We start from the raw sequence: 144,179 nt of genomic DNA, 5'->3' as shown, positions 1-144,179 counted from the left end.
TTAGACTAATCACACAATTCCGTTTTTTCCAATTTTCCTATTTAAAATTTTTTTGTTGTTGTCATTTTTGCTTTCTCTGATGCAAAAAATTACAAATAAAATATTCCTTCCAACAGGAAAAAATGGAAAGTAATAATCAGAAATCTGAAAAATAGAAAATCGGAAAATGGAAAATCAGAAATTGGCAGTGAGGGAAAATCGGAATTTCTGCAGAATTGGGAATGGGCATTTCCGACCACCCCTGGTGCTGTTGTAAATCACTGTCTACTCTGCAGCATACTGTACTTTAATATCCACTGTGTACAAGCAGCTGAGCTATTCAGCACATCCATTTTATTTTGCCTCTCACACAGACTTCTCTACTGAGAAGGGAAGGTGTTCTTTTAATTCCCCAATCCAACTTTTATTTCCATATCACAGCACTCCTCCAACTTTATCATTACAGTACCTTTGCCTCTGCTCTGATATATCACCCTCTCCATATGGCTCCTGTGTCCCGTATATGCATTTCCACAGTGCAGCTTATAACAGCTTGATTCCTGGAGTTATTTTTGTGCCAAATTTTCAGCCAATGGGCTGGATGCAGCAGTTATGTCCAATAGGAGCCCACAAAGAGGAAATTACCTCCCTCTAACTCCATGTAATTGGGATAGCAAGTGAATGCTTCCTTCACTGCCGCACTGTAACCCCGCCTCTTCTGTGATGCAGTGTGAATGACAGGGAGACCGCCAAATGAGGTGCTGCTCAGCCCTCATAGCTGACAAATTTACAGTGGCTGTACCTACCTAGTGTACCTCCGCCTCCCTAGTGACCAGGGATGGTCGTAGTTAGCCAACTTTGCTACACTGGAAGTACGCGTAGTTCTACGCAATTACGCTTCGCAAACTACGGTTTCGAAATCAAAAGCTTCGCTAAGTTTACATTTCGTAGACTACGCGTTAAAATACGGAAGCTTCGCGTAGTGTGAAACGTAGTGTATGTGGACGCTTATGCCCTTATGCGGAAACATTTCCGCATTAATCCACTAAATATGCGCTTGCGTGAAATAATATATGCGTACATTCCACCTTCCAATTATTATTATTATTGATTTATAAAGCGCCAACATATTCTATGGTGCTGTACAAAGTAAGAAACAAACATGGGGTACATAATACAGACAATGGTGTACACCAATATACAAGATACATAATTAGTGACAAAATACAAAGAATGATACAAAAAACAAATTATAGAATTGGTAATGACAGTGATAAAAGTAACATGATGAATAAAATGTATAATGGTTACCAAGACACAAAAGGGGGAGAGAACCCTGCCCTTGCGAGCTTACAATTTAAAGGGAATGGGGGAGGAAACAGGAGGAGGGGTAGTATGCAGCAAATATATAGAGGCTTTGTGTTTTAGGATACCTAGTAGGAGTGCAAATTGGTCTTAGGACAAAGGGAAGTGGCCTAAGGTAGCGCATATGCTTGTCAGAACAAGTGTGTTTTTAGAGAGCGTTTAAAGATAACAAAGGTTGGCGAGTGACGGATGTGTTGTGGGAGGGCATTCCAGAGAAGAGGTGAAGCGCGTGCGAAGTCTTGTAAACGTGAATGTGAGGAGTTGATTCTAGAGGAGGACAACAGAAGATCATGTGCCGATCTGAGATTGCGATTGGGTTTGTATCTGGAGATTAGTGAGGATATGTACTGGGGAGAGAGATTGTGGAGAGCTTTGTAGGTTAGGGTTAGTAGTTTGAACTGAATCCTCTGGTTAATTTGCAGCCAGTGAAGAACTTGACAAAGAGGGTCGGCAGAGGAAGATCGAGAAGAAAGATGAATGAGACGAGCAGCTGAGTTCAGTACCGACTGGAGCGGGGCCAGTTTGTTAGACGGTAGTCCACAAAGTAGTACGTTGCAGTAGTCCAGACGAAAAATTATGAGAGCATGTATTAACATTTTAGTTGTGTCTTGAGTGAGAAAGGGACGGATGCGAGATATGTTTTTGAGTTGGAGATGGCAGGAGCGGGTTATGGAGTGAACATGAGGAATAAAAGAGAGAGATGAGTCGAATATCACCCCCAAGCACCGAGCTTTGGGAACTGAAGTTATGAGAGTGTTATTAACATTTATTGTTACTTCAGGCAGGGAGGTGGACAGAGACGGTGGAAAAATTATTAGTTCTGTTTTACTCATATTAAGTTTTAGGAAGCGAGAGGACATGAAGGAGGATATAGCAGACAAGCAGTCAGGAACACGTTTAAGGAGGGAGTTAAAGCGGACCCAAACCAAACATTTTTTTAACTCAAAATATTTAGTTGCACCACTCTGACACATACAAAGATAAATAAACACTCCTTTAAGCCTATGAGAATTTCAGTGACTTTTCACCCTTCTCTTTTGATAACCAGGGTTATACAGGTGGCAGCCATTAGCAATTCCTCCTATGCTGGACACCATCTCCTCCACCAGTTTGCCGGAAAAATCCCGGAAATTTGAAAGGAAGGGAGGGATTACTCAAATAAATGTAAAATATTTGATATTTGTCATCATGCAGCTGAAAAAAGGCTGCTATTTATTATTATAATTTAAAAAATAGATTTCATTTCTGAAACCTTGTATTTTTAATTTGGGTCCACTTTAAGGTCTGGGGCAGAGAGGTACAGTTGTGTATCGTCTGCATAGAGGTGGTATTGAAACCCGAATGAGTTGATTAAATCACCAAGACCATGCATGTAGATGGAAAAGATGAGTGGACCAAGGACAGAGCCTTGGGGAACCCCGACAGACAAAGCATGAGGAGAAGAGATCTGATCTGACTAGGAGACTGTGAAGGACCTTCCAGAGAGGTAGGAAGATAACCATGTGAGAGGCTGAGAGCAAGGCCCTTTATTCCGACATTTGAAAGTATTTGTAGGAGTAAGGTGTGGTCCACAGTATCAAATGCTGATGACAGGTCAAGAAGGATGAGTATGGAAAATTGACCTTTGGATTTGGCTGTAAGAAGGTCATTGGCCACTTTGGTAAGGGCTGTTTCCGTGGAGTGGTTAGAGCGAAAGCCAGAACTGATCAAGTAGGGAGTTAGCAGATAAATAATGGCTTAATTCTGCATGTATATGGCATTCAAGTAGTTTGGATGCAAATGGGAGAAGTGACACTGGGCGGTAGTTGGCAAGTGTGGTAGGATCTAGAGAAGGTTTTTTAAGTAGTGGTGTCACAACAGCTTTTTTGAGTGGGGACTGAAAGATACCAGTAGAGAGGGAGAGGTTAAATAGCGTTGTTAGTGCAGGCAAGAGAGATGAGGATAGCTGCAGAATGAAATGGGAGGAAATAGGATCCAAAGAACAGGTGGTTAGATTAGCTTTGGCAATTATAGAGGAAAGAGAGTGTTCAGAGAGTGGAGAGAAGGCAGTTAGCGAACAGTAAATGAGAGGTGTGGAGGTGGGATTTGAGGGCTGCATGGAGAATTCACTTCTGATTTTGTCACTTTTATCAGTGAAGTATGTTGCAAATTCTTAACTGATAAGCAAGATGAAGGAGGAGGAGGGGGATGGAGAACAGAGTTGAAGATGCTGAACAAGCATTTTGGATTGTGTAAATGAGCGGATATTAGGGAAGAAAAATAGGACTTTTTTTGCCACAGAGAGTGCGTTTCTGAAGTTGTTCAAGGCAATTTTATATAAGATGAAGTCCTCACTTGTGTTACTTTTCCTCCAGTGCCGTTCAGCTGCTCTAGAGCATCTTTTTAACTGTTTAGTGGTTTTGGTCATCCAGGGTTGGCGACAGACACGGCGAGGGCGGGCATTGACGAGGGGGGTGAAGTCATCCATGACTTTTGTAATGGAGCTGTTGTAGTGTATAGCAGCCGAGTCTGGGTCAGTGAAGGATTGTGTGAGGAGATTCCAATTGCGGAATTGTATACGTATAGAAGGGCAATAATATTTCTGTGCATGCGCAATAAAAAAAAAAAAGTAAATACTTAGAAAAATAGACGCAGTTACCGCACGCGTAGTTGACTTTGCAATACATACGTCAACTACGCGTAGCGGGTGAAGCTTTGCATAGCGGTACTACGACTATGCGTAAATACAAGAGCGTAGATTTTATACTTCACCTACTAACTACGATGCGTAGTTGCGGAATACGACTCGTAGACGTAGTTTGCGAGCAACCCTGCTAGTGACATAATGTGAATGGCACGGAGGATGACCAACTGACAGTCACAGAGGAATCATACCTCTCTCAATCATGCAGTTCTGTATGTGCCACTATGGGCAGGAGGAATGGCTCAGACTCAGAGCAGGAGGCGGAGCTCTCCTAGATGCCGGAATTGTGTTTTGGAGTGATACACATATTATGGCAGCTAGCGGTTAGCTGAAATTGTCAAAATTTCATCTTACCTTAATTACGGACGCGGATTTTGCTGCTAAGACATGAATTTGTAATTTTGTAATTGCCATACAAACCGTAATTCGGAATTCCGTAAGTGAAATTTCGGTTTCGTAATTTTGTGTTTTGTTGCAAATTTGTGTTTAACACGAAATTTAGTAATTTAATTCTCGAAATTTCGATTGCGGCCATAATCGTAATTTCGCGAATTACGCAAAATTTTGCGTAATCGCAATTGGTTCATTATGCTCATCACTAATGGCAGCCTTGGTTTGCTCACTTGTGCACCTCCTGGCCTCAGAAGAAGCAAGTCCCTGCAACATGGATGACAGGCTGCACACCCCAAGTGCCCACTGTCACCACATTTCCAGCAAGACTTCAAGAACTGTACTTTATAACATTTCTGCATTTTATTAAAGGTTATTGCTACTAATACTGGATTTTCCTTAAAGGATACTGAGGTGACATGTGACATGATGAGATAGACATGTGTATGTACAGTGCCAAGCACACAAATAACTAGGCTGTGCTCCTTTTTCTCTTTCTCTGCCTGAAAGAGTTAAACATCAGGGGCTTGATTCACTAAGACAAATAACATGCCTTATTAAAGTTAACGCGCCTTATCAGAGTAGCATAGCGAGCGCTACGAACCTGCAGTGGCTCTGGGCAGAGCGAGTGGAGTGCCAATTAGCAGGCATAAGTTTGCAGCGCTTGCTATGCTACTATGATAAGGCGTGTTAACTTTGATACGGCATGCTAACTTTGATAAGGCATGCTATTAGTCTTAGTGAATCAAGCCCCAGGTATGCAAGAGATAGTTTCTGTCTGAGTCAGGGCCGGCTAGGACTGGGTCAGACTATATCATTACCCTCACTGATAAGTAAGTACAGCCATAAAAGTCATTTTTTGGAGAAGGAGGATAGATACAATAGTTTTTCTCATTATTTTCTCCTTGGATGTTCTTTAACAAATGCACTTGTTCATAGCTGGGTTCATTAAAAGCAATACAGTGCCAAATACTTGCTTTCTCTATCCAAGTTATTTAAATGACTCCTCAACTGAGAGGGATATGGAGGCTGCCATATATATTTCCATTTAAACAATACCAGTTGCCTGGCAGCCCTGCTGATCTATTTGGCTGCAAGAAGAAAGATTAAGACCGGCACCATCCAGTATTTAAAGCTCAATTTTTTTAATTCAAAAAGACATCATGACATACAAACGACGTTTCGGAGGAAGGACCTCCTTTCTCAAGTTCCTGTCAGTGTCTAAAATGTATCACAACAAGCCCTCTATAAATACCTATCACCATGGACAATTAACCAATCACATCCATAGGGTCGCCTATGGCGACCAATCCCCTCTTGTCTCGCTCACGCGGACCTTATGGGGAACTATTATGTGCGTATAGGATGTGCGCACAGACTAGAGAGCTTACCAGGCGGCAGGGCGGAGAAACGCAACTGACGTCAGGCCCCCGCATCGCCGACCAATGGGAAGAGCTGCCCGTTGTTGTCACTCCATCTAGATCCGCCTCTACAGGAGACGGACCTGATGGGAAACAGGATGCTCCCTGAGCGGCCACAGGTGCCACCCACTGGTCGCATATGACATGCGCACATGGGAAGATATCAACCCATTGCGTGTCATAATACGAGTGCACGACGTGAGCACGCCTTCCGCCCCACCGTCTGGAAAGAAGCCCAATGTGGTTACCACGGATACCGCAACAGCGGCAACTAACACAGGAGTGGGACACCTAGTGTCTAAAATGTATAATGCAAATGTGCAACAAAATTCAACTGTCGTATAACATATAGGCAAAGCATAGCATGAACACAGGGGGAATATACATTTTTCTTACCCTCACCATACAAAAACCATACAATAGAATAGCAATTTATCCACATGTGTCAACATCACAGATACTTATGCCAACATACACGGCAAACTTAAAGGAAAGGGGTCATATCATACTCCCTGTTCATGCCTCTAGGTTCTAGTGTATCTAACCTGCGTATCCAGTATGCTTCACGATATAGTAATCTCCGTAGCCTATCCCCTCCTCTCCTCCCTGGTTGTACCTGTTCTATTACTTGGAACCTTAATTGACTTGTAGTATGTCCTGCTGCTATAAAATGAGATGGTACTGGTAATTCTAACTTTTTGGTTCTAATGGTGCTTTTGTGTGCTGTCAATCTATTTTTAACCCTCTGCGTGGTCTGTCCTATATATAATAGTCCACAGGGACATTTGAGGGAATATATCACATATCTAGAATTACAATCATATTGTCCATAGATCTTAAACTTTGTACCATTATGTGGATGAACAAAATGGCTGCCCTTAATCACACTGTTACAGTGTACACAGCCCAAACATGGGTATGTACCATTAGGTCTCCTAGATTTAGCTGTAACATTTTGGGTGCCCAAATCAGCGTGTACAAGTTTGTCACGTAATGTGGGTGCACGTTTGTATGACATCAAGGGAGGGACCTGAAATTCTGGTATTTCAGGAAAGTTATCTTTCAATAAGTGCTAATTTGCACGTATAATTTTGGCCACATTATCACTATATACATTATATTGGCTAACGAAGGGGATTCTTTTATTGTGTCCACGTCTCCTGTTCACCCTATCAGATCTGTCCAAACTCAAGTCACCTCTAGCTCGCTCCAATATTGGTCCAGGATAATGTCTTCGTTTAAATCTGTCAGTCATCTCATTAAGTCTAATGTCTCTAAGTTGGTCATTGTCGACTATCCGTCGTACCCTCTCAAACTGACTACCAGGGATCGATAGAATAGTATTGGGAGGATGAAAGCTGTTAAAAAGGAGAGTCGAGTTAGTGTCTGTCGGCTTAATATATAAATCTGTGGTCAACCTTCCCCCAGATAACCTGACCAGCGTATCAAGAAAACTCACTTCCCATTTGTCACAATTAATCGTAAGTCTAATTGTTGGACATTGGAGATGTAACTGGCAGATAAATTCCTCTAGGCTCGAATGTGGCCCCACCCACACGCAAAAAATATCGTCAATATAGCGCATCCAACAGGATGCAAATTTAGTGAAAATATGATTGGTATACACAAATGTTTCTTCATAAGCATTCATAAAGATATTAGCATAGGACGGGGCCACATTCGAGCCCATCGCCGTACTCCTCAGCTGCACATAAAACTGGTCCTCTACCAAAAAGTAATTCTTCGACAGCAACATTTGTAACAATGTACATAAGAAACCAACCTGTACATTTGTAAAGTCTGATGCACAGGATAATATATGTTCAACAGCCTCTACACCTCCATCATGAGGGATGGAGGTGTAGAGGCTTTCCACTTCCAGAGTCACCAATAAAGACCCCTTAGGTATATTGGGCAGTCTCCTGAGCTCCTCCAAAAACATAGAGGTATCTCTCAGGTATGACTTCCCCGCCATCACATACGGTCTCAGCACAAAATCAAGATATTTCGCCAAAGGAGAAAAAATATAATCAATGCCGGCCACTATAGGTCTCCCCGGTGGCCGGGATCTATTCTTATGAATTTTAGGACAGATGTAGAATACAGGGATGGTAGGGTTCTTCTGCAATAGGAACTCATACAATTTCTCATCAATAATCTTATTGGTCAGTGCTCTATAAACCACATCCTGTATCTGACTCATATATTCTCTCGTAGGATCATTTGACAATTTGCAATATGTGGTGGTATCTGCTAATAGCCGATAGACTTCTTCCTTATAATACGTTGTATCCATGATCACCACTGCACCTCCCTTGTCAGCTTGTTTGATCGTGATCATGTCATTATTGCATAGTTCCCATAAGGCCGTCCGTTCTTCCATATTCAAATTATGTCGTATGATAAGATTGCTGTCCGATCTGGAGTTCCTGAAAGCATTATCTATCTCCTGTTGTACTTTCTGACTAAATCTATCTATAACCTGGCAAGAAGGGGGATTGAACCGACTCTTGAGTCTTAAATTAGTGTCCTGTAATCTAAGTGTATCTCCATCAGCCTCTGGTCTATGGAAACCTGGTCTCTCCCAAGAAGTAGCAAAAAAATATTTCAGCCTAATCTGTCTAAAAAACCGATGAAGATCAATGTCAAAATCAATGAGGTCGGGCCAGTTGGTAGGGGCAAAAGAGAGTCCCTTTTCTAGAAGTGACTGTTGTGCCGGAGTTAAGACAACTGATGAGATATTGACCACTATTGTCTCCGTTGGCGTCCACTCGGGTTCTTGGGCTGGTTCGGACGTTGCCTCAAGCGCTCTTTTATATTTCCTCCTCCTGCCTCCACGACGACATCCTCTACGCTGGACATGTTGTCCGATGACGTCTGTGAGGTTATTGGCAAAAAATCAGAAGAATCCCCTTGATTACGTGGCTCATTGGGTCCCTTAGGTCTCGGTTTCCCAGGATGTCTCCTCCTTGATACTGGTTTTTGCCATGTGTATATATAACCTGAAGTGTAATCGCATTCATCTCTTTGAAACTTGTCCCGTTTAATACATTCAACTTGTTTCTTATGTATCTCCATTTTTGCTGCCAAGTCCACTACGTATCTGGCATAATCATCTGTGGGAGTGTTATCAAAGAGTTTCTGCTTAAAATTTGCAATCTGTGTATCAAGTTTAGGGAGTTCCGCCATGATCCGATCAATCGTTAGAGCCATTGAATCAAAGGATGCTTTGTTCCAGATGAGCATCCAAATATTACAAAAATTGGTATCTGTAGGAAACATCAGTGGACTGACATGTGATCTAAGGCCCCGTGGTGTGCGTCCCTTTTTCAAATATTCCGCCAATGTAGAGGCGTGTAATTACAATGATATTTTCAATTTAGAGATTTTCTCGAGTTGTCTTTTGATCGATTTGTAGTCCACCGTATTTAGAAAAGTAGTTTCCATTTGTACTTGAGCAACGATCCGAGCAGTGTCCTCAGGTGTATATGAGAATACAAGCTCATCAATCTGTGCAGAATCCATGGTATAAGGGGGTGCAAAGCCCTATGCTGTTGTACTGTAGAAACTTTGTAGCAGACAGCACTCCCCGATCATATAGGAACGATGTGCCAGGTCTATAGGTCCAGCAGCATACAGGACCCAATGCAGCAAGAAGAAAGATTAAGACCGGCACCATCCAGTATTTAAAGCTCAATTTTTTAAATTCAAAAAGACATCATGACATACAAACGACGTTTCGGAGGAAGGACCTCCTTTCTCAAGTTCCTGTCAGTGTCTAAAATGTATCACAACAAGCCCTCTATAAATACCTATCACCATGGACAATTAACCAATCACATCCATAGGGTCGCCTATGGCGACCAATCCCCTCTTGTCTCGCTCACGCGGACCTTATGGGGAACTATTATGTGCGTATAGGATGTGCGCACAGACTAGAGAGCTTACCAGGCGGCAGGGCGGAGAAACGCAACTGACGTCAGGCCCCCGCATCGCCGACCAATGGGAAGAGCTGCCCGTTGTTGTCACTCCATCTAGATCCGCCTCTACAGGAGACGGACCTGATGGGAAACAGGATGCTCCCTGAGCGGCCACAGGTGCCGCCCACTGGTCGCATATGACATGCGCACATGGGAAGAAGTTTGCCGTGTATGTTGGCATAAGCATCTGTGATGTTGACACATGTGGATAAATTGCTATTCTATTGTATGGTTTTTGTATGGTGAGGGTAAGAAAAATGTATATTCCCCCTGTGTTCATGCTATGCTTTGCCTATATGTTATACGACAGTTGAATTTTGTTGCACATTTGCATTATACATTTTAGACACTAGGTGTCCCACTCCTGTGTTAGTTGCCGCTGTTGCAGTATCCGTGGTAACCACGTTGGGCTTCTTTCCAGACGGTGGGGCGGAAGGCGTGCTCACGTCGTGCACTCGTATTATGACACGCAATGGGTTGATATCTTCCCATGTGCGCATGTCATATGCGACCAGTGAGCGGCACCTGTGGCCGCTCAGGGAGCATCCTGTTTCCCATCAGGTCCGTCTCCTGTAGAGGCGGATCTAGATGGAGTGACAACAATGGGCAGCTCTTCCCATTGGTCGGCGATGCGGGGGCCTGACGTCAGTTGCGTTTCTCCGCCCTGCCGCCTGGTAAGCTCTCTAGTCTGTGCGCACATCCTATATGCACATAATAGTTCCCCATAAGGTCCGCGTGAGCGAGACAAGAGGGGATTGGTCGCCATAGGCGACCCTATGGATGTGATTGGTTAATTGTCCATGGTGATAGGTATTTATAGAGGGCTTGTTGTGATACATTTTAGACACTGACAGGAACTTGAGAAAGGAGGTCCTTCCTCCGAAACGTCGTTTGTATGTCATGATGTCTTTTTGAATTAAAAAAATTGAGCTTTAAATACTGGATGGTGCCGGTCTTCATCTTTCTTCTTGCTGCATTGGGTCCTGTATGCTGCTGGACCTATAGACCTGGCACATCGTTCCTATATGATCGGGGAGTGCTGTCTGCTACAAAGGATCTATTTGGCTGCAGTAGTTTCTGAAACACACCAGAAACAAGCATGCAGCTAATCTTGTTAGATCTGACAATAATGTCAAAAACACCTGACCTGCTGGATGCTTGTTCAGGGGCTATGGCTAAAAGTATTAGAGGCAGAGGATCAGCAGGGCTGCCAGGCAACTGGTATTGCTTAAAAGGAAAGAAATATGGCACTCTCATTACAGTTGTATTTAAAGGGAACTTGAAGGCTGCCATATTTATTTCCTGTGATGACGATCAGCAGCAGTTCTGTGTATCATTCTGGCATCTATAAGGTATGGATAATATGTGGTACCACTTTCCCCCTTTCATTGTGTTGTGTTTCTTGTGGATAAGGTTTAACCTGCAGTAGTGCCCTTTATGAGCAGTGTCATAGGTTAATGTCATAGAAGAGACTGCAGGGTTGGTAAGAGTTAATCTGGACAGGATGGGCTTGCTACACTCATTGCACTGGTGTCACTATGCATGTACTGTGGGTTTCCTTTATCTGTACATCTGTGGAAAGTATAACTAAGACAGTGTTATTATTAGTTGTGGCTCTTTTTACACACTGGTGATATTTTACAGCAAATAGCCCACATTTCATGTCAATTCACGAAGGGTTTTACCTCATGCTTTATTTCAAAAATGGATTTCTTATTTTATGACGACATTTGGTATTTCATGTGCTATGTAAGAAGTCAGGGATTATTTTGTTCTTTATTTATGTCATTCTTTATCTACGAATTTACATGCTAATACTCCCTTATTGCAGTACATGGACAATGGAAGCCTTCTGCAATACAATAGACATTTGTTGTAAACAGCATTTCTTGAAGGCCTGAGTGTACAAATGTTTGTTGGTTGCTGTGAAACCCAGGGCCGGATTTGTATTTTCCAGAGCCCAAGGCCCAGAGAGCTGTTGCATTTATTTTATACATTTACTAGGTGATGACCTGGCAGTATTTAGCTGCTGTTGGCTCTGCCCACTTTTTCAAACCCTACCACTCAAACACTCAATGGCTATCATTCATAAATCATTTCCGCATGCGGAAATGCTTAATACCGGTGACTTTACCGACCACTCTGCAAAATCCCCATTCATAAAGGCTCTTTCCGCATGAAAAGCTGACAGAGCGATACATTTCCGCCTTGTGCGGAGTTTTTCTAGATTTATCTAGAAAAAGTTACAAACACGTCCATTCATAAAGATTAGAGCAAGCGGTATGCAGAAGGAAAATACCGCTTGCTCGACAGTAGCGATAGGCGGGCGGATTACATGTAAATGAATGGGACGGACCTCCCAAGCAGCATCAGGCAGAGGAGCACACGGAGGGAATCGGGCAGCTTTTATGTTTCCGCATGTCTTCCGCCACCCTACCGCCAGCTTCCTCCAGAAAACCTCCGCACTTCTATCGCAACAGGCATCATCTTTATGAATGACCACCCAGAAGTCTTAAGTACCGGTTGCGGAGAAGAACGGTGTTTTCCCGCACTACCGACTGGTCCTTTATGAATGATAGCCATTGTCCAAGTTTGTGAGCTTTAAGGTTCTTTGCATCAATAGTTTGTATTTTCCTAGTGAAATGAAACAAATGTGATTGTCAGTTTGTGGCTTCGCCCCCTTTTCTGAATTAGAACCCCAGTGACCCAATGACCAACTGTACCAGGTTTCAGGCTTGTGCCATTAACCTCTTGCCGACCGCGTCACGCCAGTAGGCGTGGCCGCGGCGGCAGCCCCAGGTCCGCCTAACGCCAATTGGCGTAAAGTCCTGGGGCTCTGTTTTGCAGGAGATCTCCTGCTTGGGGGGCGGAGCTCCGCCCCGCCTTCAGTCTCCGAGCGGCTATTGCCGCTCGGGAGACTGTTAGACGGTGTGATCGCCGTCTATTTACTCTGTGCAGCGCTGCGATCAGCAGCAGCGCTGCACTGGGGACAGCCGTGTGACACGGCTGTCCCCCTGGGGGACAAGAGAGCGATCGGCTCTCATAGGCAGAAGCCTATGACAGCCGATCACCGTAATTGGCCGGCTGTGGGGAGGGAGGGAGCGAGGGAGGGAAGGGGGTTAAAGGAAGAGGGATTTTTTTTTTTAAAAAGGCAACACAAATATTTATTAAAAAAAAATAAACATGGGGGAGCGATCAGACCCCACCAACAGAGAGCTCTGTTGGTGGGGAGAAAAGGGGGGGGGGAATCACTCGTGTGCTATGTTGTGCGGCCCTGCAGCTTGGCCTTAAAGCTGCAGTGGCCTTTTAAACTAAAAATTGCCTGGTCACTAGGGGGGTTTAGCCCTGCAGTCCTCAAGAGGTTAACAGTGCAAGAATGGCAGCAATTTTAATATTCCCCTTGAAAATCAAAAGGTGAATTTCGATTGACTTTTTTAGGCTTCACCCATTTTTCTGAATATTAATCCCAGTCACCCAGTAACCAGCTGTGCAAAGTTTGAGGACCCTGCCATTAACAGTGTAAGAATGGCTAAAGTTTATATTTTCCCAGTGACATTTGTTTTTGACTCCACCCACCTTGACACACAGTCACTTTATGCCCAAGTTTGTGAGCTTTCGGGTTCCTGGCATCAAAAATGTTTGAATGGAAGCAGTTTATACACCAAGGAAATCTGATTGGCTGTTTGTGGCCCCGCCCCTTTAGTCTTAACCCCAGTCACCCAATGACCAACTGTAGCAAGTTTGAAACCTCTGTCATTAACAGTGTAAGAATAGCAGCAGTTCAAATATTCCCATTGAAAATCAATAGGTTAATGTTTAAGGGTACTTTCCACTAGCCACCACACACAGCTGCATGAAGCGGGGCAGCACTTCCTGGTCTGCGGGTATGCGGTAGTGTTGGGCGAACACCTAGATGTTCGGGTTCGCGAACGTTCGCCGAACATCGCCGCGATGTTGGCGCCGAACTCCGAACATAATGGAAGTCAATGGGGACCCGAACTTTCGTGCTTTGTAAAGCTTCCTTACATGCTACATACCCCAAATTAGCAGGGTATGTGCACCTTGGGAGTGGGTACAAGAGGGAAAAAATATTTGAAAAAGAGCTTATAGTTTTTGAGAAAATTGATTGTAAAGTTTCAAAGGAAAAACTGTCTTTTAAATGTGGAAAATGTCATGTTTCTTTGCACAGGTAACATGCTTTTTTTCGCCATGCAGTCATAAATGTAATACAGAGAAGAGGTTCCAGGAAAAGGGACCGGTAACGCTAACCCAGCACCAGCAGCAGCAGACGTGATGGAACAGGAGGAGGCGCAGGAGGAGAAGGCAACGCTTTGTGAGACACAACAACCCAGGCCTTGCATGAGGACAAGAAGCGTGCGGATAGCATGCTTTGTACCGCCATGCAGTCATAAATGTAATAAAGATAAGTGGTTCAATAAACAGGGACCACGCGGCAACGCTAACCCAGCAGCAGCAGACGTGATGGAACAGGAGGAGGCGCAGGAGGAGAAGGCCACGCTTTGTGAGACACAACAACCCAGGCCTTGCATGAGGACAAGAAGCGTGTGGATAGCATGCTTTGTACCGCCATGCAGTCATAAATGTAATAAAGATAAGTGGTTCAATAAACAGGGACCACGCGTAGAGATGAGCGTAATGACCTAATTACGATTTTGCGAAATTTCGCGTAATTAGTGTAATTACGATTATGGCCGTAAGTACATAATCGTAATGAAGAAGGATTTCGCGAAATTTCGCATAAGCGTAATTTTCGCGTAATTTTCGCATTACAGTCGTATCATGCCGTAATTTCGCATTAAACGCTACCGTAATTTCGCGTTAAACCGTAACGCTCCGTATAATATAAAAAAGCCGCCGACTTTAAGGGTTAATAGCAAAGCCCCCTTAAATGCTAAGAGCCTCAAATTTGGAGAATATATTAAGGAGATCAGGAGGAATAAGAGGAAAAATTTTTTTTTCAAAAAGACCTTATAGTTTTTGAGAAAATCGATGTTAAAGTTTCAAAGGAAAAATGTAAACATTTAAAAACCCGCCGAATTTAACGGTTAATAGCAAAGCCTGCTTAAAGTTTAGGAACACCAAATTCCCAGGGTATATTAAGGGGATCAGTGGGAATAAGAGGAAAATTTTTTTTTTCAAAAAGACCTTATAGTTTTTGAGAAAATCGATTTTTAAGTTTCAAGGGCGAAAATGTCTTTTAAATGCGGAAAATGTCAGTTTTTTTTGCACAGGTAACAATAGTGTATTATTTTCATAGATTCCCCCAAGTGGGAAGAGTTTTACTTACTTCATTCTGAGTGTGGGAAATATAAAAAAAAAACGACGTGGGGTCCCCCCTCCCAGACCTCTTTAACCCCTTGTCCCCCATGCAGGCTGGGATAGCCAGAATGCGGAGCACCGGCCGCGTGGGGCTCCGCACCCTGACTATACCAGCCCGCATGGTCCATGGATTGGGGGGTCTCGGAAGGGGAGGGGCAGCCAAGCTTTCCCCTCCCCCTCCGAGCCCTTGTCCAATCCAAGGACAAGGGGCTCTTCTCCACCTCCGATGGGCGGTGGAGGTGGAGGCCGCGATTTCCTGGGTGGGGGGTTCATGGTGGAATCTGGGAGTCCCCTTTAAAAAGGGGTCCCCCAGATGCCCACCCCCCTCCCAGGAGAAATGAGTATAGAGGTACTTGTAGTACCCCTTACCCATTTCCTTTAAGAGTTAAAAGTAAATAAACACACAAACACATAGAAAAAGTATTTTAATTGAACAAAAAACATAACCACGAAAAAAGTCCTTTAATATTCTTAATTAACCATTAATACTTACCTGTCCCTTTAAATAAATGATCCCACGCAATATCCTCGGAAATGTTCTATCAGTTACAATGTAACAAAGTTATTATGTAACAACTTTGTTACATTGTAACTACGCCGCACCCGACGCCACTCGCCGCTCAGCCGCCGCATACGCGTCCGTGCAGGACGCTAAGTCCCCGCAGCTCCCGCTGTCCACCCCGCCCACATCTGTCACCCACATGTGGGTGACATGTGGGTGACATGTGGGAGAGGCGGGGAGGGCAGCGGAGCCGGCGGGGACTTAGCGTCCTGCACGGACCCGACAGAGCTCTGAGCTATAGCTCAGAGCTCTGAGAAGCATCTTTGTATTTGGGCTCCAAGGAGCCCCATTGGTCCTTAGCAGACCAATGGGGTTCCTTCAAATCAGAAGGAACCCCATTGGTCTGCTAAGGACCAATGGGGCTCCTTGGAGCCCAAATACAAAGATGCTCTATAGCTCAGAGCTCTGTCGGGTCCTGCAGCGCAGACGCGGCGGCGGCGGCGGCGGTGAGTGACGTCGGGTGCGGCGTAGTTACAATGTAACAAAGTTGTTATATTGTAATAACTTTGTTACATTGTAACTGATAGAACATTTCCGAGGATATTGCGTGGGATCATTTATTTAAAGGGACAGGTAAGTATTAATGGTTAATTAAGAATATTAAAGGACTTTTTTCGTGGTTATGTTTTTTGTTCAATTAAAATACTTTTTCTATGTGTTTGTGTGTTTATTTACTTTTAACTCTTAAAGGAAATGGGTAAGGGGTACTACAAGTACCTCTATACTCATTTCTCCTGGGAGGGGGGTGGGCATCTGGGGGACCCCTTTTTAAAGGGGACTCCCAGATTCCACCATGAACCCCCCACCCAGGAAATCGCGGCCTCCACCTCCACCGCCCATCAGAGGTGGAGAAGAGCCCCTTGTCCTTGGATTGGACAAGGGCTCGGAGGGGGAGGGGAAAGCTTGGCTGCCCCTCCCCTTCCGAGACCCCCCAATCCATGGACCATGCGGGCTGGTATAGTCAGGGTGCGGAGCCCCACGCGGCCGGTGCTCCGCATTCTGGCTATCCCAGCCTGCATGGGGGACAAGGGGTTAAAGAGGTCTGGGAGGGGGGACCCCACGTCGTTTTTTTTTATATTTCCCACACTCAGAACGAAGTAAGTAAAACTCTTCCCACTTGGGGGAATCTATGAAAATAATACACTATTGTTACCTGTGCAAAAAAAACTGACATTTTCCGCATTTAAAAGACATTTTTGCCCTTGAAACTTAAAAATCGATTTTCTCAAAAACTATAAGGTGTTTTTGAAAAAAAAATTTTCCTCTTATTCCCACTGATCCCCTTAATATACCCTAGGAATTTGGTGTTCCTAAACTTTAAGCAGGCTTTGCTATTAACCGTTAAAGTCGGCGGGTTTTTAAATGTATACATTTTTACTTTGAAACTTTAACATCGATTTTCTCAAAAACTATAAGGTCTTTTTGAAAAAAATTTTTTCCTCTTATTCCTCCTGATCTCCTTAATATATTCTCCAAATTTGAGGCTCTTAGCATTTAAGGGGGCTTTGCTATTAACCCTTAAAGTCGGCGGCTTTTTTATATTATACGGAGCGTTACAGTTTAACGCGAAATTACGTTAGCGTTTAATGCGAAATTACGGCATGAACGAAACGCGAAATTTCGCGTTGAAAATTACGCTTACGGTATTTTCAATTACGATTTTAATGGCAATTTCGCTACGCTAATTTCGCATCGTAATCGCAAATTTCGCATGCGTAATTATAGTAATGCGAAATTACGAAAATTTCAGCTCAACTCTAACCACGCGGCAACGCTAACCCAGCAGCAGCAGACGTGATGGAACAGGAGGAGGCGCAGGAGGAGAAGGCCACGCTTTGTAAGACACAACAACCCAGGCCTTGCATGAGGACAAGAAGCATGCGGATAGCATGCTTTGTACCGCCATGCAGTCATAAATGTAATAAAGATAAGTGGTTCAATAAACAGGGACCACGCGGCAACGCTAACCCAGCAGCAGCAGACGTGATGGAACAGGAGGAGGTGCAGGAGGAGAAGGCCACGCTTTGTGAGACACAACAACCCAGGCCTTGCATGAGGACAAGAAGCGTGCGGATAGCATGCTTTGTACCGCCATGCATTCATAAATGTAATAAAGATAAGTGGTTCAATAAACAGGGACCACGCGGCAACGCTAACCCAGCAGCAGCAGACGTGATGGAACAGGAGGAGGCGCAGGAGGAGAAGGCCACGCTTTGTGAGACACAACAACCCAGGCCTTGCATGAGGACAAGAAGCGTGCGGATAGCATGCTTTGTACCGCCATGCAGTCATAAATGTAATAAAGATAAGTGGTTCAATAAACAGGGACCACACGGCAACGCTAACCCAGCAGCAGCAGACGTGATGGAACAGGAGGAGGCGCAGGAGGAGAAGGCCATGCTTTTTGAGACACAACAACCCAGGCCTTGTATGAGGACAAAAAGCGTGCGGATATAGCAGCAATGCTTTTTGCCGCCATGCAGTCATAAATGTAATACAGATGAGAGGTTCAATAAACAGGGACCGGAAACGCTACACCATCCCAGATGTTCATTGGTCATGTTACTTGGTTGGGGTCCTGGAGTGTTGCGTAGTCATTTCCAATCCAGGATTGATTCATTTTAATTTGAGTCAGACGGTCTGCATTTTCTGTGGAGAGGCGGATACGCCGATCTGTGACGATGCCTCCGGCAGCACTGAAACAGCGTTCCGACATAACGCTGGCTGCCGGGCAAGCCAGCACCTCTATTGCGTACATTGCCAGTTCGTGCCAGGTCTCTAGCTTCGATACCCAATAGTTGAAGGGTGCAGATGGATTGTTCGACACAGCTACGTCATCTGACATGTAGTCCTTGACCATCTTCTCCAGGCGATCGGTGTTGGAGGTGGATCTGCACGCTTGCTGTTCAGTGGGCTGCTGCTGCATGGGTGTCAGAAAATTTTCCCACTCCAAGGACACTGCCGATACCATTCACTTTTGGGCACTAGCTGCGGCTTGCGTTGTTTGCTGCCCTCCTGGTCGTCCTGGGTTTGCGGAAGTCAGTCTGTCGGCGTACAACTGGCTAGAGGAGGGGGAGGATGTCAATCTCCTCTCTAAAGTCTCCACAAGGGCCTGCTGGTATTCTTCCATTTTGACCTGTCTGACTCTTTCTTCAAGCAGTTTTGGAACATTGTGTTTGTACCGTGGATCCAGAAGGGTATAAACCCAGTAATTGGTGTTGTCCAGAATGCGCACAATGCGTGGGTCACGTTCAATGCAATCTAGCATGAATTGAGCCATGTGTGCCAGAGTCCTACCAGAATCCTCATCATCCTCTTGTGAGCGTTGTGATAGTTGTTGTGATGCATCATAGTCGTCACCTTCTTCCTGGTCTGCTTCTGCTGACCATTCGCGCTGAATTGTGGAAGTCCAACGTGCACCGCTCTGGCCCTCGTCAGTGGTGGCATGAAATTCCTGCTCCAACTCCAGCTGTTCCTCCTCCTCTTCTTCGTCATAGCTGCTGGGGCCAGCGTTTCCTGAGGCGGATGGCCTGATGTTGGTACCATCACGCTGATCGTTTTCTCCTTCAGATTCCCCCAGTTGCATCATGACAGCTGTTTCCTTGATTTTCAACATTGACCTCTTCAGTAAACACAGCAGTGGTATGGTAATGCTGACTGAAGAGTTGTCACTGCTCACAAGCAACGTGGATTGCTCAAAATTTTGGAGGACTTGGCAGAGGTCCAACATGTTGGCCCAATCGGATCCACAGAAGCTTGGCAGCTGTCCGGATACGCCTCGGTACTGCGCCGTCATGTACTGGACCACTGCACTCTTCTGCTTACAAAAGCGGGCTAGCATGTGCAGCGTAGAATTCCAGCGCGTAGGGACATCACACAGCAAGCGATGGTGGGGGAGATTGAAGCGCTCCTGCATCTTGGCGAGTGCCCCCGAAGCAGTACTGGAATTTCTACAATGTTTGGCCACTCGACGCACCTTCAACAGAAGATCGGCCACGCCTGGGTATGTCCTCAGGAACTGCTGAACTACTAGGTTCATCACGTGCGCCAGGCAAGGGATGTGTGTCAGCTTAGCCAACCTTAAAGCGCGAATGAGATTACTCCCATTATCACACACAACCATGCCCGGTTTCAGGTCCAGCGGTGCCAGCCACAAATCCGTCTGTTCCTTTATTCCCTTCCAAATTTCCTCCCCTGTGTGCTGCTTATCCCCAAGGCAGATCAGCTTCAGCAACGCTTGCTGACGCATGCCAACAGCTGTGCTGCACTGCTTCCACGATCCTACTGCTGCTGGGTTAGCGTTTCCGGATGAGGTACAGCTTTGCGATGCGTTGGAGGAGAAGGAGTCAGAGAGGTAGGTGCTGCTGTTGTTATCCAGTGGGAGGGACGGCGGTGCAGCTGTTTGCGGCGTGGGCAACACCCGCGCCGTAGCAGGTGAGGAATCGCTGCCAGGCTCCACAAGGTTCACCCAGTGCGCGGTAAGGGAGATGTATCGACCCTGGCCGAACGCACTCGTCCAGGTGTCAGTGGTGAGGTGAACCTTGCAGGCAACGGCATTCTTCAAGCTTCGGGTTATTTTGCTGACCACGTGCTCATGCAACTGCAGAGCGCGCAAAGTGGTAGCGGCTGGGAACCACGTAACATGGGATGGCCACTGACATCATGCCCTTGAAGCTGTTTGTCTCCACCACTCGATATGGCAGCATTTCGCAGGCCAGAAGCTTGGCTATGCTGGCTGTTACTGCCACGGCCCGGGGGTCATTTGCTGGCAATTTCCTCTTGCGCTCAAACTTCTCCGACACAGACAACTGAACCGTAGCGCTGCACACGGAAGGGCTGTTGGTTGTTGTGTTTGATGAACACTGGGAGACCTCAAGAGCACTACTCCGGAAAGTGACAGTGTCAGCGTCGTCTGATGTTTGTGAATGTTGTGAACCACGCAATGGCTGGGCTACTGCTGCTGCTGAGGCGGGTCTGGTGGTGAGTCTGGTGAACCCAAGGGAGGCAGTGTTGCTGGTACCCTGTCCTGCCGCGTTTGCCCACAGAGTGGGATGTTTGGATAGCATGTGGCGGCTCATGCTGGTGGTGGAGAGGTTGTTAATACTTTTCCCCCTGCTCAGGCGGGTCTTGCACACCTTGCAAATCGCCATAGTACCATCCTCAGTGCAGTCTTCAAAGAAAGGCCAGACTTTGGAGCACCTGCCTTGCTGGCGATTTCTGTTTGCTCCTCTTTTGCCTCTCACTTGAACTTCCACGCTTGTGGTGCCTGAAATTGCGCGCCGCCTACCTTGTGGCACAAGGCGAACTCGTGCAGCAGTGGGTTCTTCAACAGACTCATCTGTGCTGCTGCTACGACGGCGATGTTCTCGTTCACAAACAAAATCTGGGTCTCTGTCCACATTGTCCATACCCTCCTCTTCCATCTCCTGAAACTCGTCATATGTCATTGTGGGGGGCCGCCGCCGTGGAGTAGAGCTCCCCAGAACAACCTCTGCGCAGCTCACTCCAACGTCGTCTTCCAGATCTTGTCGGACGACCTCCTGCAATTGCAACCCCTCCTGCCCAACTTGCTCTGGGATTTGGGTTTCCGAGTCCTCCTCGGACTCGCCTTGTATTTCAGTGCGCGGTGCATTTCCCACAGTTAATGGTTGTGAATCCGGGCACAACATTTCTGGCTGTTCCTCCATTGACCTTTGAAAGGTGGAGGTTTGGTGGGCTGGGAATAGCTCCTGCGAATACCCCATTGTGTCCTGAGGTAATTCATCGGACTGGTTATCTGGCAGTTGTGTGCGTGGTGTCGCTGCCGGTTGTGTCAGCTTTGTGCCCACTGGCTCCTTGTAACTGGCTGAGGACTCGGACCTCGTGCGTGATGTGCTGGTGCTGCTTAACCCACTGCTGGACGCTTGAGAGGTCATCCAAGTAATTATCTGGTCCTGTTCTTTTGGATTTGTGAGGGTTGTTGTCCTGGACAACATGGGCGGTATTGAGTGGGTTTTCTTGGGTGCTCCCCTGTGGCCTGTACGTGAACCGTCAGGGGAAACACCTCTTCCCTTGCCCCTCCCTCTTTCACCGGATTTCTTTCTCATTTCACTTATCCTTACAGTACACGCTGACTGGCAGCAGTACAGTGGCAGTACAGAAATGCTATACAGTACCACTATTCCCAGCAGCGACATAGAGCACAATGCTATACAGTGGTGGGTGAGCGGTGTACCACTATTCCCAGCAGCGACACAGAGCACAATGCTATACAGTGGCGGGTGAGCGGTGTACCACTATTCCCAGCAGCGACACAGAGCACAATGCTATACAGTGGCGGGTGAGCGGTGTACCACTATTCCCAGCAGCGACACAGAGCACAATGCTATACAGTGGCGGGTGAGCGGTGTACTACTATTCCCAGCAGACACAGAGTGGCAGTAAACAGAATGCTATATAGTGTGGCTGAGCGAGGTACACAGAGTGGCAGTAAACAGAATGCTATATAGTGTGGCTGAGCGAGCGGAGTACTACTATTCCCAGCAGACACAGAACAGTAAACAGAATGCTATATAGTGTGGCTGAGCGAGGTACACAGAGTGGCAGTAAACAGAATGCTATATAGTGTGGCTGAGCGAGCGGTGTACTACTATTCCAGCAGACACAGAACAGTAAACAGAATGCTATATAGTGTGGCTGAGCGAGGTACACAGAGCGGCAGTAAACAGAATGCTATATAGTGTGGCTGAGCGAGCGGGGTACTACTATTCCCAGCAGACACAGAACAGTAAACAGAATGCTATATAGTGTGGCTGAGCGAGGTACACAGAGTGGCAGTAAACAGAATGCTATATAGTGTGGCTGAGCGAGCGGTGTACTACTATTCCCAGCAGACACAGAACAGTAAACAGAATGCTATATAGTGTGGCTGAGCGGTGTACACAGAGTGGCAGTAAACAGAATGCTATATAGTGTGGCTGAGCGAGCGGTCTACTACTATTCCCAGCAGACACAGAACAGTAAACAGAATGCTATATAGTGTGGCTGAGCGGTGTACCACTATTCCCAGCAGCGACACAGAGCACAATGCTATACAGTGGCGGGTGAGCGGTGTACTACTATTCCTAGAAGACACAGAGTGGCAGTAAACAGAATGCTATATAGTGTGGCTGAGCGAGGTACACAGAGTGGCAGTAAACAGAATGCTATATAGTGTGGCTGAGCGAGCGGTGTACTACTATTCCCAGCAGACACAGAACAGTAAACAGAATGCTATATAGTGTGGCTGACCGAGGTACACAGAGTGGCAGTAAACAGAATGCTATATAGTGTGGCTGAGCGAGCGGTGTACTACTATTCCCAGCAGACACAGAACAGTAAACAGAATGCTATATAGTGTGGCTGAGCGGTGTACCACTATTCCCAGCAGCGACACACAGCACAATGCTATACAGTGGCGGGTGAGCGGTGTACCACTATTCCCAGCAGCGACACAGAGCACAATGCTATACAGTGGCGGGTGAGCGGTGTACTACTATTCCCAGAAGACACAGAGTGGCAGTAAACAGAATGCTATATAGTGTGGCTGAGCGAGGTACACAGAGTGGCAGTAAACAGAATGCTATATAGTGTGGCTGAGCGAGCGGTGTACTACTATTCCCAGCAGACACAGAACAGTAAACAGAATGCTATATAGTGTGGCTGAGCGGTGTACCACTATTCCCAGCAGCGACACAGAGCACAATGCTATACAGTGGCGGGTGAGCGGTGTACCACTATTCCCAGCAGCGACACAGAGCACAATGCTATACAGTGGCGGGTGAGCGGTGTACCACTATTCCCAGCAGCGACACAGAGCACAATGCTATACAGTGGCGGGTGAGCGGTGTACCACTATTCCCAGAAGACACAGAGTGGCAGTAAACAGAATGCTATATAGTGTGGCTGAGCGAGCGGTGTACTACTATTCCCAGCAGACACAGAACAGTAAACAGAATGCTATATAGTGTGGCTGAGCGAGGTACACAGAGTGGCAGTAAACAGAATGCTGAGCGAGCGTGACCACGTGACCCGTTCGGCCAATCACAGCGCTAGCCGAACGTTCGGGGAACGTTCGGCCATGCGCTCTTAGTTCGGCTGTGCGGCCGAACGGTTTGGCCGAACACCATCAGGTGTTCGGCCGAACTCGAACATCACCCGAACAGGGTGATGTTCTGCAGAACCCGAACAGTGGCGAACACTGTTCGCCCAACACTAGTATGCGGACAAATCCCAGAAGCCATGCCATGCGCGGCTATAGAATTCACTGCTGCCCGCATGGAAACGGGTGGCAATGATGACCAAATCGCTAGGACAAGCATGTGATTTGCGGGGAAACTGCAAATTCGGATCAGTTTCCGCGCTAGTGGAAATGGGTCCTTAGAATGGCTGCAGTTTACATTTTCCCATTTAAAATGAATGGCTGAAATTTGATTGGCTGGTTTATGCTCCACCCACTTTTCCTGGATTAGTAACCTCGGTCACCAAGTGACCAACTGTGCCAAGTGTGGGGACTCTGGCTTGATTACTGTGAGAATGGCAGCCTTTTACATTATTTCCACTGACATGAATGGGTTAAATCTGATTCTCTGTTTAGAGCTCCGCCCAGGTGTGCAGGGGCACCGCGAGACCCCCAGAACATATCATCCCAGGTGGTAAGGGATCTGTATACCAAGTTTCATTGAAATCAGCAAAGGCGTTTTCGAGTGATCGTGGCACATACATACATACATACACACACACATATTGTACATACATACATACACACAGACACATACATACATCCATTTATGCTAGCCACAAGAAAATGTATGCGTGCTCAACACCAAGCTTAACCCTTACAAGTCTGGCTGTGCAAATCTGGCTAAATTGGCTTATCATGAGGCATTGCTCATGCAAAAATGCATTTGCTTTCGCATGCCAAACTTTGCAGGGTCAAAAACTAATACCGTGAAGCAGTTGCCCTGCGGGAATTAGTTCATGCTACATAGCACTATCCAGGAGCGCCACGGGGATGTCAGGGACAGCGTGGCGGACGTTTACTTTCAGGGGTGCTCTCTGGTAAGATACCTTCCTGTCTTTATATATCTATGTTTTACGGAGGTCCTGGTGTCCATTGTTTGATTCACACTTTCTGACTTCTACCTATTTCCTCTTTTACCCAGACTGGGTTATTGTGTTTATATAGATACTGTTTGTGTGTGTTGTTTGCTCTTTGGCCCAGCTTATTATATTCATGTATATCTTACCGGCAGACCCCCTGCATATTTTGTACATCTCATTGTGAGATTTATGCATTTACAATATTGATTGTATTCTATTCATTACGTCCCTATGTGCTGTATTTTGTGGTTTTTAATTGTTTTTATGTGTCAGTTTTTCATTAATAAAAAGCATTTACATTTATCTTGAGAAATTTGTCTATTTAATAACATGTTTTTGCCGTATGGATGGCTTTTTTCTTTTTTGATGTATAGTATCTAATTACATCCTAGGCAAATGTTACTTAGGTGGCTCTTTTGTTGTGCCACCCTTTTATCCTTCTGCTTTTATCAGCGCCCTAGGCCATGGCCTTTATGGCCTTTCCAGAAATCCAGCCCTGGTGAAACCCTCTTACTAGGGATAGTCAATGAGATGCAAATAAGTACAAGTTGTTGCATAATTTGGATAATTTGATGGATAATTTCCTATTAAAATTTATGCTGCTTGAAAATAAACCAATTAAATCCTTCAAAGGTATAATTCGATTGGTCCATTTTGAAGATGCCTACATATCCAGAGCATTAGTGGGCCCATCAAACAAGGCTGTCTATTCCTTGTTGTGATGTCCTGGCGTATCACATGCTGAGCTGCTTTGCTGAAAGAAGTGATGAGGCCCTTTAGCCACATATACTCATACAAGGACTGTCTCTAAAGGTGGCCACTAACGGTCCAATTTCTAGCGAAAAATCGTTCAAGCGATCAGAAATTCTGATCGGATTGGTTGTAAATAATCTCCATTGGTGGACACAATCAATTATGAACGAGTGAAAAAAATGTCGTCCGAATGAATTTTCGTCGAACCAAAATTTGGATTTTCTTGTTCGTTGTGATAGATAGGAAGCAAAGATTGGTTTGTTGATGGTGTAGTGAACAATGTATTACAATATTTCACTTCCGATCAGAGTTTCTGATTACGCGAATGTTTTTTCGCTAGAAATTGGACTGTTAGTGGCCAGCTTTATAGGGATCTGGATAATGGAAAGTTAGTAATTAGTTCACCATCACTAACATTTTTCAGAGCTGTCCTTGCTGGAAATATTCTGTAAAAAAAAAAAAATGACAGAGACCCTTCTCCTTCTCTGCCATCTTCTTCCACAGGTGAGTAGCCATGATCGTAATCTGCTAATTGCAATTACATAAAATTTTGCATACATTTTCGTAATTACAGCAATAGATAATTACCATTTGGACATTCAATTGATTTTGTGTAATCCATTTGTAATGTTGTGTACTTTTGTGTGGACTTGAGCTGTTAATAGCAAAGCCCTGTCTTACGCACTATTGTCACCAAAGTTGCTATGTTAAGGAGAATAGTAGGAATAAATAAAAATAAAAAAAATTATAAAAAGACCATGTCGGTTTTTGAGAAAATAGATTTGATTTTAAAAATGCAAAGAAAAATGTTTTATTTTAACTCAGAAAAATGACAGTTTAAAGAGGAGCTGTTAGGTATACGGTCTCAGAGAAAATAAACACATATATCAGTAGCTAAATATAGGCTGTACTTACATTACATATGCATTTCACTGTCCACGTTTGGATTTCACAGAATTTGTATATAGTATTTGCAGGTGAATGATGCTCCTGACAGCTCATGGCAGGTTACATGCTTGTCTGTCTCCTATGAAGCCAAATGTGTCGTCATGTCCTGCCTGCTTCCTGATCACAGAAAAGCTCGTACTGAATAACACTAGTGTGCAGTGAATATTAATTAGCCATGTGGCTAGGAACAATAGCGGACTCCTGCAGTGTACTCTGCCAGGAGATTTATCAGTGCTGTGAGCTGGACTGAGTTACATGCTATTGTTACTTGACCCTGTAACTTCTCATTAGCAGCCGAGGGGAGGGCCCCAGAATGCTTTGCAGTATGGTATGCGGCTTGCGTCTTCTTAAGAGCTTGGGAATAACAGGGTTCCTGATAAGCACACATCAAATGTAAGAGAGATTTTTATCTTCAGTAATGCCTTTTTGGCTTCCTTCTAAACTGTTTAACACAGGAGAATAGAGGTTTAAATTAGCTTTTGTAGCCTGACAGTTACTCTTTAAACAACATTTTTCCTTTGCATTTTTAAAATCGAGTTTCTCAAAATCTACAAAAACTTTCAGAATTTTTTTTTTTTACTTGTTCCTATTCTTCCCCTTAACATACCTAGTAATTTTGGTGATGACAGCATGTATGGAAGCTTTGCTATTAACCATTAAAACTGATTATGAGTACATGTGAAATTGATTAAATATTTTCCTGAAATTTTGCATTATGATTAACATCGTAATTGTGAATTTCGAAGGAAAATTACAATTACACAAAATTTGTGCTCGCAAAATTAGATTAGATAAAAGTGGTGAACAGGCTTAGACTTTTATACCATGTAAGGCCTGGTGCACACCAAAACCCGCTAGCAGATCCGCAAAATGCTAGCAGATTTTGAAATGCTTTTTCTTATTTTTCTGTAGCGTTTCACCTAGCATTTTGCGGTTTTGTGAAGTGTTTTTTGTGTAGTAGATTTCATATATTGTATCAGTAAATCTGTTACTGAACACCTTCTGTAACAAAAACACCTGCAAAACCGCTCTGAACTGCCGTTTTTCAGAGTGGTTTGCGTTTTTCCTATACTTTACATTGGAGGCAGAAACGCCTCCGCAAAGCAAAAAATGCCTCACCCCGGGAGTATGCGTTTCAGCAAAACGCCTCCCGCTCTGGTGTGACCCACCCCATTGAGATAAATTGACCAAGCGTATCCGCAGCCGCAAGCGGCTGCAAAAACGCCGAAAAACCCGCCTGGTGTGCAGCAGCCCCTAGAGTGCTACTGATTGCTTTTTTTAAAACACTAGCGCTTCCAAAAGTTTTTCTATGGGATGGATCACACCAGAGTGATGTGATTTTCCCAAAACACAAATGCGGGTCCTGCAGCATTTCTAAGGTGATTCAGCCTCAATGTTAAGTATAGAAAAGTGGAAAATCGCTCTGAAAAGCTCTAGATCAGAACGATTTTCCAAGCGGTTTTTAGTGAAAAGCTGTACACTTCCAGCTGTACTATATATATATATAAAAAAAAATTGATAGACACATGCCTAGAATCGCTTAGGAAATTCACTTCTAAAAGCGCTGAGCAAGCGGGCATTGGCGATTACACTAGTGCTGTAATGCTAGGCACACACCATACAATTTTCTGGTAGATTTACTTGCCAGATCAATTTTTTCCATGATGTCCGATCTGAATTTGGATTGATTTACTGATCGATTTTCTGATCGATTTCCAATTGATTTCCATAGAAGTGAAAGTTTGTTTTAACCGCTTCCTGCACAATGGATATTTCTAAAACGTCCTATTTTTGCACTTATTAGTGCAAATAGGATGTGTTATAAATGTCCATTTTGCTGTATTGAACAACCAGTTACACTCATGAGTGCCCGTTTTAATAGGAGTTAAGAGGTTAATAAAAAAAAAATATAGTAAAACATTATTTACAGAAAAGGTATTACACCAACACTCAAATGCAGGAATGTAAAACATAAATGAGTTCAGGATTGTTCACACTAGGGGCTCGATTCACAAAAGGGTGCTAACTCAGTTAGTACGCCTAAAAGCTTTGGGCGTGCTAACTAGGGTGCAAAGCAGTTAGCACGCCCAAAGCTTACCTGACACGGTGCACCCGGTGCGACGTTTTAGGTGCACCCAGTGCAACAGTTTAGTCGTACCCGGTGCGACGTTTCGCGCGCACCGCGCATCGCTAATCTTTGTGCGCGCTACCTTAGCACGCAAAACTTTGTGCATCCTAAAGAGCTGTAGGTGTGCTAAGGGCCCTTTAGGCATGCTAACTAAGTTAGCACCCTTTTGTGAATTAAGCCCTATGAGCGTTTCTGATTTTGTTTGAGAAATCGCCTTAAAAGAGATTGTGCAATGATTTCCTATGAGAGTGTTCACATGTGCGCGTTTTGATTTTATTAAAATCGCAAACTCGCTACATGTACCATTTTCTGAGTGTTTTTGCTCGATGGAAGGTATAGGGAAATCACAAAACACTTGTAGAAGCACTTTGCATTGTGATTTCCCGAGCACTTTGAAGAATAAATACAGTTCATGAAAGGCTGTGCGGGGAAAAAATCTTGCCAGGAAAATACCACATTCGGTATTTTAGACTTCTGTGTGCTAATTCATAAAAATGTTTACAGTTACGATAGAAGTTTGGTGATCTCCTGAACTAAGCTGGCGGTGCTACCTGAGTTGATACATTTTCTGTGTGCAGCGACAGCGTTACAATAAAAGAGGCATCTCCAACTTCCCTTTAGATGTGCATTTTTTGTTTTACTGCTTCTGTTTGCCCTGAATCTGCTCTGAATCTGTCTATTAGTCTTTCTAAACAATCTATTTAATTGCCACAGCTTAGAAGAACTTCAAGAAATGTTACACATGCAGGCTTTCTGGTGTAAAAACATATAAAAACAGGTACCCAAGAGGTTAAAAAACACATCCTGGGGTATTCTGGGAAGCCTTGTTTGTTCTGCTCTCACCGCTGCTGCCTGGGAGATCTGTCTTTATTAACTTTGCTGTTAACCGCACACTTATCACCTCTTCAAAGCAAGCGGTATTCTCCGTCTCAATACCGCCTGCTCTAATCTTTATGAATTGATATTTAGGGCTCGTTTCCACTATCGCGAATCTGCATGCGTCCAACGCATGCAGATCCGCACATGTAATACAAGTGGATGGGCCTGTTTCCACTGTAGCGTTGTTGAGGTGCGTTTTTTTCAGCGTGAAAAAAACGCACAAAAGAGCCAACGATTTCGCCTGCGTCGGGAATCCGTGCGAATCGCCGCTAATGTATTTAATAGTAAAAACGCATGCGTTTGTTACATGCGTTTTTACCCGCGATTTCGCGTGCGATTTCGCACCTTTTTCAATTTTATTTAGCCCTGGCAGTGTCATGGTTAATTTCGCATGGCACCCTGCCATGCGAAATCGCAGGCGAAATCGCGGGTAAAAACGCATGTGGAAACGCATCCGCATGCGTTTTTACAAGCGTCGGAATGCGGCCGAAATCGCGTCGCAACAGTGGAAACAAGCCCTAACTGACATGTTGAGATAATCACCGCACAAGGCAGTGATTTACCTCACTGCTCAGGAATGTCAGCTTTTTATGCGGTAACAGCTTTTATAAATTGACATTTTGCTAAGTGGTTGGTAAAGTACGCTGTTTTGAGCATTACCGCGTGCGGGAATGCTTTATGAATTGACCCCATTGTATTTATTTTTTTCTGGGTTAAAGAGTTCACTTCCTGACTAACGTCAGGAAGTGAATAAACTAATCGCTCAACAAAAGTGCTTAGAAAAGCTCTTCCACAAGAACCTTTCTAAGCGCTCTATAAATTGCTCAGCGCTTGCAATAGCGCTGGCGATTTATAATGTGAACAAGGCCTAAGGCTGGGAGGACACTTGTCCATGTGGAAAAAACATGTGCCTTCTGGAATATGCATTTCTGTGTTTTTCTCTGATTTTACACTTTTAGATTTGTGTCTTTGTGTGCGTTTACATTTTGCATGCGTTTGCATTTTTAAGTATTTGCCATTTCATCAAGAGAGAAAAAATACAAGATCTAGCTTTACAAAAACACATGCAAAAAAAAACAAGTGAAAACCTTTGCAGCTCCATAGTAGGGATGGTCGGAAATGCCAATTTCCGATTCCGCAGTAAATCCGCATTCCACCATTGCTAAATACCGATTCCGCTTTCCGCTACCAATTTCCGCATTCCAATGCGAAATTTCCGCCGGAAATCGTGGAAATTCCACCCGGCTTTAACATCGATTTTCTCAAAAACTATAAGGTCTTTTTGAAAACTTTTTTGCATCTTGTTCAGAAGATTCTGTTTAATAAACCCTGAAAATTTGGTGTTTCTAGGACTTACGGGGGCTTTGCTATTAACCGCTAAAGTCGGCGGATTTTTACTGTAATGTAAATGCAGAAAATAGGCAGATGCAGATTTTCTGCATTACATTACAGTAAAAATCCGATGACTTTAGCGGTTAATAGCAAAACTCCCTTGAGTCCTAGAAACACCAAATTTTCAGGGTTTATTAAACAGAATCTTCTGAACAAGATGCAAAAAAATGTTTTCAAAAAGACCTTATAGTTTTTGAGAAAATCGATGTTAAATTAGGGTGGAATTTCCGCAATATTCGGCGGAAATCCGCCTAACGCACTTGCATTACCGATTTCCGCATTCCGATGCGGAAATGCAATTTCTGATCGGAATTTTCGGAAATTGCATTTCCGCGGAATCCGAATGAGCATCCCTACTCCATAGGAAAGAATGCAGGAAAAAGGAGATTATTGTGCGATTTTAAAACAAATCGCACCCCAATACAATTTTTGGGCAGCCCATAGACTTTCATTATATGTGATTGTCGTAAAACACATGTAATTCTAATAAGTGTGCACATTTTCCCCCAAATGCATTGAAGTCTATAAACAAAAAAACACATTTGCACACAAATGAATATATGCATAAACATCTAAAAGCATACATGTGAAAACACTTTTTTCCAAAGAAGTAAAAAAAAAATTCCAAGTAAGTTCTTATTTTTGCAAAAATGTCTTTCTTGCAAAAAGTCTCTTATATTTTGGAAAAACTTTCAGTCAGTTGAAAATGCAAAAATCAATATGAAAATGACTTTTGTTTCGCTCATTCCTATTAATTGGCTGCGATATTTGGTGTGCAGTATCCTCTAACATTTAAGTGGTGGGGGTCGTCCTGTGTTCCTCTCCAACAATCCATGTACTGCGGGTATTTTAGAGTGTTTTTCTAGCAATTGACTGTTAGTCAATAGTACCAGCTAAATTCATATTTCTGTATGACTAGAATTTAAAAACTATTTACCAGCATATTATGCATCAGCACATAACAATAAATCGAGTGTGACCAAATATGCCCTGACTAGGACCTAGACTTAGCAGCTAATTACTAATTAAATTATGGGCATTTCTTCCCACTTTACATATTTACCGTATATACTCAACTATAAGTCGCAAAATTTAGGACTGACTCAAAGGGCTCGATTCACAAAGCGGTGCTAACCCAGTTAGAGACTTTAGGCATGATAACCATTGCACCACGCTGGTGAAAAGCCAGTTTAGACGTGAGAAGTTTAGGTGTGAGAAGTTTAGGTGTGAGAAGTTTAGGCATGATAAGTTTAGGCATGATAAGTTTAGATAAGTTTAGATCGCGTGCAAAGTCCCGCACGCAAAGCAGCGCCATTAAACTTTATGCAAAGTGCACCAGACTTTGCTAGCGCAAAACCAGTGGCGTAGCTAAGGAGCTGTGGGCCCCGGTGCAAGTTTTACATGGGGCCCCCCCAAGCACTCTATACATAACAATTGATACGGCGCACCAAAACCTGCTAAGGACAACCACAGTGTCAGAGTTGCAAGAAGGGAATGGGGAACAGTTTGTTAATGATCACTACTATTCAAAGCATCTATAGAAGTGATTATTACCAGCACAGGACCAACAGAGAGCTAATACTGTGATAAAGGGTGGACACTTCGGGGCCCCTCTGGCCCAAGGGCCCCGATGTGGTCGCTACCTCTGCACCCCCTATTGCTACGTCCCTGCGCAAAACATTTGATCAGCTGTGCACTGCGGTACTAACCCAGTTGGTGCTTAAACTTATCACGCCTAAACTTATCACGCCTAAAGTTATCATGCCTAAACTTATCACACCTAAACTTATCACACCTAAACTTATCATGCCTAAACTGAGTTTAGGCATGATAAAGGGCTTTTCACCAGCGTGCTAACTGTTAGCACCGCTTTGTGAATCAGGCCCAAAGTATAAAAGTGTGTGTGTGTGTGTGGGGGGGGGGTCGACTTATACTCGCATAGTCCAAAATTTTGCGACTTACAGCCTGTGTGGGGTGGGGGTGTGGGGTATGGGCGTAGGGTGTGTGTGGGGGTTACTCACCATCCATCGCTGGGCGCATTGTCCTCTCTTTTCCTCTCTTCTCCCTAAAGGTCTTCTGCCTTTAGAGAAGGTCCGGCTCCTGATGTCATATGACTTCGGGAGCGAAAGTTACATCGCCAGTGGAGGAGAAGAGAGGAAGCTGCGCTCGGCGGTGGATGGTAACAGAGTGCTGCAGTGGTGGGGAGTTCGGGCAAGGAGACAAACATCTCACTTTCTGGGATCCCCGCAGCTTCCCAGAAGGTGAGTTGTTTGCCTCCATGCCCACTCTCCCTGCCGCTGCAGCCTATACTGGGGGGCAACTATACTGGCTGCCAAACTACACTGGGAGCAACTATACTGGCTACCAAACTATACTGGGGCAACTATATTGGCTACCAAACTATACTGGGGGCAACTATACTGGTTACCAAACTGTACTGGGAGCAATTATGCTTGGCGGCCTACCTATGCTGGGGCAACTATGCTGGCTACCTACCTATGCTGGGGGCAACTATACCTTGCTGCCTACCTATGCTAAGGGCAAATGTACTGGCTACCAACCTATGCTGGTGGCAAGTATACTGGCTACCTACCTATGCTGTGGGCAACTATACTGGCTACCTACCACTGCTGCGGAATCTATACCTGGCTACCTACCTATGCTGGGGGCCACTATACTGGCTATCTAACTATGCTGGTGGCAACTATACTGGCTACCTACCTATATTGGGAGCAACTATACCTTGCTAACTACACTGGAGGCACCTACCTGGCTAGCCTATACTGGAGGCACATACCTGGCTGGCTTACATATAGACTTAAACTTCAATAATTGAAAAAAAATCCACCTTGTGAAGGTCAAATATTGGGGGTCGACTTATACACGGGGTTGACTTATATTCGAGTATATACTGTACTTTGCATTAACTTTTAAATGATCCCATTGAATCATAAGTTATGAAATATGAGGAAATTGAGGAGTGGAAGGAGACTGTACACCAGGCTACTGGAAAAGATGCCATCCACTCATTTATACATGCAGAACAATTTTTTTCAGGTGTTCTTGCTTTATTCTCACCTATGTTCCCCCTTTTGTGGGGTTACATCGTGTTCTAAATACCTATGGGTTCTGGGACCGTAATCATTTTGTTTTAAGCACTTGCCTAATTTGATCTCTCAAAGTGAAAAATAAATACTGTAATAAAAATGTTCCAATATATTGTGTATGTGTGGCCAACAGATGAACAAATTATCTTTTGTAAAATCATTATTTTGTTGTTTGTGTAATAATTAAAGAACACCCAAGTGTAATTTATTATCAAAAGTAAGAAGTATTTTAATCAGCAATGGCACAATAGAAGATAAACCATAGTACCTGACCTAGGACTGGATTCACCATTAGACAGTGTAGGCTCGGGCCTACAGGCGAAATGTAGACAGAGATGGACAGGAGCAATAACAGGCATACCTCCCACCCACAGAGGTGCCAAGCACGTTTTGGACCCCACGCTGTGAGATACTCCAGTTGTTTATTGCCTGATGAAGCGGGATGTTGCCCGTGAAACGCATTGTATTTTTAATGGGAGTATGTGAATAAATTATCGTCTCTGCAATCAACAGCATCGTGTCTGTTTTGGGTGTTGCTGGGCCGCCACCTGAATACTTTTATACCTTTTAGATATATTTTTACTCTTTTGGCGCCTCTGTTTCTCCATATACCTCCCACCCACACTCACCCGTGATGATAGCGCTGCCATTGATACCTGCAACCCCCCCCCCCCCTTCCCCCAAACACACACACGCTCTTCATAGCATCCCGCCCTGTAGCTATGCCAGCGTGGTGGAACCACACAACTACAACCCAATCCCACCCCACCCTTTGTCAGTTGTTTATACATAATATTTTACAAGGAAAGTAAGACATTTTACATATGATAATAACAAATCAAGAGTTTGAATAAGCAACATATTCTAGAGATCTACTATTGCATTTCTACATGTAAGTGTTGCTGCTGCTGCTTAGTACTATTTAAAGGGTAGGTTCAGGGAGGGTGGGGAAAAAATAAAAATCAATTTTTGCAGTATTGCAGCATGCGCAGTACAGCCCAGCGGACGTCCGATGATGTCAGAGCGCCGGCGTGGGACGCAGAAGTGCCGGGCCTTGGAGCGCAGAAGAGCCCGACCTGGCAGCCGGCCTGGCCAGGTCGGGTCGGCCACCGGAGACCACCGGGAGCCTGCGGAGCGGCGGCGAGGGCACCTCCTGCCTGCCACGGGCTGGAGGAAGCCCCAGGTAAGTGGAAATTGATTTTTATTTTTTCCCCACCCTCCCTGAACCTTCCCTTTAAACAAATAATAACTTAAAAGTACTAATTTATTTTGCTGCTTGCAATATACAATTTACACATACAAAGCTATGGTCCATATCCATTTCAATTTTCTCCTATGTTTCCTCCTGGGCAAGAAAACCTTTTGAATTGTTGAGTGCTAAAAAGTTATTTTACATAGATGAAAAATCATTTCCTAGCAGAAAACTTGTGAAAAGGTACATTGAATAAGGGCCTATGGCCCTTATGAAATTCCCCTTATCTCCTAAGTAATCTCCTATGAGATTATTTTCATATTCTTTTTAAAAAAAACTTCTAAGCAGTTTACAAAAATGTTGGTAAAAAAGTACTATCAAAATTATTTTGAGCACTTCTTCCTTGCTGGTGGTTTAAAGGAAGGAGCCTTGTAACGTTTGGTGGTGTATCCTCCACGGTCAGCGCGCAATGCACACCCTGACGTGAAGGAGACACACACGCAAAATTCAAGCAAGGCATAAAACTATGAAATCTCAGGGTATAGTGCGAATGCACTGGAAGAGGAAACAGAGTGACCCCAGCAGGAGATGTGGCGCGCAGAGCGAGTGCAGCTCTGAGCAACCACAAACTACATTTAACAATGGTTGCTCAGCGCGACAGCTGCGCTGAGCGTCTATTGTCCAAAACACTGAGAAATAAGGACAGAGACTGACAGAATGAATGCTTGCTAATCTAGTCACTGCCTCATTGACAGCAAGCATTCACAAATGAGACAAGACAGACTGGAGTGAGGTAGCCAATAGTGACCGCGGCAATGGCCACCTCACAAGAACAGGACTATGCTAGCTAAGCACGGGTGGTCACGATAAGTGCAACCTACCGTAACTTGCTAAAACTGACTAGCTAAACACAGGATATCAACAGTTTGAGTACGTATATATCAGCGGCACTGATTTATCACCGTAGCACGAATACAAGGAAAATAACAAACGCTGACTAGAATATGTATATATTGGTGATGAACCAATATATAACATATGCAAGGAAGACTAGCTAGATCTGGTGCAATACAGTGAACTAAGCTAGGCAATACAAACAATACAAAATCTCTGCACTAGAAAGGAGTACGCATATATGTCCCCGTGGGAAAATATATAATCGTAGCTCCACAAGATAACTGCCCTAGGAAAGTAGCAAGACAAGGAAATATCAATCACAGTATCCAAGGACCCAGTAACAGCTTAGACAGAGCAGAAACAATGATGGGCGGAGCATGCTCACAGGAAGCAACCCTTTATACTGAGGTCATTCAATGAGAGCAAATATGCAAATTTCCACACAGGTGAATGGTAATCAGTCACAAGCTGACAGCCGGAAAAGGCAGACAAAATTATGCAACCTGCATAAAGGTAATTACAACTCAGCAGCAACAGATAATGTTTGGATTAATAACAGCATCCCAAGCTGCCATGAACTTCAGAGCGGTTGCAGATAGAATCAACACTCAGTGTGAGTGCAACCCCTATGCAAGTGAATGCATAAAAAGCAAACAGAATTGCTTGGCTGCAGTACAACTGCAGCCCGCAGCAGACTCTACAGACGCTACAGAAGAGATCACGACAAGCCTTTTGCTCAGTCCAAAAAACACCGTTCTTGTTAATTACTGAAATGAACCATCCTAATGAGGTTTTATATTCTGGTAGATGTCAGCGGTGTCATGTGTTTCGAGGGTCGCTTGAGTATCCAATGTAGTTCCAGGATTTTTAATCACAGAATATAACACAGCATGTTCATCCTGGGGAAATTATAAACAGAGATAGTGAATCAGTAAAGCCCTGTAAAAGTCAAAATGAACAACACAAAACAAAGTGCAGGTGAAATGAGTATAGGGGTAATGAAGTTTTTTACATTTGCACAAAGGGTTGAAAGTCAAAAACATAACCTCGAGACTTTTTTAAAAATATTTTTGACTGACCAGAAATGCCTTCCTTTCATTTATGATCCCACATCAGTATCCTCAAAAATGGTTCCCCCCCAATATCCTCTGGAAAGTTGATTAATGATGATGAACATTTGGGCACATTTTGCTCCTCCTCCACACTTCCTATGCTAAAGTATAGCAAGCCCCAGCAAGGCATCTTTAAAAGCTCTGCAGGAACTCTCCATTGGTCAATTAAGAGATCAATTGGAATCCTTCCTGAGCTAGTATACTTTAGTTTACTTTAGTATAGCAAGCCCCGGCCTCCGTGACAGCCGCCGCCACTCGCCGATCTCACCCCCTTCTTCACTCACATAGCACCCATCTCCACTGCACCAGGACAGCCATGACATCCTGCCCCGACACTACCCCTGCACCATGCACCTGACTGCTAAATAGATTTACCCTTCCACTGTAGCCAAAATGACTATGGGTGTCTATTGTGACCACTTTGGTTGTGGTTGTCGTCTGTCATTTGGCCTGTGGTTAGCATTAGATTCTGGGAAATTTGTAGACATGCTTAAAGTGAACCATAGGCAAACCTTGGGTACCAAAAGATATATCTAAGAAGAGGAAAGCCTTTGGATCCTATAGAGACTTCCACACCATCCTCTGGTCCCCCGTTGCCAAGTGTGAGTCCTCCTGAAGATTACCAACAAGGGCTTGTTGGTAATAGGATTGTGTTCCTCTTCAGGCATGAGTGGTTCCATGCTTCTGCACAGGCAAGGCCATGCTTATCACAAGTGTAGCATAACCACGCTTGTGCCAGAATAGGAGCATGGCCCCAATGTTCAGGAGGGTCCCTCAGAGGCTTCCATCTCCTTAGGTAAGCATTTGCCTTTGAACATTTTGAATACCTCAGGTTCTGTTTATTAAGCCAAAAGAGTAATTGTGAATTGATCCCTTGCAGTACATAAAAACATAAGAAGAAATATTAAGGATTAAAATACACTTAAGGGGGCACACAGCAGCAGTTACGGAAAGAGGAGAAAAACATACCACCTCTATTGCAATGCCAATGACCACTTTTCTAGTTAGGCCACCATTACTTTCTTTAAGTCACAGTTTTGCCCGGGCATCACTGTCACATGTACTTACCTCGTTTTTGGGTGAAACTGAGGAGCCTGGAAAAGGAGAACAAGAAAGGCAAATATTTATCACCAACTCTTAAATATGAATTCTTGCAATTAGAGTTAAAATTGTATACATTTACAGAGGGTAAGTAAATGTATAACACAAATATATACCGTCAGTCCAAAGCCGCTCCCTGATGCAAAATGTAGTTATGATGCATGTGTGATGGTGCTCTACTATAAAGCTTTCATCCGTGGTAAAAAAAAAAAAGGCTTCCTCTCCCTGCTACCGCTGTAACCCCATACTGTTCACTCTCCAATGTGCCCCCATGTGCACTTCCGCACAACTGTGTGAAGCAGCCACTGCCGGGAGCATATTGAGCATTAGGTATGGTCGAAAATGCCCATTTCCGTTTTCTACCTATGCAAATTTTGGCTTTTCTATTTTTAGCATTTCCGATTTTCTGGTTTACGATTTTTGGATTTCCGAGGAGAATTTTGGGTGTCATTTTTTGCATCAGATAATTCAAAAAATAACAACAACAAAAATTGAAAAATGGAGAACTGGAAAGACAGAAAATCAGTCTTGTGTTTGGTCTAAAATTACCACAGTATCCCGATTTTTGCAGAAAAATTCTGCTCTCTGATTGGTCCAATGCTTCCAGATTTTGTTATTGGGCTAAAAATAATGATATGTGGTAAATCGGATTTCCATGGAATTCCGATTTCTGAAATTCCACCAAATTCCGATTTCCATTTTCCAGATATCAGTTCTGAGGAATCTGAATGAGCATTCCTATTGCGCATGCACAATTTCTAATATTTCTGAATAGCACATGCAAAAAGGATGCTCTGAGCCATGGCTTCACTGCACAGCCAAGCGAGATTGCAGAGTGGGGAAGGCCAGGCATGGGCCCATTAAAATGTAAGCAGGCATCCGTAACTTTTACTTTTTTTATTTACCAAGAGTACGCTTTAAGATAGGCTCAGGGCAGTCTCTAGGCTAAATTGCACCCATGACCAGGGGGTAAAAATGGTGCCCCTTCCCCCCAACCACTTTTTTATGTTAGACCAAGGTTGACAACTCTGCTTATGATCTCTTAAGATCCTCATGAGTCTTTAAATCAGTGCCAAATATTTAATTTCAGTAATATTAAATCTCAGTGAAAAAAAATGTTCTGTTAACAATTTTTTTTTGTTTTTTGCCATTAAAAAAATGTTTTCAGAGGTTGGCAAAACTTCTCAGGTACAGGGCTCACCACTGTACTTTATTCACTTTCTTGATAAAACACAGGCTGAAAGCAGCTTGCAAGAGGCTGCCTTCCTCAGGAGAGTGACAAACACAATGGGGGAAAGAAGAAGAATAAAATACATTAAAAACCTTAAAAATGAAAATAAGTGGCTCACCTCAAGGATGACACGGATATAGGGTAAACTGAAAATGTATTTTGCACTAGGACTTCATGAGTATACACGGCTAACTTCATCAGGCCAAGTATAAGCCTCCCAGGAGATACTAGTGCAAATACATTTGCACTTTTACCTTATAGCTGTGTCATCCTTAAAGTGACCCAGAGATGAGTAAAAAGACTGTTTTTTACTTATGCGGGGCTTCCTCCAGCCCCAGAAGCACAGATGCGTCCCTCGCTGTCCTCCTGTGGTCCTCCATTAAGCCGCAATCTGTAAGCGGCTGTGTGACATCAGCAGGGGGACTTCTGAGCAAGCACAGAAGGCTACGGCTGATGTCACTCAGCCAGACTGAGCCTAACTGAGCCGTCTACCCGGGTTTCATTGCGGCTACACAGCGGATTCCGGGCGAACCACGGGAGGCACGCGTGATGACAGCTAGGGACGCATCCATGCTTATGGGTCACTTTAAGGTAAGCCACTTATATATTCATTTTAAGGATTTGTATGTATTTTATTACCCCTGTCCACAAACCCCCCCCCCCCCCCTCCTGTGCTTAAATATCTGTGATCTGTAGTCGGGTCACTGCCGTATGTCACTTCCTTCCTTGAATTTCATCTGTACTTGAAATTATTAAATTTAGAAGCGCCAAGTAATCAAGAAAAGGTAATATATAGGAGTGAGCGAGAATTCCTCTGGCAGACTTGCGAGAATTTCCCCAAATTTTAAGTGGTTCAGCAAATTTTCGGCAAAAACAGTTGCACAAATTGCATTAAAGTCAAGAGCGCCGACTTTAGTGGTTAATAGCAAAGCCCACATATATAGTACTAGCATCACCAACTTTGCTAAGTATGCTAAGAAGAACAGGGGGGACAAGGGAAAAAAATCTTTCAAAAAAACCTTGTAGTGTTTGAGAAAATCAATCACAAAGTTACAATAGGTAAAATGTTTTTTAAATGACAGATTCAAAGATGATCTGGCAGGGCTTACGATACTTTAGTGCCAGCGGTGATGTGTGTGGGCGCTGTTAATTGCTCATTGTGGCTCTTCAATCCAGGTTTACAGATGATATTGGCACAGGACATTGGATATTGGTAAAGGTAAGTATTTATGGTTAATTAACTCATAAAATACTTTTCTCATTGTTGCTGTGTTATTTATTTTTTTAACTCATTGTGAAAAAGTACACCTATACCCATTTTACCTTGTTGAAGTGGACCCCCAGATGCCTCCATGAACCCTCCCAGTGCATGCACCTCCTCCTCCTCAGCACTGAAGGTGGGTAAAAGCCCCTTGTCCATGGTATGGACAAGGGCTTTGGGGGAGAGGGGGAGGCTTTGCCACCCATCTCATCCAGAGTCCCCCCATACCATGGACCATGGGGGCTGGTGTAGCCAAGGCTGTGGAGCCCCACATTGTCTGAGCTCTGCATTCTGGCTATACCAGCCTGTATGGGTGACAATGGGTTAAAGAGGCTTTGGAGGGGGACCCCCTGACATTTTTTCATGTTAAAAATACCTATATTTTCCAGGGATACTTATACAGCAGAATTGCAGCTGTAAAGCAATTGCCAATTTGCCCCAGGGTTGCCTATGTGTTAATATGTGGGACATCTACTGCTGTTTCTGTGAAAGTATATACATTTTCACTACTGATGGGTGGATACACCTATTTGTCATTAAACCACATTCAAAAAACATTTTTCCTATCATAACTTGAAAAAGTTCAGTAAGCGAAATGGACCAATGCCCCATGAGATCAAACATAAAAAATGTGCCTGTTTATCCTTAGTTATACAGTATGTTGTCCCTTTATTTACTAAACTATTAAATAATATTTTTCAAACTGGATTTAGGTGTTAATTCGTCCCCATTAGATATATTGTGCACAATGTCTATTTTTATCCTGATTACTTTTTCATTTTTTAGTATAAGTTTTCTGAAGGAACATAATAGACACATTTGTAATAATCAACCAATAATAAACAATACGTATTGTATTAACAAAATACTTGTTTGAGAACAATATGCTCAAATCTCAGCTTGTGAAATAACTGTCATCACTAGAAAACACCAAAAATGCCACCAACCTTCCATTTTCTTGATATTGATGGTGGCGTAGCAGATGTTGTCAATCATTGGACACGACACTGAAAGGCACAGAATAAAAACAGTTAGTGAGCTCTAATTTTACATACTAGTAATATAAAGACATTTGAAATTGCACAAAATTGTAATGTGAAAGTGTGAGCTACTGCTACATTAATTTTGCACATTATCGTAATTATGATTGCATATTTTCACAATGATTTAAAAGTGTAACTTTCTAATGCCCATGTCAATTTATTTGTGCAAAAATGTGTTGTTGTTTTTTTTACATATGCATAAACTGTGTTTTCTCATGCCCTCAGGTTAATGCATTTCTTTGAATGTCATTTTGAATGACCTGCAAAAATTATGCTAAAATTATGCAAAATCAAAATTACCCCGAAAATCATAATCAGAATCATAATTGTGAAAATTCCATGAAACATTGCAAAAATGAAATCACCCCTTATGATCACTGCTAGTGGTCCTTGTATATATTTCTGAATTTTAATTTGACTTTTTAATTTGCATTTCTGTTTTCTTACCCTGTGCACTCCTGATCATTTTGACACTTCAACTGTTTCACTTTTAAAAAAGCAATAACTTTTTTCATTACTTGTAACATTCAAGTGATGTATATATCCTTTTCCAATAATTTTTATTTTATAAGCATTTTTTGTGGGAGGAAATTGGACCTAAATTCAGAAAATATGCTTTTTTTTCAAATTTTAGTTCTCTAATTCTAAGTCCCATAGTTTTAAAACCTAAAAAAAATATTTGTTGGTTTTTCCCAATTTAAATGATACCACATATGCCTTATAGTTAGTGATGAGCACATATTTCACACAAACATAATTTTGCATCGAAATTCACAATTATGATGTGAAATTTAGGAAAAAGTCATACTTAATTTTGTCTAATTGTAATAATTCGTAAATTTGCATTATTTTGTGCCGACTTTAGCGGTTAACCTCCCTGGTGGTATGATTATTTCCAGATTTTAGGGTCTTTTCTGAATATTTCAGACCCTAAAAATCAGGAAACAATCATGCAGCCAGGAAGCCAGCAGCAGCCCCAGCACTCATTCACCTCTCTGGGTCCCAGTGCTGCAATTTTACCTCCATCCACCGGGTGGTGCTGTAAAACTTAGGTGAGATTAATGACGGTGATCTCACCAGTGTGATTTAGAGCCTCCGAGGAGAGGAAATAGAAGGGCTACCGATGTCTGGATCGCCGGGGGAGGTATGTAAATGATCCCAGCTGCCTCCATTCACTTCCATTAAGCCTCCGGCGGCTAGCCCGACCTCAGCTCGGGATTACCGCCAGGGAGGTTAATAGCAAAGTCCCCATACACTCTTTCCTTCAAAATTGATATATATGTTAAAGTGGACCTGAACTCAGAACTCCTCTATGCTCTAAAAGATACACAACAGCATAATAACCTTTAAACAAAAACATTTCTTTTTTACAGCTGATACAAATGCTAAAAATAAATCTGCACAGTTTCTACTTCCTGATTCATGGCAGCAGACATATTGCTAACAGCCTGTGCTTTCAAATGGGCTTATCTGCTTATCTGCCATAGGCAGTCAGGTGACACAGGGGAGGGATCAAATTACAACTAGTGATTACACACAAATGAGGGGGGATTAGACAGGCTAAACTCTCTAAATACACACAGGGTGCATTTCTGTTATGTTTTCCTTGTGTCCTGTACAAGAGTTCAGGTCCACTTTAAGGAGAGTAGTGGGTACAAGTCAAAAAAACTATTTCTCCAAAAAGATGTAGTTTTCAAGAAAATTAATTTTAAAAATGAAAAGGAAAAATGGTTTTTAAACTGTCATTTTTCTGAGTGTAAAAAACGTTTGCATTTTTAGAATCGATTTTCTCAAAAACTACAAGATCTATTTGAACTTTTTTTTTTTTTTACTTGTACCCACCACTATTCTTCTTAACATATGTAGCAGTTTTGGTGACAATAACATGTTTGGGGGCTTTGCAATTTACTGCTAAAGTTGGTACAAAATTATGTGAAACTTACACAAAAATTACCCTAAATTGTGAATGAGTGCATGAAAACAATTGAACACAATTGAATTTACAAATCATAATTACATATGTGTGTAATTTCAAAAAGTATGTGAAATGTATGTGAAATTTTGCGTAAGTGTCATTCGCTGATTGCGTTCATCACAAATGCCTTATTTCACTACTAGCTGAGCATTTGGCAGACCATTATCCCCAGCCTGTGCATCTGTAGTGATTGGATGCAACTGCTAGGGTGACAGTTCACCTGTAGAGCATCGGGTCCCAGAACTGTTGCCTCCCTGTAGTTGAATGCTATTGAGGCAACCATTTTTTTTCAAAGGATTCCAGTTACCCAGCTGCCCTGCTGATATTTGGCTTCAGCATTGTTCATGACACACACCAAACAAGCATGTGAATTTAATCAGAGCAGCTGATCTGCATCCTCAGTTTGAGTCAGTAAAATAAAGAATTATAGACAGTGGATCAACAGGACTGCCAGGCAATCTGCATTCCTTAAAAGGAAATATTTATGGCAAGCTCCATAGCTTTCACTAAAGCCCCATTCACACGCTTAACAACAGTCTTTTATGCAGCACAATTGTCAAACAACTTTTGTTGTGAAACAAGTTGAAACAACAAAAAAAAAAGTATTTTGTTATTGTTCAAACAACTGAAAGGACTGATAACAAGTCAATCCAATAGTTGGATTGACTAGTGACTTAGTCACTAAGTGTAAAGAAACGCGGAAAAGCCGCCGCTTCTACTCAGAGCAAGGCGGCTGTTTCCGCAGATGGCATGGCGGAACGCGGAAAAACCGCCGCGTCTGACGCGGCGGTTAGCACGCATGGATCTGGCACTGACAATTTGTCCCAGCGCAGGGAGACCGCCGCCGCTTGTGCTTGTAGCGGTGCGGCCAACCCCGCGTACGGCTCTGCAGAGACATTGCAAGACTTGGCAGGTGTGGCTGGAACCAGTAGTCCACCTAGATTCAGAATGACACGCGTGCGCGCGGAGAGGCAGAGCTTATATGGCAGCCAGAAAAGGGTCAGCTGACCAAGGTGGTCAGCTGACAATTCTACCACTCCTGATTGGTCCAGCACTTAGGGGAGGCGCTGGAGAGCGCTGATGTATATATACTGGATGCTGGTCATTCTTCCAGTGTCTGGCGTTGCGATCACAACGTGGTAGCACTCAGACCGTGTTTGTATCTATGTTCTAGCATAGTTTCCAAAGGTGTTGACGATCAAGGACCTCACACCTTAGCGTTAGGAATTATTGATCTGTATTATTTGTTATGACCTTTTGCCTGCCTGACTATTCCTCTGAACTCTGATTCTGTACCTTGCTATTTCTGATATCCTGTTGCCAAACTCTGCTCGTTCCTGAACTCTGTATCTGCCTCCTGACTCTGTACCTCGTTATTCGGATACCTCGTTGCCGAACCCTGCCTGTCTTTTGGATTACGTATCTGTCTCCTGAATCTGTACTTTATCTGTCTGTGTATTAACGACCTGGCTTGCCCGACCTCGAGAACTGGCCTTACTGTTAGAGGCAGTTCTCAGACCTGTTAGTGACACCCCCTCTTTGGTGTCACTTTCGCTCTGTCCTTCCTTCACTCAGCCTGGCTCCTCCCCCGGGAGAGTCTAGGCCATTGGAAGGAACATACTCCTGTGCAGTACTCCTTACTGCCCCTGTACCTTCTCCTGAGGTGCAGTACCCTAGGTATTATTGTTGCACCTAACACTCACTTGTTATCTCAGGTGTCCAGAGGTTAGTAGATATATCTGATTATCGGTGATACTGCAGATCACCAATAATCGGGTATATTCTGTATTCTCGGTGATACTGCAGTTCACCGGTAATCAGACCCTCTCTGTGTTACACCGATCGTTACAGAACGCCAGACCAAAACAATATGGACGCACGCACTGACCGTCTGGGCGCACTTGCCACTTCGGTGGATAACATCAACCAAGTGCTGGGTAATCACCAAGCGTTAATTGATGCCCTATCAGGGTCTGTACAAGCCCTCCAGACATCAGTGGATGAGGTGCGATCCCCTCCTAGCGTTGATATACGTATGCCCGTAATCGAAAGATTTTCTGGCCACAGATCTGACTTTCGTAATTTTAGGAGTAGAGTGTTATCCTATTTCGAGTTGAGACCCCGATCTTCAGGAACCGAGGCCCAAAAGGTCACATTTATTAAAACCTTGTTATCTGGCGACTCCCAGACATGGGCATACAGTTTACCCACCGGAGATTTAGCCCTTACCTCTGTGGAGGAATTCTTTAAAGCCATGGCTGTAATTTACGACGATCTGGACCTTGCCTCGACTTCTGAGCGGAAGCTCAAGCTCTTGCGTCAAGGTCCGGTCGAAGATTATGCAGCGGAATTTAGGAGGTGGTCAGTTACAGCTAGGTGGGACACTTATGCCCTATTAGATTTTTTCTTGTCAGGGCTGTCTGATGAGGTCTCTGATCTGATGCTAGGTCAGCCTGAGCCCAGAACAGTCAATGAGGCCATCTCAGCGGCCATTCGGATTGACCGCAGGCTGCGCTATCAAAAACAGACCAGGGGTAGTCACCGTGTTAGAGTGGTCTCTTATGCAGCAACCCCAGTGACCCCACCTCCTCCTGCCTCGTCTCCTCCCGTCTTGCCTCCACCCGAGCCAATGCAGAGTGGTCGGTCTAAGCTGTCCCAGGTGGAGTGAAGACGGAGGATGACTGAACAACTGTGTCTGTACTGCACTGAAGGGGGGCATAGAGTACGGGATTGTCCTAATAAGCCGGGAAGCGCTGCCGTCTAGGAGTTGTAGGGGGTAACACCCTAGGCGTACGTCTCTTACCCCAACAGGATAGAAAGGTTACTTCTCCCTTGTACAGTTACATGGGAGGATAAAACCGAGATCACTGAAGCCTTTATTGATTCAGGCTCTGAGGCTAATTTTATGGATTTTGAATTTGCTAAGAAATTGGGTATTCCGATCGCCCCGGTAAAACCACCCATTCAGGTTACGGCAGTAGATGATTCCCCTTTGCAGAAAGATCATTCACTGTCTCGGACACCGGAGGTGGGAGTCACTATAGGGGTACTGCATACAGAGAAACTGCAGTTTTTTGTATTACACATGACATCCTCCACTATCATCTTAGGGATGCCCTGGTTGCACCTTCACTCCCCACAGATCAATTGGGCCACCGGTCAGCTAACGAGTTGGTCAGATCACTGTGTTTAACAGTGCTTAGGGAAGGTGACTTTGGGCCAAACCAGGGTGCATATAGAAGGGGTACCCGAGCAGTATTCGGACTATTCAGATGTGTTTTGTCCCAAGGCTGCTGATAAGTTACCTCCACATCGCCCTTTCGATTGCCCCATCGATCTCCGATCGGGTTGTATGCCTCCTCGGGGCCATCTGTACAATTTGTCTGGGCCTGAAAAATTGGCCATGCAGGAGTATATCCGTGAAAATTTGGCCAAGGACTTTATCCGCCCATCCCGATCGCCGGCCGGGGCAGGCTTCTTTTCTGTAAAGAAAAAAGACGGGGGCCTGCGGCCGTGCATTGATTACCGGGGCCTGAATAAAATCACAGTGAAGAATCGCTATCCGTTACCCTTAATAGACGATTTATTCACGCAGTTCACCGACGCTAAGATTTTTTCGAAGTTAGATTTACGAGGGGCATACAACCTGGTACGAATAAGAGAGGGCGATGAGTGGAAAACGGCCTTTAACACACCCGACGGGCATTACGAGTACCTAGTGATGCCCTTCGGGTTGTGTAATGCCCTGGCCATTTCCTAGTACTCATCGATTAGGTCTTCAGAGAGGTGTAGGGGAGATTCATTTTAGTTTATCTTGACGATATACTTATTTTTTCCAACAACCTCTCTGAGCATAGGACTCATGTTAGATTTGTGTTGGACAAACTGAGACAGAACTTGCTTTACGCTAAATTGGAAAAGTGTATATTCGAGGTAACATCTGTCGCTTTTCTAGGGTACATAATTTCCACCTTGGGCTTGTCTATGGACTCTGCCAAAGTCTCCGCTGTTCTAGAATGGCCTCAGCCGGTTGGGTTGAAGTCTCTTCAGCGGTTCTTAGGCTTTGCAAATTACTATAGAAGGTTCATAAAGGGGTACTCCACAGTCATTTCACCCCTCACCAGTCTCACTAAAAAGGGGGCGGATACCACTCACTGGTCCCCTGAGGCTTTTCAGGCATTTTCTACCTTGAAGGAATTGTTCTGCTCAGAACCCATCCTAAGACACGTGTATACTTCTTTTCCTTTTGTTGTTGAGGTAGACGCCTCGGAGGTCGGAGTGGGGGCTGTGCTGTCTCAGCGGTCAGGCTTGCAGGGTAGATTGCATCCGTGCGCCTATTTTTCTCGTAGGTTCTCCCCAGCAGAGAGAAACTATGATATAGGCAACAGGGAGCTCTTGGCCATTAAATTGGCCTTTGAAGAGTGGCGTCATTGGTTAGAAGGAGCAAAACATACGATCACGGTTTACACTGATCACAAAAATCTGGAATACATCGAGGGGGCTAAAACGTTAAGCCCTTGTCAGGCTCGATGGTCCCTGTTTTTCTCAAGATTCAGATTTATTATTACGTACACCCTGGGTAGCAAGGATATCAAGGCAGATGCCCTCTCCAGGTGCTTTGAACCAGAGACAGCACAGCCCTCCGTTCCTGAGACCATTATCCCACAGAAATTGGTGCTAGCTACAACTGAAACTTGGGAAGACTGGAAGGAGACTTTAAGTCCCTTCCAGCAGGACATCCCAGAAGGAAAGCCGGATGGGGTTATGTTTATTCCGCTACCATTTCGTCTCCAGGTCTTGGAGATGCTCCATTCGCACAAGAATGCGGGACACCCGGGGGCATCCAGAACGCAAGATCTCATGGCCAGGTGTGCCTGGTGGCCTTCTCTGGCAGCGGACTGCAAAGAGTTTGTTAGAGAGTGTGCGGTTTGTGCAAAAAGTAAGCCCTCCCGGCTGGCACCTGTAGGTACGTTACAGCCTTTGCCCACCCCGAGTGAGCCGTGGACCCACTTGTCCATGGATTTTGTGGGTGAGCTTCCCAGGTCTGAGGGCATGTCGGTCATTTGGGTGGTAGTCGACCGCTTCAGTAAAATGGCCCATTTTATGCCCTTAAAAGGACTCCCCTCAGCCCAGGAGTTGGCCGACTTGTTCATCATTCACGTTTTTCGGCTGCATGGCATTTCAGAAAACATAGATCGGGGAGTCCAATTCATTTCTAGATTCTGGAGAGCATTCTGTGACCAAATGGGCATGAAGCTGTCATTTTCGTCAGGCTACCACCCACAGACCAATGGTCAGACTGAGAGAGTTAATCAGGCATTGGAGCAGTTTCTAAGGTGTTACGACGCTGAGGTGCAGAATGACTGGGTCAAATTTCTGCCCTTCGCAGAGTTTGCACAAAATAATTTGAAGAGTTCTTCCTCTGGTTTTTCTCCGTTTCAGGTAGTGAATGGGAGATTGCCCACATTTTCCCCATTGCCAGTTGCCTCCACTCCGTTTCCCGCTCAGGAGGCCTGGCAAAAGTCTTTAAAAGACATTTGGTGGACCGTGAGAAACAATTTGGAAAAATATTTATGGCAAGCTCCATAGCTTTCACTAAAGCCCCATTCACACGCTTAACAACAGTCTTTTATGCAGCACAATTGTCAAACAACTTTTGTTGTGAAACAAGTTGAAACAACAACAAAAAAAGTATTTTGTTATTGTTCAAACAACTGAAAGGACTGATAACAAGTCAATCCAATAGTTGGATTGACTAGTGACTTAGTCACTAAGTGTAGAGAAACGCGGAAAAGCCGCCGCTTCTACTCAGAGCAAGGCGGCTGTTTCCGCAGATGGCATGGCGGAACGCGGAAAAACCGCTGCGTCTGACGCGGCGGTTAGCATGCATGGATCTGGCACTGACAATTTGTCCCAGCGCGGGGAGACCGCCGCCGCTTGTGCTGGTAGCGGTGCGGCCAACCCCGCGCACGGCTCTGCAGAGACATTGCAAGACTTGGCAGGTGTGGCTGGAACCAGTAGTCCACCTAGATTCAGAATGACACGCGTGCGCGCGGAGAGGCAGAGCTTATATGGCAGCCAGAAAAGGGTCAGCTGACCAAGGTGGTCAGCTGACAATTCCACCACTCCTGATTGGTCCAGCACTAAGGGGAGGCGCTGGAGAGCGCTGATGTATATATACTGGATGCTGGTCATTCTTCCAGTGTCTGGCGTTGCGATCACAACGTGGTAGCACTCAGACCTTGTTTGTATCTATGTTCTAGCATAGTTTCCAAAGGTGTTGACGATCAAGGACCTCACACCTTAGCGTTAGGAATTATTGATCTGTATTATTTGTTATGACCTTTTGCCTGCCTGACTATTCCTCTGAACTCTGATTCTGTACCTTGCTATTTCTGATATCCTGTTGCCAAACTCTGCTCGTTCCTGAACTCATTCCTGTATCTGCCTCCTGACTCTGTACCTCGTTATTCGGATACCCCGTTGCCGAACCCTGCCTGTCTTTTGGATTACGTATCTGTCTCCTGAATCTGTACTTTATCTGTCTGTGTATTAACGACCTGGCTTGCCCGACCTCGAGAACTGGCCTTACATGCTTGTATTCACCTTACATCTAGTAAGTGAATTTTTATTTTGCGCAATTGTTTTAATAAAGCGATGTTACACTAGGAGCGCTCCTCCTTTTATTTTGTGTCTCTTATAACAAGCCTCTGACAGCCGGGCTCTAAGAGGAGCAGCTAAAGTGTGACGTCATTCGGCCACCCTTGACTACTGCCCTAGCAGCGCAAGATTTCACATCTTTTTCCTTCCTTCACTCAGCCTGGCTCCTCCCCCGGGAGAGTCTAGGCCATTGGAAGGAACATACTTCTGTGCAGTACTCCTTACTGCCCCTGTACCTTCTCCTGAGGTGCAGTACCCTAGGTATTATTGTTGCACCTAACACTCACTTGTTATCTCAGGTGTCCAGAGGTTAGTAGATATATCTGATTATCGGTGATACTGCAGATCACCAATAATCGGGTATATTCTGTATTCTCGGTGATACTGCAGTTCACCGGTAATCAGACCTTCTGTGTTACACCGATCGTTACACTAAGTTAGTCACTAAGTTATGCTTGGGTTATGTTCCATTTTTCGAACCCAAGTCTGTTCTCCTCTTTTATATCAAGGGTTAAGGCTCATACACATGTGGATCAATCTGACTAACTCACAGGCAGGTTGGAATGTGTGTATAAGTCTTTTGAACAACTTTATTGTTTTTGAATGAGGACATGTTGTGAAGTTTGTTATTTAGCTTGTACGCATAGTATTTAAGTGAGTTGGTTGTTTAGTTGGTTGGGGTGTGTGTACGTTGTTGAGAGGTAAACAATTTGTTGTTTTGTTGGTCATGTTGTGCGGTTGGTTGTGCATTAAATTGGGCGTGTGTATCATACACACCTACCAACAATCAGCCAACTTATTTTCCAATTGACAAGTCTGGAAGATAGTTGGACAGCTGACAAACATCCAGATGACCAACTGATAACAAATTGTTTGCCAGATCAAACTGGTGGATCAATCTGACCAACTATCAGGCAGGTTGGAATGTGTGTACAAGTCTACAACAACTTTATTGTTTTTGAATGTGGGCATGTTGTGAAGTTTGTTATTTAGCTTGCATGCATAGTATTTAAGTTAGTTGGTAGGTGTGTGTGTGTTCGTACTTGTCAGGTAAACAATTTGTTGTTTGATTGATCATGTTGTGCGGTTGGTTGTGCATGAAGTTGGATGAGTGTATGAGCCTTTAGTTCCTGATTGTTTTGATTTGAACTCAATTGGGTTTGATGCATACATCCAATCAATGGCCAATGTTACCACTTCCATGTCAAATGAGGACCAACAGATTTTAAATTCTATGAACTATGTGTATAAAGGCTCTCGAACTACATGAAAGTGAAAAAAAATTGGCCAATCAAAATTGCATGTGTGTACCAGGCTTAAGCCAACTGACTTCAAAGCAATCAGGAACTGACTGTACATGCAGAAGAGGAGGAGAACAGACTGAGATTGGAACATAGAACATAAGCCAAACATAACCAAAAGTGGCATAACGTTATTTAAGATAAAATAACACAATTTTTTTAGATTGACAGAATTATGACAGAAATGTGCACATTTTCATAAGATAAAAGCAAGAAAAATAAAACCAAAAGCCAATATGATGTAGTATGTCTAAATAAGGGTCAGGACAAAAGTAGTTTAAAGTAGTATACTCACAAATGTGGGTCACCAAAAAGACATCCGCTATAGAGACAGGTGGGGAAAATGAATCTGATCCCGCTCGAGTTAATAACTTTCTCTCTGTAGGATTAACACTGCCAAAGGAGCATAGAGAGCTGAATGTGCACGATAGATGGTACTGCCAATTCGGTCAGGTGCTGGAAAAGGTGATTGATGGACAGGTTGGCCAAAGCTCCAGGATGATAAAACAGGGAATTTAGGGAACAGCCAACATAGATATGGTGTGGTTTGATGAGTTCGTCCATGTTAGCATAAAGATTTACTGGTTTCGTGAACCTGAGATCGCTAGTTTGTGGGGTAAGTAGTTCTGGGGTAAGTAGTTCATCCCATCAGGTTCACCCTGCAAACCGCATCATGCCTACTTTGCCCAAGGCTATAGCTTTATTTACTTATCTGTTTAGAGATTACTAGAGTGATTACTAATTTTTCACACGTTGACTTACCCTTGCTGTAGATTGAGATTCCATCATAACTCAATTCACTTGACCCGATTTCACGATTAGTAATTGGTGTTTCTCCAACCCTTTATAAAATGACAACTGGTACTGGTTAGAACAATTCACTTCTTTATTTAAAAATATATTCTAGTGAAGTATATTGCACATCTATCATAGATTATTTGTAATTCTTCCCTTTTCCACAACAGCAAAAGAATTCACCACATAACCTATATCACAGAAACTACAACTCAACTCAAAATCACTAAAATATCATTTGAAAGTCTGGAAGTACATGCTGGTGTTTGTGAAAAGTATGTATAAGCAGAAGAAAGAATGGATTTCTGAATGCAAGGCATTCGTTTTTGCAGGAGCAGTGGTGTAACTACAGGGTAGCGTCCCGACGACTGTGGGAAATAGGGGCCCAGACTTCTTCCTCCTCCACCAAGGCTAGCCTCCGCGCCCCCAGCTGTGGTCCATTCAGACCCCCAGATCAGCATGGCAGCACCAGTGGCAACCGGGACTTACCTCTCCTTCTACCGTGAGATCTCTATGGTGTTACTGCTTCAGCCACTAGGTGTCACTGTCTTCTCTGGTGTCTACCTGAGGGGGCCCTGGTGGAGAAGGAAGAAGTCTGGGCCCCTCCTCCACACCGTACATGGGGAAGTAGGGGGGTTTGAATGTAGGAAGAGGGGGGCCTGTGCTGGAGCATTGTAAAGATATGTCATTCTGGTGTGTATATGTGCACTGTCAAAACTTAAGCCTCGTACACACGGTTAAATTCTGTCATCCATAGCAATTGTTCATTGATCATTAGGGCAACATTTTGGGGAACAAATGCTGTACAGACATAATTTAAATTTATAGCCAAGCAGGTTGTGCTGCTTAGTGGACAGGGAGGAGGAGGACAACTGGCGGCTAGAGATGTGCCGAACATCACATTTTCAGTTTGTAAACGTCAAACGTGAATTTCTACAAAAATGTGCAAATAGACTGTTCGCAGCGGGCTACATACTGTAGACTTTAATGGCAGGCGAACAGCCACCAACTTAACAGTTAATAGCAAAGCCCCCTGATGTACTAGAAATACCTAATTTTCAGGGTATGTGGAGGAGGACAGTAGGTACAAGAGGAAAAAAAACATTAAATAGACCTTATAATTTTTGAGAAAATTCATTTTAAAGTTTCATAGGAAAAAATAATACATGTATCATATATCAAACGAAAGAGCAATGAATTTCATGATGAGGTTTCCAGGGGGTCCACACGCAGTGGCAATGATTTGGCTAGGGATCGCTATCAAGGGTGCCCAGATACCCCTTTTCAAAATCCGAATTGATCCGGATCCGGATACCCAGATATCCGGATCGGATATCCGAATGCAAACTCTGCGGGATCCGAGTACACGCGGATATCCGAACGCATTATACGGGATATCCGGGCGGATTCGGATATCCGGATAGAAAAACGGAAGTGGCCTTTAAATTGCTTCCAAATGTTTTGGAGGGTAAATGAGGCATGTAACATCATGTTTTTTTTAAAGGGAAACACTAATTGATTATGTGGGGACTTAAAATAAAAAAAAAAATATAGCTGTAAATTAACATTAGGCCTAGGTTCCAGACAGCGGTCGTGCAGCCCACATTGTGTCCAAAGTCCAACCGCACAACTGGGACATGACAGTTTTCAGCCCAGACACCTCCAAAAAATTACGCAGCAATTGTGTTTTGGGTTCAATATAGGTGGTATCAGCACAACAGCAGTGGCCTGTGGCACCCTGGTGGTGGGAGCAGCACAGGCAGCAGGAGCAGGGCAATGCAGCAGCAAGAGGTGTAACATGTGCCAGGAGGAGCATGCCGGACGTGGCACGTGTACGTGGCACGTTTACGTGGCACGTAGCGTTGGTACCACGGCTGTAAAAAAATTGTGAACCAGGTGCTTAGTTAGTCATAGTTAACAATCAGGAGGAGCCAGGAGGTTGTGGTGGTGGTGGTAAGGGGTGGTAAGGCAGACATAGTGAGTCCCAGCCACTTCATGTCCCCCTATCCCCCTCTTACCAACAACAGGAAAAGACTCGCCCAACAGGTTCTGGCGGCGGTCTTTCCTTGCACGGGAAGCGGTGTAGGGAGCAGAGGAGGCCACTGAGGACTGGCTGCCTGAACAGGCCTCAGTGTCGGCAGGGGTGGCAGAGGGGGTTCTGGTGCTCGGAGTCTGACCACTGCCAGCGCCAGCTTGCTTTAGCCAGAAGATGTGGGGTATTTGTACTTTATTAAAATCGGGGTTGGACTTTAAAGCAAATCAGCACAGAGTGACAAACAGCAGAGGAGAAGACAGTGCACACTAACTGTCTAACTACACAATACACAGTAATCCTATTCCCTAACCTATACTGTGGCTAATAGCAGGCCAGCAGCAGGCCTGGGTTCTGTGCACAGCAGACACAGACACACAGGACCTAATAGCAGCTGCTGCAGGCCTGCAGCACAATCTCTGAAATAGTGTAGTGAAGGTGTTAATCACTGAAAAGCTTTAGGTTTATCTATGGTGACCATACGTCCCGCTTTACCCGGGACGCGTCCTGCCTTCGGGGTCCACTGTCCCAGGCTGCATGAGGTCCCGGGAAACGTCCCGCTTTTAGCCACGGGACGTCCCGGCCTCGGGACTCTGGCCACCATATCTGCATGAACTGGCTGCGGTGTCTATAGATGCTGCGCCAGTTCATTGCCTGCAGCCCCGCTCCATCCTGCATACTCTTCCGTTCTGGCAGGCGAGCAGGGTTATGGGAAGATGGCTGCCGAAGCCCTGTACTGGAGACTATTTATGTCTCCAGTACAGGGCTTCGGGCGCTAACTTCCCGTAGCCCTGCTCTGCCTGTCAGCATGGGAGACTGCAGTGCAGGAGCAAGATGGTCCCAGGAGCAGTGCGCCAGAGGCCGGAGACTTCTGTCAGGTGAGTAAATGCTTTTTTTTCCAGGTGAAATGTTGCACACAATGGGCTTGATTCACAAAGCGGTGCTAACCTAGTTAGCACGCCTAAACACTTTTGGGCATGATAAGCATTGCACTAAGTAGGTTAGCACCGCTTTGAGGGAAAAACTTGTGCGCAAAGTTTTGCGCGCGCAAAGTCCGGTGCACGCGAAATGTCGCGTAGGGTTTAATGGCGTTGCGTGCGTAAATGCGCGCGAGTTTATTTTTTCACGCCTAAACTGATTTTAGGCGTGATAATGGGCTTTTCACCAGCGTACTAACAGTTAGCACGGCTTTGTGAATCAAGCCCATTGTGTTTATTTTGTGCTGAAATGTTGCCCACATTGTGTATACTTTGTGCTGAAATGTTGCTCACATTGCATTTTTTTTGTGCTGACATGTTGCACACATTGCATTTATTTTGTGCTGACATGTTGCTCACATTGCGTTTATTTTGTGCTGACATGTTGCACACATTGCATTTATTTTGTGCTGACATGTTGCTCACATTGCGTTTATTTTGTGCTGACGTTGCCAAGATTGCATTTATTTTGTGCTGACATGTTGCCCACATTGCATTTATTTTGTGCTGACATGTTGCCCACATTGAGTTTATTTTGTGCTGACATGTTGCCCATTGTGTTTATTTTCTGCTGACATGTTGCCCACATTGTGTTTATTTTCTGCTGACATGTTGCCCACACTGCGTTTATTTTCTGGTGTCTGGGGTAACTGTTGCTGCATTTATTATTTAATGGTCATAGTTGGCTATGTTTGCTGCTTTGGGGTCACGGAATACTATTAAATAGCATCACACAGTTTCTGCACACCCATGATGCGAATCCTCGTTTGACCACATCATGGCGTAAACACTGCTTTCTTATGCCTCGCTATTACATCATTATGCTATCTCTGCCCATACAATGCCATGGCCATGCCCATTCTTCGGCGATGCGTGCACCGCAGCCCCCATTTTTTGCCACAGTGTGCTGCGCTCGCCGCAGCCCCCCATTTTTCGGCGCACCGTGGTGCGCGCACTGATTACCCACCCCCCATCCCAGGTTGAACCGACAAGAATCTGGTCACTCTAGTTTATCACTGTATACAGCACTTGCTAGGCCAGGCAGCAGCACTGGAGCATGTCTCTCAGTGAGCAGCCACACAAGCAAGGACGAGATTTCTCATCATGGCACCACTCCTTATATACAGGGGGGCCTGGCCAGGGTTCCGTTCTGTGATTGGATGCTAGGGCTTAGGCTGGGAGCCCTCTGATTGGCTCAATGTGGTCAGGAGGGGCTGGCCAGGGTTCCCCATTGTGATTGGTTGCTAGGGCTTGTGCTGGGAGCCCTCTGATTGGCTCAATTACGTCATCTCCATGGTTACAGTATCCGGATTCGGATATCCGCCAGATATCCGACCAGATATCCGGATTGCGTACAAATATCCACGTTACCCGGATAGTACAATTTGGATTTGTGATGAAATCTGGAATCCGGATCCGGGTTCACATAGTGGAAAAAGTTTGGTTTATCTGGGTAGTTCGGATATCCAGAATCCATTCCGGATGAGCAACACTGATCGCTATACAGCCGCAATATGGCTGTATAAAGATCCCTGGCAACTGTACCTATTTTTTGAAACTTTTTTTTTGTTTAGAGTATAGAAAAAAAAATGATGTAAGGTTCACCCTTCAGAGCCTCTTTAATCCCTTGATACAAGATGTTGAACAGAGACACCAATAAGAGTAAAACATTTAAACGCTATTTAAAAATGAGGAAGTTATGGTAGACTTACCTCCCTTGCAGATTTAACAGATTGAAAGCTGTTATTTTCAAATCAAAATAACTTTTATTAAGTACTCCACAATGCAACACGTTTCACAGGTCACAACCCCCGCTTCATCAAATATTGGAGAAAACAAGATGAGTCTGTGCAGCAGCCAAGTACCTCTGTAAAGATCCTTTTTCCTATTGTACCCACTGTCCTCCTCCATATACCCTGAATATTTGGTGTTTCTAGCACATAAGGGGGCTTTGCTATTAACCGCTGAAGTCGGTGGCCTGCTCACCTGCCATTAAAGTCTATGGGAAAATGCGACAGCAAATTCTTTAAAAAAAAAAAAAAAAATTGTGTTAAACGCAAGCAGTGAACAGCCCATGTTCGCCGGCAAACTGTTTAGCCCATCTCTATGGGAGGCATCCCACAGCATGGGAAACAGAAGGAAACAAGGTGTTCATTGTTTGGCAATTCATGCTAGATTTTTGTCCTAGACAGCCAAAAATTTACCGGCCTCAGTAAGTTTTGGGGTCCACAGAAAAATCCAGATATGTATAAAATTGCTGCTCTTGTCTGATCTCTCCTGACACAATTATCACTCCATCACTTACCCTCACCCTAGCCTCTCCCCCTTATTCCTACATATGACCTTCCCCCTATTCTGTGCCAAACAAATACTTTAATCTTTTTCTTACTGCTAATAGCACTATCCTTAACCTTTTCCACAACCCTTCCGTTTCTCCACCAAATGCCCAAAACGAATGCTAGCCTTTACACATGAGACTAACCCTAACCTTACGCTATCACCTGAACCAAAACTAAATACAGACATCCCCAGTACTGCAAGCAGGGGCGTAACTAGAAATCACTGGGCCCCCTGCGGAAATTTGGATGAAACCCCCCCCCCCCCCCCATAGGTGCCAAATAATGGTAATGGGGCAGCTATAAAATAATTGTAATGGGGCAGCGTTTAACCATAAAATAATCATAATGCAGCAATGTTTCACCAGAAATTAATCATAAAGTGGGCAGTATTTCACCAGAAATTAATCGTAAAATGTGGGCAGCATTTCACCATAAATTAATCGTAAAGTGTGCAGCAGTCACCAGAAAATAATCATAAAGTGGGCAGCAGTCACCAGAAAATCGCAATGTGGGCAGCATTCACCAGAAAATTGTAATGTGGGCAGCAGTGACCAGAAAATAATCGTAAAGTGGGCAGCAGTCATCAAAAAATAATTGTAAAGTGGGCAGCAGTCAACAGAAAATCGCAATGTGGGCAGCAGTCACCAGAAAATCGTACAGTGGGCAGCAGTCACCAGAAAATCATACAGTGGGCAGGAATCACCAGAAAATCATACAGTGGGCAGGAATCACCAGAAAATAGTACAGTGGGCAGCAGTCACCAGAATATAGTACAGTGGGCAGCAGTCACTGGAAAATAGTACAGTGGGCAGCAGTCACTAGAAAATCATTTCACTAGCAGTCACAGCAGTCACTAGAATAAAATGCACCTGTAAAAAAAAAAACAATTCACTTACCTGGCAGAAGTTTTCGCTCCCGGCCGGCCTCTGGTGCGCAGATCCCCCGACGATCCTCCTGGCTGCTATCTCCCGCGCTGACAGGCAGAGTGCAAGGCTATGGAAAGATGGCACCCAAAGCCCTGTACTGGAGACACAAATAGTCTCCAGTGCAGGGCTTCGGCAGCCATCTTTCCACAGCCCTGCACTCAGCCTCCCGGGAGACTGCGGGCTGTGGGGAATGAACTGGTGTGGCGTCTAGTAGATGCCTCGGCCAGTTCCACACCTGGCTGCGGGGTCCCACAATCGAGGGGGCGGCATCGCTCCCCCCGCACATGGCTGGCAGGCCCCAGAGGGGCCCCGGCCCCCCTGCGGCTGATGGGGTCGCACCCCTGGTAGTTGCGCCGGTGACTGCAAGCCACACAGAGCATGTAGTGTCCCTGGCATTGGTTGGTAACAGAAAGCCCCATTGGTGATCAGCATCAGATTAAAGGACCACTATCACAAAAAAATTAGGCAGTTAAAATCTGACAGAACCGAAACAGCATTTCCTGAAAAGCAGTTGCTAAGTCTAACTAACAAAATAGTGTGCAAATAATTAGGAAGATTGGCTGGTATCTTGCTATTTGGGCAGTTAAACTGCTGTTCAGGAAATGCTGTTGAAAACAAAGAAAACCCTGAGAATCCCCCATGAGGAGATGGACTGGCCCAAAACATCTGTTCTGTCAGATTTTAACTGCCTACTTTTTTCGCGATAGTGGTCCTTTAAAGGCCCATTCACACTTGGGCATTTTCAGTGCGATTGCAGCATCGCTGCAAAACATTCACTAGTGGTTTGAAAAGTGTGTACAATGAAAGTGTAACAATCTTACCTTCCAGTGGTGGCTCCTGAGGCGTCTCCGGCGATGTCCGTGTGCGTGGTGGAGCTTCCGCGCCAACTTCCGCAGCATCCCCAGCACCCCTGTGGTGGTGAGTCAGCGCACGCACATGTGCAGTGCGTCCAATCGGCAGGACAGACCTTGTAGACTGAGGAGGCGTGTCTAATGGGGTGTCAGCTGTGATGTCATCAGCTGACACCCTTTTGCAGGAGGTGCTGTCAATTTTGGGAGTGGGCTCATGGCCTGTCTTTTTTGTATTTAAGGCCAGAGCATTCACTTGCTCACTGGCCTTGATACAAATCAGTTCGCTGGTTCTTGGCCCTAGCTAGTGGGAGATTGTCACATATTGTCACACATTGCGCATCAGCACGATATATATGTACTCTAGTCAGTCAGTATTATTATTGTAATATTACATTGTATATTATTCTGTGTACTGACTTTTGCCTTCCTTCTAACCTCCTTCTGACTTCGATTTTGCCTAGCCCCTCTGTACCACTGCCATCTGATATCTGTGTATGACTCGGCCTGTCCCTGATTTGGCTACTGTTTGATCCTTCCAATACGACATCTGACTTATGTGTATGACCCTGCCTGTTAATTGACTATGATTTTGCCTAGCCCTTCTGTACTTCAGTCATCTGCTCTTGTGAACGACCCCGGCCTGACTCTGACTACGCCTTTCTCACTAGCACTGTGATTTGCACTAGTTACGCTAGATCTCTTCACGTATCAGTGTGATAGAAAGTATATGGAAGTGTTCTCATTTAAGCGATTTGCTTAAATGCAAATGCGTTGCCTGCAGCGTTTTCTAAAAGATTCTGAGCAATTCGCGTTTCAATGTTAAGCATAGGAATGCTGGAAAATCGCTCAGAAATCGGTGGCCTGTTCACAATGAACAGAGTTTCCCCAGCGATTTTACCCAGCCAACCTTTTAGATTACCCACAAAAGGCTAAGTGAGCTAGAAATAGTAAAACGCTAATCGCTGTAAAAACGCTGGGAAAACACTTTGTATACAGTGAAAAATCGCTGGGATATCACTAGGAAAAACCTTTGGAAGACGCCAGAGAACCGCGCAGTGTTTGCGTTAAGCGATTTCTAGTGTGAATGGGCCCTAAGTATGGATGTCACAGTCATCACAACTTTGTTCAAAAAGTTTAATGTCGCATATGAATTTACTTTAAAGACCTGTGTTTTTTGCATGATTACTCACCTTGGGTTATCTTTTTCAGTGTTGGAATCTACAAAAAAAATGCATGTCCTATTTAGTTTCGTTAACATTTAATAACACTGCAACATGTATCTTTGTAAAAAATGGTTGCTTATAAACTCGAGTTTACTACAAAATGTAGCAGGTTGCCATAGTGATTGATTGGAAAGCCGTGGATAATGGTCCATAGGCAATTAACTTTTTCTAATAGTTTTCTCCTACGAGATCATTTCTATCTTCTTTTTTTAAAATAATAATTTTTCAGCACTCTGCAATTGAAAAAGAATGAAAAAGTAAATTAAAAAGTACTATCAAAATTATTTGGAGTATTTCTTTGCTTACTTGTGGTTTAAAGGGCACTTTATTGATATGATGTGCAGATATCACCCAGGAGAAAACTTAGGAGAAAAGTAAATTGAATATGGGTAAGCAATTCACTTTTCTCCTAAGTTTTCTCCTCGGTGATATTTTCACATCTTATCAATAAAATGCCTTTTAAACCACAAATACTTAGAATAATTTTGACAATATTTTTTGCTAAAAAGTTATTTTAAACATAAGGTAAAAAAGTATTTCCTTGGAGAAAACTTAGGAGAGAAAGTGAATTGCATATTATACTTTGGCCCATATGCAATTCACTTTTTCTCCTGAGTTTTCTCCTTGGTGATATTGTCATACCTTGTCAATAAAATGCCTTTTAATCATTTAAAGTGAACCAGAGATGAAGCACCCTCATGTATTTTACCATATATATCAATAGAAACATGCCAGTAAACACCTACCCTGCTCTTTGTTTCATTCTTCTATGCTAAATCTGCCTGTTACCAGCCCTGATAAGAATCCCCGACTGAGCATTCAGTTTAGCTTTCACCGGAATGATTATAGCTGAGTCAGTCTTCTGTGATGTCTTTTCAAGCCCAAGCCTGCCCCCTTGTGGCTCTGCTTTGCTGCTTTGAGGATAAATAGCATGAAAGCAGAGCCACAAGGGGGCAGACTTGGGCTTGAAAAGACATCACAGGAGACTGACTCAGCTATAATCATCCCGGGAAAAGCTAGACTGAATGCTCAGTCGGGATTCTTATGAGGGCTGATAACAGGCAGATTTAGCAGAGAAGAATGAAACAGAGAGCAAAGTAGGTGTTTACTGTCATGTTCCCACTGATATATATGGTAAAATACATGAGGGTGCTTCGTCTCTGGTTCTCTTTAAGGACGAAGTTGAAATGTATACCCTGTTTTGGTGCTGTTTTGGCTGACCTGGCGTAGATTTCAACTCAACTCCGCACGTTGTCATTGCTCCCGCCGATCGCTTCGCTAGCTCCGCGCCGCAGCTCACTCACCCTGCTGTCTCTATGATGACAAAGCCCTGTGAATGGGCCAGGAGCTGATTTCATTGGACCTTGTCCTTGTCTAATCTATCAATGTAAGCAACTCCAATTGGCTAACATTAATAGACACAGTCAGAAGCCAATCAAAGCGGCTCCTGACCGGCTCACAGGACTCTGCTGTCATAGAGATGGCAAAGTGGATGGCCTGTGGGTCCTGGTGGGTGGCATGGATGGCGGTTGTGGCGGGTATGTACAGCGATTCATTGGTATTCTGTGGTTTCTCATACCATCGGTCTGTGGTCCTTACGGGTGTGGAGACCGCTGATACTTAAGTGGTTAATCCACCAGCAAACAAATAAATTCTCAAAATAATTTTGACAGTACTTTTTCACCTACTTTTTGGTGCTTTTTTTCATTGCAAAGCGCTAAAACATTATTTTAAATCGAAGATGAAAAATTATCTCCTGGGAGAAAACTCAGGAGAAAAAGTTAATTGGATATTGGCCTTTGTGTGTCAAAAAGCTTCTAGGCTGTCTTTTATAATACGGTTGTTGATTCACAAAACCTGAACTCTTGAAACATCTCTCTTTGGCCCTGTTTCACCAAACTGTGGTAAGATTGCCGCCACCATTTACAATTGTATCGGAACTATTGTCGGGAAAGCACCACCTGTTAACCTGTTTCCATAGCAACATGAGTTATTCTGGTAACATGTGTGGTGCTTTTAGGTTAATGGGTGGTGCCTCCCCAGTCTAAAGGTGGCCACACACGATACAATAAAATGATCCGATTTTACGTTAATTTGATAAAAACGATCGGATCTCCCGAAAAAATCGAAAGCTTTTTTTTCATTCGACTGTAAAATCCGATCGGATTTCTCTTTTTCTTTGATTTTAATCGATTCAGAATGCCAGATATTTTTCTTCAATCTTCCTAAAGATTGTATGGTGTGTGTTGGATTGTCCATTTATTAATATACATACCCTAGCAATTTTGTCAGTTTCCAATCATTTTTATCATAATTGGGGAAAAATTGAACATACGTGTGTGGCACATTGGTCATATTTTTAAAATGTTACAATCAATCAGAAAAATGTATTGCAATTCTTAGATTGAACAGATATTTAAAAAACTGTATGGTGTGTGGCCAACTTTAGTGCCGGTAAAACTGCCTTGTTCTGCCTGTGCATGGAAAACTTACCGCAGTTTGGTGAATAAGGGCGTTTATCTGTTTTACCTCAAGGATTTTACCTTCTTATCTTTTCCACCAAATAAATGTGGTCTCTTTTTTTGTCTTATCTCGCAAATTAGCTCTCCTCACCTGTTTTATCTTAGGAATTAGCTCTCTTTATTTTACCTCACCCTGATTTACATTCTTAAATTTATCAGAGATGTCATCTTTTCTGCTGGAAAGGTAAAAAAATGTGGAACTTTATTCTCCTCTGCGAAGGGTGCAGGAACGTCAGCTGATCTCCCAGAATGCTCTGGGACTAGCCTAAGCTCAACATCACTGAGTTACATACCAATATACAGCAATATACAGATATTAGAGAAGCATAACTAACGATAATTAAAGTGAAATAAGCATGCAGCCAGCGGAGTCACAGCCCTGAAGCAAGCATGCGGCCAGTGGGGTCAGACCAGAATCACAATATCTGATCTACATGCTCATTCCGGGCCAGTTAGTTATAGGGCTTGATTCACAAAGCGGTGCTAACTGTTAGCACGCCTGTAAAAAGCCCCTTAGCACGTCTAAAAGAGGTGCGAAACGCATCACGTGCAAAGTTATGCACGCAAAGTATTGTGTGCGCACTGCACAGAGCGCAGGGTGCTCCGCGCAAAGTGCCCATTACAGCCTATAGGACTTAGCGCGCGCATAGGACTTTGCGTGGGGTACTTAGCGCGCGATCTGATTGAGAAAGCCGATGCTAACCTACTTAGCACTCTGGTTAGCGCGCCTAAAGGCTTTAGACGTGCTAAGTAGGTTAGCACCGCATAGTGAATCAAACCCATAGTATTAGAGGCAGAGCACCAACACAATGGGCTCGATTCACCAAGCGGTGCAAAGTGTTAGCACCGTGGTGAAAAGGCCCTTATCACGCCTAAAGTCACTTTAGGCATGATAAGAAGAAACTCGCGCGAAGTTGCCGCGCGTACGTAAGTGCGCGCGCAACACCCGACGCTTCGCGCGAAGCTCCCATTAAGCCCTATGGGACTTCGCGCGAAGAGCAGGAAAAATCGGTGATAACTCAGTGGTGAAAAGGTCATCACGCCTAAAGTCTTTTAGGCGTGATAACTGGGTTATCACCGCTTTGTGAATCGAGGCCAATGTCAGGAAACTGGCATTGTTTACTAGTGAATGAAACTGGCAGCCTCATTTCAATTTACTGTATGTCACACAAACAAAAACATTAAACTTTTTGCATGGAATTATCCGTGAATTATCATATTCTTGTAACAGAGACAGACCAGTGAAATATTTCAAGCTATAGACAAATATTACCTGAATTCGGTGGTCTTTGAGGGCTTTTTTGGAAACGGGAAGCAATTTTGTCTCTGTATATAAACATCATGATAGCAGCCAGGAGTATTATGAGCAGTGAGACCCCAACTATAATCAATATGGGACTTAACCCTGAAATGGAAGAAGGTTATTAATACAGTGTCAGAGTCCAGAAAAGAAAAAAACATATTTTTGAAAAGTCCAAAATTTAGGTCAAGGTTTGGTGGTAAATGGTAATTTGTGCTTCCCTGTACATTCACAGGCAGGAGTAGAGATAGTTGTGGCTTTCTCGGTAGGTGTCAGTAACAATGGTCTGTTCAGAATCACATTGAAACACATATATAACTATTCTCTGTATGGGCATAACCTTGTACTCTGCCCACTTGACAGGCTGCCTATTGGGCCAATCAGAGTGTGGGGATCACATCCTTTAATGTGAATGGACCCGAAGGGGCTTAGAGCGGGAAGAGTGGAGCAGGCATAAAGTTACTGGTACTCACTGTGCTGCAATACAGCACGCAGCATAGCGTGCGCTCCTTTTACTGGGGTTGATTACGCGTGCTACGCAGCCAATAGTCCGCGTAAGGAGGTTAATCACGCTATTTCTCTTAGTGAATCAACACTTGTATGTGGAATAAAGACTTTCCATTGTGTGCTGTGCAAGAGTTCAGGTCTGTTTTAAGATAGTTGGTACCTAGAGTATATTCAGTTTCTGTATTTTTATGTCTCACCTGATTGATGGGATCCCATGATTTGGGGGATTGTAATTTCCCCCACTGCAGAAGAAGTCCTGCCGGATGTTGGCAATGTGTTGCTGCTGACATTACACTGATAGGTCCCTTCATGTTGCCTTTGAAGGGATGGTATGTAGAGAACTGACCCGTTATTTTGCAGCTGGAAGGACTCCGGGTCTTCTTCCACAATCTTCCCATTATGCAGCCATCGGAAAATGAGTGGTGTTCCCATTTGTACAGAACAGATCAGCCTTAGAGATTTTCCCAATGTAAAGTCTTCTCTGCTGTTACATATGGTAATATTCACACCCGAGACTGGATCTGTTATGGAAAAGAAGAACATCCAGATTACTGAAAAAGTCCACCAAATACATTATGAGGTTTTGAATCACAAACTGGTTTTGTGTATGTCCTGTAATCTCCAGCAGCAAATTATTCACACTCTATTTTCCAGGTCTGTCTCTTTTAAAATATCTGGGCTTGATTCACAAAGCCGTGCAAACTGTTAGCATGCTGGTGAAAAGCCCATTATCACGCCTTAACTCAGTTTAGGCGTGATAAAATAAACTCGCGCACAAAGTTTACGCGGCAACACCATTAAACCCTATGCGACGTTTCGTGCGCAACGGACTTTGCGCGCAAAACTTTGCTCACGAGTTTTTCCCTCAAAGCGTTGCTAACCTACTTAGCGCAATGCTTATCACGCCCAAAAGTCTTTAGGCGTGCTAACTAGGTTAACACCGCATTGTGAATCAAGCCCACTGTGTTTTACTTGAAGGACAACTGAAAATAAAAATAATATGGGGGCTCCCATATTTATGTCCTTTTAAACAATGCCAGTTGCCTGGCTGCCCTGTTGATTTGTTTGGCTGAAGTAGTATCTGAATAACACCAGAAACAAGCATGCAGCTAATCTTGTCAGATCTGACAATAAATGTCACAAACGCCTGATCTGCAGCATGCTAGTTCAGGCTCTATGGCTAAAAGTATTAGAGACAGAGGATTAGCAGCATAGCCAGGTAAGTGCCTGTTTCCACTACATGCAGATTGGATGCAGAATGGATGCAAAAAAACTGACTCCAATGAATGCCTATGGGAAAATCTGCATCAGAAAAATTGCGTTTAGTGGAAACAGGACCATAGGCATTCATTGGAGTCAGTTTTTTCTGCATCCAATCTGCATGTAGTGGAAATAGGCCCTAACTGGTATTGCTTTAAAGAGAGCCTGGGGTGGGCTCAAAACAATAAAAAAAAAGTAGGCTACCTGATCTGCAGGGCTAAACGGATCAGGTAGCCGCAAAAACCGCCTCTCCCATGGGCCGCAATAGTTCACTTTCACTTTTGTGACCTCTGGGTCACGACGCTGCATGGAGAGACTGTGTGTTTCTCACATCCTACAGGGAGGCGAGGGATTGGCAGGGGGCATGGCTAGGGAGACAGAGCTGCCCAATGGCAGCTCTGGAAACCCTACAGGAATGCCCCTGGTGGGCATTTTGAACAGGGAATCCCTCTCCCTGTGTTTACCTCCGAGAATTTTTAATTGGAAATTGATCAGACATGTCAGAAATAATCGTTTCAACCCATCAATCTGCCAAGGAATTAAATGGTGTGTGTCTAGCTTAACCTATTAGCACCTTCAATAGAGTTATCTCATTTGAGATAAGTTGACGGCTTTTGACCTCAGTCAGCAGAACTCGTTGTGCTGTAATTATCTTGGAATGCTTTGATATCTCTCTGCTAACATAAAATACAGAAACTGAAAGCAGAAGTCCTCTATTATTGTCTTACACTGCCCCCTAGTGACAAGTGTCCATAAATACACATTACAGTAGTACTAATTAGAAGCTAGGAAATGTAACCAAGAAGAAATTAAAAATGTGCTAAAATAAATTGGCCTGGAGCACTTGCAAGCCTCTAAATAAATTGTCTGCTAAAGGATTAAAGCTCATCCTGAATGATAGGCCTTCTTTCTGTATGTAACAACCAACCTTGCGACTCTTTATTACACTGCTGCCTGGTGCCCGTCGCCATGCTGACCCGTCACCACCCGGCTGTACAGCTTTACTCCACTATTGTACTTGGACCAATGTAGCGTTGTTTCCTATGTGGATATTATCCTTTTTTCTCCTTTCTGTACTATTTTATGAAACTTTTACAAATTAAACAAAGCCCTGATTGGTTTAAAATAAAATGTGCTACTGACATTTCAATTCCCAAATAAATAAAATGACACTTGGAAACTTTAGATTTACTCTTGATGGACACGAATAAGTGACTACTAGAGATGGTCAATGAGATTCTAATCACTCCAGCTTGTGTGAAAATCTGGCTGCCTCTGCTATGTCCTGACATGCTTATCTACAATGCCCCTCCTGCTATGAAGGTCACTAGGGGTAGGATCATGGAAAATACACTGGAGGCTTGTAAGAGCTCCCATGACTAAACCTCTTGTGGACAACAGTAATTGAAATCTATACCCTGTTTGTGGCCTGATATTCCTACCAGAGCGTAGATTCCAGCTACTTTCTCCATTCACACTGCTCTGACATTGCTGCAGCCCAGTTGCTCTGCTATCATAATGGCAGTAGCTCTGTGTGCTGATCAGGAGCCTATTTAATTGGCTTTTGACCCTGTGGCCACTGTGAGCCAATCATAGTGACTGGTCTTTTTCAGCTGTGATCCTTACTTCCCCTATATACTGTATTTCTTTCTTTGTGCATGATCTTCTTCTGTATACGTCTTTCTTCTTCTTTAACCCGTCATTCTTCTCTTAGCATGCTTGAAGTGTCCCTGCCCCGTATGTGGGTGTAGATCCTGGAGGGGTCCTGTGTTGGAATATATATGTAACCAATAACAAAGTTTAGACTTACAATGAACTAGGATATGCATGCTGGTGCTGTTTTTTCTAAGGCTGTTGTACTGTATAGAGCACTGATAGTTTCCTGTGTCCTCTGCTTCGGCTTCATGGACCTCATAGATGTTCTCCACAGATGCATGTTGGATAATCTGAAAGTCTTTGTAGAAGGTATATAAAACACGTATTTCTTCAGGAACCAGCTCACACTTTAATGTCACATCTCTTCCCTCTTCCACTGGTAGTGATGGGTGAGCTGTTATTTCTGGTGAGTTGAGCTCTAGAAGATTATTAAGAATTATATGTATTACAAGTAAATGTCATAGACCTAAAAATCAGTATCCCAATCAGTAGCCGATAACTCCTTTCCCATGAGAAACCTTTACCTTTTTATTTTGCTGGTTCTGAACTCCTCCATGCTAACTAGTTACATTACCATTCAGACACGTGAGATTGAGCCCTAACAGGTCTGCGATGCCCTTTGACCTTTGTCCTTATGTCCGGGGTTGCACATGCCCTACACAGAACTGCATTTTAAATTAATTAAATTTAATTAATTAATGACATGTAAACTTTTTTTTAATTATTTCTGGCAGGCACCATGAGCACACGATCGGGAACACTCCAATCATAGTTGGAACAAATGACATACTGAGTGGTGAAGCAGGGTTGCAGGATAGCTGTCACTGTGGCCAAGGTGGGCAAGAAGCCCAAAGCTCCATGTTACAGCTCCCTAGCAGCTGACCTACCTGCTTAGAGTAATACCCTTCCTAGTAGCTGACCTCCCTGCCTAGCATAATCCCCTTCCTAACGACTGACCTCTCTGCATAATCCCCTTCCAAACAGCTGACCTGTGACCTCCCTGTGTAATCCCCTTTCTAACAGCTGACCTTCCTGCCTAGCATAATCCCCTTCCTAACAGCTGACCTGTGACCTCCCTGTGTAATCCCCTTTCTAACAGCTGACCTCCCAGCCTAGAGTAATCCCCTTCCTAACAGCTGACCTACCTGCCTAGAGTAATCCCCTTCCTAACAGCTGACCTCCCTGCCTAGAGTAATCCCCTTCCTAACAGCTGACCTCCCTGTGTAATCCCCTTCCTAACACCCTGCTTTGAGCAATCCCCTTCCTAACAGCTGACCTGTGACCTCCCTGTGTAATCCCCTTTCTAACAGCTGACCTCCCTGCCTAGAGTAATCCCCTTCCTAACAGCTGACCTACCTGCCTAGAGTAATCCCCTTCCTAACAGCTGACCTCCCTCCCTATGTAATTCCCCTCCTAACAGCTGACCTCCATGCCTAGAGTAATCCCCTTCCTAACAGCTGACCTCCCTGTGTAATCGCCTTCCTAACAGCTGACCTCCCTCCCTATGTAATTCCCCTCCTAACAGCTGACCTCCATGCCTAGAGTAATCCCCTTCCTAACAGCTGACCTGTGACCTCCCTGCCTAGAATAATCCCCTTCCTAAGAGCTGACCTCCATGCCTAGAGTAATCCCCTTCCTAACAGCTGACCTCCATGCCTAGAGTAATCCCCTTCCTAACAGCTGACCTCCATGCCTAGAGTAATCCTCCCCCTAACAGCTGACCTCCATGCCTAGAGTAATCCCCTTCCTAACAGCTGACCTCCATGCCTAGAGTAATCCCCTTCCTAACAGCTGACCTCCATGCCTAGAGTAATCCTCCCCCTAACAGCTGACCTCCATGCCTAGAGTAATCCCCTTCCTAACAGCTGACCTCCCTGCCTAGAGTAATCCTCCCCCTAACAGCTGACCTCCCTGCCTAGAGTAATCCCCTTCCTAACAGCTGACCTCCCTGCCTAGAGTAATCCCCTTCCTAACAGCTGACCTCCCTGTGTAATCCCCTTCCTAACAGCTGACCTACCTGCGTAATCCCCTTCCTAAAGACTGACCTCCCTGACTGATGTAATCCCTTACATAACATTTAAGGCCTGTACACATGAGCTGACTGATGTCACCCATCGGCAATCAGTACCAGTCCAGTGATGTCTCTCAGGCGACATCACTGGACTGGGCTATACAGATGCGAGTTCAGCTGTACAGCTGATGACGTAATCTGTTGCTATGCCGGGAGGTGGAGGGACAACAGAGCAGCACAGATGTGATGTCGTAAGGCGGACAGGGAGAGCAGCCTTCAAAAAGCAATTGGCTGTAGCTCAGCTGAGTTGATTGCTCGCCAAGTGGTGGTCGTTGGTGGCTGCTGTACACAAGCCAGATTATTGGCTGGGGCGGTCATTATCGGCCACCTCAGCTGGCTTTAATCATCCATGAGTACGGAGCTTTACACTTCCTGCCTAATCCCCTTCCTGGACCTACCTCTGACCTCCCTCCCTAATGTATTACCCTTATTTGCACCTAGCCCTAACTTCACTGCTAAATATACCCTGCATGAGGCCTATACCTAATATCCTAACCTACACCATCAGTTTTAGGAAAGGTTGCTGTACACGCCATTATGCTCTAAGAAGGAGGGGATTATAATGGTTCATCAAAGCATGTTTGGTTATCTAACATAAGTGTGAAAAAACATTTTCACTAACTGCATTGAAATCAGTGGCTATGACAAATCATTTTCACAAGGTAATAATATATTTGAAAAAATATGGGCACGCGGAAACAATTTTTTTTTCAAAAATGCACTGGCTATTGATTTCAGCTGACTGTTCAGGTTGGCTCCTGGAGGAGCCAAATGTGTTGCTGGAACACCAGCTAGATGAGCTGGTTATATAAACATTGTTTTGGGTGAATAAATGTTGCCTATGCTTGGTTTCATTGGCACAGTTAGGGGGCACCCTAATGGCAAACAAAAACGGACACGTATGATTGGGGCCCAAATTGGTTACCTTGCCTAGGACCCTGCTTAGTTTTAATCTGCATTGGTAACAGTCTCACCTGTGATTACGGGACCATTGGGGCTGTTACCAATGAGATGGTACACCTAGTAGGAAGAAGATAGGCCCTATGTGGATCTCTGAAAGGTGAGTGCTCCCACCCTCTGTCACCACATATACTGGGTGGGCTCTCTGGCTACCTATACTGGCTGGATTGGGATAGGGGTTCTCTGGCTACTTATAACACGGAGAGGGGCTCTTTGGCTACCTATACTGGTGGGCTCTCTGGTTATCCATATTGCAGTACTTTCTGGCTATGTATACTAGAGAGCTATCTAGCTATCTGTACTGGGGGTGTACTTTGGCTACCTATGCTGGAGGCTTTCTAGCTACCTATGCTGGGGGTACTGTCTCTGCCCCCCTTACACTGGGGAGCCCTCTCTTTCCACCTTTACTGGGGAGCTCTCTGGCTCTCTATACTTGGTGAAGGAGGATTCTGGCTATCTATACTGTTGGGAGCCTCTCTGGCTACCTAATTCTGGCAGCTCTTCTAGCTACCTATACCTTGGGGCACTTCTGGATTCCTGTACTAGGGGCTCCCTCTGGCTACCAACTACCTGGCTACCTAATACTGGGGCCCACCACTGGCTACCACATTACAACAGTGTGCCTAAGTCTGGGAGGGGGGAGAATGTTTACAATTTTGTGCTTAGAGATTTTAAGCCCCGAAACTGTCTAAAACAAATTGACTGAAATAGAGTCTCATAAGCTTGAGAGTGTTTTTCTCATTTTCCTTAATTTCTACTTGATTGATGTCATAATATGAAAGTAAAGCACATGTATAACATTATGTAATCTTTTTGACACAAGCCATTATTCTCACCTTCGACCTCAATAAGTAATTCTACGCTTGTTTTCTGCACATTGCCAGAAGACATTACTTCACAAGTGTATCTCCCAGAATCCTCCAGCTGGGCTGACACAACTCTGTATTCATTAGATGTTCCGAATCCCTGAGCTTCCTGTCCATCTATGTAGAAAGCATACTGCAGCTGTGTGTCCTGTCTGCAAGGATGAAGCCTGGTGGTGCAGGTCAGAGTCATATCATCTCCTTCTATTACCGGATCACGTCCTTTATTTATTTCTGGCAAACTGAACAGAGCTGCAAAACATAATAACCATATAGACAGGGGCTTCCCCTGAAATGCACTGCAGTGACATGCGACCTTACACCCACCCCAGAAATGCACAGTAGTGCCAAACCAGAGTAGTACACTGTTAGGCTCTTCCACGATTCCACACCATCTACCTGAGCCCCTCTGCTTGACACACACATTCAGTCATAGAGACGCTGGTTGTATCTAATGATGTGAAGTTAGTCAGACCTGTCACCGGTGGCCTCACCAGAGCTGGTTTATCCACCAGGCAACAGAGGCAGTTGCTTTGCAAAGTCTTCAGTAATGCTCTTTGTAACATAGATAATAAGACACATACAGACAGTGTTTTCTCCTGGATCTTCCCCCTCCCCCACCTTAGTTTAGCTGTCAGACACAGGCTGGGGTCTGGAATGACTAATGTTATTTGTGATCTCTGTCCAGCGTTCTCCACTAATAAAAATGTTTTGAAAACAAACAGCAGAAGCTGCTTCCTAGCCAGGGCTATGGAAAACGCATACACGATTCTGCCTAGTGTGTTCCTACCCTTAGTTTTATCACCTGAGTTGTACCTGAGGGCTTCTTTCTGACTTGTGTGAGAGACTAGCAGGGACAGGAGTCCTATTACAGGCAAGTAGCCTCAGTGTGATGTGGGACTGCAATACAGATAAGCTCTCTGCTCCATCTCAGGCTATTCTCAATTTCTCTCCACTCTTCCTTTCTCTGGACTAGTGCAGGCCAAAATCGCAATAGCAATCGCTAGCAATTTGCGAGTGCAATTGGATAAGCGGTTTTGAGAGCGTTTTTTTGAATGAATTGCTCCAAAAAATGCTTCATGCAGCATGTTTGCGATTTTGAAAAAAATCACAACTCTGCTGTGGGAACATCCTCATAGGGTAACATTAGCCAAGCGCTATTCAAATCGCTGTAGGTTTGCACCAGCCCTTCCTCATTCACCTTTGTTTCCCTCTTCCCCTAGTGCTGGGTGTGTCTTCTTGTCATACAGGAAAGCTAAATAAAAGTGCAATTCTGGTGAGGCAAATATCTTCTTCCCTCTCTTTCAGCTTTTTTCTCCTCACCGTTACTTCCCTTCTCTGCATAAGGGCTCAGACACACTATAAGCACTTCTCTGAGTGATTTTACCGCGATCGCGATTTTCCCATGATTTTAATGTAAGTCAGTTTGAGCATTTGTAAAAAGCTCTCAGAAAATTCTGGTGGCTTAAAGAGAATCTGTATTGTTAAAATCGCACAAAAGTAAACATACCAGTGCGTTAGGGGACATCTCCTATTACCCTCTGTCACAATTTCGCCGCTCCTCGCCGCATTAAAAGTGGTTAAAAACAGTTTTAAAAAGTTTGTTTATAAACAAACAAAATGGCCGCCAAAACAGGAAGTAGGTTGATGTACAGTATGTCCACACATAGAAAATACATCCATACACAAGCAGGCTGTATACACCCTTCTTTTTGAATCTCAAGAGATCATTTGTGTGTTTCTCTCCCCCTGCATCTCTCATGCACTGAAGTTTCAGGCTGCTCTTTTCTTCCTGCAAACAGCTTTGCCCTTGTCTGAATTTCCTCAGTATGTGAAAGCCCAGCCAGCTCAGAAGACAATTTATCCAGCTAGTAAAAGATAAGAGAGAAGAGAGAAGCTGCTCTAATCTAAATAGTACACAGGCAGTGTGCACAGAGGGGCCAGTTCATAGCAGAACCACAACACTGAAGAACTTGGCAGCCTTCCAGACACAGGCCGACAAGTCTGACAGGGGAAAGATACATTGATTTATTACAGAGACTGTGATAGCAGAAAGTGCTGCAGTAAGCTAGAACACATTAGAATAGCTTTTGGAACTTGTAGGATGATAAAAAACAGGATGCAATTTTTGTTACGGAGTCTCTTTAAAGTGCTCAGAAAATCGCTTATAGTGTGTCTGAGCCCTTAGTATTTGTACGCTGCGAGTGAGTTGGGCGCCGGGAGTGCTGAATGACGGCTCTTCCTGCTGCCACTAAACTCCCCGATGGCGTTAAATACTATTCCCCCTCCAAAGTCGTTGCAACTCTGAGGGAGGTGTAATTTGGGGTACGGCGATCACGGGGAACTTCCCTTATGTGCCCCACGCAGCATATTATTGCTGCTATGGGGCTCCTGGTTTGGGTAACCGGTGCTGAGTGCCGTGCACCAAAACCCCTGCTTTGCCTTCTCTCTCCTCTCTCCAATCTTGTTATTAGAAACCATAATCTAAAGCTGGCCATACATACATCAATTGTTACAGGCAGATTCTTTCACTATGATCGAATCATAATTGCTTTTCCACCTGTCAGTACTGAGTATGGATGTTGCCTATAGGGTTTCATACTATAGTACATACTATAGGGCAGCACGGTGGCATAGTGGTTAGCGCTCTCGCCTTGCAAGCGCTGGGTCCCTGGTTTGAATCCCAGCCAGGTCAACATCTGCAAGGAGTTTGTATGTTCTCCCTGAGTCTGTGTGGGTTTTCTCCGGGCACTCCGGTTTCCTCCCACATCCCCAAAAACATACAGATAAGTTAATTGGCTTCCCCCCCCCCCCCCCCAAAAAAAAAATTTGGCCCTAGACCATACATGTACTACACGATACATACATATGTCTATGGTAGGGACTAGATTGTGAGCCCCTCTGAGGGACAGTTAGTGACAAGACAATATACTCTGTACAGCGCTGCGTAATATGTCGGCGCTACATAAATACTTAAATAAATAAATAAATATAGTAAAGTGGGTTGTGTGCAGGCAGTGATGCACACTGCTACTGCCCAACAAAAAGGCATGTTGGGGGGGGGGGGGGGGAGTGAAAACTGTGATAGAAGGAGGGGTACCGAAACTTGGGAAATTATCATTAGCGAGGCAGGGATCATGGTGCCAGGAGGGAGGTCAGTAAAGATGTGTTACCTGAATGAGGGAGATGGTGGTCTGGTAAAGAGGAAGGGGATATCGGAGATGGAAGAGGGGCATATTTGAGGGATTAGTAGAGATGGTAGCGAAGGAGAGGACATAAGTGGGGAGGGGGGGAAGGAATGAGCCTTGGGGAATTAAAGTGGCCACACATCGGTTGACATCTGGCTACCTATAGTGGGGGGGTCACTTGGCTTCCTATACTGGGGGAACATCTGGCTAAATTTACTGGGGGATTGTCTTGCTATCTATTCTTGGGGGTACATCTGGCTACTACCTATAGTAGGGGGACTTCCAACAACCTATACTGCAGGGACATCTGGCCACCTATAGTGTTGGGCGAACACCTGGATGTTCGGGTTCGGGAAAGTTTGCCGAACATGGGCGCAAAGTTCGGTATGTTCGGGCCGAACCCCGAACTCTCCGAACATCCCGCTTTTGGGGGCCCTATGGGGTCGCAGGCATAAGGGGGGAGCATGCCCCGATCGCGGGGGGGGGGGGGGTCGGAAATTCCCCCCACCCCCTCCGCTAGCGCTCCCCCCTCTGCCCGCTTCCCCATACAAAAGTTTCAGGAAGTACCGGTCCGGTGGTAGTGGGTGGCTGGCAGTGGGCGGCACTGTGAAGTGAGTGACTGAGGAGGAGGAGTCCGGAGAGTGACGCGTTGAGGGAGGCCGGGCAGCGGGCGGTTCAGCAGTATTACCGTACTACTGCTGAACCGCCCGCTGCCCGGCCTCCTTCGGGGCATGCTTCCCCCTTATGCCTGCGACCCCATAGGGGGGCAGTATTCGGCCGAACAGGGCCCTGTTCGGCGGCCATTTAGTAGTTCGGGGCGAACCCGAACTTAAAAGGCCGAACACCATCAGGTGTTCGGCCGAACGCGAACATTACCCGAACAGGGTGATGTTCTGCAGAACCCGAACAGTGGCGAACACTGTTCGCCCAACACTAGCCACCTATACTGGGGGGCATGCTTTCAACAGTGTGGCTGAGGAGGGGGGCCCCAAATTTACTGCTCTGCTTGGGGCCCTATGTGGTCTTAATCCATCTCTGTTCGCACCCCCCCCCCCCTGCTCAATTTCTGTCTCCTTGGCAGCTGTCATGATATGACGATTGCAACAACAGTACGTGGCACGCATGGCCTGTGGTTGCCATAGAGATGCCAAGCTTCGAAGAACTTCCTACTTGTTGGGGCCTGTGCCGCTTGGATTCCTGAATCTGTGTGAGCAGTGAGTATAAGTTACTTACTGCAAGTCTGCTGCGACCCTCCAGTCCATTACACACCACAGACTCCACACTCGTAATAAAGAGGAAGTCCTGTGTAAGGGTCTAGGGTAGCGGGTTACTTAAAGGGCCAGTGCTTGAGCACCCAGAGCCCCCGTGCACGTGCCTGCATATAGAAGGGAAGCTTAAAATAAACCAGTCACAACCAAATTTTCTTATTTTAATCTCCAGGTAAGAAAATGAAAGATACATTTTTCTTATGCCATGTGCCAAAGCTAAACAATGACCTGATTCCTCTGTGTAATAAAATGACATCTGCCTCAACTTTACTCCAACTATGATGGTTCCCCTTCAATCTGTTCCTACTCCTTCTTAACCTCTTGAGGACCAAAGATTTATACCTCCCTAGTGACCAGGCGATTTTTACAATTCAGCACTGTGCCACTTTAACAGTTTATTACTCAGTCATACAACTTAGCACCCACATTAATTTTACCTCCTCTTCTTCCCACTAATGAAGCTTTCTTTTGGTGGTCTCTGATTGCTGCTGCAATGTTTATTTTATTATTCTTTTTATTAATGAAAGATGATCTTTTCAAAAAAAAACCCTATTACTTGTATTCCCTTTTATCCCCCCCCCCCCCCCCATTGGCCTAGACTATGTACATACACTACCCATACATAGGCATCAGGGAGGTGGCTAAATATATGTTTATTGTCCCACTAAGCCCTCTGAACCCACACTCAAAAACTGTCTGCACCTACCCACCCCCTCACCTATGTGCTCCCACCTCCTCACTTATCTGCTCCCATCCCCTCACCTATCTGCCTCAGCCTCTCACTTATCTGCTCCCATCCTCTCACATATCTACCTATACTGGGGATGCGGTGGTTTAGTTAGGGCTAATATGTTTAAACAATATTTTGTGATAAAAAAAGGATTTTTAAAGACAAACACTTAAATCACGCTTTTCTCCTGGCGGACTCAAAGCACCAGAGCTGCAGCCACTAGGACGCACTCTATAGGTAGTAGCAGTGTTAGGAAGACTTGCCTAAGGTCTCCTACTGAATAGGTGCTGGCTTACTGAACAGGCAGAGCCGAGATTTGAACCCTGGTCTCCCGTGTCAGAGGCAGAGCCCTTAACCATTACACCATCCAGCCAGTTTTTAAGAGACTTCAGTGTCTCTTTAATATATCCCAACTCTAAACAAGAGCCATTAGTCACATCACCTGTCAGTGGGCTTGATTCACAAAGCGGTGCTAACCTACTTAGCACGTCTAAAGTCTTTAGACGTGCTAAGCAGGGTGCTAAGTAGGTTAGTACCGGATTTCTCAATCAGATCGCGCGTTAACTTTGCGCGCGCAAAGTTTTACGCGCGCTAAGTCCCATAGGCTTTAATGGGCACTTCGCGCGGAGCGCCCTGCGCTCTGTGCAGTACGCGCGCATAAAGTTTTATGCGCGAAAAGCTTGTTTAGACGTGCTAAGGGGGTTTTCACAGGCGTGCTAACAGTTAGCACCGCTTTGTGAATCAAGCCCAATGTTTTTAATGTTGTGGCTGTGTATGTGCACATAGAAATAAGAAGGGATGGTCGGAAATGCTGAATACCGATTCCGCAGATTTCTGCAGAAACCTGAATTACCGATACCAATCTCCATGGAAAGGGTTTTTTTTGTCCTTATTGTTAATGATTTGATTATATGCTTTTTAAAAGAAAATTGCTTTGCGGAATCTCTTATTTTTTTTAGATGTTCGCTATTTTGCAGACATCCTTGATACACTACCAAATTTTCTGATTGTCCAAATACTTACGAGTTGGAAGCATTTGGCCAATCACAGGCTGCAGAATTTTGCTGCGTAGATTTGAATGTCATGGAAATTTTAAACAAATCACAAGACTCGGTGAAACTCGATAGTATCTGATTTGAAATATTCAGCAGCGTTGGACCAATCAGAGAGGGCAGTAGATTGCTGCGGAAATCGGAACAAAATGGAAATTTTAGACCAATCACAAGAACAAGCTACTACCGATTATTATTGAGTCATGATTGGTATTCCGATTTCCACTGAAAAATTCTGCAGCCTGTGATTGGTCTGGAGCTTCCAGGCTCTTGTGATTGGTCTAAAATTTCCACAGTATTCCGATTTACTGTTGTGTGGCTCTCTGACTATCTAATTCTGGGTGTTCTTCTGGCTACCTATACATTGGGGTACATCTGGATTCCTGTACTAGGGGCTCCCTCTGGCTATCTAATACTGGGGCCCACCGCTGGCTACCACATTACAACAGTGTGCCTGAGTCTGGGAGGGGGGAGAATTTTTTACAATTTTGTGTTTAGAGATTTTAAGCCTTGAAACTGTCCTACTTGGCCCAAGCTAAATGGCCAAATGGACTGAAATAGAGTTTCATAGGCTTGAGTGCATTTTGCTCATTTTCCTTCATTTCTACTTGATTGATGTCACATGAAAGTAAAGCATGTCTACACATTTTACATTATGTAATCTTTTTAAGACAAGCCTTCATTCTCACCTTCAACCTCAATGAGTAATTCTGCGCTTGTTTTTTTCACAGTGCCAGAAGACGTTTTTACTTCACATGTGTATCTCTCAGAATCATCCAGCTGGGCTGACACAACTCTGTATTCATAAAATGCTTTAAATCCCAAGACTTTCTGTCCATTCCTATAGAAAGCATACAGCAGCTGTGTATCCTGTCTGAGAGGATGGAGCCAGGTGCTGCAGGTCAGAGTCACATTATCGCCTTCTATTACCGGATCATGTCCATTATTTATTACTGCCACTCTGAACAGATCTGCAAAACATAATAATCATGTTTGAATGGCTGAATGTGATAGCTTAAAATAAACCACTGTCAAACTCCCCTATTAATACTCTAGCTCACTCTGAACTACCCTACCGTCCCCAGGATGCAGATTTCAATGTAGCTAAGTTTCCTCCACTTCTTACTAGTTGATAGCTATTAGTTACCATTTTGATAGTTTTGATTTATTTCTTCTCTTCTCTCAATCTCAGGGCATAAAAACCACTCTATAACTGCCCTATAACAGACAACCCCTCTCCAGGGCCGGCCCTAGACTATTTGCCGCCTGAGGCAAAAAAAAAAAATTCCGCCGCCCCCCCCCAACCCCCCCCCCGAGGGGGGGCGCGCTCTGGGGGGCCGCCGAGCTGGAGGGGTAGCTGGCAGGACGGGGGTATTGGGCCTAGCGGCGGGGAGGGGGTCGTACCCCCCCTCCCTCGCCTGGGTCCCCCGAGCTGCGCTACCCTCCAGCCTTAAATACAAGCAGCCGCTATGTGTAAGAGGCACGGGCGGGGAGGACTCACCTCTTCCTCGTTCCAAGCGTGCGCTCCACTGCCGTCACTTCCTGCAGCGTTGCAGGAAGTGACGTCAGTGGAGCGCACGCTTGGAACGAGGAAGAGGTGAGTCCTCCCCGCCCGTGCCTCTTACACAGCGGCTGCTTGTATTTAAGGCTGGAGGGGAGCGGAGCACGGGGGACCCAGGCGAGGGAGGGGGGGGGTCCGACCACCCTCCCCGCCGCTAGGCCCAATACCCCCGTCCTGCCAGCTACCCCTCCAGCTCGGCGGCCGGCTCCCCGCACCCATGGACGGGCGGGTGCCGCCCCTGGAATTTTGCCGCCTGAGGCAAAAGTTTCACCCCGCCTCATGAGCGGGACGGCCCTGCCCCTCTCTTGACATGATGTGTTTTGACACCTAGAGAGGAAACTAATCTCGGGCAATACAACGCTTAATAAGATTATGCTCTGATCAGAAGAATGCTAGATATTATTGCTGTAGATCTTGAAAATCTTTCAGCATTGTATAGATATCTATATTTCATTATTCCACATCATATTTCAAGTATTTTATATGTTTAATATCTGTACTTATATATCAATGTTCACCCAACTGTACTGACATTGATGTGTTGCATCACCCTGTTATAATTGTTATAACTGCTTCAACAAAATAATAAAAACTTATTGATGTTAAAATAAACCACTGTCACCACTCACAAGTCACAACAAAGTTATCTTGTTTTACTCTCCGGGTAACAATCAGAAAATGAATGATGGATTCGTCTTATGCCATGTGCCAAAGCAGAAAAATTACCTCTGTGTATTAAAAAATCTGATGCCTCCAAACTCCCACAGACACCTGCTCCAAGTCCACTCCAACTACGCTGGGTCACCTTCTACCCTCTGTTCCTACTCCTTCTTAAAGACATGTTTATTATCCTTCTAAGCTTTCTGAACCCGCCCTCTCAGCTGTCTGCTCCCACCCCCTCACCTATCTGCTCCCACCCCCTCACTTATCTGCTCCCACCCCCTCACTTATCTGCTACCACCCCCTCACTTATCTGCTCCCACCCCTCACTTATCTGCTCCCACCCCCTCACTTATCTGCTCCCACCCCCTCACCTATCTGCTCCCACCCCCTCACCTATCTGCTCCCACCCCCTCACTTATCTGCCTCAGCCCCTCACTTATCTGCTCCCACCCCCTCACCTATCTGCTCCCACCCCCTCACTCAGGGGCGCATCTATCCATTTTGTCACTCCAGGCGAGAAAACCTGTGGTGCCTCCCGCCCCCATGGCACCACCCCACACCATGAAAATAATCTTAATGCGGCAGCGTTTCACCAGGAAATAACCATAATGTGGCAATGTTTTACCAGAAAATAATTGTAATGCGGCAGCGTTTCACCAGAAATTACTTATTGAGGCAGCATTTCACCAGAAAATACATGTAAGAAAGAAAATACATGTAAGGAAGAAGGCACACGTGGGGACATATGGAGGTACAGGGGCGCAGAAGGAGGCACGAGGGTCGGAAGAAGTCACAAAGGAGGACAGAATGAAGGACACAGGGGGACAGAATGAGGCACAATGGGGGACAAAAGGAGGCACAATGGGGGCAGAATAAGGTACAAAGGACAGAGAAGGCACAGGAGGACAGGAGGAGGTACACAGAGGGGCAGAAAGAGGTACAGTGGGACAGAAGAAGGCATGAGGACCAGAAGGAGGCACAAAAGAGGACAGGAGGCACACAGGGGGACAGAAGGAGGCACAAAGTGGGGGAGAAGGAGACACAAAGTGGGGAAGGAAGCGACACAATGGTGACAGATTGAGGCACAAAGGGGGACAAAATGAGGCACAGGAGGAAAGAAGGAGGCACAGGAGGACTGAAGGTGGCACCCAGGGGACCGAAGGAGGCACAATGGGAGACAGACAAAAGCACAAATGGGGGCAGAAGGAAGCACAGGGAGACAATAGAAGGCACAAAGGGGGACAGAAAGAGACACAAAAGGGGGACAGAAGATGGCAGAGGGGGATGTAAGAAGGCACAGGGAGACAGAAGAAGCCAGAGGGGGACAGAAGCGGGGACAGAGGAAGGCGCAGGGGACAGAAGTGGCATATGGGGACTGAAGAGACATAGGGAGGCACAGGAGGACAGAAGGAGGCAGAGTGGGATCTGAAGGAGGAAACGGGGGCAGAGGTAGCACCGGGGGACAAATAAAGGCAAAGGGCACATAAGGAGGCACATAGGGACAGAAGGAGGCACAAAGGGAGACAGAAGGACAGACGGGGTCAGACATGGCACAAGGGACTGACGGAGGCACAAGGAGACAGGAGGCACAAAAGGAACAGAAGGAACCACAAAGAAGAAAGAAGCACAGACGTGGCAGCTGCCTTGCACTAAATGGATGCAGCAGAAGCAAGTAATAGAACACTCACGGGGCGGGGCTTATACCAGGGTGGGGCTTTGGAGGCGGGGCTTATCCAGCAACATGGTGCCCCCCAGGACCAATGGCACTCCAGGCAATGGCCTGTACTGCCTATGCCTAGAGGCGCCCCTGCCCTCACTTATCTGCTCCCACCCCTCACTTATCTGCTCCCACCCCCTCACTTATCTGACTCAGCCCCTCACTTATCTGCTCCCAACCCCTCACCTATCTGCCTCAGTCCCTCACTTATCTGCTCCCACCACCTCATCTATCTGCCTCAGCCCCTCACTTATCTGCTCCCACCCCCTAACCTATCTGCTTTAGCCCCTCTCCCATCTGCTGCCACCCCCTCACATATCTGCCTCCACCTGCTCACCTATCTGCCTCCACCCGCTCACCTATCTGTCTCAGCCCCTCTCCCATCTGCTCCCACCCCCTCACCTATCTACCTCAGCCCCTCTCCCATCTGCCTCAGCCCCTCTCCCATCTGCTGTCACCCACTCACCTATCTGCCTCAGCCCCTCATTTATCTGCTCCCACCCCCTCACCTATCTGCCTCAGCCCCTCACTTATCTGCTCCCACCCCCTCACCTATCTGCCTCAGCCCCTCACTTATCTGCTCCCACCCCCTCACTTATCTGCTCCCACCCCCTCACCTATCTGCCTCAGCCCCTCACTTATCTGCTCCCACCCCCTCACCTATCTGCCTCAGCCCCTCACTTATCTGCTACCACCCCCTCACTTATCTGCTCCCACCCCCTCACCTATCTGCCTCAGCCCCACACTTATCTGCTCCCATCCCCTCACCTATATGCCTCAGCCCCTCTCCCATCTGCTCCCACCCCTCACCTATCTGCCTCAGCCCCTCTCCCATCTGCCTCAGCCCCTCACCTATCTGCTGCCACCCCCTCACTTATCTGCCCCAGCCCCTCACTTATCTGCTCCCATTCCCTCACCTATCTGCCTCAGCCCCTCTCCCATCTGCTGCCACCCCCTCACCTATCTGCCTCAGCCCCTCACTTATCTGCTCTCACCCCCTCACATATCTGCCTCCCACCCCCTCGCATATCTGCTCCCATCCCCTCACATATCTGCCTCCCACCCCCTCACATATCTGCCTCAGCCCCTCACTTATCTGCTCCCATCCCCTCACCCATTTGCCTCAGCCCCTCACTTATCTGCTCCCACCCCCTCACTTATCTGCTTCCACCCCCTCACCCATCTGCCTCAGCCCCTCTCCCATCTGCTGCCACCCCCTCACCTATCTGCATCAGCCCCTCACTTATCTGCTCCCACCCCCTCATTTATCTGCTCCCATCCCCTCACCTATCTGCCTCAGCCCCTCTCCCATCTACTGCCACTCCCTCACATATCTGCTTCCATCCCCTCACCCATCTGCCTCACCACCTCACGTTTCTGCTCCCACCCCCTCACTTATCTGCTCCTACCCCCTCACTTATCTGCTCCCACCCCCTCACTTATCTGCCTCAGCCCCTGTAATGGATTGCGGAGATGCCGCCGCACGGTCTGGCAGCGGGGCGGCTGTCTACGCATTCAGACCGGCGGTTTCCGCACAGCAGCATGCGTCTGGTTTGTCTGAGCCTTCTAGTGCACACAGATGGAGAGTTGCCCGCGCTGAGAGGCAGGACCTTTATGCTAGTAGGAGAGGGATCAGCTGATCAGGACGATTAGCTGATCCCAGCGCAGTGGGTGATTGGCTGAGTGGTGCTGGGCGGCGCTGAGGAGCTCTGCACTATATATAGATCTTGCTGGTCAGTCTCAGGTTGTCTGCCGTTGCGAATACTTACGTGTGAGCACTCAGACCTCAGTCAGATCCCACAGTGTGTTAGAACCAGGAGGACCTGGGAATTCACACTTAGCCAGATTACGCTTGTGTTATACTTTAGACCAGTTCCGGGGTGTTGTGACCAAGGACCTCACACCCAAGCTTAGGATTACTGTGTCATTGCTGTGTTATACTTTAGACCAGTTCCGGGGTGTTGTGACCAAGGACCTCACACCCAAGCTTAGGAATACTGTGTCATTGCTGTGTTATACTTTAGACCAGTTCCGGGGTGTTGTAACCAAGGGCCTCACACCCATGCTTAGGAATACTGTGTCATTGCTGTGTTATACTTTAGACCAGTTCCTGGGTGTCGAGACCAAGGACCTCACACCTCAGGCTAGGACTCTGTTCTATTTCTGTTATGACCATTTGTTCTGTCGACCTCTCTATTGCTTTCTGATTCGGTACCTCTGCATATCTGCCTACCTGTTGCCAGACCCTGCCTGTACCCGGTTACCGAATCAGTCTTCTGTCTCTGTACCTCATCTGCTCGTGTGTTGCCGACCTGGCCTGCCTGACCTTCCAGGCTTTCACTCACCCCTTGAGTGCTCAGTCTATCTGTACTAGCTGTGACACCATTCCACAAAGTGTCAGCTGCACTTAGGACTCCCGCTCCTCAGAGAGTCCGGCCTGTTAGCAGCCAGTGGCCTCTTCCCCTGGAGTCCCCTGGCTGCAGTACAGTGTATTATCTGATTTCTAGTTATCCCTGGTTGCCAGGTTCTCACTATTCTCTCTCTCAAGGAGATAGTTTCTGCACTGCCCAGGACCACCTGCCCCTCAGGTGGTTCTTGGCCGAGCTGCCTATATCTCCCGCTTTTCGGGAGATAGCCTACAGTTACACCAAACACTTACACTTTATTAGGTGTCCAGAGGTTAGTCATACTTGTATTATTGGTGATTCTGCAGATCATCCATAATCAAGTATACATTTGTATTATTGGTGATTCTGCAGATCATCAATAATCAGGTATAATCTGTATTCTTGGTGATTCTGCAGATCATCAATAATCAGATTCTCTCTGTGTGCTGACACCGATCGTTACAGCCCCTCACTTATACCTATCAGGTATAATCTGTATTCTTGGTGATTCTGCAGATCATCAATAATCAGATACTCTCTGTGTGCTGACACCGATCGTTACAGCCCCTCACTTATCTGCCTCAGCCCCTCACACATGTGCTCCCATCCCCTCACCTATCTGCCTCAACCTCTCTCACATCTGCTGCCACCCCCTCACTCATCTGCTCCCACCCCTCACCTATCTGCCTCAGTCCCTCACTTATCTGCTCCCACCCCCTCATTTATCTGCTCCCACCCCCACATATCTGCTTCCACCCCCTCACCTATCTGCATCAGCCCCTCACTTATCTGCTCCCACCACCTCACCTATCTGCCTCAGCCCCTCACTCATTTGCTCCCACCCCCTCACCTATCTGCCTCAGCCCCTCACTTATCTGCTCCCACCCCTCACTTATCTGCTCCCATCCCCTAACCTATCTGCCTCAACCCCTCCCCCATCTGCTGCCACCCCCCTCACATATCTGCTCCCACCCCTCACCTATCTGCCCCCACTCCCTCACCTTCTGCCACCACCTCTCCTATCTGCTCCCACCCTCTCAGTTGTCTGCTCCCACCCACTCTCCTATCTGCTCCCACCCCCTTTCCTATCTGCTCCTACACCCTCACCTATCTGCCCCAGCCCTTCACCTATCTGCTCCCATTACCTCGCCTATCTGCTTCCACCCCCTCTCCTATCTTCTCCCACCCTCTCAGCCATCTGTGTGTTTGGGAACCTTAATATATCCCAACTCTAAACAGGAGCCATTAGTCATGTCACCTGTCAGAGTGGCTAATGTTCTGGCTGTATATGCTCATAGAAATAAGAAGGGATGGTCAGAAATGCCAATTTACGATTCCACAGAAATACTGATTACTGAAAATGTTGATTACTGATTCCATGGATTCCCACAGAATTCCAAATTTTTCTCTGATTGGTCCAGTACTACCAAGTATTTCTGAGTCCTGTGATTGGCCTCAATTTTCAGATTTGGAAATATGTGGTAGCATTGGACCAATCAGAAAATGCAATAGTTTAACAGGGAAATTTTAGTACCATGGAAATTTTAGATCAGTCACAAGAATCGGCTACTATTGATTAATATTGAGTCCTGTGATTGGTTTTCTGATTTCCACTGAAAATTTCTGCAGCCCGTGATTGGTCCAATGATTCTGAGCTCTGTGATTGGGTTAAAATTTCTGAGTTGTGGGTAATGCGTTATTTCTGCCGAATACTGATTTCTGAGACCAGTATATGGTTAGCGCTGTGGTAAGCCCATTTCCACTCGAAATCGGTATTCTGCGTAAATTTTCCTACCATCCCTAGAAATAAGTAAGCAAACTGAACTACATTTACCATCACCCGCTGCAATATCTAAAGCCAAACTGAATGAACTGCTTTTTCTTCACAAAATTGTTGTTATTGTTTAACACAGAGGCTTCCAAGTCTCTAGACATGCTGACTACAGATGGCCAATGGGATGCTTATAATTCTGCAACTGTAATGCAAATTATATGCAGCTTGGGATTGGGTGAATCAGAGTTGTCAGGAAGTGTCACTGATTGGTGCTGCATACAATTTGTACTTAATTTACATAAAAGTCAGAATTATTTATGAACCATTTGTTAACCATTTCCAGTGGTGACAGAAGCCTATTCTTTGTTAGCATAAGATGAAAATTGTGATAAAGTTCATCCAGCATAACTTTCATCAAATTTGTCACACTTACCTTCTATGAAAATGGAAGTCTTCCTCTCGTGTGTTTGATAGTCCCATATCTGCTTTGTACATCTGTACTCACCGCTCATTGAGGGGTTCACATTGTTCAAACTCAAAGTATGTCCAGTTTGTCCAGGAGGGTTTATATTAATATTACCCTTGTAAAAGTATGTTTCCTTATTTTCATTATCTATAGACCTGCTGTGACACCTCAGATGCAGGGTGTCACCTTCCACCGTGATAGGCGGAGCCTGGAGGATAAGATTGCCTGAAAACAGAAAAAGAATGAAAAAAAAAAATGACCCACAATCATCATCACATCAACAACATGAAACATAGCAATGAGAAAATAATTTTTTTAGTTTAGTTCTCTGACGTATATCATCAGCTTCCTCTACATAAAAAAACACAACTTACCCTTTGTAACATCAAGCTTAATCGGGAAGCTGTAACTGCCAGTTCCATCTCTGCACTGATATTCTCCTCTGTCATCACTTCTGGCAGAGTATATTGTGTAGGGCTCTCCATTCTCCTCTATTAGTTTCTCATCTCGGTACCAGGAATACTGTCCTCCCCATGTTGCTCCAGGCTGCACATTACACTTCATAGTCATCCGTTCCCCAGTGAATATTTGTCCCCAGCCAGGATCAAAGCTCACAGAAGGTGCTGGTGAGGATCCTATTAAACACAGTTTTAGGTAAGAATGTAATAAAAAAAAATAATAGTTATTGGTTTGATTAAATTGTACCTGCATTAAATAGTTAGGCAAGAATGACAAATAAAATAATGACGTCTTACAATCGGATAAATACAAATCATTATTAAACACCATAAATATGTCAGCACTAGTTTTTAATTAGGAAATTTGCATTGATGGAAAATCCTCTTACTCATCGGTATGCATATTGTGCATATCACGGCACACACGCACTATGCATATCTTTGATGTGAGAGATGGAGCCGCCTATTGCCTGGTTTGTCAGTTTTCTGGTGGGGGACCTAGAGTTGCTATGCTGCCATTATAGGGTCAGTGCAGCTAAGAAGAGTGCCACTTAGACTGGTGCTCCTGTGGGAGCTGTATGGTGCCGTTGGCATGACCCAACAGTGCTTCTACAGCCCCACAAGGGGGATTTCACAAACACAGATCATTTATGTCACGCTTTTTTTACTAGCGGACTCAAAGTGTCAGAGCTGCAGGCACTAGGAAGCGCTCTATAGGCAGTAGCAGTGTTAGGGAGTCTTGCCCAAGGTCTCCTACTGAGACAGGTTCTGGCTTACTGAACAGAAAGAGCTAAAATTCGAACCCTGGCGGCCTGTGTCAGGAAAGATTTTACAATAGGCAAACACTGACTAAATGATCTGGGCCCGTTTCCACTAGGAGCGGTGTGATGCGGCTACATAGCCGCATCACACCGCAGGTGTCCTGAAACACATACACGGCAATGGAAGAGTTTCCACTGCGTGCATGTTGTGCGGAGCGGTGCGGAGCGATCCGTGAATCTGCAGCATGCTGCACATTCTCGCACGGCCGCATCTGCCAGCAGCCGCGTCCCATCTCCTCCAATACACTGAAGTGATGCGGCCAGCGGCGGAAGTGATGTGATGCAGCTAGGTAGCCGCATTCACATCACTAAGTAGTGGAAACCGGCCCTAAATGAATATTGTGGGGGAAAAAATATATTTATTATGACATTTTCAAAGCAGATCTTCATGAAATTTTAATGATCAGCCAATATAATTATAACTCACCTTTAGAATTAATGTTCAGTCTGACACCATTACTATAGGAACCAGAGCCAAAGCAATAATACAGCCCAGAATGTTTCTCTTCTGTGGTAAAGGCATACTGTTTACCATACCACCTGATATCTTTATAGTCTTTATACCAGTAATAGTTCTGGTCACTTTCATCTTGTGTTTCTCCATCATTACAGGTTAGGATCACTGATTCACCAGTATAAAAATAGCTCCAACTAGGGGTGATGGTCACAATGGGTTTAACAGACTTTCCTACAAAATAAACCATTTTACATGTCACCTTAGAAGTCACTCTGTGTTCTCAAACGCTGAAATAAACATGTTATACCCGTTGTAACTCAAGACAAAGTGTTGTAAGGCCTCTCTCACACAGGATGTTGGAACTGGTGTTTCCGCCACCTGTCTATCACTCCCATATCTATTGCTGCATAGCATTACCAACAATAATATACCTTTATAGATCATTATTATCATCATTTATAGAGCGCTGACATCTTCTGTAGATGATTATAGAAACTATTGAAGGCTCACTTCCTGTTACTAGCTGTCCCACCAAGCGTTCACAAAAGCATGTCACTTCTATGGCCAATTTGAAAGCGATTAACCTCTCAGTATATTATATTCCCCGTCCCTGTCACTTTTTTAGTCAGTAGGAAGCTGATTTTAGAACAGATCTGCTGAAGAACGAATGCAGAAACTATTAGCAAAGACAATAGCAATATGGAGGGATGTAACATTTTGTGTCACTGCCAAGCCCTCACTGGTGGGCAAACCGGTTTTACATTTTTTTCATAGGCACCAATAAAAAAAAGCAAGAAAAAAATCAAATAATGTATTGGTAGTATTGGTATTCAAATTCAGGATGTCCTTACAGTATAGTCGACTTGACAATGGCTGTTTGAATTTGGACCTTGCTGACCCAATAAACACCTGATTTTACGGTACAAATTCAACGCTCCCAAAGTGCTCCGTGATTCCCCCACCCCCGGGATAGTTTTTTTAACCATCTTAGCGGTATGGACGAGCTCAGCTCGTCCATCCCCGCCGATGGCTGCCGCTCTGGCCCTGCTGGGCCGATTTTTACGAAATAAAAAGCAGCACACGCAGCCGGCACTTTGCCAGCCGCGTGTGCTGCCTGATCGCCGCCGCTCTGCGGCGATCCGTCGCGAGCAGCGGCGAAAGAGGGTCCCCCCAGCCGCCTGAGCCCTGCGCAGCCGGAACAAATAGTTCCGGCCAGCGCTAAGGGCTGGATCGGAGGCGGCTGACATCAGGACGTCGGCTGACGTCCATGACGTCACTCCGCTCGTCGCCATGGCGACGAAGTAAGCAAAACACGGAAGGCCGCTCATTGCGGCCTTCCGTGTTACTTTTGGCCGCCGGAGGCGATCAGAAGAACGCCTCCGGAGCGCCATCTAGTGGGCTTTCATGCAGCCAACTTTCAGTTGGCTGCATGAAATAGTTTTTTTTTAATTTAAAAAAAAACCCTCCTGCAGCCGCCCTGGCGATCTTAATAGAACGCCAGGGTGGGCATTAATAAATATAAAAATATTTGAATGAGCTAATATACAAACATGTTCAATTGGCTTTGCATTGTAAAATGTAATTTATTTAAGTTTTTAGAAGTACATCTATGAATTACATCTTCCAACGATATATTCTTAAATCAATTTTTCCAGCATCGTACTTTGTCAATCACAATCTCCAGCAATGTCTTAGCCAACCAAGTTGGCTTCTGTCTGTGTTCTTTTATCTTCTCCTCCATACAGAAACACGTCAGACTCATGCTGTCTCCTGAGCCACAATTATTGAGCTTTAACCACCAATGATATCAACAAGACCTTTAATTCAAATCCACTGTAAGTTACGTCTGACGTAGCTCCGTGGACATACATGGCCGTGGATTACCTAGGACATAGATATGCGGGGATTTGAAGCGGTCACCTGGGGACCTGACACACTGTATTCAATAACGTTTACTCAACTCTCGCTTTGTAAGTGCAAACTTTTGCTATACAATTTTAATATCAAAACCGTTTTTACGCTATGAGGCGTTTTCTTAGTTTATGACAGTGTCTGATGCCAAGGCTGCGGACTGGCGATTAAGAGGAATATCCTCCTCCATAAGCTATCATTCTAACCTCCGGATACTATAGAAGGACATCTGGGTGAGTGCGGGCATTGTGGGAAGTGTTCTGGTGCTCGCATTGGGGTGTTTTGGGCAATTTGCCTTTTTGACTAACAGTGACAGGAGTGGATGCACCGGGAAGGTGACAGCATTTAATGCCTTACACTATTGGCTGTTCTTTTTCTCTCTCTGCATATGTTGTGTCGGCCATAAGAGTGACAAAGCCTTTTTGCGAACCTGGGAATTATTGATAAAGACATTATCTGTATCTTTGGACTGAATCAGGTTTTGTACTAGTGTTGTCTACTTGCGATCTAGGCCTTGAGTGTGGCTCTTGTATTATTTACTAGCAGTAAGGATAGTACCATGGGAGTAGGAAACAATATTTGCCATGGAGGGTCCTAAGTGGATTGGGACCCTTTTTATGTAAGTGATTTCTGTACGATGCTTTTTGCATGTTTAACAATAAACACTACCAAGAGGGTTTGTCCTGCTGCATTCCGTTTTCTGAGTGGGAAGAGTGTGGAGCGACTATTGACAGTGATGGTCCACACAGCGCTACAGTTTTGTTTACATGCTCAATGAGACTGGTTGGAGGAATGCATCTTCCTGTTAGCAGCAGTGGATCTCTAACTGCTTTTTATCACCAATACAGCAAACCATCATTGGGGCACTTTAGCTAACTAGACAAAATAAACTCTTGTTGGAAAATGTAAATGTCCACCAATGGGGCTTCTGATCATTTTAGTAGAATGCTGTGATGGGGGCTGATGGCTGCAAAATGATAGAAGAACAGAAGAATAGAAGAAAATAACAAAAAAAGGCAGAACCAAAGGCAGAAGAATAAAAGAACCTGAAGAAGAAAGGTGAAAAAAAGACATTTACAGATCAAAATGATGGAAGAAGGTAGAATGATATATAAGATAATGTATTTACATAAAAGAAGAAAAAGGGTATAGAACAGAAGAAAAAACAGGATATATAATAAGAAATAATGATATCAAAGAAAATAGAAGAGCAAACACACACAAAAAAGTTGTATTATGACATATTTGTTTTGTTTTTTTTTCAAATAAAATTTCACTCCTCTTGCTTATACAGGTAGTCCCCGGTTAACGAACGAGATAGGGACTGTAGGCTCGTTCATAACCTGAATCTGTTCTTAAGTCGGGACGATGTGCCTTTGCTGTCCCCTGTACCTCGTCTGTGCCCCCTGTGTGTCGCTGGTGCCCCCCCCCCCCCAATGCAGAGTATGCGCAGCGGGCGCAATAAGTCTCACCTGCTTCCACGGCGGCTCCGGGCCAATCAGCGGCATCCTCTCATCCCTCAATGGTCCTCCCGGCAGCTTCCGTAGCGTCGCATAATGACGCAATCAGAAGGAGACGTGGGGTCTCCTTCTGATTGCGTCATTACGCGACGCTACGGAAGCCGCCAGGAGGACCATTGAGGGATGAGAGGATGCCGCTGATTGGCCCGGAGCCGCCGTGGAAGCAGGTGAGACTTATTGCGCCCGCTGCGCATACTCTGCATTGGGGGGGCACCAGCGACACAAAGGGGGGCACCAGCGACACACAGGGGGCACCAGGGGCACATACTCTGCTGTAGTCCCCGGTGGCGTGACGTCATCGCGGCGGGGCGGAGCTACGGTCGCGGCGTTCGTATCGGCGGGTCGTTCGTATGTCGGGCGTTCGTAACCCGGGAACTACCTGTAACTAAGTAAGGGGTAAAAAAAGAAAAGAAAAAACTCTTTACCTAAGTACTTGAAAAGTTGCGGAAAACTGTGCGTCCTCGTACTGTTTAACCACTTCAGGACCATAGACTTACACCCTCCTAGTGACCAGGCTACTTTTTACAATTCAGGCCACTGCAGCTTTAAGAGCTCACTGCAGGGCCGTACAACTCAGCACACAAGTGCCCCCACCCCTTTTCTTCCCACCAACAGAGCTTTCTGTTGGTGGGCTCTGATCGCTTGTGCAGTGTTTATTTATTTATATATATTTTTTTAAATAAATGTGTCTATTTTTTATTTATTTTCCCCACCCTCCCTCTTTTGCCAGCCAATGACAGCAATCGCTGTCATAAGCATCAGCCTATGAGAGCCAATGTCACCATCTAACAGTCTCTCAGTCTCTAAGTTCTACTTTTAACTTGTCTATGTTCACAAGTATGTGCATGCACAGTGTTATTTAAAATGGCAAGGCCCACCTCACTTGCTGGTCTCCACACATTTATGGCCATCATCTGACCATAGTAGTGGCCAGCACTGAGTAGGGAAACATACACACATGCGCTATTTCACTATCCAGGTCAATGGAGCCACATGGATCTGCAGTAACAGCTCACATAGTGTTCAGGGGAAACTTGGCACAACTAATGAAGGCAAGGGACAGCAATGTGCAGTAATCAATGCTTCTACTGCAAAATAAAACTGATGTATGAATAGTGGTGATTTCTCTCTCCATAGCTTGGAGCACTGTCACTTGTTTGATGTCTGTTTGAAGAAATATGTATACTAATAATGTTTAGCAGAACTAGGAAAATTATGTTTTTATTGTTAGACTAGCGGTAGGTCTTTCCCCCGAGGGCCCGTCAACTCCGTGTGGAAGTCTAGTAGGAAATAATTTGTGCACATATTATTTATACTGAAGCTAACACCCTCCTTTGCTGTACCTGTTTTGAATACATGTTGTGTAACATTGTCCATATTGTGGAGCTCTGCACATCTTTGCAAATAGCTAATTTGGGTACAGCTTCTGTCTGAAAGTGCCACCAATTTCTCCTGCTGCACAAAATTAACGTAAGTATACTATTTGGCTAGCTGCATTCATGTGCTTCAACCTGCATTAAAATTTTAGATTAGCAATTAGTACATCATTTTGCATCTGATTTGCATTCAAGGTATGTATTTAGCCCCTGTGGGGCTCTGCATGCCTCTGTTGGCTTACATTTCAGTTTGCAGCCTGGAGCGCTTTGAATAAACCAAGTGTGGACAACACATCACAATCTTCATATACATAACAAATATTGCCACAAAAACACTTCATCTGAAGAATAAACCCTTTTATCAGAGGGAGTGAAGTAATAGTTGGGGGCCCAATTAATGCTCTGGGCCCCCCTGCAGACATACGAGCTGCTCCCATGGGCGTAGCAATCCCCCTGCAACCCCTGCCATCACAGGGGGGCCCAGAGGCTTTTGGGGCCCCTCCACCTTCCTCTCCCCAACCGCAAGTGCAGCCAACTAGCAAAGAAACCTCCCTGTTCACTCACAAAACCAGTGTGCAGGAGCGTGTGTAATTATGTCCTGCTTCCAGACGCAGCTTCACAGCAGAACACTCTCTGCTGCCATTCACCAGCTCCCGATCACGTGACCCTTATGGAGTTTGGGGACAAAGGGGGCTCCATGCTATTATTTTTGCAGGGGGGCCTTTTAATTCTAAATATGCCCCTGGCTGCTCCCCTGCAGTTACACCCCTGGTCTTACATGATGAAAAAGATAATGCAGTGACATTTACAAACGTAAATATATTATGTCAGTTCTTTGTTAGAAAATACACAGTATAGTAGATTACTTTGGTGCACTGACCTGAGATCCTCGCTATCGATGCTGAAAGAGAAAAATGGTAAAATTAAAAACGAACAATTATTTCTGCATTGTTTTTGCTATTAGCAGTTAATGATCTAATGGCGTGTTATGCTCTAGTACTAAATAATAGATCATCTTGTAAAAAGGCTACTGACCCCCCTTCCCACATGTCTACTTTCTGCCCCTTGCAAATATCTTGCTAGTTTGTAAGACCACTGGATTCTGTTGTTTCCAGGATTGCTGAACTTTCCCACTTCTATATGCAACACGCTCTTTGTGCTATGCTGCAAATACACACACTGACCAAAAATGTAGTTACAGTATTGTACAATACAAATATCTAAGCTAATTGTCTAATTAACTTCCTCTTCTTCCACAGTTGTGTATAACCCTCATTGAGCACAAAGTACAGGACTATTCCATAACCAACATCATATTGATTCACAAAAAAATAGGATAAATTGTCAACTCATCTCTCAAGTCTTAAGGTGGCCACACACGATACAATAAAATGATCCGATTTTACGGTAATTCGATAAAAACGATCGGATCTCCCGAAAAAATCGAAAGCTTTTTTTTCATTCGACTGAAAAATCCGATCGGATTTCCTGTTTTCTTCGATTTTTATCGATCCGGAATGCCAGATATTTCTCTTCAATCTTTCTAAAGATTGTATGGTGTGTGTTAGATTGTCAGTTTATTAATATACACACCCTAGCAATTTTGTCAGAGTATCCAACCATTTTTATCATAATTGGGGAAAAATTGTACATACGTGTGTGGTACATTGGTCATATTTTTGAAATGTTACAATCAGTCAGAAAAATGTATTGCAATTCTTAAATTGAACAGATATTTAAAAAATTGCATGGTGTGTGGCCACCATTAAGCTAAGTACACACTTTCAATTGCAATTGGCCAATCACTGACCAAATTTACCACCTCCATGTAGTATGAGGGTGCAGCGAATACTAATGCTGCGTACACACAAGATAAGTCTTTGAAACATGAAAGGTCAAAGATAATTTGCCAATAATCTTTGTAAAAAAAAAAAAAAAGTTAATTCAACCTCTAAAGATAGCAAATAAAGATATCCATCCCGGTGGATCTGATCTGCAGACGATTGTTCATTAAACAAGGTGTGTATGAGATCTGTAGATATTTCTTAACTTTTTGTATTCAGGCATGTGTGAAAAAGAAGAAGGTAAATAGACTATGAATGCCTTTTGCAGGAACTGATCTTTTGCAGATACAAATCTCTTACATGTGTGCAGCATCCGTAGAAAGATCAGTCTATCAAACCTCCCTGACAAACCTATGTGACAGATAAATTCCTCAGTTTGCAAAGATCATTATCTGATGAGTGTACTCAGCTTAATAGAACAGACTGCGCAGATATGGCTTGCATACTACATGGAAGGGGGTAAAATTGGTCTGTGATCTTTCATTTTCCAAAAACGTTTATCTCATCTGTGTACTTAGCTTTATTCCTCAGTTTGCAAAGATTTTTATCTGATGGGTGTACTCAGATTGAGAATAGACTGTGTAGATATGCTCTCATACTACGTGGAGGTGGTTCAATTGGCCTTATGCCTAGTACACACCATACAATTTTCTGTAAGATTTTCTGTTAGATTTACCTGCCAGATAGATAATTTCCAACATGTTGGAAATTATCTATCTAACCATCTACCTGCCTAGCAATTAAGCAATGTTCTACTCAGCAGGAGATATAGCCAGAAGACAATGCACCAGAGATAATGACCAGTCTCTACCAGTACTTTACAGCCATCAAATTTCAGCCATTCATTTGAGATGGGAAAATGTAAACTGCAGCCATTCTTAGACTGTTAAAGGGGCACTACAGCGAAAAACTGTAAAATTTAAAATATGTGCAAACATATACAAATAAGAAGTACATTTTTTCCAGAGTAAAATGAGCCATAAATCACTTTTCTCCTATAATGCTATCACTTACAGTAGGCAGTAGAAATCTGACAGAAGTGACAGGTTTAGGACTAGTCCATCTCTTCATAGGAAGTTCTCAGCAAGCCTTGTATTCTTTATAAAGATATTCCCGAAAAAGGATTTAAACAATGATGCTGGCCAGCTTCCCTGCTTGCTACACAGTTTTTTGGCAGTTGGACAGAGCAACTGCCATTCACTAAGTGCTTTTGAAAATATATATATCCCTGAGAATCCCCTAGAAAGAGATGGACTAGTCCAAAACCTGTCACTTCTATCAGAATTCTACTACCTACTGTAAGTGACAGCAACATAGGAGAAAAGTAATTTATGGCTCATTTTACTCTGGAAAAAAATGTACTTCTTATTTGGATATGTTTGCACATATTTAAAATTTTACAGTTTTTCGCTGTAGTGCCCCTTTAATCACAGGGTTCTCAAACTTGGCACACTTGGTCACTGGGTGACTAAGATGAATATTCAGGAAAGTCGGTGGAGCCTACAACAGCCAATCAAAATTCACCTATTGATTTTCAAGGGGAATATTTAAACTGCTGCCATTCTTACACTGTTAGTGGCAGAGGCTTCAAATCTGCTACAGTCAGTCACTGGGAGACTGGGTTTAAATTCTAAAGAGAGCGAGCCAAAAACAGCCAATCAGATTTGTTTAATTTCAATGGTAAAATGTAATTTATTTATGCCAAGGACCCCAAAGCTCATAAACTTGGTCATTGAGTGACTGTATGTCAAGGTTAGAAACAGTGGGCGGAGCCAAAAACAACTAACTTTTTACATTGGAAAATATAAACTGCAGCTTTTCTTACACTGTTAATGGCAGGGTTCTCAAACTTCACACAGTTGGTCACTGGGTGACTGGGATTAATATTCGGAAAAGTAGGTGGAGCCTACAAGAGCCAATCAAAATTCACCAATCTGACAGCCAATCAGATTTCTTTGCTGGATAAACTGCTTCCATTAGCACAATTTTGATGCCAGGAACCCAAAAGCTCACAAACTTGGTCATTGAGTAGTGACTGTGTGTCAAGGTTACAAAAACTGGGTGGAGTCAAAAACAGATTTTTCTGGGAAATTGTAAACTGCAGCCTTTCTTCACTGTTAATGGCAAGGTTCTCAAACTTTGCACAGCTGGTTACTAGGTGACTGGGATTAATATTCTAAAAAGTGGGAGGAGCCTAAAAATGCAAATCAAAAATCACATATCGCTTTTCAAGGAGAATATTAAAATTGCTGCCATTCTTGCACTGTTAATGGCACAAGCCTCAAACCTGGTACAGTTGGTCATTGGGTCACTGGGGTTCAAATTCAGAAAAGGGGACAGAGCCACAAACAGTAAATCAGATTTGTTTCATTTCATGGGGAAGTACAAATTATCGATGCCAAGGACTCATTGAGTGACAGTGTGTCCAGGTTACAAAAGTGGGTGGAGCCAAAACCAAATTTCACTGGGAAAATGTAAACTGCAGCCATTCTTACACTGTTAATGCCAGGGTTATCAAACTTTGCCCAGATGGTCACTGGGTGACTGAGATTACAATTCAGGGAAGTGGGTGGAGCCTATAATAGCCAATCAAAATTCACCTGTTGATTTTCAAGGGGAATATTTAAATTGCTGCCATTTTTACACTGTTAATAGCACATGCTTCAAACCTGCTACAGTTGGTCATTGGGTGACTGGGGTTCAAATGCTGGAGAGGGGGTGAAGCCACAAACAGCCAATCTGATTTGTTTCATTTCATGGGAATATACAAATTATTGATGCCAAGGACACCAAAGCTCACAAACTTGGTCATTGAGTGTTTGTGCGTTAGGGTTAGAAATTGGACGGAGTGAACACCAGTCAAATACATACCCGGGCAACACCGGGTCATCAGTGGGTGGAGACAAATACAAATTTCACTGGAAAAATGTAAACTGCAGCCATTCTTACACTGTTAATGGCAGGGTTCTCAAACTTTGCACAGTTGGTCACTGGGTGACTGAGATTAATATTAATGAGATTAATATTCAGAAAAGTGGGTGGACCCTACAAAAGTGGATCAAACTTCACCTATTGCTTTTCAAGGGGACTATTTAATTTCTACCATTCTTGCACTGTTAATGGCACAGGCCTCAAACTGGGTACAGTTGATCATTGGGTGACTGGGGTTCAAATTCAGAAAAGGGGGTGGAGCCACAAACAGCCAATCAGATTTTTTCATTTCAGTGCAAATTATTGATACCAAAGACCGCAAAGTTCACAAACTTGGTCAATAAGTAATTGTGTGTTAGGGCTAGAAAAAATTGGCAGAGCCAACACCAGCCAAATACATACCCGGGCAACGCCGGGCAATCAGCTAGTATATACAGTATATATATATTTGTACTCATGTATGTCTTTCTCTCTTTAGCTGTAGTGGTGCAGTGTCAGTTATCATAGATTGTCATTTATATCCTCACTACACTGATGCTGGGACTTTTTACCACTGCTGTCTGAGAGCAACACATACACCTTATACATATATATCTTCTGTATAAGAGCTAATATTATATTATGTTAAGGAGCCTCCCTGGCCTGGGCACGGCTTGCTTGGTTTTAATTGTTTTTTATCATTTTTGTAGTTGGCTTGAATAATAAGATTTTGCATCAACTCTTCGCTTTTTGCACGATTAATTTGTTTCTTGATTAGCCTTTTTAATATTTATGGGAGCTGTCTTGTCTTTTTGTGTGCTTTGAGAATTATGAAATTAGGTCGGTGACCTTACCCCCCGATTTTTACACATTAGTGGTCTCATTAGCAATATTTATTGCATGATTATGCATGCTCGTTTTTTTCTTGTCTAATTGTGTGACTGGGGTTCAAATTCAGAAAAGGGGGTGGAGCCACAAACAGCCAATCAGATTTGTTTTATCTCAGTGCAAATTATTGATGCCAAAGACCGCAAAGCTCACATACTAGGTCATTGAGTAATTGAGTAATTGTTTGTTAGGGTTACAAAAATAGAAAAAATGGGCGAAGCCAACACCATACATACTCAAGCAATGCCAGGCCTTCAACTAGTAACCAATACACATTTAGCAGACCACAAAGAGCTCAATTCACAAAAAGGTGCTAACTCAGTTAGCACGCCCAAAGATTTTATTGATCGCGCTACGCGGTGCGTGCGAAACGGTGTACTGGGTGCACCCAAAACGGTGCACCGGGTGTGCCTAAAACTTCACTCTGGGAGTGCCCTAAATGTCGCACCATTCGCCGTTTCGGACACACCCAGCGTGCCGTTTTGGTTGCACCCGCTGCAACATTTTGCACACTTCGCACAGCGCTAAACTTTGCATGCGCTACCTTAAGGTGGCCACACACCATACAATTTTTTAAATATCTGTTCAATTTAAGAATTTCAATCAATTTTTCTGACCGATTGTAACATTTCAAAAATATGACCAATGTACCCACACACGTATGTTCAATTTTTCCCCAATTATGATAAAAATGATTGGAAACTCTGACAAAATTGCTAGGGTGTGTATATTAATAAATTGACAATCTAACACACACCATACAATCTTTAGAATGATTGAAGAAAAATATCTGGCATTCCGGATCGATAAAAATCAAAGAAAATGGGAAATCCGATCAGATTTTTCAGTCGAATGAAAAAAAAGCTTTCGATTTTTTCGAGAGATCCGATCATTTTTATCGAATTGCTGTAAAATCGGATCATTTTATTGTATCGTGTGTGGCCACCTTTAGCCTGCAAAACTTCGCAGTCCTAAAGGGCTTTAGACCTGCTAAGTGGCTTTTAGGTGTGCTAACTAAGTTAGCACCCTTTTGTGAATCAAGCCCAAAGAGTTGAACTCTAAAAAGAGGAAGGAAGGGCCAGACATTCCGGGCAGCAGGATGGCATAGTGGTTAGCACTCTCGCTTTGCAGCACTGGGTCCCTGGTTTGAATCCCAGCTAAGTCAACAGCTGCAAAGAGTTTCCTCTGGGCACTCCAGTTTCCTCCCACATCCCAAAAACATACAGATAACTTAATTGGCTTCCCCCTAAATTGGCCCTGACTACAATACATACACTACATAATACATACAGACATACACATAGGACTTTGATTAGATTGTGACTTGAGCTTCTCTCAGACAGTTAGTGACTACACTATATACTCTGTACAGCGCTGTGGAAGATGGTGGAGCTATTATATAAATATAAATCTATATATATAAAAAAAGAGTGTGAGTGCGTGGCGATCACTCGAAAACGGCTTGACCGATTTGAAGGAAACTTGGTATACCGATCCCTTACTACCTGGGATGATATGTTCTGGGGGTCTCGCGTCCCCCTGCACACCTGGGCGGAGCTACAAACAGCAAATCAGATTTCACCTATTCATGTCAATGGAAAAAAATGTGAATGGCTGCCATTCTGTGGCGGAGCACAAAACAGCCAATCAAATTTCAGCCATTAATTTTGAATGGGAAAATGTAATCTGCAGCCATTCTTAGACCGTTAATGGCAGGGTTCTCAAACTTGCTATACTTCGTCACTGGGTGAATGAGATTCAGATTCAGCAAAGTGGGTGGAGCCTACAACAACCAATCAAAATTCACCTATTGATTTTCAAGGGGAATATTTCAACTGCTGCTATTCTTACATTGTTAATGGCAGATGCCTCAAACCTGGTACAGCCGGTCACTGGGTGACTGGGATTCAAATTCATGAAAGGGGCGTGGCCAAAAACAGCCAATCAGATTTCCTTGGTGAATAAACTGCTTCCATTTACACATTTTTGATGCCAGGAACCTGAAAGCTCACAAACTTGGTCATTGAGTGACTGTGCATCAAGTTTACAAAAAGTGGGTGGAGCCAAAAACAAATTTCACTGGGAAAATGTAAAATGCAGCCATTCTTACACTGTTAATGTCAGGGTTCTCAAACTTGACACAGTTGGTCACTGGGTGACTGGAATTGATATTCAGAAAAGTAGGTGGAGCCTACAACAGCCAATCAAAATTCGCCTATTGATTTTCAAGGGGGATATTAAAACTGCTGTGTAATGATCTGCTCAGCTGGCTGCACAGGCAGCCAGCTGTTTGACCATTCCCTATGTCTGAGAGATGCAGGTCTCTGGAGAAGAGACCTGGCTTCATATTGCAACCTGCAGAGTTGCTTTGCTGAGGGATTTGCATACATGCAAATTGCCCAGCTGTCTCCTTGGTGGGCTGGCACTATATAAGGCTCCTGCTGACCAGAAGGCTGGGCTGGTCATAACGCTTAGATCACACTCCTGGAGTGTCAGCCTCCTCTGTTGGATTGTTAAGATTAGCTTAGAGCTTCTTGGGACTGCACTTGGCAGGTTCCCTAGTGCAGTTAGGATTGCATATCTGTTTGTTTGTCTGTTGCGATTGTCCTGTCCCAGCGGTGGTCGACAGGAAATCGTTCTGTGTGTCTGGGTGCTAACCGGAACAGCGGTTGTTACTGGTAGCCCCTTCTGATCTGTCTTCCCTGGATCGCACTCGCCTTGAGCTAGTGCTGTGGATCCTTCTGTTCTGTCTTCCTGGATCGCACTAGCCTCTAGCGCTAGCGCTGTGGATCCTTCTGATCTGTTTTCTTGTTCCTGAGCTTAGATCGCACTCGCTCTGACGGAAAGAGCAGTGGATCTTTCCTCTCGTATTCCTGTTTCTCGTTTGTCTGTCTTGTCTGATACGGGCGCTTGCTGTAGGCTCGGTGAGGTAACCGTTAAGCAAGCATTCACGTTCTGTTTCGTGTTTGTCTGTCTTTGGTTAGTTAGGTGTGCTTGTCTCTGTTGTGCTTAACACGCGGAGACCGCGCTTTAAACGCGTTTGCTGTTGCGAATGAGTGAGGTGTTCGCGTTTAGTTAGTGTTTGTTATTTTTCTTATCTTCTCATTTTATGATTTGCTGTGCCTTTGCTACTCTCGTGCTCTGCCTTGCTGTAGCCTTGTGTCACCTCTGGCAATCGCCTCTCTCGCGATTGCGTTCCTACTTCATATCTGCTGTTGTGTATGCACCGTCGCGGGTTGGCGACTAGATTGGTGCACACACATACATTCCTCCTCTGTGCTTATTCTGTCTTGTGTCGCTGTTAGCAATTGCCATCTCTTGCGATTGCCTTCTCTCCTGTTTTTCATGGTTGTGTGTTCATCGTCGCAGCGAGGCGACTAGATTGGTGGACACACATACCCTCTGTCACTTTGATCTCTCTCTTTCAAGGGCTATCTTGCCCTGCGTTTCTTCCCTTCGTACAATTCCTGTCTGGCGTCTGTGGCAGGGCAGAGGATCTGTTCCTCTGCACTCCACAGCTCCATCTGCCGACAGGAATTTCCCCCTACAGGTGCGTTGCACCTTTTGCTGGGTTCTCGCAAATTATACGCTTGTGGAGGATTTCCGCAGTGTCAGTGCACGTTCTGTGCGCTGATCACGGAGAGAATTCCACAATCGTTACATGCTGCCATTCTTACAGTGTTAAGAGGCCTCAAACCTGCTACAGTCGGTCATTAAGTGACTGGGGTTCAAATTCACTAAAGGGGCGGAGCCACAAACAGCCAATATTTATTTGCTGGATAAACTGCTTCCAGTCACATAATTTTGATGCCAGGAATCCGAAAGCTCACAAACTTGGTCATTGAGTGACTGTGTGTCAAGGTTACAAAAACTGGGTGAAATAAAAAACAGTTTCCCCTGGGAAAATGTAAACTGCAGCCCTTCTTCACTGTTACTGGCAGGGTTCACAAACTTTGCACAGTTGGTTACTGGGTAACTGGGATTAATATTCAGTAAAGTGAATGGAGCCTAAAAAGCCAATCAATATTCACCTGCTGATTTTCAAGGGGAATATTTAAATTGCTGCCATTCTTGCACTGTTAATGGCAGAGGCCTCATCCTGGTACAGAAAAGGGGGCAGAGCCACAAACAGCCAATCAGATTTGTGTTTAGTGATGCCTGATGCCAAGGACCCTAAAGCTCACAAACTTGGTCATTAAGCGACTGTGTGTCCAGGTTACAAAAAGTGGGCAGAACCAAAAACAAATTTCCCTGGAAAAATATAAACTGCAGGCCTTCTTACACTGTTAATGGCAGGGTTCTCAAACTTTACCAAGATGGTCAATGGGTGACTGAGATTAATATTCAGGGAAGTGGGTGGAGTCTATAATAACCAATCAAAATTCAGCTGTTGATTTTCAAGGGGAATATTTAAATTGCTGCCATTTTTATACTGTTAATAGCAGATGCCTCAAACCTGTTACAGTTGGTCATTGGGTGACTAGGGTTCAAATGCTGGAGAGGGGGGCGGAGCCACAAACAGCCAATCGGGTTTTTTTTTAATTTCTATGGGAATATACAAACTACTGATGCAAAGTTCACAAACTTGGTCATTGTGTAATTGTGTGTTAGGGTTAGAAAAAGTGGGAAGAGCCGACACCAGCCAGATACATACCCGGGCAACGCCGGGCAATCAGCTAGTACTAAATAATAATTCTAGTTAGTGTTACAAGGAAAGACTGGCTGCTATCTCCTCCCACCCCCTCTCTAACTGCCTCCTGTGGTTGTTGATGGGATCAGGGAGCAGTTTTGACAGCTGTCTTTCCAATACAATTGCATTGTCATCTCAACAGGAAATGGAGCTGCAGCCAGCCATGTACTTTCAATATATGTATTTACTGTCATAAGCATTAAAATGGAAGGCTGAATTATGGCTTGGGAAAAGAGATACCAACTTTTCTTTGAGTTTCTTAATGTAAACTAGAAGAGAAAAAAAAAACTCTGCACAGCTGCATTCCCAATTTCCCATCCATAAATAGAGATGGCCCAAACGGTTTGCATGCAAACTTATTTGCACAAACAATGCAAGTTCGCATTCGCGATCTAACGCAAACTTTATGTGAGTTTGACCCGCCCCCTATATTACATCATTGTGCTATACTTTGACCCTCTACATCACAGTCAGCAGAAACATGGCGGCCAATAAGGCCACACTCTCTCCTGGATCCCCCCCCCCCTTACACAGCAGCGTCGGCCATTTTCTCACTCTGTGTGCTGCTGCAATTAGTGAGAGAAGGGAGAGGGGTTGCTGCAGAGATAGGGAAAGCTTAGTTAGGCTCTTGTTAGCTTGCTCCTTGCTGATACTTATTGCTAAAAAGCACCCCAAAAACATTTCTTTTGAGAGCTAATGTTCTTGTGATGTGTTTTTTTTTTGTGTGTGTGTGGCCCACTGACGCTTGCATATACAGTTCTGTCTGTCGCAGCTGGCCCTTGCTAATTGCTATACTATGCCAGGCCCAGCACATTCAGTGCCTACCTTTTCACTGCACCTGTGTGTGTGACAGCTGCACATTGTATTGTAATACCAGTCACTGCACACCTTTCAATGCATCTGCGTGACCGCACGCTTTTTTATATACCAGTCCATGCATACCTTTGAACTGCACCTCTGTGACAGCTGCACATTGTATTGTAATACCAGTAACTGCATACCTTTCACTGCATCTGTGACTGCACATTGTATTACACCAGCAGCCTGTGTATACCTTTCACTGCACCTGTGTGACTGCACATTGTATTATACCAGCAGTCAGTGTATACCTTTCACTGCACCTGTGTGACTGTCCATTGTTATACCAGCAGTCACTGCAACCTTTTCACTGCTCCTGTGTGACTGCACATTATATTATACCAGTCACTGCATACCTTTCACTGCATCTGTGTGACTGCAAACAGTTTTATACACCAGTCAGTGCATAACTTTCACTGCACCTGTGTGACTGCACATTATTCCACCAGCAGTCACTGCATACCTTTTCACTGCACCTGTGTGACTGCAAATTGTTCTACCAGCAGTCACTGCATGCCTTTCACTGGACCTGTGTGGCTGCACATTGTTATACCTGCAGTCACTGCATACCTTTTCATTGCACCTGTGTGACTGCACATTGTTCTACCAGCAGTCACTGCCTACCTTTCATTGCATCTGTGTGACCACACATTGTATTATATACCAGCAGTCAGTGCATCCATTTTCTCTGCACCTGTGTGACTGCACATTGCATTAATCAAGTCAGTGCATACCTTTCTCTTCATCCTTCCAATATGGACAAAACAGGCAGAGGCTGAGGCAGAGGCAGAACTAGAGGCAGGCCACCTGGCAGGTCTGTTCGAGGTCGTGCTGATCTTGTACAACCCTGGACCAAAGTACAGTGTTCAGAAGGCACGTGCCATCAACTCCAAAGATTTTCAGGACATACTTGACAATTTACCTGCTGTTGGTGCAGTTTAGGAGGTGTCTGATACAAGAGAAGCTGTGGAGGATGATTATGATGATGATGCTACTGCCAAGGATGTCACGTGGGATCCTAATAGACATAATGACCAGGGGGACAGTTCAGGGGAGGGGGGGACCAGGGGGACCAGGGGGAGTCAGAGAGGAGTATGAGGAGACGAGTTGCTGAAAGAAGCAGGGGGAGCTCGTCATCAGAAACAACTCGTGGCAGTGTCCGGCGGCATGTATCACCACATATGGACAGCCAGTCAACATGCCCTTCAATGTCAGCTGCTGACGCCACCACCAAAGTGCCATCATCCCAGGGCTCAGCGGTGTGGACATTCTTTTGTGTGTCTGCCTCAGATGAGAGCAAAGCCATCTGTACTCTCTGCCCCCAAAAATTGAGTGGTGGAAAGAAAAAGACCTGCATAGGGACAACTGCCTTACGAAGGCACATGATGAAAAAACACAAACTGCAATGGGATGACCACCTGAGGAAAAGCAGCACACAAAAGCAAAGCCGCACACGGCAGTGGAAGATACCAGGCCGCAATTATTTCTCAAAAAAGATGATACCCAAACTGTACCGTGAAGTTGAAAGGCAAGTGGTGTCATCTTTGGTACACAGCGTTGGGTCAAGGGTCCATCTGACCACGGATGCCTGGTATACAAAGCACGGTTAGGCCTGCCCGAAGACTAAGTTAGTCCTCACACACAGCATCTCTGCCTGCATGCCATGTGACTATCTGCCCCAAGACTAAGTCGGTCCCCACACAGCATCTCTGCCTGCAGGCCGCTTGACTGCATTCTCCGTCACCACCAACAGGGTCAAGGACTCCAGGTGGATTCCTGAATTTTTAAGGCTGCTGCTAGCAAAACCAATAATATTTTTTTCTGGTGCATGTACATGCCTGCCTAATTATTCTGGCTGCACTGCGGCTGCAACAACAAAACAAAAGGCATGTACATGCGTCAATTCCCCTTCGTGATCATTACCTTGCTGCGGTGAAGAGGCTTTCGTATCACAATGAAGCAATGACCGGCTATATGAGTGTGTTTGGGGGCACACCCAAGATAATAAGGTCGTTGCTTCATTGTGGACAGACCAAATTCGATCAGCTTGACAGTCACTGTAGTTCTATCATTGAGCTACCTCAGCCCGGCGACCATATGGGCTTTAAAACCGCCATTGCCTGCACTCTGGCCATGGTGCGCACCAGTCCAGCATGGCCATCACTACACAAACAGTTGTTTGCGGTGTGTTACGCAGTGAGTTTGGTCTGTCAGTGTGAAGCAGTACACTACCTGATTGATGTATACGCATGCAAGATGTTTTAAAGCACTTTATGCCTCCAATTTAGCATGCAATGTGATTTCTGTCCCTAAAACCGTGCTCTGCATCAAATCCGTAATTTTCCCCGGGACTTTTGGCGTCTATCCCACTCCGCCATGCCCCTCTCCAGGTGTTAGACCCCTTGAAACATCTTTTCCATCACTTTTGTGGCCAGAATTAGTGTTTGAAGTTTTGAAAGTTCGCCTGCCCTTAAAAGTCTATTGCGTTTCGTGAAGTTCGCACGAACGTGAACTTTTGCGGAAGTTCACAATCGAGGTTCACGAACCTAAAAATTGGAGGTTTGAGCCATCTCTATCCATAAACAAGCATGGGCGCACTGCATAGGATGGAGGTGTCAACTAGTAAAAACAATAATACGCTCACCTAACGTTATCACTAAAGCACTTTGCGATTGTTTGCGGTGCTGTAAATGTGTTATCTCATCTGTCAGCGTGAACCAGGCCTAACCTTTACACTACCTGACCAATGTGTACACACACCAGAGGTTTAAAGCAATTTATTCAAGTTTAGGAATGTAATATGATTTCTCCCCTTTAGAGATAAAAACACAATTTTTGCCATGGAATCCCCTCTGGCATGCCACGGTCCAGGTGTTAGGCCCCTTTAAACAACTTTTCCATCACTTTTGTGTCCAGAAACAGTTCATCTTGGTTTTAGAATTTCCCTGCCCATTGAATTCTATGGCGGAACGTTTGTGGCGAATTCAGGTTCGCAATCCGAAAATATCAAGTTTGCGACATCACTTCTGCTGTTCACTAAGAGCTACTGAAAGTAAGAAAAACCCTGAGAATACCCCATGAGGAGATGGGCTAGTCCAAAACCTGTCTTCTACAGATTTTTACTACCTACTGTAAGTGACAGCAACATAGGAAAAAAATCATTTATAGCTCTGTATTTATGTGTTTTCGTATATTTTAAATTTTACAATTTTTTGACATAGCTGTCCTTTAAGCCTGAACATTATAAAAGACACAGAAAGACATAGCATGTGACATAACTCTGCATTGCACAAAGCAGGCATAACCCAAATCTCCAGCACAGTCCCCAGAGATATAAGAAGCTGCCCAGTGTGTGAGCTCCCCATTGACTACCAATAAGTAGAATGTATCCTCCTGTGTGTGGAGTGACTCATGACCCGAGTGAAGAAGGAGAAATCTGGATACTTACAGATGAAGATGACGGGAATCAGGAGGGACATGGTGACCGTTCTCTCTCTCTACATATTAATATTCTCATCTATGCTATAATATGCACTCACTCGTGTCACTTCCTCTTTCTGTTGCAGCTAGCGGATATGCCTGTAAAAGTGACAACTGTATTGGCATTTGCTGTAACTTCTGCAATTATGTCAAGAAGAAATATGAGGAAATGATCTACTGCTTATCAGATAATGGATTTACAGACAGTGGAATAAAATGCAATGTGTGGAAAAATAAAAATGGAAAATATATTATTAGTTTTCATTTGTTTAGATAAAATCAGCTTTTTCGGGATGGACACTACGGGATTCACAAAAGAGTGCTAACAATTAGCACGCCCGGGCAAAGCTGCTTTGCACGTGATATCATGCGTGTAAAGCTAAGCTTTATGCGCGTGTACGCGAAGTCAATAGTTTACGCGCGTAAAGCTTTGCGTGCATTACATCGCGTGCAAACCAGCTTGGCACGGCCGTGCTAAGCATACACTCTAATAGGTTAACACGCGAAGCGCCGTAGTTATCATGTGCAAAGTGCACTTATTGTGCGTACGGCGTAACGCCGTACGCGCTATAAGACTTAGCACGCGAACGGCATAAACTTTGCACGTGCAAAATGCTTAGAACGCAAGTTTGCACGTGCAAAGCCTAAACACGTGATAACTGAGTTATCACCGGTTAGTGAATCGAGCCCGGTTTCTGTGCAATTACAGTGGAACTAAACTCAGGACTTCCCCTCTGCTTTAAAGAGACAGAAAGTAACAAAATGTTTAGCCTTATTTGTTCTATCCTATAAGTTCTTATACCTGTTCTAATGTCGTCTGTCTTACTGCAGCCTTTAAAAGTTGCACAGTGGCTGTATTATCTCTGTTATCTAATCTAATCTTCTTTCCTTTGCCGGCTTTGTCGGCTCAGGCACTCAGGCAGGAATGTGCTGCTCTGCTTGTGATAGGCAGAAGTTATGCACACCCTCTCCCCGCCCCTCCAGGCTCTGTATGAGTCACAGACTGAGCTTGTCTCAGCCTATCACATGCTGGTTAGCAGCCATGTTTTTTTGTTTGTAAACACTGGCTAAAACTGGCTATTACAAGCCAGGATTGCAGCAGGGAGTGTCAGAAACAGCAAAGAGGGGCCCAGGAGAACATAATGAATAGAATGGTATGTTTTTTATTGTAAGAATTTTAGAGTACATAGTCTCTTTAAAAGGTTATCCACAACATGATAACTATTAGGGGGAACAAACTGTTATTACAATTTACAGAATTCCCCCCCCCCCCCCCCTGAAAAAAAAAAAACCCTGAAAAATGTATTGGGTTTTCTTTTTTTTTTCAGGTAACGCAGAAAGGGTTAAAGTACATGTCTTTTTTCTATTCAGGTATTCATAGCACTGTGAGTCACACCTATAGACAAGGAACTTGTAGAGATAATTACTCTCTGTTGTAGCTAAACAAAAGCACACAGCTCAGTGCAGTTAAAAAGTAATTGTCAGGCATAAAATAAAAAAATCAATTCTTTATTTTTATCTAGTAAACAAGTAATAAGGATGCTAACCTGGCAATCCTGTTGTCAAATGATCATTCCCTAGTTTACCTGACTCTCATTTGGTACATTGCCACACAAAGGAAGTTGCAGGGATGCTGGGTTGTCTTTTTTCGCTTCTTAACTTTCCCCTCAGACTTAATTAATGCAGCCCCTCCCTCCTGTTTTCCCCTCCCACACCTCTGTTCCTCTCTGATTGGCCAATATTTCTCATGCTGAGACAATGCACTTTTTATTGCTGGGTGAGAGTGTCTGAAGACTGGGAGGAGGGTGGGTAATGCATACACAATCAGGCAGAGGAGAGTAAGGGAGGAAATGACATCAGGATTGGCTTCAAGATAGACACAGTTAAAATGGAGAATACTAAGAAGGTTTTTCTCTTTTTTTAATATAGACAAATCACTAAAATCAAAACGTGAACAGTGCAATACATGTGTTATGTAGGTAGAGCAAGTATTTATCTACTTATATATGTGGGTTTTTTTCTGAGATAATATAGCTCAGGGGTCCCCAACCACCAGCCGCGGCCCACTGCTGGTCCGTGGGATGTTTACAGTTGGGCCGCGGGACTGTCCTCTTGCACATCCAACCTCCCCGGCATAACACCCCACCCACCCCTCACGGCAACCGCTGCTGTTACCTTAGCCGGCGGTCGCTTTCTTATATTCTTAGCTCATGCTTGTATTATTGTGATGCTATACTGGGCACTATACTAGCTATACTGGGGCACCACCTACCCTTACTGGGACTATACTAGCTATACTGGACACTATACTAGCTATACTGGGACACTATACTAGCTATACTGGGACACTATACTAGCTATACTGGGACACTATACTAGCTATACTGGGGCACTATGCTAGCTATACTGGAGCACTATACTAGCTATACTGGGGTAACTATACTAGCCATACTGGGGTAACTAAACTCCCTGTACTGGGGCAACTATGCTAGCTGTGCCGCCGCTCCCCAGCCCCCCCCCCCCCCCCCCCGGAACCCACTGCGCACAACACTGTCCACTAGGAAGCGCTCCCCAATCCCCCCAACATCCCCCCCCCCCACGCCGGTCCCCGGTGAAAAACTTGGTCAGAAAGTAGTCCCCAGGCCGGAAAAGGTTGGGGACCCCTGATATAGCTGACAGCTTCTCTTTAAATTCTACATCAATTACGTATGGAATGAAAATTTGTCATTGTGTGCTATGTAAGAGTTTAGGTCCACATTAATTTACTCTTGTATTTATTTATATTAAGGAATCATATATATTTTTTTATAAACCTGCCTTTCCAATTTCCCTTCAAGTCATCTGCTCTAATCTGTTCACCAGATCTTCTCTCGAGCTTCATCTATCATCCAATCACAAATTGTGCTCACTGTGAGGCATCGCGGGAAAACAGCCGCCTCTACTCAGCGTGAGGCGGCTGTTTCCCTGAAGGGCATGGCGGAGCGCGGAGAAACCGCCTCGTCGGACGCGGCGGTTAGCGCGCATGTCCCTGCTGCGGAGACACCGCAGAGCGGTGCTGCTGTGGCTGGGACTCGTAGTCCGTCTAGGTTCAGAATGACGCGCGTGTGCGCGGAAAGGCAGGACCTATATGGCAGCCAGAAAGAGGTCAGCTGACCAGGCTGGTCAGCTGACAACCCTGCCTCCTCTCATTGGTCCAGCACTTAGGGAGGTGCTGGAGATTCTGTCTGTATATATACTGTCGGCCGTTCAGTTGCTGGTTGTCTGGCATTGCGATCACAACGTGGTAGCACTCAGACCTTAGTCAGATCCTAAAGTGTGCCGGGACCAGCTGGAGCTGTAATCCTACACTTAGCTAGATTCTGTTGATAGCTTAAAGTACTAGTGTGATTGTGATTATCTGTTATGACCCCTTGCCTGCCTGACTATTCTTCTGAACTCTGATCCTGTAACTTGCCTTTCTGATACTCTGTTGCCGAACCCCGGCTCGTCCTTAGACTCTGCACCTGCCTTCTGATTTTGTACCTCGATATATCTGATACCCTGTTGCCGTATCCTGCCTGTACTTTAGACTCCGCCTCTGCCTTCTGAATCTGTACCTTATCTGTCCGTGTGGTTACGACCTGGCTTGTCCGACCTCGAGAACCGACCTTACTGTTAGAGGCGGTTCCCAGTCCTGATAGTGACACTCCCCCTTGAGTGTCACTCTCGTTCTGTCGTTCCTTCTCTCAGCCTGACTCCTCCCCCCGGGAGAGTCCAGAAGGAATTGTGCAGTACTCCTTACTGCTCTGAGGCCCAGTCCTCTCATTATTACTGTTTGCACCAAACACTCTACTCAGGTGTCCAGAGGTTAGTTTGTATATCGGATTATCGGTGATACTGCAGATCATCTATAATCTGGCATATATCTGTATTCCCAGTGATACTGCAGATCACCGGTAATCAGATCCTCTCTGTGTTACACCGATCATTACAGAACGCCAGACCAAAAAACAAAATGGACGCACGCACTGGTCCTCTGGGTGAACTTGCCACTTCGGTGGATAATGTCAATCGAGTGCTGGGTGAACACAAAGCATTGATTGAGGCTTTGTCAGGGTCTGTACAAACCCTCCAGACGTCAGTGGATGAGGTGCGATCCCTTCCTAGCGTTGACATACGTATGCCCGTACCCGAGAGGTTCTCAGGCCACAGATCTGACTTCCGCAATTTTAGGAGTAGAGTGTTATCTTATTTTGAATTGAGACCCCGATCCTCTGGTACTGAGGCTCAAAGAATCACGTTTATTAAAACTTTATTGTCCGGCGACTCCCAGACCTGGGCGTATAGCCTACCTCCCGGAGACACAGCTCTTACCTCTGTAGAGGAATTCTTTAAAGCCATGGCAGTAATTTACGACGACCCGGACCTTGCCGCGACCTCTGAGCGGAAGCTCAAGCTTTTGCGGCAAGGCAAAGGTCCGGTCGAAGATTATGCGGCCGAATTTAGAAGGTGGTCAGTTACGGCCAGGTGGGACACCTATGCCCTCTTGGACTGTTTTTTGTCTGGGTTGTCGGATGAGGTCTCTGACTTAATGTTGAGTCAGCCCGAGCCCAAAACGGTCGATGAGGCCATCTCGTCGGCCATTCGTATTGACCGCAGGCTGCACCATCAGAGACAGACCCGGGGTAGTCATCGTGTCAGGTTGACATCTTACGCGGCACCTCCCGCTGAACCTCTGGTAACGCCATCCCCCTCTGTCTCATCTTCTCCGGTCTTGCCTCCTCCCGAGCCGATGCAGATCGGTCGGTCAAAATTGACCCAGGTGGAGCGAAGACGGAGAATGACTGAGCAACTATGTCTGTATTGCGCTGAAGGAGGGCATAGGGTACGAAACTGTCCTAATAAGCCGGGAAATGCTACCGCCTAGGAGTTGTAGGGGGTAACACCCTAGGCGCCCGACTCATACCCTTAAAAGAAAAACGTTTGCTCCTTCCCTGTACGATTACGTGGGGGGACAAATCTGAAGCCACGAAGGCCTTTGTTGATTCAGGCTCAGCGGCTAATTTTATGAATTCCGAGTTTGCAGAGAAGTTGGGCATTCCACTCACCCCAGTAAAACCACCTATCCAAGTTACTGCCGTGGACGACTCCCCGCTACAAAGGGACCGTCCGCTGTCTCAGACACCAGAGGTGGAAGTCACTATTGGGGTACTGCATAGGGAAAGGTTAAGTTTTTTTGTATTACATATGACTACCTCCACAATTGTCTTAGGTATGCCCTGGCTGCAGCTCCATTCGCCACAGATCAGTTGGGCTACAGGACAATTAACCAGTTGGTCAGACTTCTGTTCCCAGCAGTGTCTAGGGAAAGTGACATTAGGTCAGACCAAGATTCATGTGGAGGGTGTTCCCGAGCAATACTCTGAATTTTCGAATGTATTCTGTCCCAAGGCTGCTGATAAGTTACCTCCTCATCGCCCTTTCGATTGCCCTATCGATCTCCGTGCCGGTTGTATGCCCCCTAGGGGTCACCTGTATAATTTGTCTGGACCAGAGAAAGGGGCTATGCAGGAGTACATCTGTGACAATCTAGCCAAAGGGTTCATTCGCCCCTCCCGGTCGCCTGCAGGGGCCGGTTTCTTTTTTGTTAAGAAAAAAGACGGAGGTCTTCGACCTTGCATCGATTACCGTGGCCTGAATAAAATCACGGTGAAGAATCGTTATCCGTTACCATTGATAGACGATTTATTCACGCAGGTCACAAACGCTAAGATCTTCTCAAAGTTAGATCTAAGGGGTGCATACAACCTGATCCGCATTAGAAAGGGGCGATGAATGGAAGACGGCCTTCAACACACCCGACGGGCATTACGAGTACTTAGTGATGCCCTTCGGGTTGTGCAATGCGTCAGCCGTCTTCCAAGAATTAATCAATGAGGTATTCAGAGAGGTGTTGGGTAGATTTGTGCTGGTATACCTCGACGATATACTAATCTATTCCAACAACCTCTCTGAGCACAGGATCCACGTTAAATTTGTGTTGGACAAGTTGAGACAAAATATGCTCTATGCCAAGGTGGAGAAGTGTATTTTTGAGGTGACCACCGTCACGTTCTTAGGGTATGTGATTTCCACCTCAGGCCTATCGATGGATCCTGCCAAGGTCACAGCTGTCTTAGAATGGCCACAGTTAGTGGGGTTGAAGGCCCTGCAGAGATTTTTGGGTTTTGCGAACTACTATAGGAGGTTCATAAAGGGGTACTCCACAATAATTGCCCCCCTTACCAGTCTCACAAAAAAGGGGGCAGATACCAACCACTGGTCCCCTGAGGCTGTTGCAGCCTTTTCTCATCTGAAAAAATTGTTTTGCTCAGCGCCCATTTTGAGACATGTAGACATGTCTTACCCCTTTATTGTGGAGGTTGATGCCTCGGAGGTTGGGGTGGGGGCGGTGCTGTCTCAACGGTCAGGGTTGCAGGGCAGATTACATCCATGCGCTTATTTTTCCCGTAGGTTTTCACCGGCAGAAAAAAACTACGATATAGGCAACCGGGAACTTCTGTCCATTAAGTTGGCGTTTGAAGAATGGCGCCATTGGTTAGAAGGGGCAGAACATACGATCACGGTTTACACTGATCACAAGAATTTGGAATACATCGAGGGGGCTAAGAGACTAAGTCCCCGTCAGGCCCGTTGGTCTTTATTTTTTACGAGGTTCAGATTTATAATCACGTACATTCCAGGCAGCAAAAACATCAAGGCAGATGCCCTGTCCAGATGTTTCGAACCAGAGACAGCACAGCCCCTCGCTCCTGAGTCCATCATCCCGCAGAGGTTAGTGTTAGCAGCCACAGAGACCTGGGAGGATTGGACAGAGGTTTTGGGTCCCTTTCAGCAGGATGTCCCTGAGGGAAAACCTGAGGGGGTTATGTTTATCCCACTGCCATTTCGTCTACAGGTTCTACAAATGTTTCACGCCCATAAGAATGCTGGTCACCCTGGAGCTACCAGAACGCAGGATCTGATTGCCAGGTGTGCTTGGTGGCCTTCTATGGCAATAGACTGCAAGGAATATGTCAGGGAATGTGCGGTGTGTGCTAAAAGTAAACCCTCCCGGCTGGCACCTGTGGGAAGGTTACAGCCTTTGCCCACCCCGAGTGAGCCATGGACCCACCTGTCCATGGATTTTGTGGGGGAACTGCCCAGGTCTGAAGGCATGTCGGTCATTTGGGTGGTAGTCGACCGCTTTAGCAAAATGGCCCATTTTGTGCCCCTGAAAGGACTCCCCTTCGGCTCAGGAACTCATTCACGTTTTCCGGCTGCATGGCATTCCGGAGAACGTCGTGTCAGATAGGGGAGTCCAATTGGTGTCTGGATTTTGGAGGGCATTTTGTCATCAAATGGGCATGGAGCTGTCATTCTCATCGGGCTACCACCCACAGACCAATGGGCAAACAGAGAGGGTCAATCAATCACTGGAACAGTTTTTGAGATGCTATGTTGCTGAAGCGCAGAACGATTGGGTCAAGTTTTTACCATTCGCAGAATTTGCGCACAATAATTTAAGAAGTTCCTCCCCGGGATTCTCTCCGTTTCAGGTAGTGACCGGGAGATTGCCTAAGTTTTCCCCATTGCCAGTGGCCTCCACTCCGTTCCCAGCACTGGAGGCTTGGCAGAAGTCACTCAGAGACAATTGGGGAATTGTTAAGAGTAATTTGGAGAGGGCGTTTCTAAGTCAAAAGGGTCAAGCTGACAAGAAACGTTCTCTGAAATGGAAGTTTCAACCAGGGGACTTAGTCTGGGTTTCCACACGTCATTTGACCCTGAAGCAGCCATCAGCCAAATTGGGTCCCAGGTTTGTGGGTCCGTTTTCTGTGACCAAGAAAATCAACAATGTCACTTATGCTATAGATCTTCCGGCCAGCATGCGGGGCGTAAGATCTTTTCACGTGTCCCTGCTTAAGCCTGCAGTCCATGTGGGTCCTACTCCTCCTCCTCCTGTGATGGTGGATGACCAACCTGAGTACGAGGTAGAGAAAATATTAGACTCACGCATTGTACAGAACTCGGTACAATATCTGGTGCATTGGAGAGGGTATGGCATTGAGGAGAGACAATGGGTACCGGGGAGTCGCATGCATGCGGACGAATTAAGGAATGAGTTTCATGCCTTACATCCCGAGAAGCCAGGAAGGAGCTGTCTGCACTCCACCCCTTGGGGGGGGGGGGGGTGCTGTGAGGCATCGCGGGAAAACAGCCGCCTCTACTCAGCGTGAGGCGGCTGTTTCCCTGAAGGGCATGGCGGAGCGCGGAGAAACCGCCGTGTCGGACGCGGCGGTTAGCGCGCATGTCCCTGCTGCGGAGACACCGCAGAGCGGTGCTGCTGTGGCTGGGACTCGTAGTCCGTCTAGGTTCAGAATGACGCGCGTGCGCGCGGAAAGGCAGGACCTTTATGGCAGCCAGAAAGAGGTCAGCTGACCAGGCTGGTCAGCTGACAACCCTGCCTCCTCTCATTGGTCCAGCACTTAGGGAGGTGCTGGAGATTCTGTTTGTATATATACTGTCGGCCGTTCAGTTGCTGGTTGTCTGGCGTTGCGATCACAACGTGGTAGCACTAAGACCTTAGTCAGATCCTAAAGTGTGCCGGGACCAGCTGGAGCTGTAATCCTACACTTAGCTAGATTCTGTTGATAGCTTAAAGTACTAGTTTGATTGTGATTATCTGTTATGACCCCTTGCCTGTCTGACTATTCTTCTGAACTCTGATCCTGTACTTTGCCTTTCTGATACTCTGTTGCCGAACCCCGGCTTGTCCTTAGACTCTGCACCTGCCTTCTGATTTTGTACCTCGATATATCTGATACCCTGTTGTCGTATCCTGCCTGTACTTTAGACTCCGCCTCTGCCTTCTGAATCTGTACCTTATCTGTCCGTGTGGTTACGACCTGGCTTGTCCGACCTCGAGAACCGACCTTACTGTTAGAGGCGGTTCCCAGTCCTGATAGTGACACTCCCCCTTGAGTGTCACTCTCGTTCTGTCGTTCCTTCTCTCAGCCTGACTCCTCCCCCCGGGAGAGTCCAGAAGGAATTGTGCGGTACTCCTTACTGCTCTGAGGCCCAGTCCTCTCATTATTACTGTTTGCACCAAACACTCTACTCAGGTGTCCAGAGGTTAGTTTGCATATCGGATTATCGGTGATACTGCAGATCATCTATAATCTGGTATATATCTGTATTCCCAGTGATACTGCAGATCACCGGTAATCAGATCCTCTCTGTGTTACACCGATCATTACACTCACATACTCATTTAATTGGCATAATCTCTGCAGCCAGAGAATTTTTGCAGGTTTAGTGCCCTTAAAGCAAACCAGAACTGAAAATAAACTTATGAGATAATGAATAGTATATTTAGTATAGCTAAGAAATATGACATTAGTAGCAAAGAAAAGTGTCTAATATTTTTTCCCAGTACAGGAAGAGTTAAACAACTTCAGTTATCTATGCAAAAGAGCTTCTCTAAGCTACCAAATTGGGTCCAAGACATTCCTGTTTTCTAAAGCACTTATACATCAAAGAAACAGTGAGAGACAGCTTGAGATAATGTTTTACAGCAGGCAAGTTCAAAGGGTCATTAGTACTGCTCTGTTTTTGTGAGGCCTGGCAGATCTTGCCTTCTTTCAGTCCTCATGCCCAATGAACCACCATACTCTTCACCTATAGACAAGCCCCTACGTGAATGGAGTGACGCCTACCCGACTACGGTTACCCCCAGGACTTCAGTGTGCAAAGCATAAGGACTGAGGCTGGAAAGACAGACGTACTACCAGAACCAAACTAGCAAAACAAGGAGGCTGGATAATATCATGTAATAGTGCAGGATGCACTATTGGAGGAAACTACACAGATCACAGCAGGAGCTATGAAGATAAAGCAAGGTAGTGAGCAAGCAGCTGTCAGCTCTACAGGAGCTCTAGACTAGACAGCAAGATTGCTCAGAGCGATCACAGCTCTGAGCTTCCGATAACCACCACAATAAACAAGACACAATGGTTGCTTAGTGCGACTGCAGCGCTGAGCATCTGAAGTCCACCACACTGGATAGACAGGGACAGACAAACAGACAGACAGAAAGGAATGTTTGCCAATCTAATCACTGCCCCAGCGATAGCAAGCATCCACACAGGCACGGACAGGACAAACAGGAAGAAGCGTAACTAATAGCAACCACAGCTATAGTCACGTGCACAGGATCAGAACTAGCTTGAATGCTAGCTGCGTCCAGACTAGCAGGGCTAGAAGGACTATGAAGTTCACAGGATCAGAACTACCTGAAGCACTAGCCAATCACCACCATAAGGCTGTGTCCAGGCTAGCAGGGCTGGAAGGACTTTGCTGTATCCCCACAGGTACAGCAAACGTGTACAAGCAAAACAAGGCAAGGAAATTCTCAATTCAAACATGGACCCCAGCAGACAGCTATGGCAGAGCTGAACGCTATGACAGGCAAGGTGTGAGAGGAGGAGGAGACTTTTCTATGAGCATCACCCAATGAGAGCAGGCATGCAAATGCCCACACAGCGGAATGGTAATCACTCAATCCTGCGCTAGTCTGATTGAAGACTACAGGCTGACTGTGGATTGAAAGGACTCTCATTACAAATGCATGCAATATTATGCAGCAACATGCATGTAGGGAATTCAGAGCTTTCTGGCGGAAGTTCAACAGCAGCAAGCCATAGGTGGATTCATGACAACATCCTGAGCTGCTGTGAACTGCAGAGTAATTGCAGATGGCAGTGACGCTTATTGCGAATGCAATCAAAATGAAACAACTGAATGCATGCTACAGGAGAGATCTTGACAGTACCCCCCTCCTTTAAAGGCAGATACCAGATGCCCAAAACGACTGGCATCCTTTTCCTGGACTGCCCAAACCAAAAAATCAAAGGCCAAATATCCAGTAAACTGATCTGACTGAAGATTCATGAAGGTCGTAGTAGCCCCACAAAACAGAATTCCAGAATCGGTCATACCAGGACCAAGACAGTCAGACCCAGAACCTCTAGAACCACGCCCATCAGCACTGCAGGTTTCAGAGCAAAACCCATTAGAACCGTGACTTTCGAAGCAATGCCCACTGAAACCCTCGGAGCGATACCCTCAGCCTTCTAGGCAATGTCCAAAAAAGCAGAACTTTTCAGAGCAATGCCCACTGGAACTGTTCTCTCCAAAACAGCACCCACTGTCGAACAAGTCTAACATATTATGGCAAGATTCCTCAGAGATCTCCCAGAACACTTTAAAGTTCCATAGAGACCCCAAGAGATTAGAACGCCCCTTAAGCTCACATGGAGAACTATCAAGACTCATTATGGAGCTCAGGGGAATTCCCAAGCCAGGATCACAAGGACAACTGTCGAGATCAGGGCTTTCAGGAACCAGAACTGTGTCAGGCTGGCACTATATAGGCATGCCGCCACCAGGAAAGCATCTGGGCACGCTGACACAGAGGACCCAACTGGGCATACTGGCAAAGTGGCACAAGAGAAGCTTCTGGGCATGCCGAGGAACTGTGGAGGTTAGACTCATCCACATCAAGACTGAAACAAGAACAGGGCAGGGAACCATCATGACCAGACTTTTCAGTCACTGGACTCTTACTAAGGGATTCAAAATCAGAGTTGGAAGTCACTGATTCAATCAAAAGAGTAGTGACAAGACATTTTCAGAGGTACCACTACCAACAGGGCAGGATACATTTTCTGGTATATGCACTGAACTAGACGGAATCTATATGACTTCCTCTGAACTAGACAGAGAATCAACATTTGCAACACTGGACTGGAGCTCCAAAACAGCTGTCAAGCAGGTCAGTATTACAGCAACCCCAACTAAACTGGGCAAAACTTCTGAGGAACTTGATGGACAGGAAAGCAACCCTGGAACCTCTGTCACGGTGGACAGAGAATCAGAATTCTCCATGACGCAAGGCAAAACTTCTGGAAAACTCAGCAAACAGGATTTGAATTTTGAGACCTCTGCTAAACCTGCCAGAGAGTCGGAATTATCCATGATACAGGGCCAAATTTCTGAAATATTCAGAGGACAGGGCTGAGCATCTATAATTTCTGCTGCACTTGAATGGATTTTTGAATCTTCCATGGTACAGGGCAAAACTACTGACGCATTTGCTGGACAAGGCGATGATTCTGTGACTTGAGCTTCACTGGACAGGATGACTGAATAATCCATGGTACAGGGCAAAACTACTGAATCGATTGCTGGATAGAGCAATGATTCTGTGACTTCTGCTTCACTCACTGGAGAGGGATTCATCTGCATTAGCTAGACTAGACTGTAATTCTAAGACTGCTGCTACACAGGTCAGTATTATTGCAACACCAACTGAAGTGAGCAGGACTTCTGAGTCCTCTGCTAGAGACTTTGAATCATTCACTGAAGATGGCAGAGGTTCTAAATCAGGAAGATCTGAGGCCTGTGAACCGAGGTCCTTCAGTTGTGGAGCTGGAAAATTCAGATGCTGGGGTTCTAATTAGTGTTGGGCGAACAGTGTTCGCCACTGTTCGGGTTCTGCAGAACATCACCCTGTTCGGGTGATGTTCGAGTTCGGCCGAACACCTGACGGTGCTCGGCCAAACCGTTCGGCCACATGGCCGAACTAAGAGCGCATGGCCGAACGTTCCCCGAACGTTCGGCTAGCGCTGTGATTGGCCGAACGGGTCACGTGGTTCGGACCCGAACGCGCTCTGATTGGCCGAACGGTCACGTGGTTCGGGTAAATAAATACCCGAACCACGTCATATCTCCGCCATTTGTCTGTGGGTTTAGCTTTGGGTAGGCAGGCAGGGTAGTTCGCGCTCCAGCCACGCTAGCCAGGGTCCCCCCCAGTCATTGTGTGTCACTGCTGGGAACAGTAGTACACCGCTCGTTCAGCCACACTATATAGCATTCTGTGTACTGTTCTGTGTCTGCTGGGAATAGTGGTACACCGCTCGTTCAGCCACACTATATAGCATTCTGTGTACTGTTCTGTGTCTGCTGGGAACAGTAGTACACCGCTCGTTCAGCCACACTATATAGCATTCTGTGTACTGTTCTGTGTCTGCTGGGAATAGTGGTACACCGCTCGTTCAGCCACACTATATAGCATTCTGTGTAATGTTCTGTGTCTGCTGGGAATAGTGGTACACCGCTCGTTCAGCACACTATATAGCATTCTGTGTACTGTTCTGTGTCTGCTGGGAATAGTGGTACACCGCTCGTTCAGCCACACTATATAGCATTCTGTGTACTGTTCTGTGTCTGCTGGGAACAGTAGTACACCGCTCGTTCAGCCACACTATATAGCATTCTGTGTACTGTTCTGTGTCTGCTGGGAACAGTAGTACACCGCTCGTTCAGCCACACTATATAGCATTCTGTGTACTGTTCTGTGTCTGCTGGGAATAGTGGTACACCGCTCGTTCAGCCACACTATATAGCATTCTGTGTACTGTTCTGTGTCTGCTGGGAATAGTGGTACACCGCTCGTTCAGCCACACTATATAGCATTCTGTGTACTGTTCTGTGTCTTCTGGGAACAGTAGTACACCGCTCGTTCAGCCACACTATATAGCATTCTGTGTACTGTTCTGTGTCTGCTGGGAATAGTGGTACACCGCTCGTTCAGCCACACTATATAGCATTCTGTGTACTGTTCTGTGTCTGCTGGGAATAGTGGTACACCGCTCGTTCAGCCACACTATATAGCATTCTGTGTACTGTTCTGTGTCTGCTGGGAATAGTGGTACACCGCTCGTTCAGCCACACTATATAGCATTCTGTGTACTGTTCTGTGTCTGCTGGGAATAGTGGTACACCGCTCGTTCAGCCACACTATATAGCATTCTGTGTACTGTTCTGTGTCTGCTGGGAACAGTAGTACCCCGCTCGTTCAGCCACACTATATAGCATTCTGTGTACTGTTCTGTGTCTGCTGGGAATAGTGGTACACCGCTCGTTCAGCCACACTATATAGCATTGTGTGTACTGTTCTGTGTCTGCTGGGAACAGTAGTACACCGCTCGTTCAGCCACACTATATAGCATTCTGTGTACTGTTCTGTGTCTGCTGGGAACAGTAGTACACCGCTCGTTCAGTCACACTATATAGCATTCTGTGTACTGTTCTGTGTCTGCTGGGAATAGTGGTACACCGCTCGTTCAGCCACACTATATAGCATTCTGTGTACTGTTCTGTGTCTGCTGGGAATAGTGGTACACCGCTCGTTCAGCCACACTATATAGCATTCTGTGTACTGTTCTGTGTCTGCTGGGAACAGTAGTACACCGCTCGTTCAGCCACACTATATAGCATTCTGTGTACTGTTCTGTGTCTGCTGGGAACAGTAGTACACCGCTCGTTCAGCCACACTATATAGCATTCTGTGTACTGTTCTGTGTCTGCTGGGAACAGTAGTACACCGCTCGTTCAGCCACACTATATAGCATTCTGTGTACTGTTCTGTGTCTGCTGGGAATAGTGGTACACCGCTCGTTCAGCCACACTATATAGCATTCTGTGTACTGTTCTGTGTCTGCTGGGAATAGTGGTACACCGCTCGTTCAGCCACACTATATAGCATTCTGTGTACTGTTCTGTGTCTGCTGGGAATAGTGGTACACCGCTCGTTCAGCCACACTATATAGCATTCTGTGTACTGTTCTGTGTCTGCTGGGAACAGTAGTACACCGCTCGTTCAGCCACACTATATAGCATTCTGTGTACTGTTCTGTGTCTGCTGGGAACAGTAGTACACCGCTCGTTCAGCCACACTATATAGCATTCTGTGTACTGTTCTGTGTCTGCTGGGAACAGTAGTACACCGCTCGTTCAGCCACACTATATAGCATTCTGTGTACTGTTCTGTGTCTGCTGGGAATAGTGGTACACCGCTCGTTCAGCCACACTATATAGCATTCTGTGTACTGTTCTGTGTCTGCTGGGAATAGTGGTACACCGCTCGTTCAGCCACACTATATAGCATTCTGTGTACTGTTCTGTGTCTGCTGGGAATAGTGGTACACCGCTCACCCGCCACTGTATAGCATTGTGCTCTGTGTCGCTGCTGGGAATAGTGGTACACCGCTCACCCGTCACTGTATAGCATTGTGCTCTGTGTCGCTGCTGGGAATAGTGGTACTGTATAGCATTTCTGTACTGCCACTGTACTGCTGCCAGTCAGCGTGTACTGTAAGGATAAGTGAAATGAGGAAGAAATCCGGTGAAAGAGGGAGGGGCAAGGGAAGAGGTGTTTCCCCTGACGGTTCACGTACAGGCCACAGGGGAGCACCCAAGAAAACCCACTCAATACCGCCCATGTTGTCCAGGACAACAACCCTCACAAATCCAAAAGAACAGGACCAGATAATTACTTGGATGACCTCTCAAGCGTCCAGCAGTGGGTTAAGCAGCACCAGCACATCACGCACGAGGTCCGAGTCCTCAGCCAGTTACAAGGAGCCAGTGGGCACAAAGCTGACACAACCGGCAGCGACACCACGCACACAACTGCCAGATAACCAGTCCGATGAATTACCTCAGGACACAATGGGGTATTCGCAGGAGCTATTCCCAGCCCAACAAACTTCCACCTTTCAAAGGTCAATGGAGGAACAGCCAGAAATGTTGTGCCTGGATTCACAACCGTTAACTGTGGGAAATGCACCGCGCACTGAAATACAAGGCGAGTCCGAAGAGGACTCGGAAACCCAAATCCCAGAGCAATTTGGGCAGGAGGGGTTGCAATTGCAGGAGGTCGGCCGACAAGATCTGGAAGACGACGTTGGAGTGTGCTGCGCAGAGGTTGTTGTGGGGAGCTCTACTCCACGGCGGCGGCCCACAATGACATATGACGAGTTTGAGGAGATGGAAGAGGAGGGTATGGACAATGTGGACAGAGACCCAGATTTTGTTTGTGAACGAGAACATCGCCGTCGTAGCAGCAGCACAGATGAGTCTGTTGAAGAACCCACTGCTGCACGAGCTCGCCTTGTGCCACAAGGTAGGCGGCGCGCAATTTCAGGCACCACAAGCGTGGAAGTTCAAGTGAGAGGCAAAAGAGGAGCAAACAGAAATCGCCAGCAAGGAGGCAGGTGCTCCAAAGTCTGGGCTTTCTTTGAAGACTGCACTGAGGATGTTACCATGGCGATTTGCAAGGTGTGCAAGACCCGCCTGAGCAGGGGGAAAAGTATTAACAACCTCTCCACCACCAGCATGAGCCGTCACATGCTATCCAAACATCCCACTCTTTGGGCAAACGCGTCAGGACAGGGTACCAGAAACAACACTGCCTCCCTTGGGTTCACCAGACCCGCCTCAGCAGCAGCAGTAGCCCAGCCATTGCGTGGTTCACAACATTCACAAACATCAGACGACGCTGACACTGTCACTTTCCGGAGTAGTGCTCTTGAGGTCTCCCAGTGTTCTTCAAACACAACAACCAACAGCCCTTCCGTGTGCAGCGCTACGGTTCAGTTGTCTGTGTCGGAGATGTTTGAGCGCAAGAGGAAATTGCCAGCAAATGACCCCCGGGCCGTGGCAGTAACAGCCAGCATAGCCAAGCTTCTGGCCTGCGAAATGCTGCCATATCGATTGGTGGAGACAAACAGCTTCAAGGGCATGATGTCAGTGGCCATCCCACGTTACGTGGTTCCCAGCCGCTACCACTTTGCACGCTCTGCAGTGCCTGAGTTGCATGAGCACGTGGTCAGCAAAATAACCCGAAGCTTGAAGAATGCCGTTGCCTGCAAGGTTCACCTCACCACTGACACCTGGACGAGTGCGTTCGGCCAGGGTTGATACATCTCCCTTACCGCGCACTGGGTGAACCTTGTGGAGCCTGGCAGCGATTCCTCACCTGCTACGGCACGGGTGTTGCCCACGCCACAAACAGCTGCACCGCCGTCCCTCCCACTGGATAACAGCAGCACCTACCTCTCTGACTCCTTCTCCTCCAACGCATCTCAAAGCTGTACCTCATCCGGAAACGCTAACCCAGCAGCAGTAGGATCGTGGAAGCAGTGCAGCACAGCTGTTGGCATGCGTCAGCAAGCGTTGCTGAAGCTAATCTGCCTTGGGGATAAGCAGCACACAGGGGAGGAAATTTGGAGGGGAATAAAGGAACAGACGGATTTGTGGCTGGCACCGCTGGACCTGAAACCGGGCATGGTTGTGTGTGATAATGGGAGTAATCTCATTCGCGCTTTAAGGTTGGCTAAGCTGACACACATCCCTTGCCTGGCGCACGTGATGAACCTAGTAGTTCAGCGGTTCCTGAGGACATACCCAGGCGTGGCCGATCTGCTGTTGAAGGTGCGTCGAGTGGCCAAACATTGTAGAAATTCCAGTACTGCTTCGGGGGCACTCGCCAAGATGCAGGAGCGCTTCAATCTCCCCCACCATCGCTTGCTGTGTGATGTCCCTACGCGCTGGAATTCTACGCTGCACATGCTAGCCCGCTTTTGCGAGCAGAAGAGTGCAGTGGTCCAGTACATGACGGCGCAGTACCGAGGCGCATCCGGCCAGCTGCCAAGCTTCTGTGGATCTGATTGGGCCAACATGTTGGACCTCTGCCAAGTCCTCCAAAATTTTGAGCAATCCACGTTGCTTGTGAGCAGTGACAACTCTTCAGTCAGCATTACCATACCACTGCTGTGTTTACTGAAGAGGTCGATGTTAAAAATCAAGGAAACAGCTGTCATGATGCAACTGGGGGAATCTGAAGGAGAAAACGATCAGCGTGATGGTACCAACATCAGGCCATCCGCCTCAGGGAACGCTGGCCCCAGCAGCTATGACGAAGAAGAGGAGGAGGAACAGCTGGAGTTGGAGCAGGAATTTCATGCCACCACTGACGAGGGCCAGAGCGGTGCACGTTGGACTTCCACAATTCAACGCGAATGGTCAGCAGAAGCAGACCAGGAGGAAGGTGACGACTATGATGCATCACAACAACTATCACAACGCTCACAAGAGGATGATGAGGATTCTGGTAGGACTCTGGCACACATAGCTCAATTCATGCTAGACTGCATTGAACGTGACCCACGCATTGTGCGCATTCTGGACAACACCAATTACTGGGTTTATACCCTTCTGGATCCACGGTACAAACACAATGTTCCAAAACTGCTTGAAGAAAGAGTCAGACAGGTCAAAATGGAAGAATACCAGCAGGCCCTTCTGGAGACTTTAGAGAGGAGATTGACATCCTCCCCCTCCTCTAGCCAGTTGTACGCAGACAGACTGACTTCCGCAAACCCAGGACGACCAGGAGGGCAGCAAACAACGCAAGCCGCAGCTAGTACCCAAAAGGGAATGGTATCGGCAGTGTCCTTGGAGTGGGAAAATTTTCTGACACCCATGCAGCCGCAGCCCACTGAACAGCAAGCGTGCAGATCCACCTCCAACACCGATCGCCTGGAGAAGATGGTCAAGGACTACATGTCAGATGGCGTAGCTGTGTCGAACCATCCATCTGCACCCTTCAACTATTGGGTATCGAAGCTAGACACCTGGCACGAACTGGCAATGTACGCAATAGAGGTGCTGGCTTGCCCGGCAGCCAGCGTTATGTCGGAACGCTGTTTCAGTGCTGCTGGAGGCATCGTCACAGATCGGCGTATCCGCCTCTCTACAGAAAATGCAGACCGTCTGACTCAAATTAAAATGAATCAATCCTGGATTGGAAATGACTACGCAACACTCCAGGACCCCAACCAAGTAACATGACCAATGAACATCTGGGATGGTGTAGCGTTTCCGGTCCCTGTTTATTGAACCTCTCATCTGTATTACATTTATGACTGCATGGCGGCAAAAAGCATTGCTGCTATATCCGCACGCTTTTTGTCCTCATGCAAGGCCTGGGTTGTTGTGTCTCAAAAACCGTGGCCTTCTCCTCCTGCGCCTGCTCCTGTTCCATCACGTCTGCTGCTGCTGGGTTAGCGTTGCCGCGTGGTCCCTGTTTATTGAACCACTTATCTTTATTACATTTATGACTGCATGGCGGTACAAAGCATGCTATCCGCACGCTTCTTGCCCTCATGCAAGGCCTGGGTTGTTGTGTCTCACAAAGCGTGGCCTTCTCCTCCTGCGCCTGCTCCTGTTCCATCACGTCTGCTGCTGCTGGGTTAGCGTTGCCGCGTGGTCCCTGTTTATTGAACCACTTATCTTTATTAAATTTATGACTGCATGGCGGTACAAAGCATGCTATCCGCACGCTTCTTGCCCTCATGCAAGGCCTGGGTTGTTGTGTCTCACAAAGCGTGGCCTTCTCCTCCTGCGCCTGCTCCTGTTCCATCACGTCTGCTGCTGCTGCTGCTGCTGGGTTAGCGTTGCCGGTCCCTGTTTATGGAACCTCTTATCTTTATTACATTTATGACTGCATGGCGGTACAAAGCATGCTATCCGCACGCTTCTTGCCCTCATGCAAGGCCTGGGTTGTTGTGTCTCACAAAGCGTGGCCTTCTCCTCCTGCGCCTGCTCCTGTTCCATCACGTCTGCTGCTGCTGCTGCTGCTGGGTTAGCGTTGCCGGTCCCTGTTTATGGAACCTCTTATCTTTATTACATTTATGACTGCATGGCGGTACAAAGCATGCTATCCGCACGCTTCTTGCCCTCATGCAAGGCCGGGGTTGTTGTGTCTCACAAAGCGTGGCCTTCTCCTCCTGCGCCTCCTCCTGTTCCATCACGTGTGCTGCTGCTGGGTTAGCGTTACCGGTCCCTTTTCCTGGAACCTCTTATATGTATTACATTTATGACTGCATGCCGACAAAAAACATGTTACCTGTGCAAAGAAAACAGACATTTCCCGCATTTAAAAGACAGTTTTCCCTTTGAAACTTTAAAATCGATTTTCTCAAAAACTATAAGCTCTTTTTGCTAATTTTTTTTTCGTCTTGTACCCACTCCCAAGGTGCACATACCCTGTAAATTTGGGGTATGTAGCATGTAAGGAGGCTTTACAAACCACAAAAGTTCGGGTCCCCATTGACTTCCATTATGTTCGGAGTTCGGGTCGAACACCCGAACATCGCGGCCATGTTCGGCCTGTTCGGCCCGAACCCTAACATCTAGATGTTCGCCCAACACTAATGTTACCAAACAGGATAGCTTAGACTCAGAAACTGAAGGGCTGGAGCAATCACCAACTGTGTTTTTACTGGTGTCAGCTGAGTCATGCTGATTGCAAGGAGATTAGAAATTTGTATTTTTTCGCAAAACGTATTGCGATCAATTTAACACATTTCAGAGGATCGCCCAAGACCTCCTCACTTTCATCAGCAGTCAGCTCAGCCCCCCCTCGCTTTCTGCACAGGTAAATAGACAACCAATGCTTTTCAACTGGCTAGTGCACACTTGAATGTGTTTTCCTGATGCAGATAAAAAAAAGACAGCAGTGAAGTACTGCAGGCATTTTCTCTATCAATTACATTAGCTTCTGTGATAAAACGTGCATGTTTTCACACATACAGACACACATGTTGTGAAAACACATATAGAAAACTGCCACACGAGTGTGCTCCCAGCCTCAGCTTATTACACTTACTCTGTCCATCTCTGATGGAGCAGAAATGGCTCTGCAGACTTCTCCAGCATCACTACGGTACACAGCACTTGGGGAGGGGTAGAGAGGTTAGGGGCTGTGCGCTGTACACAAGACCCTACTAAACACTTAAAGAGAATCTGTACTCTAAAATTCTTACACTAAAAAGCATACCTGTAACGATCGGTGTCAGCACGCAGAGAGAATCTGATTATTGGTGATCTGCAGTATCACCAAGAATGCAGATATATACCCGATTATTGATGATCTGCAGAATCACCGATAATACAGATATATTGCTAACCTCTGGACACCTATAAATGTGTGAGTGCTTGGTGTAACAGTAGTATTTTGAGTAATACACCTGTGGAGCAGGTGATTGAAGGCAGTATGAGCAATACTGCACTTGAGAGTATAGAAACCTTCCAGCAGCCTGAGACTCTCCAAGGGGTGGAGTCAGGCTGGAGACAGGAAGGGCCAGAGAGTGAGTGACACCTGAAGGTGGATGTCACTATCTGATCTGGAGACTATCTCTTAAGGAGAGAGATAGCTCTCGAGGTCGGACAAGCCAGGTCGGCAACACACGGACAGACAAAGTACAAAGACAGAAGGCTGATTCGGTATCCAAGGTAAGCAGGGTTTGGCAACGGAGTATCAGATATGCGAGGTACCGAATCAGAGGACAGAGGAGTAGTCAGGAAAGCAATAAGTCATAACAGATATCAAACAATGCCTAGTCTGGGTGTGAGGTCCGTAGTCTCCACACCCTGGAACTAGTCTGATGTATAACAGAATGATCGCACAAGTTCCCTAGTCTGGGTGTGAGGTCCGTGGTCTCTACACCCTGGAACTAGTCTAAAGCATAAGCAGAATGATAACACAAGTTCCCTAGTCTGGGTGTGAGGTCCGTGGTCTCTACACCCTGGAACTAGTCTAAGCATAAACAGAATGATAACACAAGTTCCCTAGTCTGGGTGTGAGGTCCGTGGTCTCTACACCCTGGAACTAGTCTAAGCATAAACAGAATAATAATACAAGTAATCTGGCTCAGTGTGAATTCCAGGTCCTCCTGGTTCAAATACACTGTAGGATCTGACTAAGGTCTGAGTGCTTCCACGTAGTGTTAGCAATGGCAGACAACCAGCAACTGGCAAGCAAGCAGTATAAATAGTTGCAGGATTCTGCCGCCCTGCCCAAGCCACTCAGCCAATCAGGAGTCCAGCAGGAATCAGCTGATCGTCCTGATCAGCTGATCCATCTCCAGCTGGTATAAAGGTCCTGACTTCTGGCGGGCGCGCGCGTAGCTCTCCATCCAGGTGCACTAACAGACCCAGCCACACCAGATGCACACTGCTGCGTGCAAACCGCCGTGTTGGACGCGGAAACAGCCGCCTTGCTGGCAGTACATGCGGCGGTTTTTCCGTGATCTATCATAGTGTCAGACGCATGCTGCTGCATACAAACCGCCGCGCTGGACGCGGAGCCAGCCGCCTTGCTGTCAGTACACGCGGCGGCTTTTCCGCGTTTTCTCACAATACCATTCTATTCCTTATGTTCTCCTGGGCCCCTCTGTGCTGTTTCTGCCACTCTCTGCTGCAATTCTGGCTTGCAATTGCCATTTTTATGCAGTGTTTACAAACAAAAAACATGGCTTCTAACCCAGAGTGTGATACGCTGAGAACAGCTTACTGTGTGACTCATGCAGAGCTTGAAGAGGGTGTGTATAGCTTCTGCTAATGACAAGCAGTGCTGCACATTCCACACATTCCAGCCTGAGCCCGACAGAGACGACATAGAAAAGAAGATTAGATTTATTACAGAGACAGTGCAGCTGGAAAATGCTGCAGTAAGACAGACCACATTAGAACAGGCATAGGAACTTATAGGATAGAAGAAATAAGGCTCAAAATTTTGTTACAGAGTCTCTTTAATAGGGACTGTCTAAAAATTTTTATCTGCAAAACTTTGTATGATTATTTATCAGTTAGTGAGTAGATGCAGAATTACAATAATTGTGCAGAGAGCAGAAAGCTTTTTCTCCCTGTGCCCTTAGTTGTCAGTCTCTCAGGACAGGGAAAAGTAGCTTCTCCCCCATAGGCCCCCCTGTAGCTTCTGATCCCCCCTGCGGGTGCATTCCTTGCAGGGTCTATTGTTACACCCCTGAAGCAGGTATAAGATAATAAACCTGGACTGATGAAATGCTGTAGCTGATGGAAAAAAAGGACATGATTTTAAAACTCTGCAATTCTGCAAGAAAGTCGGAAAGACTTGTTGCCTCCATTATAAAGAGGTACATAAGCAAGATGTGCATCTTCTCTTGGTTGTTAGGAAGCAAAGCAAGCAGGTGAGGCTGTTGCTAGGGGCAACAGAGAGACTGGATTGGCAGCTTTCTTTGCAGAAGTGAGTCGCTGGGGAACTAGCATTTGTACAGGATCCAAAAGGGGCTGTCTAAGACTAGCACTGAGAGTTAAAGATCCTGTTGCTACTGACAACGGAGCAGCAAAATTTGCAGATTTTGACATTTGATGTGCTGTTGCTATGGGCAATGGAGCAGCAAGATTTACAGACTTAGAATCTTGACATGCTGTTGCTACAAGCAACGGCATTACAGGCTGGGAAAATTTGCTGGGATGTTCACATTCAGACATTCACATTCAGCTCTGCTCAAAACTTTAGGCTTTCCTGCACTATGTGACTGTTTCAAAGTTGAAGAAACACTTTTAGTGGAATGACTTGCATAATGATTGCTTTTAGATGCAGCTGATTGACTAGCCACCAGAAGTTCATTGAGAGGCTATGGTAATGGGGATATTCTCAGCCAGTTATCAATTACAAAAGTTAAAAATTCTAACGGTTTTTCTCTCAGAGTAGTGTTGTCAGAATTCTAGCGGTTTATTTATGCAAGAAAAGCTGTCATATGTATATGCACAATTCAGTGTTAAGGTATCACTTTAAAGAGAAACTCTGACCAAGAATTTAACTTTATCCCAATCAGTAGCTGATACCCCCTTTTACATGACAAATCTATTGCATTTCACAAACAGACCATCAGGGGGCGCTGTATGACTGATTTTGTGCTGAAACCCCTCCCACAAGAGGCTCTGGTACCGCGGTACTCTGGGCAAACTGCCACAATGTAACAATGTTCACAGACAGGAAATGGCTGTTTACAGCTGTCTGTTAAAGCCAGAACAGCTAGGAGCAGCTATATAACCTGCCCACAGTAAAAATGTCACCATGTAATACATGTCAGAATGTGAATCTGGGAGAGGAAAGATTTTACAATGAGCAAACACTGACTAAATCATGTATACATAATTATTGTAAGAATGAAGCACTTTTTTTATTACATTATTTTCACTGGAGTTCCTCTTTAAATATTACTCTATGACTTTTTAACTAGCGGAAATGTTAATTTGAGACAGTGAAACTTTCATAAGATTGTTTTAAGTTTAAATTTAGAAGATTGTTTATATGTTCTTTTTACTTGAAGGCTGTTTCAACTAGCTGAACACTGATAGCTGATAACACATGCTATGTTTTGGGAACAGGCATCAACAATATAAAACAAATGCTGTGCAGTTGTACAGAGGCGCCAGAAGAATAAAAACAGTTAGTTAAAAAGTTTAAAATGAAGTAGGCAGTGGTGGACTTATCCCTTGAAATGCAGGCGCAAAAGATGTAGTTGATTTTTACAACAAAAATAGTTTATTTACATACTCCAAAAGGGTGCAACGTGTTTCACATGTATATCACATTTCCTCAGGCAATACAAAGGGAGCATATAACTCATGCAGTTCTGTATCCTAGCTTAGCTAGCTTAGCGCCTCTCAACTGCACAGCATGCCAAAATACGGGCTAGGGAGATTCGAGGCAGCGGCCGACACTTGCTCCGTCCTCTGATACAGCACCAGCGGCAGACCCTGAAGACAGGTCCCCTGCAGTTGATGTGGAGCAAGGAGATGACCTGAGCCCTGCTGAAGAACAAACTGTGAGTACATGCCCAAGCCCCAGACCACAGAAGGGGAGATCGAAGAGAAGGAAAAAGAGGCAGGCGCAGGCCTCCAGTGAGGGGGATACAGATAACGAGGAGGGAGAGCCTACCAGGGCAGAACTACTTGAGGCTATAAAAATGATGCAATATAGTCTAACGACCAGACTAGACATTTTACAGTCCGATTTGTGAAAGCTGATTTGAAAAAAGTTGCGAGAGAGCAGCAGAATCTGACAGAAGAATCAGGGACTTAGAGGATGCCATGAGGTCCCTGCAGGCAGCACAATCTAACACCACTAAGACGCAGTTTAAAACTAGATGATCTTGGAGAACAGATCCTGTTGATCCAATCTCCACTTTGTGGGCTTTCCTGAAAAATCAGGGGGCTCAGCCCCAGAAAATTTCCTAGAAGACTGGCTTAAATCATCTACCTCTAATCTAGTCCTAGCAAGAAGTTTTAAACCAGGATGATACCATTTATTGGCTAACTAAAAATGAATAAAAGCTTTCGGCCTTGCAGCCTTCGTCTGGCTTATATCCTGTGTAACAGCCCTTGGCTTCAGTAATTATGCAGAGAGTCTCTAGACTGGTGCTTTAAGTTTAATGTTTAATCATTTCCATACAGTAGTTGAGCACCGTGAAAACTGCGAAGAAAACATACATGGAGCAGTAATCAATACAGAGCTAACAATCAAACAAGATGCAATAAGCATGTAAACAGGTATTAACTGCAATGTACCTTGCTCCGCTTAACCAAGGGATGTCAAACTTTAAGGGGCATTATGTCTGTTTCTTCATGAAGGCACTGCTGCTTGGTCAGAATGTCCTGGAACACATACACACACTGAGCTGGGAGGAACTTCCTGTGTCCCACATTGCAGTTCTCTGAAAGGGGGTTAGGCTGCACACACCCACACTGTTATAGAACTAAACTCAGTGTGCAGAGCAAAGCTGTGGCCATTTACACTCCCACCAATCATGTTATTGTGGGTTATAACCTAAACAAAACATGATTTCAATACATTGCATTAAATGACCACACAAAGTCATGTACATATGTGCCTTTTCATGTCAGCCATTTTTTTTTCCATTCTGTTGGGTCGTCTGAGTTTTCTACAGAACACACAATTATATCAACTTGGCAATATACTTGCTCCCACCAATAACCCAAAATCCATTTGCTCCGAGATCCATTAGGGTTTGGTTTTGGTCTTTGTCGCAGGATTTATTGTGGTAATGGGACAAGATCAACTTCGTGATATAATAATCCTTCAGGAGGATGATTGGGTGTTTAACTTCTTGGCTGAGTGATGAGTTCTTTAGTCTTCCACCAACACAAATAAGTCCTCTGGTAATAACTGAGTCAAGAAAATAGAGAAGACTTGAGCTTGAAAGAACATTCCTCGTTTGAAGGCTTGGTGTTGGATGAACTTAATTACAACTTCTGTGTCTCTTTCACGTTCTACAAAAGTCACAAGGCCTGAGTAATTTCTTTGTTTGTATCACAGTCTCAGGATTCTTGCAATGAGCTCAAGGAGTGTTGTCCAAGATGAGAATATACTCAATTGAGTGGGAAGGTCCACATGACTAGTGGTTCTTGTTGTAAATACATGAACTGGTCTAACTTCAGGATCACCGATGAGCAGGTCAGCACAGGGGTAAGGTGTAGGATGTAGTTCTTGTTCCCACAGAAATTTGGGTCCTGATAGTGACCTGAAGACCTGAAGACCTCTAGAGGCACGATCATCTGGGTTTTCTCTTGTGTCGATGTAACGCCATTGACTGAGGTCTGTGGTTTATCTTGTAAACTGGACACAATTTGTGATAAGTACGTGGAATCTTTGGACTTTATTTTTCAGGTATGCTACCACAACTTGTGAGTCTGTCCAGAAACGTTCTTTACCTATCCTCATTTCCAGGTCGGCCTTTAGAATAACACTAATCCTGGTAGCAACCATAGCAGCTGAAATTTCTAGTCTTGGAATGCTTGTAACCGTTGTAGGAGCAGCTCTTGTTCTAGCCATCACTAAGCTGCAGTGAACTGCATTACAGTAGCCCTCTTTGCTGGTATCTGATAAATTATGTAGTTCTGTTCTGACAATGTTTTTGAAGTCGTGAGTATGATAGCTTCTGGCTATTGTGATTTTCTTGAGGTATCGGAGGCTTTTCTTCCACTTCTCCCACCGTGGGTGCAAGCTATCTGGGTGCAAATCATCCCTTCCAATGCTTCTTCTACACATCTCTTGCAGGATGCACTTTCTACTTAAAGTGAATGGAGCAATAAACCCAAGAGGATCATCCACAGAAGCAAGTACAGATGGGATACCACAACATGTTGAAGGTTTGCCTTGCAGTTCAATCTTAAAGGTGAAGGTGTCATTGTCTACTAACCGCGGAATTCCACGGACACGGTCTGCTGACGCATCTAAGTTTAGGTTGAGAATTTTAGGAATAGTTGCTCTTTCTGAGGGATTCCCATAGTCATGGACTTTCTTTGCATCAGAGTTGAATTTGTGAAGATGGATGTCTCCCCCTTTGCACAGTTCTTGACTTTCTACAATCAGTTTCTTGTTGTTAGGCATTACTAGCAAACTGTTGCCCTTGAAAGGAAGGGGCATTTCATAGTGTCCGTTTTCATTCTGTTTTATGTTTCCACGAAGTGGACGTAGGAAAAGGATATCTTCTTGGGATACATACTTGGTTTCAGTATTTATTTCATTGAAGTCTGCTTCAAGGGTTTTTAGGATGTCAGAGGTAGACGGTACAGGTAATTCCTTTGCCACCACTCGATGTACAAAGCTTTGGACTTCCTGATGATGCAAGTGAGGGTTAGATGACCCTATTATACTCCAGCCAAGCTCAGTTCTTTGTGCAAAAGGTTCATTTTCACGGCCTGTAATGACTTCTAATGGGGCTAGAGCTGATGTGCAGTTGTATCCGATCAACATTCCAACTTCACAGCTTTGGAGTGGTGGTAACTTATCTGCTAAGTGTCTAAGGTGAGGCCACTGCAGCGCTGTCTTGTCAGTTGGAATGTAGGACTTGTTGACAGGAATGAAGTCGCGAGTGTAAGCTTGCTGTAACCTGATGCGGTTTCCAGAGTAGAGTCCTCGAATTTGTAAGTTCTGAACCTTTTTACTGGTTACAATTGTGTCAACAGCGGTCATTGTACTTAGCTTTAGTTGAACGGGTTGAGCATTTGCATTTAACTCTGTAGCAAGATCTTGTAAAATAAACGAGGAGTCACTTTGTGTATCCAGCAATGCATATGTCAGAATCTCTCTATGGGGCTTTTCTACTGATGATACAAAAACAGGAACAATACTAGATGTGGCGGTGACGCACTGCATCAGTACATGGGACGTTACCTTGTGGAATATATGGCTTGCAGGATCTTCTGTAGGGGCGGAATCCTCTTTAGCTACTTCTATAGATGTTTCAGGTTTTTCTTCATGTAGGCAGGTTGGGTGGCGACGACCACATGTATCGCAAGTGTGTCGCCTTCTGCAGTTTTTGCTGATATGTCCCTTTCTTAGACACCCAAAACATATATAATTTTCAAAAATGAAAGTTTTCTTGTCTTCAGGGCTTTTTGCTGCAAAGATTGGGCATACAGCAAGACTGTGTTCCTCATTTATACAAATAGAACAAGGTGGATTCAAATCTGAGTCAAGCGCATCTTGACTTTTGAGGATGTCCTTCCTAATTTCAACACTTGTGTTAAAGACACTGGCTTTCTTAGATGATCTTTCCTCTGTAGTCCTGAGGTTCATCATAAGAGGGGAGGCTATAGGATTGCATGCTACCCGTGCTTCCATTTGCATGAACTCTGTGAAGCATGCAAAGCTAGGATAATCTCCTGATGCATCCATTTTCTTTGTGACAACTCTGCTCCACCTATGTACAATCCACTCAGGTAGTTTCTTAAGCAGTTTGTGGTTTTCCTCGCAATCATTTAGAATGGCCAGACCTTTAACATGGGGAATAGCCTCAAGACAGCTGTGCAGGAAGTCTGCAAACTCTCTGATTGCCAGGGGATCATGCGCACTAAGCTTGGGCCATTTCATTAGCTTGTCTCGAAATGCCTTTTGCACAATAAATGGATTTCCATACCTTTCTTGCAAAACTTTCAGTGCGCTCTGGTATGCTTCCTTTGAGTTCTTATAGAAATGTCCTTCCACAGCTTTACGTGCTTCTCCAGCAAGGTACCGTTTTAGATAAAGCATCTTTTCACAAGCAGGGATGGGTCTTTGATCAATGAGAGCCATGAATGATATCTTCCAATCTATGAACTTTAAAGGATCACCTGTAAATGTAGTTAATTCAGGAGGAGATAACCGATTTATTGTCAATGCACTTGCAAGTGCCTGGGCAAGGCTGGATGATTCTGCAGATGATGGAAGGCTGGGAGGGATTTGCTGAGGTTGACAAGAAACAGTTTCTGACTTCTGGAGAGGTCTGAATTCATTACTCTGGCAGGAAAAGTCATCCTCTTCCTTATAACAGTCAGGGTCGACTTGAAAACTGCTGTAGACTTTAACTCTGGCTTCTGCTATTCTGACTTCTTTATCTGTATGTAGCTGTTGGAGCTTTGTTTTCTCTTCCTGCAGCTTTAACTGAAACTCTGCAAACAATTTTGCCTCCTTTAGTTTCCATTCACTCTCCAGTTTGTGAAGTATTGCTTCCTGAGTCTGAATTTCCTCCATAGCCTTAGCTTGTTCTACTTTAGCTGCAAGCTCTGCTTCTGCATCTACCTGTTTGCTTGAGACCTTGGAGCTGGTATTAGAGTGGACATCTGATGCTCGTGATGGTTCTGAGTATACTGTTTCTGTGTTTGTGTGTCCAAAAACAGATCCATATTCATCTTTGTTTAATATCATCCTTACTCTGTCTTTCTCTAGCCGATCATTATAAGTTGCATTATTAGTCTCTAGTCGCTTACCTACAAGCTCACACATTTCTGCAGTCAGAATCACACAGGTGTCCATTTTCTTTACAATATCTGGGGTAGTAGAGCGGCTGCGTGTAAGGGATTCATAATGCTGGCAAACCTTGCAATGTCTGCTCTGAATTTCATGCTGTATTGTGTGGAGATCCTCTGGTAAACAGAATGATTTTAGTCTAGTCCTTGTCTCTTTTGCTATCTGCATCCAGGAGTCATAAGCTTTGTTAAATGCACTCTCATGTTTCATGACTTCCTGGTCATGTAATTCCAGTCCCTTCTCTGTGAGAATTCTCTCCCTGGAGCTGCATCTGACCTGTGCAGTCTTCTCTGATTCCTCTGCAGCTGACAACATTCTTAATATCTCATGCAGCTAAATGCAAATCAGTGACTTCTCTTCAGGTGCTCTTTATATGCAGACTTAGATGTAGCGACAAGTTTTCACTGTAACAGCCCTTGGCTTCAGTAATTATGCAGAGAGTCTCTAGACTGGTGCTTTAAGTTTAATTTTTAATCATTTCCATACAGTAGTTGAGCACCGTGAAAACTGCGAAGAAAACATACATGGAGCAGTTATCAATACAGAGCTAACAATCAAACAAGATGCAATAAGCATGTAAACAGGTATTAACTGCAATGTACCTTGCTCCGCTTAACCAAGGGATGTCAAACTTTAAGGGGCATTATGTCTGTTTCTTCATGAAGGCACTGCTGCTTGGTCAGAATGTCCTGGAACACATACACACACTGAGCTGGGAGGAACTTCCTGTGTCCCACATTGCAGTTCTCTGAAAGGGGGTTGGGCTGCACACACCCACACTGTTATAGAACTAAACTCAGTGTGCAGAGCAAAGCTGTGGCCATTTACATCCTGTTAGTTTGCAAACTGGTACAGACAGCTTATATACATGCAACATCAAAAGGGAAAACAGATCTAGTCCTGTCACACACCTTTTCTATAGAGTGTGCACACAAAGTTCCAGGAGGCCCACCAAAGCCAGGCATTGCTCCCAGACCTATAGTGGCAAAGCTCTTAAACTATAGGGACAAGGTAGAAATTCTCTGGAAAGCTAGACTGGCACCGACTATGGAGTTTAATGGGGCTAAAATTTGCTTGTACCAAGACTTTTCCACTGAAATACAAAAGCTGCACCCCTCATTTCAGGCTGTGAAAGCAAGTCTCAGGCATAAACAGATCAACTACAGCGTGATTTTTCCCACCAAACTGCGGATTCAAAGTTTCCCATCCTCACTACACTTGCTGTAAGTGTACATACTACGCTTATAGGACGCATTCACAAAAAATTACTGTGGCCATCTTGTGACCAAATAGTAAAACTACATCTAAAAGCATTTTTTATATATACAGTACAAATACATATTTTTACATTTTAAATTAACTCATTACCTCCCACATTCCCCAATTGTTACCATTTTTATTTTATTTTTTTGTAAAAAAAAAAAAATTACAATAAAAAAATACATAAATAGTTACCTTAGAGATTGAACTCTTTAAATATGTATGTTATGAGGGTATATTACTGTTTCTTTATAAATGATGGGCTTGTAATTAGGGATGGATGCAAAACTGAAAAAATGCACCTTTATTTCTATATAAAATATTGGCGCCAGACATTGTGATAGGGACATAATTTAATTGGTGTAATAACCAATACACATGGGCAAATGGATTACGTGGATTTTAATTTCGGTAGCATGCATTATTTAAAAACTACAATGGCCAAAAACTGAAAAATAATGATTTTTTTCCAAATGATTTCTTATTTTCCAATTAAAACACATTTAGAATAAAATAATTCTTGTCATAATGTCCCACCCAAAGCCTAATTGGTGTTGAAAAAAACAAGATATAGTTCATTTCATTGTGAAAAGTAGTGATAAAGTTATAGGCGAATGAATGGAAGGAGCGCTGAAAGGTGAAAATTGCTCTCATGCTCAAGGGGTAAAACCCCTCAGTTGTGAAGTGGTTAATGGCAAAACGTACTTCTTTACAACCCCATCCGAGGCTAGGACATAGATCAAAGAACAGGGTATGCCTGTCCCCAGAGCCGGGACAAGGTCCTTCAGCACCCAAGGCTGAGACAGCAAAGTGCGCCCCCCCATCCCTCCCACCCCAGCCGTCACACACTGATTGCTATTAGACTAAGAGGTGCCCCAGAGCCCCCAACCTCCCCAATACCTTAATCTCTAGTTATCTGGCTTGCAGTCACTGTCATGTATCCCCTTTTCTTATTTCTTTCTGCTTCAAACACAATTGGGAATGACAGTTGAATGAGTTGTGCGCCCCCTCCTACACTGCGCCCTGAGGCTGGAGCCTCTCCAGCCTCTGCCTCGGCCCGGCCCTGCCTGTCCCAGTGATTCCAGATAAGCAAATACGTTAATCTTCTACATTATTGTGCTAATTCTACTAATATCTTTCTGTTTAAAACAGCCGACATCCATGTTGCACTGTATGTGATAATCACAATCTGACAAGCATACTTTAACCTGGCTCTGGAACCTCTTTCTTTGTTCATGATTTTTATTTTTTTTTACTTATATGTGAAATGACACAATTTACAAATCACCTGTCGCGGGCAATATCAATAACCTGTGCCTGTCATATACATCAATAAATCTTGACCACTATCGTCTCCTTGGAGGAACATTATATTGTTTTATACTGTTTGAAACAAAAGGGTTAGGTTCAATCTATTATTTCTGCTTTAACTCTGAACATTATCCCTGTCATTCTGACTTTGTCAAGTCTGGAACTACTTATACTATCTCATAAACCTAATTTTTCATTTTATATACAGTTCACTCAGGTTACTGGAAAGATGGGACTTCGGAGTTTTTTGTTTTTGTTTCTTGCTTACTCCGTTTTTTTTATAACTAGTGACATCTAATGGCTGGTTTTGGAACTAATGCAAATTTTTCTGTTGACAATGTTATTTTATACTAGCTGATGACCCGGCGTTGCCCGGGTATGTATTTGGCTGCTGTTGGCTCTGCCCACTTTTTCTAACCCTAAAACACAAACACTTATTGACCAAGTTTGTGAGCTTTGGGGTCCTTGGCATCAACAATTTGTATTTTCCCAGTGAAATGAAACAAATCTGATTGGCAGTTTGTGGCCCCTTTCTGAATTTGAACCCCAGTCACCCAGTGATCAGCTATACCAAGTTTGAGGCAGCAATTTAAATATTCCCCTTGAAAATCAACAGGCACATTTTGAATGGCTTTTTTAGGCTCCACCCACTTTTCTGAATATTAATCCCCATCACCCAGTGACCAACTGTGCAAAGTTTGAGAGCTCTGCCATTAACAGTGTAAGAATGGCTGAAGTTTATATTTTCTCAGTGAAATTAGTTTTTGTCTCCACTTTTTGTAACCTTCACACAAAGTCACTCAATGACCAAGTTTGTGAGCTTTCAGGTTCCTGGCATCAAAAATGAGTGAATGGAAGCAGTGTATCTACCAAGGAAATCTGATTGGCTGTTTGTGCCCAGCAACCTTTAGTGAATTTGAACCCCAGTCATCCAATGACCGACTGTAGCAAGTTTGAAGCCTCTGCCATTAACAGTGTAAGAATGGCATCAGGCTTATACCCCCCTAGTGACCAGGCTACTTTTTACAATTTAGGCCACTGCAGCTTTAAGGGCTTGCTGCAGGGCCATACAACTCAGCACAAAAGTAACACCCCCCTTTCTGCCCACAAACAGAGCTTTCTGTTGATGGGCTCTGATCGCTCCCCCAATGTTTGTTTATTTATTTGTATATTTATTTGTTTTTTTTAAATGAATATGCCTAATTTTTTTTTTAAATCCCTCCCTCCCTTCCACCGCTAGCCAATCATTGGGATCGGCTGTCATAAGCATCAGCCTATGAGAGCCGATTGATCCTGTCTCTCCCAGGGGGACAGCTGAGTGAAACGGCTATCTAACAGTCTCCTAGCGGCAATAGCCGGCCTGCTCAATCTCCTGCAAAACACAGCCCCCAGGACCTGACGCCAATCGGCATTAGGCGGTTCTGGGGGAGCCACCGCGTTCACGCCAATTAGCGTGATGCGGTCGTTTAGAAGATAAACCCCTTGAAAATCAATAGGTAAATTTTGATTGGCTGTTATAGGCTCCACCCACTTTCCTGAATCTCAATCTCATACACCCAGTGACCAAGTGTGCCAAGTTTGGGAACCCTGTGTCGCTCTAAGAATGGCTCCATTTACATTTTCCCATTTAAAATAAATAGCTGAAATGTGATTGGTTGTTTTATGCTCCGCCCAATTTTCCTGGATTTGTAACATCGGTCACCAAGTGACCAGCTGTGCCAAGTGTGGGGACTCTGGCTTGATTACTGTGAGAATGGCAGCTTTTTACATTTTTTTCCATTGACATGAATGGGTGAAATCTGATTTGCTGTTTGTAGCTCCGCCCAGGTGTGCAGGGGGGACCCGAGACCCCCAGAACATATCATCCCAGGTAGTAAGGGATCTGTGTACCAAGTTTCGTTCAAATCGGTCAAGGTGTTTTTGAGTGATCGCGACACACACACACACACACACGCACGCACGCACGCGCACGCACGCACACACGCACGCACGCACGCACACACGCACGCACGCACGCACGCACACACACACACACACACACACACACACACTACATCCGATTTTATATATATATATTCCTAAAAATGTTCTGCGAGGTATTAATCCCTATGGAGATTTTCATATGTATGTAGTATGTTCTCTGTTTTATGCTCTTCATGAAGGTTATGATATGATGTGATCTCGTCATCCTGCAGCGTTCTTATTTTTCTCATTACATCAATATTGGTGGCTGCCCCATCTCAAATTTTTTTTTACTTCCCAATACTCCTGGTGGGACGGACACTCTCCCTAAGGGGCCAAGTCAATTATTTAGAACCATCTCAGGCGACAGGATGGCGAGTGACCATATTATTTTCTCTGATAATAGGATCCCCTCTGATTGTTATTTAATTGGGATCCATTATTATTGTTATTATGAGAATCTCCACTTTCTGCTTCATTGGTGAATGCCTTAGATTTCAATATGCTTTATTGCAATAATTATATACATGCCTTATACTTCAGTTGATAGGGGAATCTCTATATATTACTATTAGGTGGGTTGAACATAGCGGTCCTGATTGTTCCCTAGTTTACGAAGTTAGTTTAGGGTACAAGACGCTCTGTAGCTAAAAACAGGGGGTAGGGTGGGCAGGGCTTTTTTTTTTTTTCATTGGGTAGGTAGGTATATAAGGGAAAGGTTATCAATGCCAATTGTTTTTGTTTTCTTTTGTTTCAATCCAGTAATTGTGTAAGTTCCTATATCTCTCGCAACGTGACCCAGAGAAAAATGGTAATGTGTAAACCATTCTTCGAAGATCATGAAAAATCAGTTCCATGGCTCTGATATCACTACTTTCTTGGGATGTCAGAGGTTTGAACAACTCAATTAAATGCAAACTGGTCTTTGACTGTATACAGTGGCTTGCAAAAGTATTCGGCCCCCTTGAAGTTTTCCACATTTTGTCACATTGATGACACAAACATGAATCAATTTTATTGGAATTTCCAGTGAAAGACCAATACAAAGTGGTGTACACGTGAGAGGTGGAAAGAAAATCATACATGATTCCAAACATTTTTTACAAATCAATAACTGCAAAGTGGGGTGTGCATAATTATTCAGCCCCCTGAGTCAATACTTTGTAGAACCACCTTTTGCTACAATTACAGCTGCCAGTCTTTTAGGTTATGTCTCTACCAGCTTTGCACATCTAGAGACTAAAACCCTTGCCCATTCTTCTTTGCAAAACAGCTCCAGCTCAGTCAGATTAGATGGACAGCGTTTGTGAACAGCAGTTTTCAGATCTTGCCACAGATTCTCGATTGGATTTAGATCTGGACTTTGACTGGGCCATTCTAACACATAGATGTGTTTTGTTTTAAACCATTCCATTGTTGCCCTGGCTTTATGTTTAGGGTCATTGTCCTGCTGGAAGGTGAACCTCCGCCCCAGTCTCAAGTCTTTTGCAGACTCCAAGAAGTTTTCTTCCAAGATTGCCCTGTATATGGCTCCATCCATCTTCCCATCACCTCTGACCAGCTTCCCTGTCCCTGCTGAAGAGAAGCACCCCCAGAGCATGATGCTGCCACCACCATATTTGACAGTGGGGATGGTGTGTTTAGTGTGATGTGCAGTGTTAGTTTTCCATCACACATAGCGTTTTGCATTTTGTCCAAAAAGTTCCATTTTGGTCTCATCTGACCAGAGCACCTTCTTCCACTTGTTTGCTGTGTCCCCCACATGGCTTGTGGCAAACTGCAACGGGACTTCTTATGCTTTTCTGTTAACAATGGCTTTCTTCTTGTCACTCTTCCATAAAGACCAACTTTGTGCAGTGCATGACTAATAGTTCGGCCTGTGAGTTTAGGTGGATGGCCTTGTCTTGGTAGGTTTACAGTTGTGCCATACTCCTTCCATTTCTGAATGATCGCTTGAAC

General features: G+C 45.0%; 1 protein-coding gene across 1 annotated transcript; it reads right to left on the bottom strand.

Moving 5' to 3' along the window:
- Window positions 1–36,860: 36,860 nt before the first annotated feature.
- On the bottom strand, window positions 36,861–119,211 carry LOC137533396 (Fc receptor-like protein 5). Its single transcript, XM_068254798.1, has 15 exons — window positions 119,137–119,211; window positions 112,815–112,968; window positions 94,332–94,352; window positions 88,615–88,875; window positions 87,283–87,543; window positions 86,876–87,133; window positions 79,030–79,311; window positions 68,363–68,626; window positions 65,490–65,813; window positions 64,759–64,890; window positions 60,931–60,958; window positions 52,583–52,662; window positions 41,789–41,848; window positions 38,317–38,342; window positions 36,861–37,035 (listed from the first exon to the last, which is right to left on the bottom strand). Exons 1-15 carry the CDS (start codon window positions 119,209–119,211, stop codon window positions 36,919–36,921), a joined length of 2,343 nt encoding a protein of 780 aa, XP_068110899.1. The 3' UTR covers window positions 36,861–36,918.
- Between the last annotated feature and the right edge of the window lie 24,968 nt (window positions 119,212–144,179).

The sequence above is a fragment of the Hyperolius riggenbachi genome, chromosome 9, assembly GCF_040937935.1.
Source record: "Hyperolius riggenbachi isolate aHypRig1 chromosome 9, aHypRig1.pri, whole genome shotgun sequence".
In the NCBI taxonomy this organism is placed as follows: Eukaryota; Metazoa; Chordata; class Amphibia; order Anura; family Hyperoliidae; genus Hyperolius; species Hyperolius riggenbachi.
The sequence above is the reverse complement of the archived record's forward strand: the minus strand, read 5'-3'. Positions and strand labels throughout refer to the sequence as shown.

Bases quoted from the DNA above. Each gene is read 5' to 3' on its own strand.
- LOC137533396 (XM_068254798.1), bottom strand. From the start codon at position 119,211: ATGGGTTTTGCTCTGAAACCTGCAGTGCTGATGGGCGTGGTTCTAGAG. The intron at 94,353-112,814 runs GTAAGATGTCAA...TTTCTCTTTCAG, and splicing joins GGTTCAGCGGGAGGTGCCGC to CATCGATAGCGAGGATCTCA. The intron at 60,959-64,758 runs GTAATATTTGTC...TTTTTTTTGTAG, and splicing joins TCAAAGACCACCGAATTCAG to ATTCCAACACTGAAAAAGAT.